The sequence below is a fragment of the Solanum lycopersicum genome, chromosome 8 (genome assembly GCF_036512215.1).
Source record: "Solanum lycopersicum chromosome 8, SLM_r2.1".
Classification (NCBI taxonomy): Eukaryota; Viridiplantae; Streptophyta; class Magnoliopsida; order Solanales; family Solanaceae; genus Solanum; species Solanum lycopersicum.
Genome location: NC_090807.1, coordinates 3,511,224 through 3,653,817, shown reverse-complemented (window position 1 = coordinate 3,653,817; position 142,594 = coordinate 3,511,224). Strand labels below are relative to the sequence as shown.

The following is a 142,594-nucleotide window of genomic DNA, read 5'->3' as shown; positions in this document are numbered from 1 at the left end:
GAAGAGCGAAATTTTGAAGCTTTATTTCTGAAGATATAATACGTAAATGTGTCCTTTTGACTTTGGTTTGCATAAGTAGATACTTAAACTTGTATGGAATTTGATTAATAGATACATTTGTCGTACATGATAATTTGTAATATGTCCTGACTGCTTATTTGATCAATTTTATAGAATATGTTAGTTAAATCTGAGTTAAACGACATATTTATGTATTATTCGTATATTAACTGTAAATAATTTTTAGATGATCGTAAAGGAAATTGTATGCAATTATGGCTTTTTCACAATATAACAAATTTACATTATTATTCACCTCATGAATAATATAATATTACATGAACGAACGATAGATGAGATAAATAGATGTATCTTATGAGGTAAGCCAAAATATCCCATCGATGGAATAAAATTAAAACAACCATTTAATGGCTTAATCAAATCATCATCAATTTGAATTATTCTAACTTGGCTTAATTAAGAGGTCAAATTTACTCCATATAATATGATTTGTGTCAGTCTTGTGGCCCTACAATTGTCAAAATATGATATGACCATGATCAGAAGAGGAATTGCGGAACTTATTTTTCATCGACTCGATTAATTTAATTTATATCAAATTCATAAAATTCTTTGTTTTCATATTTCGTATCTAAAAATACGTAATAGAGATTTCAATAATTCCACCACACACTATAAGGATACTATCATTTTTATGTATGATATATAATGTATGTTAGAATCTTTACAACCTTTTCATGTATTTTTGTAAAAATATTTTGTCTCAAACTTTTCTTATTTTTGAATTCTTCTTTTCTGACATAATATTTAAAATTTCTCAGCAAATAATAAAATGACACGTGGAAAAGTCAATTGCAGCACCCATCCAAATTTTCTGAGCAAAATGATATAACCAGACTGTAAAAACTTATCAATAGCAGCAAATAAATATAAGTAGGTGGCCTCATAAAGTTTGATAAAAATAAATATTCTTCTAGAATTTTATTAACTTCAGTCTTGTTTTTTAAATATATAAAATGTTTTTCTTAATTATGTTTATTTTATATTTTATTTTTGCTATATTCGTTTAATGAACGTGAGTGTTTTTTAATTGACACTTTTGTCTTATAGAGTAATTTTTATTTATGACTACTATGTACTAAATATAATTGAAAACATGATAAAAATGATAATTTTCTTTTATATTACAAGTTATTACAATATTGATGTATACTCTTTTGTCTTTCCTTTTTTTTTAAACGTCTATTTTTATAATAGAACTTCAAATCAGAAGAAATATTAGTATTTTCTTCGTTCATTTTTAGTTGTCATGTTATATTTTTTTTTTCAAAAGTTAATTTTCAAAGTTATTAGATTATATCGATTTGATATTTTAAACTAAAAATTTAAATATCCAAGAACTATACAAAAAAGTTTTATAAAACATTTTGTATATTAATATGATAAAAAATATAATAATAAAAATTATGACAATTAAAAAAGGACGAAGGAAGCGTGAAGTCCTTTTCGAAATGATGCAAGTGGTAAAGAGGTATTTATTAGTAATTCTTTCATTAGATTCAATCTCTTCACTATGATCATTTGCCTCTATGACAAAAGGAATAAATGAATACAACAAACAAAGAAATAATAACGAGGGGTCCCAAGTAAATAATTTGAAATCCACTTATAAGAGGTAAAAAAAATATTTTCTAAAATTAGTCGACATATATAGCATACAAATAAAAAAATTTTATTTGCTATATGTGAAAGTTGCCTTATATAAATTGATCTAATATTTATGTGCAAATTGATCTTATAACAGTGATGATGCAAAATAGTAAAATAGAATTACTTAATATCTACGGAAAATGCATAAGTACCTCTTAGACTATAATCTAAATTTCAGAGATACACTTTAACTAAAGTAAAGTTTTATTACCTTCTAAACTTTTTTATTTATTTATTTTATGCACGTTTTATCTTACGTGACACACTCCGTGATTCCACTCGAAGCGGGTGGAAAATTGTTAGATGTCACGTTAGCCAAAAAAGTGCACAAAATTACCCAAAAAATAAATTCAATAGGGTAATATATAAGACCTTAATTTAGTTAACATGTATTTTTGAGATTTCGATCATAATTTAAAAAAATACGTATGTATTTTCCCTAATATATATGTTTATAAGTATATAACGAAACACATAAGTAAATTAAATAGTCATATAGGAATATCGATCCGATACTCATATCGTTAAGAGATAACATTAGTATGTTATGAAAATATATGAAATGTTAGTAACTTTAGCTCAAGCGTTATATAATTATATATAAATAAATTTGATTGAAATATACTAGGTCTTAATATTTCCAACTAATACTATAAAGTAAAGTAAAGAACAACTTCATAATATTGTCTCTATTTGTCCCATCAGTATTTAATGTTGCATGAAGTGGATCTCGTGGCTTCTAAAAGGGCACGACTTCAATTTACTCCAACCTTTGTGGCGTTTTCTTCATCTTTCGTATAGTTTCCTGGTACGTCGATTCAGAATTTAAATTTAATTTTAAACGTTATTATATAAAACTTATTATTTTGATATATGTGTAAGTTTTAATCTAATTTAGCATTTTCTTCATTTTAAAAAGAATAACTTCGTTTTTTTTTTGTCTGTTTAAAAAAGAATAATCTCTTTCTTTTTTGGTAACATTGTAATTTTGATTTTTCACGTGATATATTTAAGGCCACACGATTAAATTACAGTTTTGTACATTTCACATAATTTTAATTTAGGACCACAAAATTCAAAAATTCTTCTATATTTTCTTAAACTTCGTACCAAATCAAACCAGATCATTATTTTAAAACGAAAAAAATAATATTTAACAAAGTTTTAATAAATTTTAACTTTATAATATCGAAAATACTGAATTTAAATGAACCGACCAACTCAACTACTGGTTATTTATTTTATTTAAGTACCATGCGGAGCAAAGAAGACCACTAATACTCCTTGGATTTAAACTTTTTAAAGAAAGAAAAAACTAAATAAATGCATTGAATGTATATGTTTTTTTAAGTCCTACACTTTTTTGTCTCTAGGTATTTCTTATCTCATTATATATATATATATATATTGAGATGTCGTATTTTATTTTTGTCCAAATAAAAGTATTTTATAATATTATATAGTGAGCAAAAAAGAAATGGGGAGAGCACCATGTTGTGCTAAAGAGGGGCTTCGTAAAGGTCCATGGTCTACAAACGAAGACTTATTACTTACTAATTATATTAAGGAAAATGGTGAAGGCCAATGGAGAAACTTGCCCAATAAAGCTGGTATGCCTTTGCGCTTCGAGTTTTATGTTGATCAGATTCTTCAAAAATATTATCGTATTTATGTTGAAATATACTATTTTTGAAAAACTTTGAGATGTATTTGTTGATATCCTTCTTAAAAGAGTTGGAATAGTATAGTTCATATTTATGTTTTGAGTTTGTTAGTTTCTAGAATTTTGTTGGACTCTTAAATACTCCTATATGGGGATATTATCGACTTTTGGTCAAGCTTAATTCACATTGATAAGAATATTTGTTATATTATTTTTTTTCTTAGCGATTGACGATTTTTGTTTTAATCGAAATAAGGAAAATGACTTCTTTCATTTATTAAACATTCTTCATTTAAACTTCATATTATTTATTGCTATTAACAATTATTAATTATTATTATTAATAATAATACTTATTACTTTAAATTTTAGTTGTAACACTCAAATTTACTAATAGTAATTTTAACTTTTAATATATATATTTTTTTTGAAAAAGTATTTTAGTTTCTACTCATGCCACCTATCTAACACGAAAATTTTAAATTTATGAATTTTAAATTCTAGTAAAAATAGTTTATTAAGCTATAACACAAATATAATATCTATTCAAAGCTACTAAGTTATGTTGTATTATACGTATCTCCTCCCCTACTTGTAATATTTTTATATAATTAATATCGTGTTGAATTTTTTAGGGCTACTTAGATGTGGAAAGAGTTGTAGGCTAAGATGGATGAATTATCTAAGGCCCGGAATAAAGAGAGGAAATTTCAGCCAAGATGAAGAAGATCTTATAATAAGGCTTCATTCACTTTTGGGCAATCGTTGGTCACTCATAGCTGGTCGATTACCTGGTCGAACCGACAATGAAATCAAGAATTACTGGAACACTCATGTCATTAAAAAGCTCAAAATTGCTGGAATTCAGCCCAAACTCCACAAAGTGCACAAAGTTTCCCCAAAAAAAGAGCCCAAGAAAAAGCCCAAAACAGAAAATCCAAGAAAAAAACAAGACAAAAAGAAGAAAAATAATAAGAAAAAAGACCAATCTTTAGACACCCCTCAAGTTGTGTTTGTCCCAAAGCCAATTAGAATTTCTTGTGGACTTTTAAGGAATTCTAGTGTTGAAGATGTTGCATTATTGAGCACTTCATCCTCACCTAAAATGTCGCCGCAAACGAGTCAGGTCCTTAAAAAAGACACTATATCTGAAGGATCTGACATACACCTATCTGCATTTTTGAAAAGTTCGAGCAACATGATTTCGCCCTCAGATAGTTATGAAGAAGGTGATAATAACAGCAAGAAGATTAATGCTATTACCAATGATGATGAGAATGTTGAGGGTAAAATAAAAGAGGTTTCATTTATGCCTTTTGCTTCAAATTTGTTATTTGATGAAGTACTACTAGATGGATTTTGTGATCTTTCAAATGAAAGCATGCTGGAGAAGGTTTATGAAGAATATCTTCAACTTATTTCTGAAAAATGTTACAATCAAGATGCTCCAATGTTGATGTAGTATAGTGATCTAGCTAGTGCAAGTATTTAGTGTTCAAAATATATTACTTCTATTTTTGTATTCATTGTAAAAATATATGACAATGTTTCACTTTATGTGACATTTTCGTGTTTGATCATGAATCAATATTTTGATTATATTTTTTATCTAACTTCTAATTTTATATATATATATATATATGTACATATATATATATATATGATTAAATTTTAATGATTATTTTTAAAAGTTCCCTTGTGATTATTTTGTTTATTGCATCCAAATGAAGTAACCTACAATAATTGAATTTGAGGTTCACTCAAACCAAAAGTGTATCCTTCCTAGTTATAGATTTAGAATTGTACATGAAATAGACTCAACAAAGAGTTAAAAAGGGAAATTCCTTTCTAGAAGAATATTCTTATAATATTAAGAGAAAATGACTATATATATTGACTAGCTAGGTTGGAAGTGGTAAAGCTTAATTGTATAGCATGGGGGTCGTTCATAAATAATACTTTCTTTGTTTCAATTCACGTAACATAATATTTGAATTCAAATAATTTAAAAATATTGATACACTTTTGAAACTTAGGATTTAAACAAATCATTGCATCTATTTGGCTATAAAACTTTTGAAACTTGTGATGTTAAAAAAAAATATGTTAAAAGTTTTCGAAATCAAAAATATTTTAATCTTTATAAATCAAAAAAAAAAGTATGTCGCAAACAGTGTGTGTATATATATATATATATATATATATATATAAAACTAGTTATTTCCCTTTCAAGAATTTTCTGGATTATATATTGGTTTGTGACCATTTAATCTTTATCAATATTTCTTTTTTTGGGCCTGTTTAAAAGGACACCCCGATAATTTAGATTTAGTGTAATTGATGTGATTACACTATCTGTTCTGTTTGATTGGACAAAGTAATTACTTGGTCAGCAGATAATTGGTATAATTGACAAGGGTAATTTCACTTTTCAATTCACATGCAGAAGCTGTGAATTGCTAGTAATTACTTGCTGATTACTTTTTAATTTCTTTTTTTAATTCTATTTTTTTTTTAAAAAAATAAAAATTCACTTCTATTATTTTAAGTTTTATTTTTATTATTCTAAAAATTTCTAGAAATTTATTTTTATTTTATATTATTATATTTCTTTTTCTTGTTCTCAACCTTACTTCATGTGATTCTATGCAATTTTTTCGTATTATCTATGTCTTTATACCATGCTTATTTTCTCATTAGCATAATAAAATTTTTTGAAAAATCATATGTATGTATGTTATGTTGAAATTTGCTATAATAGTATCATGTTAAATTTTTTGTTTTGAATTTATAACTCATGTTATATTTTCAGTTTCATTTGTTTTACTAATATTGAATTTACATTGCAAGTTATTTTTTTAAAATTAGACTTGATATATTATCTTTTTATCGAATATTTAATAATTTATGACATATTATTTATATATTAATCTTTTTTTTTTTATCAAACATGCATTTCATGATGTTCCTAGAAATTTCATACTTTTAGTTTTTATAATAAAATCAATTGAAATATATTAATTTACAAAAATCAATAATTTTTTCATAATATTTGTTAAGAATGCATGTTTATTAAGTAATATATTTTTAGAAAACAATATTTTTCTTAAATATTTAATTCAATATTTATATAAACATTCTTATTTGTATAGTATAAATTTTAAATAATTAATTTTTATTTTTTAAAAATTTAATATAATTTTTTGATTGTAATTATGCATTCAAACACGACATATTTAACTACATTGTGTCATTTAAACAGAACATGTGTAATTACACTTTAACAATCAAATATATCAGTATAATAACTAAATTACATAATTACTAAGATATTAATTACTACCTAGTTATTACACCAACTTCAATTATCAATCACTTTTCAACCAGACCCTTAATAAGTGGTGAATCTCAAGTTGTTGGCCAGCCTTTAATAAGGATAGAAAACAACCTTATTTATTAGTTTTGACACTTTAGGTGTATGCTTTCAAGTTGCTTGGGCCACATTAAAGGCATATACTTTACCAACATGAATTTTTTGAATTATAGTAAAGTGGTAGGATTATTTCACTCTTAATTAAAAATTTTGAATTTGAATTTTACATATAAATTTTTTTTTTAAGATGTCATTGAATACATCCTACAATGAGCGATTCAGATTGAATTGAAATCTAATATGAACTCAAAACATCAAATGAGAAAATAGACTATATAAATAAAATTTGGGAAGTTACCACATAGAGGAGAGAGAGGAATAACCAGAATATAAATAAATGTTTGTTTCTTCTAACTAAATTAATATTCACAATGTAATTATATGGGTTTTGAGAGTTTTGATTATGGGGGAAAATTTGTGAACCTCCTTGTATGCCGAGTGGATTGTTGATGTTATTTCTCTTTATATTTTGTATTCTCATATTTATAGTGAATTGCTCATCTCCTTAGTTAATGTAGGTCGATTGATCGAATCACATCAAATCTTTATGTTTTTTGATATATTTCTCGTTTGTCTTCTTACTTATGGTCTTTCGAGGTTTGCTTTGCTAGCTTCCGCATTAATCTGGTTTTTTCGATCCTAACAATTACATATTTAGACATTTAATTCGATCTTAATTGATAACCAAACATTTTAACTTGTTCTTATGATGTTTCACGAACACCCAATGCTAATATTAACACTAGATATAGAAGTGTCTAGATAAGCATCTTGTAGTTGGAGTTTTCAACATACATAATGAAGACGAGTTGAGATATCTAGACATGGAGTTTTTGGCTAAAAACATCTTTTGCCTATACCAAAAATTTAAACTACATCCTTAAAGTATCATATCTAGCAGAAAACATTTTTTAACTATACCCTAAATTTAAACTACATCAAAGTATCATTTTTAGTAGAATACATCCTTTAAGTATTTATAAATGAACAACTTTCATCCTTTTGTTAGATGTTGTCAGAAAAACTAATGGATCTTACGAAAACATGAATAGTTAACGTGACCATCAACAAAAGTTATTCTGCATAATATCATTACTTGCTACAAGAAAGTTCTTGGAAAATACAAAAAATCTTAGACATTGTTGCTTATGGGAACTAAAAATGATTGGAAGATGTGCGCGTACAAAATTTGTCTTTTTCGTAAAGGAAAGAAGTTGGAGATTAATTATTTTTATTTTTTTCTTAACCAAATAAATCAATAGATTTTTAGGTCAATCTAATATTGAAGTGACCAAAATATTGATTATGCCTCGTATGTGAGTTTCATTCTACATTATTAGAAGCGGAAATCTCCAACAAATATCGCTTCTAGCATATTCAATTGAGAAGAAACATATTTAAACTAACAATATCTTTAATTAAAATTACATGACAAATGAATTAAAAAACGGTCAAATTAAAAGTTTTGCATAATTCTTAACTCAATTACGAAAAGTTCATGATAATATTCTTGATATATCTAAGAAAAATAATTAAGAAGGGACACCTTAATTTTGTGGAATGTATCGGGGGTAGTTTTACGAGATATTCAAGTAGAAGGATGAAAATTGCTGACTTTAAAATACTTGAAGGATGTTTTATGGTAAGAATGATACTTTAAGAATGTAATTTTAAGTTTTGGGTATAGTTAAATGATGTTTTCTATACTTTAATGACGTAATTTAAGTTTGGGATATAATTAAAATATTTTTAGCCAAAAACTCTCTAGACATGCATATTCAAAATTGAAATATTTTACTCCATAGGTGAAACTAAATTTGAGTGTCTTTATTATATTTTTATGCCTTATAATTAAGTGATTGAACCTATAAAAATGACACAAGTCATGCTCTTATATATTGTTTCTATTACTTTGTCTCATGTTTTCTCAATTAAAAACAAACCTTTACAAACTATTTTATTTCCCCTTTAAACTAACTGTTAAATTAGGACGAATAATGCTTATTTGGTAAAAAAAAATATATCTATTTGAATAACATCACATCATACAAAAAGGTTCAGAAAATGGCATAAATTTATATTTAATCCAATCAATTTTTTTTATTTTTTTTGTGGTGGCATAGGATCCACGCACCATAAAATTTGTAAATTAAATGCAAACAGCTATAAGGCAGATGCAGTATCAAATTGTAACCACACTCACATATAAATTTCGAATTCAACTTTATAAGTACATGTTAAAATTCTCATTCATCGTCCCATGTCGATTTTGGGACCATCGCTCAAAGTCATATTCGCAGAGTGTGTAAAATGTACGTCAGTTTATTTCAAAATAATTTTAAATTTGTGACCTGTGAGTTTACATGTCCTCTAGTTTAATAGTACATGGCTGAAGTTTAGTTATTCTTTTTACTTAATTTCTGATGGAAAAATGTCAAAGAACACTGTATATCTAATTTATTTTAGACTTTAATATGATAGATATGTAAAATAGAAAATTAAATATTTGACGTTCAAATAAAAGAGATGATGGAACAATGGAACCTAACATTTAAGATGTACACTTTTGAGTTGCAAGAGAATGAGGTTGCTGTCAACTTGTTGGCCCAAAAATTGGCAACTAATTAAGGTCCATCATCAATTTGCAACCATTCCAAAAAAGAGATGCCAACGAATATCGATTGGCGATGCGCTTCTGGTCTTAATTCGTGTTTTTGAAATTGTTACTATTTTTTTCGTTCATTTTAAATTGTCATGGTTTTTATTTTTATAGTCAAACTATAAGAATTTTGACTAACATTTTAAGATGTATTTTTTCACCATATTGATATGCAGAAAGTTGCAATTTGTAATACTTTTCATATAGTTTTTGAATATATAAATTTTTTGTTTAGAATATCAAATTAATGTAATCTAATTTAGCTTTAAAAAATAGTTAAATTGACTTTTAAAAATCGCAACATGATAAAATAAAAATGAACGGAGGGAGTAAAAAAATAAGAATATTCAAAGAAAATGTTCATTATAATAAAAACTTTTCGTGGTGGAAATTAATTTTTTACTAGCTATCAAATAACTCCTTATTTTCGTGGTTGAATTAATTTTTTTCCTTTAAAAGAATTTAAAATATATAAAGTAAATTTAAAGAAGTTCACATCTTATGCTATTTTTAAATATTTATTTTGAAAATTAAGTTGTTACATTATATATCAACTTGATTTTACGGTAAGAACTCATGAACTTCAACTACTAATATAATTAACAAAAACTAGTGAAATGGTACTTTCACGAATTCAAAATTTCGTTAGCACATCGACCTTCAATGTATGTCAAAAATAACAAAAATATAATGGTTAATTCAGGGGTAGATATGCATGGTTGCAGGAGTTTATCTAAACCCTTTTGATAAAAAATTATATATATATATATATATATATAAATTTTGACTTTTTATATTTATGTATATATATTAATTTTGAACCATCTAAATCAAAGAAAGATAATCCAATGATTCGGGGTAAGTAAACGATGACTGATCACATGGTTAGGCCGCGAATACTATTCCCTGTTTGATTTTTACTGGGTGCACAAGCTGCCTAATTTTCTTAAATTTAATTCTTTGGGGTTTGTACTTTATACTCTAGTTCAAATATATATATTTATAATTTTTGAACCCCTTCGATAAAAAATTTGAATTTGTCATTTGATTAGCATATTGTTATTGCGATTCATAATTAAAATATAAGGCTAAACTAAATAAATTTCACTACTTTATATTCTAATTAATAGGATTTAGATAGTTTGTAAATATTATTTTTTATGTCATATTTTGGCCGCGATATACATGTATCATTAAAAACGAGATACACGTATCCAACGATTTTAAAAGTTGAAATACATGAGCTATTAATTTAATTAAAGAGGGTGTAACTTATTTTTTAAATTAATGACAAATTAACAACTCAAATTTATTTACACGATCCTTGCATATCAACTCTAACAAGTTTTCATAATATAAGGAAATCATAAAATAAAGTAAATTTGTAATCCTAAACTTCGTCTTCTTAATCAGTTCTTGTTTGATAGTAATAGCGAGATACATGTTTCGTTAAAGACAAAATATGTGTATCAAGCAGTCCTAAAAGTCGAGATACATGAATTATTAATTTGAATTAAAGACGAAATATATGTATTCAACAGTTTTAAAGGATTTAAATTGTGAAACTCTGTTAATTAAAGCTTTTCGTAATTTTTCCATTTTGATTGGATCATTCCTAAACTTATATGTATTTACGATTTTATGAATGGTCATCCTTTAAAACAATTGAAAAACGAGAAAGACAAACCATGTAAAACCTATTTTGTAAAAAATTATAATTGAACTTTAGAGCAATATGAACTCTATCTAAATGGGATGTAAGCCAATGTACATTATAATAATTAAAAGAAAAAGTAACTTACCTTTTTATATACTTCTGATTATCGAGATTTAATTTTGAACTAGTTAACATGTTTGTGCTTCGTGCAATTTCAACAATTATTTTAAAAATATTTTTTTATTATAAATTAGCACATACTAAAAGAATAATGCTCAATACTTAGTAAAAACTATAAAATATTTATAATAATTGTTTCAATTTATAAGATATTATTTTTGTATTATTTTGTGAGGTTGAAAATAATATGTTTTATATATTGAAAAAACGTAAATTTCTATTTGTCATGAATCATCAAATGAAACGTAAAAAATTTGTCCTCTTCATATTTTTTAAAGTATGGTTTCTTATTTTTATATAAGGAACTACTGAACATAGACCTTTTTAAATATAAGTCTTTAATATGATTTATTTAGCAAAAAAAACATATTTGTCAGGGACATAATTTTTTATAAAATTCTTTATTTTTAAAAAAATTATGCAAGTTAAAATATGAAAATTAACAAAAAGCATATCAATAATAATACAAAGAAAAGAACGACTACTATTTTAATCAAATAAATATAAATGTAAAAAATCATAATAATAAAATTGAAAAGCAATAAATATTAATATTTCAACAAATAACTCAACACAAAATTATAGTCATTTTTATTTGTTTTAATTATCAAAGAATAATTATACAAATAATAAATAGTGAATATTTTAACTTTTGTGGAGTTACAAAACTCACTAAATGTATAATTATTTATAAAATATCACAATTTAAATAATGATAAAAAAGCAAAGAATGGGAGAAAAAGAATAAGTAGGACTTTTAGTATATAAGAATTTCTGTTATTATTTGTTCTTATATCATATTGAAATTATTTATAATTTTTTTCGTCTTCACACAAATTAAAAAAGTTTATCTTTATTTACTCAATATATTTCACTAAAATAATACTTCAATTCATTTTAGTGTGTATTTTGTATGTTTTGTTGTGATCATTTTATTTAATTACTAAAAAGTTAGAAAATAAAAAAATATTTTATTATTTAATACAAAACTTTAAAAATCTCGAGTTTTAATAAATAATACATACTCCCTCTATTTTAAAATAAGTGAAATTGTTGAGTGTTTTTTCATAGTTCAAAATAAGTGAATTGTTCCAAATTTAAGAGAGATGTTGAAAAACTTTTCCATTTTTGCCCTCATTTACAATGTTAAATAATTATAAAAGAAACGAATTTAATTTTTTTTCTTCATCTTGATAAACTTTTGCTTGACTATTGTAACACAGAAAGAAATTTAAAAAATGTATCTATTATAATCTTCATAAAGCTGAAAAACAAAAAAAAACTATTAACAATATGAAGTTGGAGAAAATAGAAATGGACATGCAACAACATCATAGATGATTATTATTTGTAGATGATAATTAAGTAGAAGGAAGTCGAGAAGACATCTAATTTAATTAGAGAATTCAAATAGATAGAGGTATTTTTTGTAACTTTCATGTGATATAATTATATTTAATGAATATGATTGTATTTATTATTTTTTTAATAAATTGATTAATAAAAAACATGAATGAAAAAACTCAAAAAAGGGAGAAAATAGAAATGAACATGCAACAGCATCATAGATTGTTGTTATTTATAGATGAGAATTAAGTAGAAGGAAGTTGAGAAAACATCTTATTTAATTAGAGAATTCAAATAGATAGAGGTTTTTTTTTGTAACTTTCATGTGATATAATTATATGTAATAAATATGATTGTATTTATTATTTTTTTAATAGATTGATTAATGTAAAACATGAATGAAAAACCCAAAAAAAGGAGAAAAAAATAAATAGTTTTCTAGGTCATTGAGAGGTGCCATATCACCTTATTTATATCTAGTTTTATTATTTATATAAATTTTTTATATATATAAGTAATATACATTTTATATAAATTAAATAAAATAATAAAGATAGAATATTTAAAATATTTTTCTTTCGCAATTGTAATTAGAAGAAGGACAAAAAATTTTAATTTTTTTTATTAATAATTGAATTAGACAGGTATGAATTATGAATAATTACTCTTTGTAAGTTGGCATGTGAAGAGTTTTGTTATAAATATTTCTCCATTAATATAATATTTATTGTAATAAATTATATAATGACTTTTCCAATAAAATAATTAATTTAAACAAAAAAGAAAAGCCAAAAAAATGAGAAAAAGATAAATACATGTGTAGATCATAGAAAAGTGCCACTTCACCTTGTCTATGATTCTCCTTTATATTATATTAAGATAAGATTTGAGACAAGCGAATATGTATTAAGAGAATTTAGGAAAAGACGGAGATGGTGGAGGTGTTTGAAGATTTTGTGTGTGTGGGGGGGGGGGGGAGTGAGAGATACAGACACATATTAAGGTAGGGCATATTTCGGTTCAAATAGAAAAATGCGATTGTACCCATAAATTATACAAACTCACCTTCAAATTGAATAAGCAAGACACTTTAAACGGTAGCTACAATCCAACATGCAAACTGTAGATATCAAGCATAATTAAATTTATTATAATGACTATTTGTAAATATTTTTCTAAAAAAAATTAAAGGTTTGAGGGGAAGGAAGCGACGTAAATAAGAGAAAGTAACTTGAATTGTTGATTTATCATTAATTCAGAAGTTTAAATTTTAAGATTATTATTTAATATCGTATTTAAGATATTTCATATTTGTATATCTATTTAGATATTTTAAAATATATGATATAAATATTAAAAATGATATTATATATATTAGATTTAATATATATGATGGTAAAATATATTTAGTCAAGTAGCTTTTCCTAAAAAACAACTTAAATCTTTGACCAATTGAAAAAATTATTATTATCCAGCACATGTGTTTATTATTGTTAATTATTTTTTTAATAGAATGAAAAGACAGCCAGAATGGTATCTTAAATTATTTAATTCCAATAAAAGTAACCTAACTATATCCTATAATTTCTATAGAATCTCAAATGATACTTCATAATTGTGAGTGTGTCCAAAGTAATCCAAAAATCCAAAGTTGCTTTGGACAAATATCTCATCCATCATCATACACGTCTAATTATTTTACCCCATTCAATATTAAATTATATTAAAATTTGATTGAATTTATATTTATATTAAAATATTTTATATTAATAAAATATTATGTAGAAAACTAATTTAATATTCAAAGGCTTGAAGTTTAAACTTAATAAGGAATAAGAGTGTGAAAAATATTTCAATATTAGTCGAAATAGCTGTTACGATATCAAACTTTATGGAGGACATTTTTACTTCTGAATTATTTAATGGTGTATTTAAAGGTAGATAATGTGCTCACTGGACACATTATTATTTATGATTATGCAATATTTTTTTATGTCCACGTGGACACATATATATCTTTAAAATACACTTTTAAATGGTGCAGGATAAAATATCATTTTCAAAGTTTGATATCGTAACAATAATTTCGATCAAAGTTCAAATATATTTCAGATTATTTTTCCAACTTAAATTCTTTTATTCAAAATAAAAAATTACTAATATTAATATTTCGTCATAAACTTTATTGATAATCTCTAATCGAATCAAATAAATGAATATATGAAAATTCAACTATTGCAATGGCTTGCACTTTCTTCCATTCAAAGTCATATGCTAAAATTTAAAAGTTCGTTTAATGGAGTATAGTTACTGACTTATAAAAAGCTATAAATTTGATTTATTTTTTTATTATATTGAAAATATCTTTTAAATTTATTCAAACACCATAAAATATTTAAAAGCTATTTGAATGTTAGAACACCCAAAATTAGCCTATTCAAGTAGGTTCATATTCTAATGATACTAATCATGGAACGACTACATAATTTAAGACAACATTATGCCTTGCAACAACCTATAATAATACTTTCACCAAACCATGCTCGTCAATAATTTATTTTATTATATTTAATTAAAGATACAATTATTAATTTAAAAAACTTGTAATCATAAGTATTCTTATATAATTTCTCCATTGATAAAATATTAATTAATATCTAATTTACACATGTATTATACTTTGGATCCATTATAATTTACTATCCTCCGTCTTATATCAAAATAACTATCTTAAGCATTATACGTTTATTATCACTTTACTTTTAAATTGCTTGACTAAAATAAGTTAATTTGATGCTAATAGGCATTTTTGGTCATCTTTATAAATAATAGGTAAAAATTCATTCGTACGAAATATATATTTACACGTGATCAGATCTATTTATCTTTGAGTAAATGATAATTAAAAAAATATAATATTAACTAATTTCAGTTAAAAGAGAGAATTATATTTTCGAATATATTTATTGATTTTGATATATATATATATATATATATATATATATATATATGAAAATTTCTCAAATAAAAAATGATACCTTCCAGCTCAGGTTGAGTCCACGTCATCAATATTGGGCCCACTTTACATCGCACAAATCTGAGCTGGCCTAATATTTTTTCAGTATTAAGTCCACTCAAAGTCTCATCTGTTTCATTTTTCTTATTAACAATTGGTTTACGTTAGCTAAATTTCGGTTTCTCTCTAATTAATCTCATTTTAACTTCTTAATTATCCCATTAATTACCTCTTCACTATTCACTAGTCACAAAATCACTGCTTAATATGACAGATTATAGCTAGCGTTTGGCCATAGATTTCCAAATATTCTTGGCAAATATTATTTGAGTGAAAATTTGGATGAAATTTCACCATGTGTTTGGCCATAAAATTTGGAAAATATATTTCACCTTTTTAGAAAAATATGATTTATACACACAAGTTTTAAAAACTATCAAAACTAACTAAAAGTTTGTATTACAAGTCAATTGAATGTTAGTTACAACAATAACAAATAATGTCCATCACACTGAAGCAATGTGGTAATTTGGAGTGAGTGCAACAAAAATTATTCCATACATCGTGAAGTAGATAAAGTACATGACTTTGTTATCTAAAGCCAATTTTTAATAATTTTCATCAACAATCATATCATTATTTAATATTCACTAAATATTTCATCACTATTTTGGTGTTCACGTAAAAAATGATGCAATACAACACAAGCAACTACTAGAAAGGATGTTTTTGTAAAAGATAAAAGATTGGAGTAAAGTTTTAATTTTTAAAATATCCCAAATAATGATATTTGGCCCAAATACTAGAAAAAACTAGTATTTGGAAATTTGGGATAGTTGCCAAAAATATTTGCCAAATAATGACAAATTGTATGGACAAACATTATTTGCCAAATTTTCCCCAAATATTATTTGGAAAATTTATGGCCAAACGGGCCCATAGTCTGCCAAATTAAGATTAATTAATTTAGGAGCGGCTAAACGTAATTGGGGGCTTAAAATGGAGTTTCAATTCGCGGTCTAAAATATAAATATACTTTATTTACGTTTTTATTTAAAAAATTACACTATTAAGATGAAAATTATTACTACTGAATATTATTTTTTTGTTATTAGTTTTGTGTAAGATTTTATCAAACTCAACATTGAAAAATATACAATTATTATATGTATTGTTAATGTAATGATACAAGTAATAAGTTGATAAATATTAAATAAAGATAAGAGTTATAATCATAAAATTTGACTAAAAAAGTTGATGCCTTGATATAACCTCATTTTAATATGCTTAGAGTAGTGCTTGAAACTAAAATTAAAAAAAAAATAAAAAGAAATTTGTAATTCTTTTATAACACTTTTCACTGTTAATTTTTATTTTTAATAAAGTACAAAAATGTTAGAATAGATAAAATAATATATCTTTAAATAAATTATAATTTATATTATAAATAATTAATTTATATATAAAAATTTTAACACATAATTTATTCTTGACAAAAATTTGGGACGGCGAAATTTGAGGGCAAAGGCCTTTATTTTTTAACACATAGAGCCGTTCCTGAATTTATTAACCTCCTAAGTAAAGAGTGTGATTTTTTATTATTTTTTGCATTTTCGAGCTGTTGCAATGCCGGGATTAGTTTCAGTCAAAACTCCGCCGGAAACTCCGGCATTGAGAATATCAGTTTCCGATGAGAACCACGGCCGAAACGCGTCGGGTTCTAGTAGATCAGAACAAGTTAACCCGAAAACGAACTCACCTGCGCCACGACGACCTCCATCACCGTCAACTTCACGGGCGAAGCCATCTCCGGATCGGGGCTCCGGAAAGAAGAAATCTCCGCCGGAGAAGGTTGAAATCGACGAGTCATCTCTTGACAATCCGGATCTAGGGCCGTTCCTGTTAAAGCTAGCGCGTGACACCATTGCCTCCGGTGAAGGTCCGACTAAAGCACTAGACTATGCTTTACGAGCTGCGAAGTCGTTTGAGAGGTGCGCAGTTGTCGGTGAGCCGAGTTTGGATCTAGCTATGAGTCTGCACGTTGTGGCAGCTATATATTGTAGTTTGGGGAGGTTTGATGAAGCTATTCCAGTGCTAGAAACGGCGATTAAGGTGCCGGAAGTTTCAAGAGGCGCAGATCATGCTCTTGCGGCGTTCTCAGGGTATATGCAGCTTGGTGATACGTATTCTATGCTAGGACAATTGGATCGGTCAATTGAGTCTTACAAAGAAGGGTTGAAAACGCAGATGGAAGCTTTGGGAGACACAGATCCAAGAGTCGCAGAGACTTGTAGGTAATGTATCTTATCCCATTGCTCCTGTCATTTGAAGTCTTCGCAAATTTTGGATTTTTAGTTCTTTATGTTATATGTTTATCTGTAGAAGTGGTTTGGGATAAACCTATTGTTTGTTGTATATGTCCAAACATTGTCACTCGTATTTCTGAATAATCGAATTGGATTATGGACAAAAACATTTTACTGCAAAGCAGATGAATTCATTGTAAAACTTTAGATAACAGATGCGTGTGATTGAGGTCAATAAGCCTTTGGTGGTCATTCGATTTCAAGATGGCAATTGGACTTAATTATGACACGACTAAACTGGAATTGTAGGTACTTGGCTGAGGCTCATGTTCAGGCAATGCAGTTTGATGAGGCTGAGAGTTTGTGTAAGAAAACATTGGAAATCCATCGTGTGCACAGTCCTCCAGCTTCTCTTGAAGAGGCAGCTGATCGTCGTTTGATGGCTCTAATATGTGAAGCTAAATGTGATTATGAGTCAGCCCTTGAGCACCTTGTACTTGCCAATATGGCTATGATTGCCAATGGACAGGAAACTGAGGTCGCAGCTATTGATGTTGGAATAGGGAACATCTACTTGTCGTTGTCTCGTTTTGATGAGGCCGTCTTCTCCTATCAGAAGGCACTCACTGTTTTCAAATCATCTAAGGGCGACAACCATCCTTCAGTTGCATCTGTCTATGTAAGGCTGGCTGACCTATATTACAAGACAGGAAAAGTGAGGGAATCCAGATCCTATTGTGAGAATGCCCTCAGAATATACGCAAAACCTGTACCTGGAACAACCCCTGAAGATATTGCCAGTGGATTGATGGAAATTTCAGCAATATATGAGTTATTTAATGAACCCGAGGAGGCCCTGAAACTGCTGCTCAAGGCAATGAAACTATTAGAGGATAAACCGGGACAGCAAAGTACCATTGCTGGCATAGAGGCACGAATGGGTGTTATGTTTTATATGGTCGGGAGATATGAAGAGGCGCGGAATTCCTTTGAAAATGCAGTGATAAAACTTAGAGCCAGTGGTGAAAGGAAATCAGCTTTCTTCGGAGTTGTTTTAAATCAGATGGGATTGTCTTCTGTACAACTGTTTAAAATAGATGAGGCTGCGGAGTTATTCGAAGAAGCTAGAGAAATTCTGGAACAGGAGTGTGGCCATTGCCATCAAGATACCCTTGGTGTGTATAGCAATCTTGCCGCCACTTATGATGCTATAGGAAGGTAATATTAATATTTTACGCATTTTCTTTTACATCTCTTGATGAAACAAAGAACCCGTATAGGCAATGCCAACTTGTTAGACTTAAAGAATTAGTAGCAATATATTACAAGTACCCTACATTTACTTTGTGGTTTATTATACATTATGAACCAAATCCATATGCATCGAGTGCTTAGAGGTTACATTTGCGGTAGGATAGACCAATATGTTGCTGTACTTTGATTCGACTAATGAAAATGACCTCTCTATTACTGGTTTCTATACCTTTCAAAGCATATTTTTTATGTTAAGGTTGTTCTGACATTTTATGTAACATATAGAGTGGATGATGCTATTGAGATTCTGGAGTACGTTCTTAAACTGAGAGAAGAAAAACTCGGAACTGCAAATCCTGATTTCAACGATGAGAAAAAGAGGCTGGCTGAATTATTGAAAGAAGCAGGTAGATCTCGGAACAAAAACCCGAATTCCTTAGAAAATCTTATTGATCCAAACTCTAAAAGGACGACGAAGAAAGAGACTTCATCAAAGAAGTGGTCTGCATTTGGCTTCAGAAGTTGATTCTTTCTAGCAAGAAGTTTTTCTATAACATTGTAAAGGCACGAATGTGTGTTATGTTTTATGTCACTATAAACTGGTGAAGCTTATTGGTTGTTGTCCTTTTGAATTCATGTCATTTATCTTTTTTTTCATTCATTGCTTGATTGTTTATCAGTTTGTAATTTGATGATGTTTCTGTTTCAACAAAACCAATCAATGTTTATGGAAGTAATTACAAAGATCTGATGTTAGAGAAAAATGTCTTGTAGTATAGCTGATATGGGTGTTATGTCATTTGGTGACAACATTACTGCAAGGATTATCATCCAAATGATAAACAGAAGAAAAAAAAAGAAGGGAAATTTATAAATAAATTTAGGAGTAGCAGCAGAGACGCATAGCCTAAAAGATGGAAAGTATAATATCCTTCGTCGAAAATTTATATTGCGAATGCGTTATTGCTTCAATTGCTTTGTTATTATTATATTTTCTTGTTATTAAGGATATACAAAATTGAATCGAAAATCAACAAACTTTAAATGAGTCAAATTGAAAAAAAAAATATCCGACTATACTTTGGTTGGGTTGGGTTAGATTGGTCTTAACTAAAAAATCAATTCGAGACCCAACCAACTCGGCACTATGTACGTAATTTTAAAATTTGTTTATATTATATAAAAATATTTACTTTGATACATTTTCTAAATACAAACTTAGGATTTTAAATCGCCCAATAAAGATTAGGACATATATGTTAATAATTATAAAAAGTTCAAATAAAAATCAAATTCATACTAACGCTGACAAAAAAAATTAGTTCAACACTAAGAATGACAATAATAATGTTGAATATTTGTTCTTTAGTTTTACATTGGTTTACACAAATTAAAATACATAATCTAATTTTAATTTTTAGTCATGTAATTGATACTTATTAGACTTATTTTAGTATGATTTAATATTTTTAAATTATGATCATTTTCGTTATACCTTATTAATTTGTAATATTTCTTTTATGCATTTTCATTATTATTATTTGTTAGAAAAATATTTTTAGTGTCATCACTCATATCATATTTTGTGTTATTTTCTTAATAAACACCTTAGATAATTATATTTTGGCAGGACTAAAAAAATATTTGAAGCACAAGTTAATTATATGTTTGTATGAATACTTATAGAAAAAGTCTGAAGTTGGAAAATTCAAATTTTATTAATTTGATTTGGTTTATAGATTTAAAAATCTGATATAAATTATTTGGTTTGATATTGAAAAACCCAAATCAACCCGTCCATTACACCCTTACTTGCTACCATGCTTCGTCTTCTTTTCTTGCTCTCTACCCAGAAATATAGAGATAAAACTTGTGTATATCCTATTCTTCTTCGATTATACTTATGAAATTACACAACATATTATTATTATTTTAATGAAATTTCTAGCTACGCCAAATATATCATCATGATACTCTCCATACATTGACTTTGCACCGTTCCTTATATGGCTACATTCGCTGGTCACAAACTGTGACCCTAACCCAAAAGCTTCCCCCTCCATTAATACACCTTAAAATGATCTTTAAATGATTTCCTGCAACTCTCTACCTACAAATACTACCTATACCACTAATATTTATCAAGAAACAACAAACTCCTTCTTCAAAGAAAATAAAAAAAAAAAAGAAATAAAAATAGAATAGTTTGGTCATATTGCAAATTCAAATTTAATATATTGAGATAGGTAATTAATTATTAGGTGTATATTATAGATCTAACATTGAATTCTAGGGTATTTGGAGAGGTTAAGGTTAAATTATTGGCTTGAAATTTAACAAGTATGATAATTTGGCATACACATTATATCAAGATTTGAAGCTTGATTAGAAATATGAGTGAGTTTTAGGGTCTATGATAGACATACAATAATTTGAATATCTACAAACTTTCTTACTTACGAATATTGCATAATTGGTAGATCGTGAATGTTCTGAAGCCTTGCGGAAAGGAAAGGAAAAATCTTGAGGATTGTGACGCGTGTTCTACGTTCGAGGTATGTTAAGACTTTTAGACTTGTTGAAGGACGTTTTCCTAATTAAAGATTAAAAGATGAAAATAGACAAGGGGTAAGGAGAAAAGATGGTGGTCTCGTATCAATGGTGTGACAGGCATTGGTACGAGTACCGGTGTTATAAAAAGGAAAAGTACTATTATAGAATGTGGATTGAAATTTGAGAATGCCAAAGCATATGGGCATTAGCTGATATATTATTGACTTGAATTCCTTGTGTGATTGTGTTTTATTTTATTTCACCCGTATAGTTGAGATAATTGAGGTGGTTATGTATTATATTCATATTGATTGATTGAGATGCATCATCATTCCTTCTATTGAAACAATATTGTGCACATGCATAGAGATGAGACTGAGTATAAGTTGGGCACGTGGAGATCGTCCGTGCTGGGGATGGTGAGATGTTAAGATTGTAATTTGGGCACGTGGAGACCGTCCATGCGAAAATCGTTTGATATTATGATAGTGCGTTGAGATCGTCCGCACAGACAAGTGGAGATCGTCCGTGTCGGTATATGGACCTCGCGAGTCCCCCATGGGTCATGAACTCTCGATGTATTTCCGAGGAGTATCATGTATATACGGTTGAGTGAGTACTGGGTATTCTGAGACATATCATTACATGGCATCATATTGCATTGCATTTCATCCCATCATTCATTCTTGATGACTATATGTTTCTTTTGGTGTTTGGAAAATATTAAATGTTAATTTCCTTTATTGATGAAACTTAAATAGTAAGTGTAATATATATATATATATACACACACACACTTGTACAATCTAAGAATTTATTTTCTTATATAACCCCCGTCACTACTTCTTCGTTGTCGGTCAATGAGACATACTGGGTACACGTGGTTTCGTACTCATACTACGCTTGTTGCACTCTTTGTGGTGCAGATTCGATTCCGAGTAGAAGCACATCTCGTGGAGCAATTTGAGTCCGAGCTTGGAGTTGTGGTGAGCTGCTTGGCTGTTCCGTGGCCCACACCTCCCTCTATCTTTTATTTATTCTGTTATTAGTATTCAAACAGGATATCCCTTATGTTAGATTTGTCATTTAGTTTCAGACTTGCATCGAATTTTAGAAGCTCTTGTACTTAAGACACTAATTCTTGGGGTGATATATTTTATCTTCCGCATTTCGTACTTATAAGGAACTCAATGTTGGAGATTCTTGCTAAGCGTTGATTTTTTTACTCGTTTGTTGATTTAGTTGGGTTAGCTTACCTATTGGTTGGGAACATAGGTGCTATCACAACTTGAAAAAAATTGGGTCGTGACAATATAGTCCAACAAGTGGTGGGTTCAAGCCCAAAACTTCATGCAATAATTAGTATGTTATGCCTTGCAACAACCTATAATAATACTTTTACGAGAAAATACATCATTTTCCCATTTGACTAAACATTTTTTGCGAAAAGATGCTCAAACTTTACGTAGGTCTTAATTTTTTCTTAACTAATTTAAACATGGTAAAAATATCAATTTTTCGGTCAATCTCACCTCTAGAAAGAAAGTGCATACACACACCAACTATAACGGTCACGTTTCAGTTTTTTTTATTTAATTTTTTAAAATAAAAAATCATTTCTTCTTCATTGTTCAAGTATGTTGAACGACGGTAACTTTTTTCTCCTTTTTATTGCCGCCAACACCACTGCTACAACATCCATTTAATTTTCTATCCTCCAAATCAAAATTAAAAACTAAAATGGTAGAAGCAATTTTTTTCAACTTTCTCCATGATAAATCCTCTTTTACATACTTTTTCTTTTGATTTTTGCGCAAAATAAGAAAAACCAATGATTCTGCCTCCATTGTAGCCCGTATGTATTAGCTCAGATGGATAGGTTAGCCCATATTAACAACTCTATAAATTTTATTTCTTTTCATTTTTTCATTACATATAAAATTATATTTTATTCTAAATTTCTAATAAAATAAATTGCAATAAATATTATGTATAATACATACTGACAAACATTTCAAATAAAAGTGAAATCATTGATCAATACAATTACATAACAATTAATGCATATAAATACTTGACTTCCAAAACTATTAAGTTGCTCCCATGATGCTCTATTTAATGCATTACAGAGTTTAAAATAAGTAATTTTTTATTCATTTTTTTCTGTATAGCTAAAAATTGTTTAGATTAACAAATTTATCTTGTATCCAATTATTTTGCGTACTAATTTATTTTCTCTATTCCATTTTGAACTATTGCAAAACGTATTTTCATGCTCATTAAAAAGTGTAGTTTAATAATTTATCACTATAACATAAAAGTAGATTGTTTCATGCTCATTAAAAAGTGTAGTTTAATAATTTATCACTATAACATAAAAGTAGATTGTTTGAATTATCATGTTGATTTTGTGTCACAGTGAAAAATAATTATAATTTTAAATTAAGTATTTAAAGTGACATTTTTTAATTAAAAAAATTAGAATACTTTTAATTCGTAATAAAAATAATATACTTATCAATAATATGTTTTTTTAGATGTTATACTACTTAGATAATAATTCCACTATTAAAAGCTTAATTAATAGTCTCATATAATATAAATAATATTAAATAATTTAAAATTACATATTTGAAGTGACAATTTTTTAGAAAAAATAGAAAATTATTAATTTGGATAAAATAGTAACTAGTCAATAATATGTTTTTACATGTTATATTATATTAGACAATTAATTACAAATAATAAGATTTAATTAAAGATACAATAAAAATAATTTAAAATAATTAAAAAGTGAAATAAATAAAGTACAGAGAGCAATACAAAGAGGAGTTAGAAAGTCATTCTCCATTTTATAAATATAGAGAATAGAAAGTAAAATAAAGTCGTTGGGACGGCGTCAGCTCAAAGTCTCAACTGTTTCATTTTTCTTATTAACAGTTGGTTTACGTTAGCTAAATTTCATTTTCTCTCTACTTAATCTCATTTTTAACTTCTTAATTATCCCATTAATCACCTCTTCACTATTTACTAATCACAAAATCATTGCTTAATACAACAGATTATAGTCTGCCAAATTTAGATTAATTAACTTCTTAAGCAAAGAGTGCTTTTCTTTTTTTCTTTTTGCATTATCGAGCTGTTGCAATGCCGGGATTAGTTTCAGTCAAAACTCCGCCGGAAACTCCGGCATTAAGAATATCAATTTCCGATGAGAACCACGGCCGAAACGGGTCGGGCTCTAGTAGATCCGAACAATTTAATCCGAAAACGAACTCACCTGCGCCACGACGACCTCCATCACCGTCAACTTCACGGGCGAAGCCATCTCCGGATCGGGGCTCCGGAAAGAAGAAATCTCCGCCGGAGAAGGTTGAAATCGAGGAGTCATCTCTTGACAATCCGGATCTAGGGCCGTTCCTGTTAAAGCTAGCGCGTGACACCATTGCCTCCGGTGAAGGTCCGACTAAAGCACTAGACTATGCTTTACGAGCTGCGAAGTCGTTTGAGAGGTGCGCAGTTGACGGTGAGCCGAGTTTGGATCTAGCTATGAGTCTGCACGTTGTGGCAGCTATATATTGTAGTTTGGGGAGGTTTGATGAAGCTATTCCAGTGCTAGAAACGGCGATTAAGGTGCCGGAAGTTTCAAGAGGCGCAGATCATGCTCTTGCGGCGTTCTCAGGGTATATGCAGCTTGGTGATACGTATTCTATGCTAGGACAATTGGATCGGTCAATTGAGTCTTACAAAGAAGGATTGAAAACGCAGATGGAAGCTTTGGGAGACACAGATCCAAGAGTCGCAGAGACTTGTAGGTAATGTATCTTATCCCATTGCTCCTGGCATTTGAAGTCTTCGCAAATTTTGCATTTTTAGTTCTTTATGTTATATGTTTATCTGTAGATGTGGTTTGGGCATTTGAAGACGGGATAAACCTTTGTTACTTGTATATTTCCAAATATTGTCACTGGTATTTTTGAAAAATCGAATTGTATTATGGACAAAAACATTCTACTGCAGAGCAGATGAATTCATTGTAAAACTTAGTTAACAGATGCTTGTGATTGAGGTCAATAAGCCTTTGGTAATCATTCGATTCCAAGATGACGGTGTGTTTTCTTGGATTTAATTATTTTGATACGACTGAATTGGAATTGTAGGTACTTGGCTGAGGCTCATGTTCAGGCAATGCAGTTTGATGAGGCTGAGAATTTGTGTAAGAAAACATTGGAAATCCATCGTGCACACAGTCCTCCAGCTTCTCTTGAAGAGGCAGCTGATCGTCGTTTGATGGCTCTAATATGTGAGGCTAAATGTGATTATGAGTCAGCCCTTGAGCACCTTGTACTTGCCAACATGGCTATGATTGCCAATGGACAGGAAACTGAGGTTGCAGCTATTGATGTTGGAATAGGGAACATCTACTTGTCGTTGTCTCGTTTTGATGAGGCCGTCTTCTCCTATCAGAAGGCACTCACTGTTTTCAAATCATCTAAGGGTGACAACCATCCTTCAGTTGCATCTGTCTATGTAAGGCTGGCTGACCTATACTACAAGACAGGAAAACTGAGGGAATCCAGATCCTATTGTGAGAATGCCCTCAGAATATACGCAAAACCTGTACCTGGAACAACCCCTGAAGATATTGCCTGTGGATTGACGGAAATCTCAGCAGTATATGAGTTATTTAATGAACCCGAGGAGGCCCTGAAACTGCTGCTCAAGGCAATGAAACTATTAGAGGATAAACCAGGACAGCAAAGTACCATTGCTGGCATAGAGGCACGAATGGGTGTTATGTTTTATATGGTCGGGAGATATGAAGAGGCGCGCAGTTCCTTAGAAAATGCAGTGATAAAACTTAGAGCCAGTGGTGAGAGGAAATCAGCTTTCTTCGGAGTTGTTTTAAATCAGATGGGATTGTCTTCTGTACAACTGTTTAAAATAGATGAGGCTGCTGAGTTATTCGAAGAAGCTAAAGAAATTCTGGAACAGGAGTGTGGCCATTGCCATCAAGATACCCTTGGTGTGTATAGCAATCTTGCCGCCACTTATGATGCTATAGGAAGGTAATATTAACATTTGAGCATTTCCTTTTACATCTCTAGATGAAACGAAGAAGCAGTATAGGCAATGCCAGCTTGTTAGACTAAGGATTAGTAGCAATATATTACAAGTATCTTACATTTATTTTGTGGTTTATTATATACATTATGAACCAAATCCATATGCATCGAGTGCTTAGAGGTTAACCACATTTGTGGTAGGATAGACCAATATGTTGCTGTACTTCTATTCGACTAATGAAAATGACCTCTCTATCACTGGTTTCTATACCTTTCAAAGCATATTTTTATGTTAAGGTTGTTCTGACATTTTATGTAACATATAGAGTGGATGATGCTATTGAGATTCTGGAGTACGTTCTTAAACTAAGAGAAGAAAAACTCGGAACTGCGAATCCTGATTTCAACGATGAGAAAAAGAGGCTGGCTGAATTATTGAAAGAAGCAGGCAGATCTCGGAACAAAAACCCGAAATCCTTAGAGAATCTTATTGATCCAAACTCTAAAAGGACGACGAAGAAGGAGACTTCATCAAAGAAGTGGTCTGCATTTAGGTTTAGAAGTTGATTCTGCCGCAGCAAAAATATTTCTGTAAACATTGTAAAGGTATTGTATAGGAAGCTAAGCTAATATCATTATAATCTGGTAAAGGTGTTGTCCTTTTGAATTCATGTCATTTATCTTTGTTTTCATTCATTGCTTGATTGTTCATCAGTTCGTAATTTGATGTTATCAATTTTTTCCCTCTAAATTTTACTTTCAGTTTCAACAAAACCAATCAATGTTTATCTATGGAACTAAATTACAAAGATCTGACGTTAGAGAAAAATGTCTTATAGTATAATAGCTGATATGAGTGTTATGTCATTTGCTGACAACATTTCTGTTAGGATTATCATCCAAATGATAAAAAGAAAGAAAAAAAAAAGAAGGGAAAATTTTAATAAATTTAGGAATAGCAGCAGAGCCACATAGCCTAAAAGATGGGACGTTGAATATCATTCTTCGAAAAATTATATTTCGCAGAAAACTATATTGCGAATATATATTGCTTCAATTACTTTATATTTTGGTATTATATTTTTTTCTTGCTAAGGGTGTACAAAATTGAACAAAAAATCAACAAAAACTGCAAAAGAGTAAAAAAAAAATATCCGACTATACTTAGATTAAATTGGGTTGGTCTTAACTAAAAAATCAACCCTCAACCCGAAACCCGACCAACCGGACAATATGTACATAATTTAAATTTTTTATTTTATATTATATAAAAATATTTAGTTTGATATAATTTCTAAATACAAACTTAAAATCTTGAATCGTCCAATAAAGGTTATACATTTATGTTAATAATTTTTAAAAAGCTCAATCAAAATCAAACTCATACTAATGCTAACCAAAAAAATAGTTCAACACTAAGAATGACAATAATAATGTTGAATATTTGTTCTTTAGTTTTACATTGATTTAGACAATTAAAATACATAATCTAATTTTATTTTTTCTTTAATATTTGGTCGTGTTATTAATACTTATTAGACTTATTTTACCATGATTTAGTATTTTAAAATTATGGTCATTTTCATTATAACTTATTAATTTGCAATATTTTTTTTCATGCACTTCCATTATTTTCTTTTGTTGATCAATATTTTAGTGTCATCACTCATATCATATTTTGTGTTATTTTCTTAAGAAACACCTTAGATAGTTGTATTTTGGTAGAACTAAAGAATATTTGAATCACAAATTAATTATATGTTTATATAAACTATTTATCGGAAAAACAAGAAAAAACCCGAGATTGAAAAATTCAAATTTTATTAATTTGATTTGGTTTAAAGATTTAAATATCTAACATAAATTGTTTGGTTTTGATATTGAAAAACCCAAACCAACCCGTCCATTACACCCTTACTTGCTAGTTGCTACCATGCTTCAAATTCTTTTCTTGCTCTCTACCCCAAAAGATAGGGGTAAAACTTGCGTATATCTTATTTTTCTTCAATTCTACTTATGAAATTAGACAGAGTATATTATTATTTTGATGAAATTACTAGCTACGCCAAGCATATCATGATACCCTCCATACTCATGGCTACATATAGTAGTACCATTTCAAAAGTAAGGCTTATTCTTGCTTATGTTCATCCTCATCCATTACAAAACTTAGTTCCTCTCTCATTGCCTCTTCAAACTTTAATTAGCCAACTGCATATAGTCCAACAAATGGTGGGTTCAAGCCCAATACTTCATGCAATATCAGTATGTTATCCACTACAAGGCCATGTTGTTCCCACAATACAACTAGCAATCAAACTTGCACAAAAAGGCTTCACTATAACCTTCATCAATACCGAGTCCACACACTATCTAGGGGTGGGCATAAAAACCGGAAAACTGAAATACCGAATCGAACCGAAATTTTTTAGAATTTCGGTTTCGGTATTTCGGTTTTCGGTTTAATTTTTTGTATTTTCGGTATTTCGGTTCGGTTTTCGGTACATGTTACTTTGAAATTCGGTATTTCGGTTTAAACCGAAATATTATATTATAATTTATAAATTATATTATATTTAATAATTATTAATATTAAATAATCTTTTTTAAAAAAATAAGAAACCTTAAGTTGAAATATCAAAGCCCATTAAGTTGAAAAATCAAACAAAAAATTGAAAAAATTGTTAAGTTTAAAATTTTAAAAAGCCCACTAAACAGGCCCATTAAAAAATCGAAATAAAAAACCGAACCGAATTAATAAAAACCGAATCGAAATATTTCGATTCGGTATTCGGTACGCAATTTACAAAAACCGAAAAACAAAAAAACCGAAAAAAACCCCGAACCGAACCGAAATACCGAATGCCCACCCCTAAGTCACTGTCGGATCACTCAAAAGAATAGTAATATCGACATATTTTAAAGCGTTCAAGGTCAGCAAGACCTAGATATATGTTATATGACGGTGTCTGATGGGCTACCAGTAAATTTTGATAGGTCATTGAACCATGACCAATTCATGGCTTCTTTATTACATGTGTTCTCAGCTCATGTTGAAGAAGCTTTGGTGAAAATTATGGAGTCAAAATTAGATCCTCCAGTGACCTGTTTGATTGCTGATTCATTCTTTGTGTTTCCTGGAAAATTGGCTAAGAAATATGGACTTTTATACATCTCTTTTTGGACGGAACCAGCTTTGGTTTTTACCCTTTATTATCATCTTCATCTCATGAAGTTACATGGCCACTTTGGTTGTATTGGTAAGCCTTACTAAGTTCGTTTTAATCTCTTATTACAATTACAAGATCTTTCAAGGAAAAATGTTCAAAAATGCTCCTTAACTTTGCAATTTATCTTACCTTTATCCTTCATCTATCTTCCGGTCCATCAGAGGCAAAGTCAGGATTAAGAGTTTGGGGTTCTAAATTTCGTTAATAATTGTTAATCAATTTTGTTAGGGATTCACAAATCAATGTACATATATATATTTAATTAATTTTCTAGTACAAATATAGGATCTACGAAAAAGCTATTGAATTCGTTTAAACCCATGAACCCTCACCTAGCTCCGCCTCTGAATCCATGCACGCTCTCACCATTATCTTTAGTCTCAAATATGTCCCCCCTACTATTGGTTTTCCACATCAGAAAAGTTTGATTAGTTTTCTTCTTGATTCTAATTAGATGAGTGACCATCAAAGAAATCTACTCTTGTCTTCGACTTCTCTACCTACAAAATATATAAGAAACCTATCTTTTAGTGCTGATAATTTCATGACTACGATTTATTAATTTTGTACTATATGTTATAACTTTTTATTTTGATGTTTGTTGTTGATTTGAGGTCAGATATGCGTGAAGACCCTATTGACTACATACCAGGAGTCCAATCAATAAAGCCAAAAGGACCTAATGTCATATCTTCAAGAAACAGACACAACCTCAATGTGTCATTAAATTATTTTCAATGCATTTAATGATGTAAGAAATGCTGATTTCATAAAATCTTATGTAACACTATTTTAGAACTCGAACTCGAGACCATATTAACTCTATAAATTGAAAATCCATTCTACGCGATAGGACCTATCTTCCCACCCGAGTTCACCAAGAGAGGTGTGACTACTAGCATGTGGTTCGAGTCCGACTGCACCCACTGGCTCGACTTGCAACAACATGCAACTGTTTCATACGTGTCATTTGGTAGCTATGCCCATATTACCAAAAATGACCTTGTGGAAATAGCTTATGGTTTATCATTAAGTAAAGTTAGTTTTATTTGGGTGCTCCGACCCGACATTGTAAGTTCCGATGACCCGAAGCCGTTACCTAAAGATTTTGAAGGAGAAATTTGTGGCCGTGGTTTAGTCGTATCTTAGTGTTGTCAAAAAACAAGTGTTGACTCACCCAGCAATCGGAGGATTCTTGATTCATTGTGGCTAAACTCGATCCTGGAAGCCATTTGGTGTGAAGTTCCTTTGCTTTGTTTCCCTTTGCTCACTGATCAATTCACTAATCGAAAATTAGTAGTCGATGATTGGAAAATCAGACTTAATTTGTGCGATAAAAATCCAATTACTAAGGTTGAAATTTCGGAGAAAATATATAATTTTATGTATCGAAAATTGACTGATGAGTGTAGAAATGCAATTAAGGAAGTGAAGAAAACGTTAGAGAATGCGTTAAGAGCTGACGGATCGTCAGAGAAAAATTCAGATAATTTCATGGGAAGTGTGTAAATAAAATAAGTTTGAATTTACTGAAATTATTAGATGAATTATTGGTATTCATTCGAGTTTTCAAATATTATTAATCATTTGTGATTGTTGTTTTTTTGCACACTTATTTGAATGTCCATAATGTATTGTAATGTGAATTGTGGTGTATTGCAATGTATTGTTTTAATAAATATCCTGTTTAAATAGATTGTATCATTCTTCATTATTATGTAATGTCAGTCATTTTGAATGATTTTTTAGTCAAAAACATTTTAAAATTATTTCTAACTTAAATTGCATTCTCAAATTATTCTTCTTAACAAAACACATTATTCATGTATTTTAAACTTTAACAACTTTCATCCTTTAGTTAAAAATTGACAAAATTCCTACAAATATATGTGTAATTCATACTACTCTCGTCAAAACTCCCACTTAATTTTAAAAATACTATTCAAATTACACCTTTAAAATAATTATCGTATAAATAAATATGACATTCTTTTTGAAACTAATTTAAAAGAAAATGGTACCACGTAAAACAAAACGGATGGAGTACTCTTTTGGGTTAACTTTTTCCAACCAATAATGAAATTATGTGGGAGGTTAATTATTTGACAAAAATTTTAAGTTAAAGGGTATAAGATTGAGAGTGCTTTCGGCCAAAAACTATAAAAAAAATAGAGTAAGAGATAGAACAAATATAAAAATGTTGTATAAATACTTATGTGATTATTTAAAACAAGGTGTAAAGTACTGTTTGGGTATGATATTATTGTTAAACAAATCATCAGATTAGTATTTCATTAAATAATTGAATTGAAAAAGAATCAATTATCTTTCCAATGAACAAAGAATTTTTAATCATCAGTTTGATGGATTTTATATACCATCGAATTGGTTCATCTTCCCCTGTATTAGTAATTTTAAAGCTTTTATTTCTTCATTCATGGCGGAATCAAACGAAAACGTACCTGCTCAAAAATTGCCGCTCGAAAATCGGGTAGCTATCGTTACCGGATCTTCTCGAGGCATCGGAAAAGCAATTGCACTTCATTTAGCTTCTCTCGGTGCTAAGCTCATCATCAACTATTCCTCCTCAAACTCCACTTCTCTAGCCAACGACGTCGTTTCTCAAATCAATTCTAATAAATCCATGAATGATTCCATCGCTGTCGCCGTTAAAGCTGATATCTCAGATCCGGACGAGGTGAGATCCCTCTTTGACGCAGCTGAATCAGCTTTTCAATCTCCGGTCAACATCTTAGTGAACTCCGCCGCCGTGTGCGACGGAAAGCGTCCAACGATTATGAACACAGATCTCGAGGATTTCGATAGGACTTTTAGCGTGAATACTCGTGGATCCTTTTTATGCTGTAAGGAAGCTGCGAACAGAATGATAAATCGCGGAGGCGGAGGAAGGATTATATGTGTGACGTCATCTGCGACGGCGTCATTTCGGGCTGGGAACGGTGCGTACACGGCATCGAAGGCGGCGGTGGAAGCAATGGTGAAACTACTGGCGAAGGAACTAAAAGGAACAGGAATAACGGCGAATTGCGTGGCGCCGGGACCGATAGCGACGGATATGTTTTTCAATGCAGCAACAGAGGAGAAAGTGAAGAAGGTGATCGATGAATGTCCACACGGAAGACTCGGCCAGTCGGAGGATGTTGCTCCGGTCGTGGGATTTTTGGCCAGCGATGCTTCTGAATGGGTGAATGGACAAATTATTCGTGTCAATGGCGGTTACATCTGATCACTTAGTTGCATGTGAGGTTTGTTGAAAGTGTTCTTTATTTTTTGTAAAGAAGAAAATTTAAATTTTCAGTGCCAAATGACATTTGAACATTGGTTTGTAGTGTATTTTTACTCCTCCACATGTCTATCTATTGTGAAAATGGGTCAAAAAGTATTTATTTATCGTGATTTGAAATAGTTCCATCGGTTAATAAAATTGTTTGCAATTTTTTTTTTGAAAATTTAGAACAGTTTCACGTTATTGAAATTTTAGAAAAAACTTATTTATATCTTCAGTTTCATGTTATTAAAATTTTAGAAAAAATTTATTTATATAATCAGTTAAAAGTTTGGTTCATTTATGTCATTATCATTAAAAAAAAAATTTCATTCATGTTATTATATTTCAACGATGGTTTTGTAAAATCATTTTTGACATGTGGCCAATTATAATTCGACCACGTCATCATTTTTCTTTTTTTTTTTAATATAATTCTGAAAAAAATAATTTTTAATTTTTTTAATAAAATTTTTAAAAGATTAATACAATTTTTTTTAGAATTATATTTTTTTAAAAAAAAATTGATGACGTGGCCGAATATCAAAAATGTTTTTGCAAAACCACCATTAAAAAATAATGACATGAATGAGTCTTTCCTTAACTTTTAATTGACGGTATATTTGAGCATTTTCTGAAAGTTCAATGACATATTTGAGTCTTTTCCCCTCTTATTTTAATATATTTCAAAAATAATTTTTACTTTTCTTTGTTATTTTTAACATATAATAATATATATCTTGTTTTTATTTTACTTTTTACATCTCTAGATAATTTCTCATGATTTATAATTACATTTATTCACATATGGAAGAAGAAATCAGTGGAGAAATTCTCAGCATTTCCATACATTGTTGCATTCCTAAACTGTGGCCTTTGGCTTTTATATGGACTTCCATGGATTCAACAACAAAGAAGCCTTCTTATGATGACCATTAATGGAATTGCACTTGCCATTGAAATGGTGTACTTGATGCTATTTGTGTTGTACTCTAAAAAGGAAAAAAGGATGAAAATTCTCTTCATCATCTTAAGTGAAATTGTGTTCATTGTTTCACTTGCTATTCTTGTTGCAACTCTTGTCCATTGCCACAAAAAGAGATCCACAATTGTTGGTACTAGTTGCATTGTGGCAAATATTTTGATGTATGCTTCTCCTTTGACCATCATGTTAAATATATAATTTCTTTTTTTACGTACTTATGTTTTTTCTAGAATGTTCACTAAATAAAATCAACAAAAATAAACTGACTTTGTATATACTGTGTAATTTTTCAGCGAAGAGCCAGGTTTTCAAATTGGTTCCCTTTGCATCCCTCTTAGCTTCGGCCTTAGCATATGTGTGAAATCTATGTCTGCATCCCTCTTAGCTTCGGCCTTAGCATATGTGTGAAATCTATGTTTGTAGAATATATAGAGAACTTTTGATACTTTTTTCCTATCGTGGAAATTGATGATAAAAACCAAGAGTGTGAAGTCCATGCCCTTCTATTTTTCCTTTTTACGTAATGTTTTTTTCTAGAATGTTCACTAAATGAATTCAATAAAAATAAATTGACTTCGTATAGTGTAATTTTTCAGTGAAGGGTCAAGGTTTCAAATTGGTCCCTTTGCATCCCTATTAGCTCCGGCCTTAGCATATGTGTAAGATTTATATGTCAATAGAATATATAAAGAACTTCTAATACCTTTTACTATTGTCGAAATTGGTGATAAAAACCAAGAGTGTGGAGTACATGTCCTTCTAACTTTCCTTTTTTACATACATAATGATTTTTCTACAATATTCACTAAATGAATTCAACAAAAAATAAATTCACGACTTTGTGTATATATATATATATACCGTGTAATTTTCGAGGGAAGGGTCGGGGTTTCAGATTGGTCCCTTTTGCATCTCTCTTGGCTCCGGCCTTAGCATGTGTGAGATTTATGTCAGTAGAATATATAGAGAACTTTTGATACTTTTTACTATTGTAGAAATTGGTGATAAAAACCCAGAGTGTGGAGTACATACCCTTCTATCTTTCCTTTTTCTCCTTTCTATGCAGCATAAGTTGGACTGCTTATGCCATCATCCGTGTCGAATTCTACCTTCTTGTGAGTATTATTCACTTACTTTATACTGTCAACGTATATAAGTTAAGTCCTACCAGATTGCTCTCAATTTTTCGCTTCTTTATTTCAGACAGCAAATGTGATAGGAGCAATTCTGGGGCTATTACAACTAATGATTTATGTAACCTATTACGAGTATACTTAAGAGACAGATACCAGAAAGACAAGCTCGACATGGTTGAGAAGACGGTCTCTACAGCAGCCCAAAAGACGAGCAACGATACTAGTGTTTAACTTAAAGTTTGGAAGGCCCATATTCTGACGATTTTGAGTCATTAGACCAACGTCGATGAGCCTATTTTCCTTTCGTAGCACCCACCCCCCGCCCCTCTTCAGTATAGGAACAAAGACAAGAAATAGCAACAAATAGAAGCAACAGTCTTCACCTACTCTATAGATCATATCCTTGTTCTTTATTTTGATTTGGACTTTGTGGTGCACATGACAGCTAAAAGTTAAATGAACCTTCGGTTTGACTTAACTCCAAAATAGTTCACGAGCTAGGATTACTCAAGATCATATAAAGAGGAAACAAACTCATCCCACACCCTAATGTAGGGCTCTCGCCCTCGCCCTCCAAGACTGGATATCTGAAGCATGAACAATATGATACCGATGCTCAACATTATGTAAACCAAAAATTGAGATGAGTATGACTCTGATAATATGATAAGAAATGAACCTTGCACGGGGTGAAATCACAAATATATTAAATTCTTCCATACTAACATTTCTTGCCATTCAAGGACAATAATCTGTGCAAACAGAGAGATCGAAAATTACCATAACTATAGACATGTCCAGAATTAAACAGGAAAAAACACTAGATCACTCTGCTTTATCTGTTTTCTTCTTCAAATATCTGCACATACGATGGGGAAACAAACATAAACACAAATGATTGAGTAGCATATATTTGCAAAACATATACTCCTAAAAAATTAGAGTAATCGCTTACCCTTGACTTTTTGCCCAACGCGATAACTGATAAAGTTGCACAGTCTCATTCGAGGCATGAGATACCATTAGTAGATAATTACGCGGCTGTACCATCCATGCAAACCTCATGAACAGTGCAGAATACACACACATTACTGCAGAATACACACACATTACTGCATTATCAGAAGGAAAAGAAGATGGATGCATTAATCGTCCTTAAAGCCAGCACCATCATCTGCTTAAACAGAGAAGTTCTATACCTGAAGTCATGTTGCGTGATATCATTTCTGGAGGTTTCTGTGTGTCTACGAGTCCCTGCAATGTACATAAAGACAACTCATGTACAATGTCAACGAAAAGAAAACGAACATCATGTTATTCTAGATAAGTGTACAGCAATGATGAATCCCCAATTGCCTATAGGACCCCAAAAATGAGTTGTTTTAGGGCCAACAGGACTGTTCAAGAATGCCTTGAAGCTAGCCATACGCGATACAACGTGTGGAGTTGCCTGCAATTTAACAACAATTATTTAGCATAAACACCAGATATTCTGTTACAGAAATCTGTCTAGGCTAACATACCAACAGGCAGAAGCAGCAAAAACAGAACACATATCAATTGAGCGCGAAGATTTGAGAACTTAATGAATCCTAGAGTTGTAACTACAACAACTTTAATATACAACCACAACCAAATCAAGATTTATAAGACGAAAAACAACATTGCAAAAATGTGGATCAAACCAGTTAAAATGACCAATTTCTTATATTCTTTAACACAACCAAATCATCTGAGTCAAATCTTAATCAACAAAATCAAATGTGTCTCAATCACAAGCTAGTATATGGATCTTCACTACCTATATTGTTTCACAACATATAATTTATATGTTCTGTAATAGACTAACAAGAATTGTGATGGAGTAGTAAGTACTCATTCTTCCTTAACGAAGAGGTTTTGGTTCGAGTTTGCCTCGGTATAGAATCACCTTATTGGATTTCCCAAGTTTAGATTCGAATTTAGTCGAGCTTCAATATAAATATCTTTAAAAAAATATTTTTTGTAATAGAACTGATCCTACCTAAACTAATTATTGGGATACGAGATAATTATTTTTATGACCACACAAAACACGGATATAAACACTATTTTATTTTTTAAAAAAATAGGAAGAGACAAAATTTCTCCAACAAAACATTTTTTTTTTCAAAAACTGTACTCGATACGATTCCATTTTTTGAAATTTTACTGGTTATATTATCACAAAAGTTTCATTTCTTCATGACCCATATATCAAAAATCAAAAACATACAAATTCAAGCCATAAAATCGATAATAACTGAGTTAAACAAACATCAATTTTAACAAAAAAAAAAACAGTAAAAATTCCAAAACTTCAAATTAAATAATTTTCTTTGCATCTAAACTTAAATAAAAATTAATCAATACCATACCTTAATCAGAGATCTGAAAAGTGGGTTGCTCCCAAAAAATGGCTTCAATTATCGGTTACTTGTGTATGTATATATAGTATTATAATATGATCTTATTTATGGTAAGCCAATGGTGTACTAGTGTATAGTTGCCAAATTAGAATTGAAATTATTTTTCTATAATTTCTTTTTAAGTTTTTTTTATAAATATTTAATAATTTAATCTTTGGGAGCTTTCTCTTTTAAGTAAGATAAAATAAAAAGTGGACCACTTGGTTACATCCGCCCCTACTCCAGCACAGATTAATAATGAACGAGTTATTAGAAGTTGTTGTGGGAATTGTGTTTTTAATCAAGTGTTTTTTTGTTTCGAAATTGAAAAAGATCACTCTGAGAAGAGTATTGCAAATTAGTCATCTCAACACTTTTGATTATTTATAAAATGATCATTTAATTACCTATTTAAAATTTATGCACTGTGTCATTATTGGATGAATGTATACGAAACACAATGAAAACGAGTTGAAATATTTAGTTAGAAATGGAGATCAATCTCAAAGTTGAGTTAAGATCAATTTTAACAGTATGTTTATGTATTATGTCAAAATACAGTGACGACTATGATGTTGTTGGAAAAATAATTTTGGAATCTCAAAAGAAAGTATTCATACTTGTGTCTAGGTTCATTCTTTATCAATACATTTATTGTGGTTAAATATCTTTTATTGATTAGTCATTGATCATCTTTAATTAGTCATTAAATGACCATTTGAATAGCCATTAATACAATATCTTAAATTCTTCCAACATTATTGGATTCAATTTTTCCAATGACCGTTGAAAAGTTCAGCCATAAATGCTTGTCCAATTCTTGACTAATAATCCCGATTCTAGTTTTATATAAGAAGAGTTTATTGAATTTAAGAAAAAAATTTATACTCGATAAAATATTTTAAAATAATATTTTTTGACTTATCTCAGGCTATAATAATTCCTTATAAATATTTGTGATGAAGCATTTTCCATAAAATTTCCAATAAATATTTGTGTCAACTTACACTTTAACTTACTAATTTCAAGCAATACATGATCAATATATCGTGACAAAAACTAATATGATCAAAATATATTCGTAAATTACGCAGTTAATTAAATTTATATTACTTAATTTGTCATTATAGTTATAATTTGCTATAATTATCATTTGCAACTAACATTAGAGATGTCAATATAATCTAGTCCATCCCATCTGGATTAATTCATACATGCATGCTTTGATATTTTACAAATCAAGTCAGGCTAGTCCATTTTTGACATGGCCAGAAAATGGTCGACCCAACCCACAATTACATGGGTTACACGCTTGCTAGCGGGCCAATACTCTTTTTAAAAAATATATTTTTTTATAGTTATTAAATTAAATTATGAATTATAACTTAGAAAATATTATCATAAATATCAACAAAACAATATTACATAATGTTAATTGTTACTACTTTGTTAATCAAATTCACAAATAAAATTATTTTTATAATATTTATTAAGTTTTTTTTTTCAAGTAAAAGTATAAATATCTAAATAGAAATATTAACCTAATTGTTTTCGGATTTTGTATAATATAATTTAATTTGTCTAATATAATTTGTATAATTGTTTAAAGTTCATATATTTATATTTGTGTCAATTCGTTATTTCAAGTTTTATCTCGTTTGTATAATTTCAGATTTTGTATTACTCAATTAAACAAAAAAAATGCGAATTATACAAAATGTACCTGTGAATTATGCAAATGAGATGCATTTTACAAATTATTGTCCTCCCTCCTCCATTTCCCAATCTCACTCACATCTCTCCTCTCTCTCCCAATCTCGCTATATAGATATACAAATACATATGTACACAAGTTATATATATATATATATATATATATATATAATACATATACAATTCACCTCTCTCCCACTCTCTGCCCCCTCTCACTCGCCTCTCTTGATCTCACTCTTCTCTCTCCTCTCTCTCCCAGTTTCGCTCACCTCTCTTTTCCCTCTCCCAATCTCTCTTGCCATATATACAATTACATATGTATAATATATAATTATCTAACCAATATACATATGCAATGCACCTTTCAACCACTCTTTTCCCCCTCTCTCTCGCCTCTCTCCCAGTCTCGCTCGCCTCTCTCCTCCAAATAACATGTAGATACAAATTGTAATTATCAAACTATAGCTATAGAGAGTAATTAAATATTTTTAAGTGGCTATATGTAAAAGTTTTCCTATACAATTTACCTCTCTCCCACTTGCTTCCCTCTCTCGCTCGCCTCTCTCCTCCTGCTCCCAATCTCGCTTACGACTCTTCTCCCTATAACATGTAGCTACGAATTGTAATTAGCAAACTATAACTATAGAGTGAAATTAAGTATTTTTGAGTGGCTATATATGTGAAAGTTCCCCTTGTTAAATTATGTTTATGAAATATTTTAACTAGTTGACTAGCAAATATGATAATAGGGAGAGTTGTAGTTGATTCTACCGTATTGATATCTTTTCTTTCTTTTTTTTCACGCCTCGGTGTTTATATTCATTTGAGTCCGATTAGTTGAAAGCATGCTCTATAAATTTTTAATGAAGTATCGATAACAAGTTCATATATTTTATAGATGATTATAGCGTTGTTTAATGTGCACGGAATATGTGATGGCTGTTATATTTATAGTTTAATTCATAGCTTAAAATACTTGATCAAAGTTCATTTATATTATCAAATTGTAATAGATGAATTAGTTTAACAAGTTGCCTTTCAGTTTATATATATATTAAATAATATGAATTATTGAGGTGTGATTTAATCAAGTTTAGGTGAAAACTTTAGTCAAATAGGATGAATTTCTCGTCCTCCTTTTCTTCTTATATAAAAGGAAAAAGGCTCAAATATGTCATTGAACTTTCAAAAAAAACTATGTCATTAGTTAAAAGTTTGGCTCATTTATGTCATTACCGTTAAAGAAAAAGGCTCATTCATGCCATTATTTTTTAATGGTAATTTTGCAAAACCATTTTTGACACGTGGCCAATTATGATTCGGCCACATCATCAATTTATTTTTTTAAAAAAAATATATTTTTGAATTAAAATTGAATTAATTTTTTTAATTAAAAAATTGATGACATGGTCAATTATAATTCGACGTCATCAATTTATTCAATAAAAATTAATTCAATTTCTTTTTCAGAATTATATTTTTTTTTTAAGAAAAAAATTGATGACGTGGCCGAATTATAATTGGCCATGTGTCAAAAATGGTTTTGCAAAATTACCATTAAAAAATAATGGCATGAATGAGCCTTTTTCTTTAACGGTAATGACATAAATGAGTCAAACTTTTAACCGATGACATATTTGAGCCTTTTCTGAAAGTTCAATGACATATTTGAGCCTTTTCCCTATATAAAAAAAAGTTGTGTCTTGAGACGTTATTCGAACCAATCATATACTTTATTGAGATAGACAAAACTCCTCCGAGAACCATATATAAGACTTTCATCTCGCACAGCTCAAGCAAAAATACTCGATTTCTATTTAAAGAGATCATGAGATAGCATGTATTCCGTAAATTCATCAGGATATACTACTCAAAAGAGAAGATAAGATGGCACATATTCCATCATAAGCATCAGTACATACTACCCAAAGAGAAGTATCACACAAAAATTAGTCGAGGTGGGTGCAAATTGACAATAAAAAACGGTTATAGAAAAAAGGGAGGAAATATTAAGTAATGAATTTGTTCTGAAGCAAAAGAAACAAGAAAAGACAATATATTACCTCACAGGCTTGATACAATTGGAAATTTGTTACAATTACAAAGAACCTGTCAATCAAAATTTACACATCTCCTAGTTTACAATAATTACTTCACTAGTTTTTATGTATTTACAGCCTAATTCCTTTATCATTTACCTGAACTCTCACAGGAGCTCCCTAGGTTGGACATAATATCATGAATCAACAACCTCACGATACTGCTCCCCGATGATCTTGAGATATCGACACATTCCTGCAAATCAGCATCACAAGAAATAGGAACGAACTCAAGATCATCGTCTAGATACTTGATGTAGAAAGTGCCAAGCTCTAACTTAAGCCTCTTTGCTACTTCTTCCTTCAACTTAACTATACCAGAACTTAAACAAAGCCGAAATCTTATGATGTCTTCCTTGTATGTTGCTTTTATTGTAACGGATGTCACTTCAGGCCAGGCAGAATATTGTTGTATCGTGTCAGGGGGAACATAAACGGGGTCCTTGGCAATTGCATCAGAAAAAGGTGGGTTCGTCAAATTGTAGTCTGGGACACGTTCATCAACCAGAGCGTCTCTAGGTGAACAAAGATTTCTCAGATCATGAGAGCTGCCTGCATCCTCAACTAGCATTCCTCCAAATGGTTCCTGGGTGTGTTTTGGAATAATAGGCTGAGGCATCAGGAATGCGGAAGATAAGTTGATTTCTGCTGTGGTCTGACGAGCTGCTTCCAGAGAGCCTCCCACTTTCATGCACGACTCATGTGCTGGTGAATTAACCAGCTCGTTCTGAGGGGAGAATCCATTTCCAGCGCAAGGGCTTCCTTGGCATGAACCATGGGACGTAGGTGTCCCTGCACTCTCTTCTCTTGAGACACTCCCTGTTCTGGACTTATGCGTGCCTTCTGCATGAAGAAAACCATTCTGCATAGGAGTAAATTCTTCCTTCCTGGCCACCCTGCCTCCTAGCATTTGATTTGAGGGTTCAGCTTCTATGTGACTTTCTGGTGTTCCATGGTGGAAGAACTCATTCTTCTCCTCAGGAAATACTGAAGGTTTAGACGATGGTGAACTTGGTAGATTGGAAACATTTGCACCAGCAGGCCAAGAAATTGAACTAACAGCAGCAGGAAGTGAATTGGGTGCCAGTGAAGTCAGAGTAAATGCACCTTCGGCTCCTTGAACGGATTCAATTACACACTTTAGCTTTGAAAGGGAACGATTGACCTTATTTATCTTGCGAGATGGCCACCTAGAGATCCCATGCTGCCTACATATGCGTTTCATTGTGGTAGGGCAAACTGTTGTTGCATGAACATTGATGAGAATAGCTTTAAAAAAAAGGAAATAAAAGAGAAATACGTTTATATGAGCGATTTGGTCAATAAAAAACATTTCAAACGAGAACATACCCCCAAGACTCTTTGCAGCATCCTTGAGACTTCCAGCAAAATACTGCTGCAAAACCTCTAAGCTAATTGTTTTCTCAGCTTTTCCACGTTTTCTCTCTGATTTCTTTCCAGACGTTTTATTGTCAGAGTTAGATACATTATTAGGGGCTTCACCTGTACCACTTGTGCTCCTTGCACCTTTAGAAACATTGGATCCTACTGCTGACTGCTGCTCTCCCACTGGATCAAGATGCACCCATCCATTTGGTAAACTAGTCAGTTGAGGAGAAGTTTTTGCTGTTGGTACAGATTCAGGCTTTGCGTCAATTTTCTCTTCCATGGAAGCCTGAATAATCTCAACTGAACCCCAGTCATGCTCAAGCTCCTCTCCGGAAGCAATGCTGAGACTCCTGAAGTGCTGCTTCATTGTCAATAAGAGTGAGTTAAGCAAAGCCGGCTGGTCACTGTAATCCCCAGAATTCGGTGGCAGAAAAAATTCCAGAATATAATCATCATTGGCAGTGTGACTGCTCCGTAAGCATATTGCAAAACAACTGGTCAACCCAAACATGCGTGCATAATGTACCAAAGGGTACTCGGTTTTACAAAATTGTGTGATGTCTTCACAATAGCATGATTTTCGTGAAGCGTATGCTCTTCCAGCAACTCCCTGTCCCCTTTGTAAATGATGCTCCGCACAGGCATCACGGAAACCCCACATGTGAGCATCAACCACATAAAATGCAACATCTGTTGTGGACATACAGATCTGTCCCATGCAGCTCCCATCGAAACTACTGCAGCTCTTTCTCAACCCACCACCATCAGCCAGAACACTGCGATGCCTGCATGGAACCCATGTTTGAGCCAGAGGCAGTTTGTATGTTTCACATACAGCAGTTAGTATCTCCAAGATGTCGACCAGTGCATTCTGCCGGCCTTCATTGCAGATCTGGTTCATATACCCCATCACATAGACCTGTTCAGAAAAATGATGAAATAACCACATAACTGAGAAAATTTTACAAAACTGTTCCTCACCTGAGTGTTTGGGTGGTCCAATATATCCGAACTTTTCAAATTTACAGCCTGCAGACAGCAAATTAGATTAACCAAAGAGAGTTCTTCTTGGAAAAAGAGAAGGCAAGAAAAGATGATGAACACATTTGGTTTAGATGAAAGACGTGCTTATCTACTTGAAAATATTTAATACCCTACATAAGTAACCACAATAATTGGATTACTCTTGCAGATAGATGTCATGACATGTGAAGACTGCACATTACATGTACAAATGCACCTCTGTAAGCCAACAGCACCATTGAATAATTCCTATTGAATGCATGATTGAATTGTGAATAAATTTCCAACAAACAAAATCTCAGCCTCTCACGGTATGCAGAAACACAAGATCCAGTATGATCGAAAGATAGGACATCTAACATGAGAGATGTGAATTAAAAAAAATTACAAGGGTTAAAAGAACCAACCTCCAGTGCTTTGCATACTTTATCCACCTCAGCAGCATAGTTGATCTTCTGGGAAGTCATTATGAGCTCCAGCACACCAACACAAGATCGTCCAGATGGTTCAAATACAGGCAGAGCTAAAGTTCCACGGACATTGTAATTCAGAGCATGATCAAGCCGAGGGAACTCTTTACTGGAGTAGTATTGCACATTTGGTGTCCATTCAGGCAACTTAAGGCGGAAGACGCGGCCTGGAAGTCCAAGAACTCCATCAGTCTCTCCATCCGCAGCAAACATATACATCAGAGAAACCGTTCGATACTGATGAAGCCCATTACACTCTGGGTCAAGAACAAAGGGCTGCCCTGAAGTTGTGAGTACAGACCGACCAGCTTCCTTTACAGGTGCCCAGACCTGAGCTAAGACTCGCTCTCCTGAGGTTTCCTTTAAGTATCGGAGCGCTTGTGTCATCCTCTCCTTGATTATACAAGACCCCTCTGGATTATCTCCAGGTAATAGTCCTGAAATTGGTGATGTAAGTCGTCCCTTATCAGTGTTGACAGAGATAGTTTCAGTTGTAGCCTCTAAATCACCAGTGTCTGCTCCAAAATGGAAGGAAAATAGATTACTTTCTCATTGTGTGTTCCCAGCCAATGATGCACATTCAACTCATTTTTCCCATTTTCACAGGGACAAACTAACAATAAGTTCATACATCACAAAGCAAAGCTACTCATGGAGAATCTAATAATAGAAAGATTACAACTAGTTCATTATAAAGTTTAAGATGGAAAAAAGTTCAACTCTTGTATATCCACAACCTAAGCTAGTGGGAAAACAATTACACAAGAGAGAAAGTAGACAACATAGCTTTAATGTTTTACTATGCGAAGCCATCTTTTTCTCTTTTTCTGATAAGTACTATGTGAAGATTCTATATGCTTATAATACTGAATTCATCAAGAAAAAAACAGACTCAGTTCACATTCTATTCTTATCTACAGAGACGAGAAATATCTCTACATATTTTGTTCATCTGTAAGCAAGAGATTTCATACAAGAAGTACTTTTTACATTGTATTAACACTCTGATGTCTAGCATGTTCTTTATCTACTACAAGAGAATAAAATTCTTTTCATACTTATTCACATATTTCTATAGTCTTAAGTAATATAAAAGCATCTATGTTCATAAATTATGAAAGAACAAAACCACATGATCCCTAATCAAAGAAACAAAAATGGAATGAAAATGAAGAAAACAAATCTAACTAATCTCACTGTGTAATTATTGCTCTCCTAGAATCAAATTAAACATGATGTGAATTAAAGGGTGGGAATAAGTAGTGTCTAGAAAATAATATTCTCTAAACTGAATTTCAATATATTCAATTTAGATTGAGCAAATATGGTATCCAATTCTACAATCTTTCTTTTCTGAAAAGAATTAACGAAAGAGAAATGGTGGAGGAGATTACGAGGTGGAGAATCGAACCCAACAACAAGATAACTAACCACTAACCAACCGAGCTACTAAGATTTCCAAGTTCAGGAATCTTTCAGCTTTCCATTGTTTCTGTTTCTGCAAAAAGCTAAAGTTTGCATACTTTTAAAAAGCTTTTGCTAGCACAAGTGTTTGTTTGATACTGTTTGCCCAATAAGAATTTCTAACAAGTACAAGTTTTTATGGAAAAAAAAAAACTGCATCAAAACAAACACTTCATGCAAAATTAGCTAATTTCAGTTTTTGTAAAAAGCCTAAAAGTCACCTAAAAATTTGCAGCAAAAACAAAAAGTCAACTTTCACTCAAAAGTTTATCAAATGATTTCTCCAAAAAAAAAAAAAAGGCTTACATACAAGCTACAAATCTAGGGTGACCGGAGATACGTAGAGCACCGGAAAGTCCATTTCCGGCGGGTTTTTCGTCGTTATCATCGGGAAATGCCCAAAGAGGAGAACAAGGAAGGAACGGAGACGCAGGATTCGACGACACCGCAGCAGCAGCAGCAAAAATCTGATCAAAGGACCATGAAGCGTCAATATCAAAATCGAGATCCATCATCATCGACTCTCTCTCCGTCACCGTCGCCGGAGTCAACTCCTTTGACTTCGGAAGGTGATTTTGAGTCATTCCTCCTCCCGGTTCCGACATTTTTGTTCAATTTTTTCTCCAGATTTTTTGCTTTTTTTCACAGAGATTTTGTATGTGGCGAGTGGAGAAGAAAGGAAAAATATGTTTAATGGCAATTGGCTTAGTCTGATTCTATAAGAAAAATAAAATAAATTTGGAATCTTATTAAGTTGCCACTTGCAAAAAGTATAAGGGATTATTCCATGTATCAAATATCATATCGTATCGTAATCAGATACGAATTCAGAATTTAAAATTTTATTTTGTTCAAAATATATTTAGAAATGTTATTATTTATCATTTTCTTTTATGATAGAAGCAACTTATCAAGATTCATATATTCTTTTTGCTTTTTCACTCTATTTTAGAATTCAATAGTTTCAAATTCAAGACGTTTAAACAAAAATAGATGAATTTCAATACCTTATTAATCATATTGGTTTAAATTTATATATTTTGTGTAGTGTTTCACTTGATATTTTATATCTGTGTAATTTTCTTGTATTACATAATCATTTCTTTTTCTTCATTTTTCTTTTTCATGCACTTGAACCTATCACTTCTAGGGGTGGATTTTCATGATTTTAAACTCAATACTCTGATTAAGAGAAAAGAAATTTCAATTGTGTTATGATCAGTGTGGAATCAGGATTTTCAATAAGGGGTTCAAAATCTAAAAAAATAGACACACGAAATAGCTAGAGGGGGTTCGATATCTACTATAGATAACTAAAAATTATTTAACTATGTAAAAATAACATAATTTTTCGCCGAAAACGAATGAACCCCAAACTTGTAAGGTGGTTTCACCACTAGTTATGACTCATTTTTGTTCAAATTTACATATTAATAACTTAGGAGTTGTTTGATGTGAGGTATTAATCTCAAAAGATAAAATGAAAGATTATTCTATTCCATCATTTATAATTTAATAATAAAATAAATTATTTATATATGTAATAAATAATTTATTTCAAAATAATTAATTTCGAAATAAGTTATTTCGAACCGAACTACCTCTTAATATCCAAAAAGAAAAAAATTGAGGAAATTTAAGCTTTTATTTCTGTTTTTTTAATTTCGTGCAAATTACAGGAAGGTGGACAGATAAAAAAATTGCTTTAGGCGACCCATTAAAGGGAACCAAAAGAATTTTTTAAAGGAAAAAAGTGATTTTCAATAGTGACGTAATCGTGAAAAAAAATCTTTTTTTTTAAATTTTATTTTCTTAATTTTAAAATTAATTTGTAGTTGGTCGAAAAAGACATCCTCAATTATAATAAATCGATGACATATGGAAATATTGTATTATTTTTCTTTCCTTTAATCTCTTTAATATATTTTCTAGCTTTTAACTTTTTAACATTAAACTATTTTCTATAAATGACGATTATGTACCCAATAAGACTCAAACATTATCATAATAATAATAATAATAATAATAATAATAATAAATTCAATATAATATATCCTACTAGTAGTGTTTTGGAATCCGTAATACATATCGTTATCACATAAAAGTAGAGAGATTGTTAATTTTCAATAAGCTCTCAACTTCAAAAAAAAAATTCAAAACAGATTTAGAAAATACGAAATTAATGGGAATGACATGACAACTAAAAGGAAAGCAAAGCAACATATTATTCAAAAGGGAGAAAAAGGTCTCGTATACCCCTCAACTTTGTCATTTAGAGCTGATATACCCCTCGTTATAAAAGTAGCTTATATATGCCCTTACCATTATACAAACGGCTCACATGTATCCCTGCCGTTACAAAATGACTCACATATACCTTCATTTAACGGAAGTTAAAAAAATTAGTTTTAAGTTTATATTTGTTACTTCTAATTTTTTTAAAAAAATTATTTAGGGGTATATATGATTCTTCTATCAAAGTTCAAGGTATATTTTAATTTTTTTCATACATAAATTATTTTTTGACTTCTTTTATTATAATTATTTGAGTTTCTTATTCTTATTTTGTTTTTTTTCTTTCATTCCTTAGTTTAAATAAAAAAAATTTAAACTAATTTTTTGTGTGTATTGTAATTTAATTTCGTATTCGAAGAAAAAATTTGGTCATCTACAATAAGTTTTTCAAGAATATTAGTGAAACATAAATAAATTTGATTATCAAAATAATAATTATAAATTAGTCATTGAAACAAAAAAGAAGTAAAAAAAAATATGTTTGACGAGGATTAAATTTATTCATATGAAATTATATTTTTTAGAAAAAAAGAATAAAAATTTAGATTATAATTATTATCTTTTTCATTTCCATTAGAGGAAAAGGGTATATGTGAGCCATTTGTTTACAAGTAGGGGTATATATGAACCACTTTTATTATGAGGGATATATCAGCTTTAAATGACAAAGTTGAGGGGTATATCAAACCTTTTTTCTTATTCAAAATAAAATGACCCTAACAATAATACACGAAAAGCAACAATCATAATAGAAAATCAAAGACAAAAAAATTATAGAAATAATGTTATTACTACGTTAAGAAAGTGAAAACAGATACTGTCTACAAATTACTATATATCTAGCCTAATAACAGTATAACACTAATAATAATGAATAAATAATATAAGTTTATAAAAAGTTAACAATTTTGTTGTGTGTTTTAAATAATTTAGTTCTTATTGGGAATTGATGATTTAGTTTATTTTCTAATTATCAAATTTATTGGGTTTTCTTTTTTAAAAAAAAAAAAAAGCAAGTAGTGAGAAATCAAAATCACAAAATGGAGTCTGTGTTAGTATCCTTTATTCATATTATATATTAAGGAAAATTATGTACTTTAAAGTCATTATTAAATAATAAAAAGTAAACCTACTTTACTACTCTAAATTGTTTCATTACTGTGGATGGTGATTAGTTTGCTAATCCTTTGTTAATAAATAATAATATAACACTTCAATTAACTCTATTTGATCAATTTTATACAAGTACAACTATAAAGTATTTAAAATTTTAATTGAATTAAACTAAGATCGGTGAATTCTTTACCAGTCATTCATTAAATGGATAATGCACAAGTACCCCCTCAACCTATACCCGAAATATCAGAGATACACTTATACTATACTAAGGTCCTATTACCCCCTGACCTTATTTTATTAATAATTTTCCAACTCTTTTCGATCTACGTGATACTATTTTGTGGGCTCATTGTTGGTTGACTTTTTCTTAAAGATAGTGTCACGTAGGCTGAAAAGAGATAGAAATTACTTATAAAATAAGTTTAGGGGAGTAATAGAACCTTAGTATAGTACAAGTGTGTCTCTGAGATTTCAAACATAGGTTGAGGGGATATTTATGCATTTTCCCTTCATTAAATAATAAATACAAGTATTATAAATTTTCGATTTGATTGTTTCTCATGAATATTAAATCGAGTATGTAAAATGGGTAATTGGAAAGAACTTTAGTATAATACTAGTTCCATTCTAATGGGAAGAGAAAATACAAATTTATTACCATCTTAGTAGTAAGTAGAGAACAAAAATTGATTTAACATATGATTATATATATATAATATATGAATTATGATAGTTAATTAAAATAAATATATAACTAACTCAATCATTGGGAGCAAATATTGAAAATTTCAATTTGGAGTAAACTAGAATTTGATGATGAAAAACTCAACATTATAAGTTGTCCACCCAATAAAACTATTGTTAAAAATATGAATAATAAAAGTTTTGTTTAATTAATTCGAATTTATTCAAAATATTTTATTTTAGCGGATATCATACTTTTAATTAAATAAATAGGACTTCATTTTCAAAGATTAAACCTAGGGTTCAGAATGGTAAGCTTGTGAGGTTAAGAGTGGTTCAAGTTGATCGATTAAAAAAAAATTAGTTACCAGAGATGTTAAGAAAGTATAAAAAATAATTTAAATAAATACTCTTTATTAAGAAATGTAAAATATTTTTGCCCGACGGATAATATGAAATTTTAATCGAAAATATACCTAGAGAACAAATTAAGAATTTATATATATAATTATGTAGAAACTTCACTAAAAAAATATAAATAACAAATTTCGAACCCAACATAACAAATAACTATTTCGATAGAATTCAAAATTAGAATCCACAAAATTCATATTCTAAATCCTTCTTCTTTACTAACTATTCCAATTTAAATTTTAAAACCTCTAAATTGTCTTAATCCATGAAAAAAAAAGTATTTTCTCCACCTCCATTTTGGTCTATGAAAGTTACATATTATTATCATTATTTATATTATTTCTTAATTTATTTCTATATATGTAACTTTCATACACCTAAAAGGACCCACGAGAAATGAAATAATAACGAGCTTTTGCGTCATTTAAATTTTTATTCCAAAATATTTGAAGAAAAAAACACATTTACTCATTTACTTTTAACTTAATAACATTATAATAAAATTTAAATAGAAAACTTAAAGCATTATTCTTGACTGCAAATAAGATTTTGGAATCTTAGTGTCACTAGCTCTATAATTACTGTCCTAATCATATCAAATTATAAATAGTCTATGCATTAATTTTGTAAAAAGAAAAAGATTTATAGAATTATATCACTTATTGCCCTAGGGGATCTAAAATTTATAGTTTAAAAATTGTTATGACGACCTCAAATTAATAGTACAATTATATTTGAATTCATATTCAAATATTTAATAAGTTTATTAATACGTGTGTTATGTAAATTTCTATGATAAATATTAGCAGAAAATTTTCACATATATATACGAAAATTTTAATCTTAAAAAAATAATTTTCTACTTCTATTTCTTTTAAGAAGCAAAAGCTTTTTGCTTCTCTTCTCAATAGTAGAAAAATAACTGATGTGCTTCTATTTAAAAGCAATTTTATAGATTTGTCAAACGTCTAATTTTTTAAAAAAGTAATATTATTTTTTTAAAAAAAAAATATGCTTCTCGACTCCCAACAGCAAAGCGGAAAAAGCTCTTAATCAATTTCAGATAGAATTAACATTATATTTAGAGTTTGATTACCCATAAAATCTGGCACAATTGCTTCCATATTATTATAAAATATGCTCCCTTTTTGTTTGGCATTTAGTTGCTTAGTTCTTTCCAACTAATTAGTCTTTGTCTTAATCATCTATCATTGCCACCATTATCTTCCTAACCATTAGATTAATTATTATGTGTACTTAAAAATGCAAATTATAATATTCTAAATTTCAACTTGTGTACACATTTAATGTTCTTTTATAATTAATAAAATTAACATTTAAAACTAATAAAGCTATTGAATTTGTTTGAATTCATATGTCGATTTCTAACTCCACTCAATACGTATTTACCTCTTAAAATACCCTACATGTTATACATATGCACATGAAGTTTGTGGCTTTTAAATTTGGACATAATATATAAATATATTAATTAACTTGGTTTCAGCTGATATTTATATCCTTCAATTTCTGACATACACAAGTAGACATTTAAATTCGTATAAAATTAAGGGATAATGCCTAAGTACTCCCTCAACTTATGCCCGAAATCTCAGAGACACACTTATACTATACTGAGGTCCTATTACCCCCTAAACTTATTTTATTAATAATTTTTTATCCCTTTTTAGCCTACGTGACACTATCTGGTGGGCCCAACGATGGTTGACTTTTTTTTCAAACTAGTGCCACGTAGGTTAAAAAGGGGTAGAAAATTATTTATAAAATAAGTTCAGGGGGTAATAGGACCTTAGTATAGTATAAATGTGTCTCGGGGATTTCGGGCATAGGTTGAGGGGTACTTGTGCATTTTCCCTAAAATTAAATAAATAGACAAGCACGGCCTACACAACATAATATATGTAGAATGTCATGTAAAAAACAAAATTATCATTTAGGTCGATGTCACATAAGATGAATGCTTCTATTTGTTTAATTTTATAAAAGTTTAAATATCTACTTGACACATAGCGTAAAAGATATAGATGTTAGTTGATATCAATTTAAAATACACATTTACGTATCTTTCCTTTAATTTGTTAGTGAATGAATAAAGAAGCATATTCTTTAGATTTTTTTATTACTTTTTTTTAAAAAATATTATTCGAAAGAAAAGAAAATATAATGCATCCTTAATATCCCAGAAGTTGTGTATTTTAGAAAAATTAATTTACTAAATGTGATGTATGTTGTCCTTTTCTGTTTCTTTTCTCAAAGGAGGTAACGTTTAAAACAAAATAGACCATCAAATATATGTGTCTTTAAATTTAACTCAATAAATTTAGTTGTATTAAATATTTATAGTCGATTCTTTAATAAAAAAATATTGATTTTAGTGATACATTTTATTTATAATAATAAATTATAATATTATATTAAATTTATATTATATATTAAAAGCAAATTACATATGTAATATATATATATTATAATTATTTTTAAAAAATATATTATATTTATCGGTAAGAAATTAATACATTATATTATAAGTATATTAAAATGTCTAATTCATGTATTATCTATCAGTAAAACTTGTATTATATATGAATAATAAATTATTCTTTAATTTGTAATATGTATAAAAGCAATATTAGAAGTGTTCAAATGAGAAAAAATGTCATTACTGTAAATGATAAATATTTGCGTATATTATGTAAGTTTCTATCGATAAATATAAGACATATTTTTCATACACAATTAGTTAGTCATGATTATTTAAGAAGTGATATACATTCTTATTTTAATTTTGGTTAATTAGAATTAAATTTATTGAATTAATAAATCATATCCTCATATTGAACAATATTTTATAATATTTGACTCCAATTTTAATACTAAATTCAAACATGTTTTTGGATGATTTTAGCATAAATATGTACACATATGGCATCAAATTTATATTTTTTTTATGTAAAAAAAAAAAAATTAACTTGGACCACCTTAAAGGAGATTAGGAATATAATATCTTACCAAAAAAGAATAAATGATGGTGTTCAAATTGGCAACCATCAACTTTGAGAAATTAAAGAAAAAAATCTCCAAACTTCCCTATGAAGAAAACAAATTATTATTAATTGAAGTATAAAAAATTGCACAACATTTTTTTTTTTTAAAAAAAAGCACAATACTTGCTAAAATGCACATTTTAAAGAATATTTGATGTATAAATATGGATCATTCTACGTTGGCTTAATACAGATATACAATTACTTGAACTTGAAAATATTGAATTTCATTTAAACATTCAAATTATTATTTATTTCAATTGTTATTCGTACATAGTATGTACAATAAAGTATTTTCTGTTAAGCATTTTCTATTCAATGTTCTTTTAAAACAAAATTTTGTACGTATTCTCAAATGCATATTACATAAATAAAGTATTTACTTTAAATGTATACATATATCTTCTTTAATTTTATATATATATATATATATATATATCTTTTGGCTACGTAAGCTATTGATGAGATCATTGTGTAATCTTCAACTTTAAAAGCAAGATCCATCAATTACATTATGATAAAATATATGTAAAAATTGAGCCAGTTGGTGGTGGATTATGGATAATCTAAGGGGTTTAATTAGTGGTATACCACATCAGTAGAACACTATAAAGAAAAACAATATTTACCCGTTCAAATTTATATGAAACATTTTTTTTTAGGCTGCTTCGAATGTTACTTATCTCTAATTAAAAATAATTTAATTTTAAAAAATTTCTTTAACCTTTAATAAAATAATTTACCGTCAAAATTAGTACCTTATTTAGACCACAAAAATAAAAAGTATATTTTTCTTTTTTTTCTTAAATTTTTTACCTAGTCAAACAGTGCCATATAAATTGAATTGGACGGTATAAATTTGTAATAATCTTTTTAGCAATATATTTCAATAGTCAACCAAATGTGCATATATAATTGGTGATCTTTAGTTTCCACTAAAAAAAAATTGTAGTATAGGTTCATGTGGAATGAGAACTAGCTAGGGTAGATAAATTTTCTCAATCTAGTGAAACATTATAGTATTAAGATATACTAGCATTATCCATATTAATTAATAAAACCATTAATGGAATAGCATTAATAATAGGAGATGTGCAAATATGGAACTATATAATATACTCTTACATGGATAGTTTTTTTATTTTTGAAGGTTATGGAAGTAGCTTTCAAAAAAGCAAAATGGAAAAAATGTCCCCTTTTGATTAGCTAGTTTCCATGAGGGACAAAATTTATCCATCGTTAATTTCTATTATCAAAATTAGACTATGTAATATTGAATTTATTTGGTCAAAACACGTCTTTTATTGATGTAACAAACACTAGATATAGGTAAAATATATATATATATATTTTTTATAAAAAAAATCGCTACCTAGGCAGCGATTTTTATTATTTAAAAAAAAAATATTTTTTTAGAAAATAGATGCCTAGTCAGCGATTTCAATTTTAATTTTTTTTATAGTTTTCATTTTTGTTTTAGAAAATCGCTACAATTTTTTTTTTAAAAAAAATGGAAATCGTTACCTAGGCAACGATTTTTCTAAAAAAAATTCTTTTTAAAAAAGTGAAAATCGTTGTCTAGGTAACGATTTAAATTTTTTTTTAAAAAAAAATCACATTTTGCAAAATTGCTGCGGTAGCAGCGATTTTGCTATTTCTGGTGGAGTAAATCGCTGTTGTTTCAGCGATTTTACCATTTTGGCTGATATAAAATTTTATATACCGTTTCAAAATTTTTGTTAATATTTTATACAATTTAGGTTCCGAACTCATATTACGTATGTCCCACAGAAACAAACAAATTATGTAAAGACACACAGCTAAAAATGTAGAGATGATAGTAATTATTGGCAAACAATTTACTACTCCAAAACAAACAATAAGAGTGTTGAGAAATAATCCATCAAAGTTTTCCCCTTTGTAATAACTCACCAAATCTTTGACAAATGCCATTAAATTGATAATTAATATTGTTACTAATGGCACAAACATAGGTGAAGCAACTCCAAGCTCGATAATTCCTCGATTACACCTTGTAATTTGATCATGATCAACTACTTTGCTTGTTACGTTGAATTTCTGAGTGACTATACTAAAAACGTTTCATTAAGTACTCGATAATTCCAATAGGAAAGGATGATAACCCCCTCATAATCCACATTCTTTGATCACTCCACCACCTTTGTAACGATCCTTATGACATTGATGTAAAATTTAAGCAATAATCTTGCATGTATGCTCCAAGAAATAGAAAAATATGCAACAAAGACATGGACTAGAGATCTTAAGTCAATATTATACAAAATGTGAGCTTATGAAATCAAATTATACACTTATAATAGTTCTAATGAAGATCTGATATCATGATTAGTTTTAAAAAAAAAGTACTAACACTTTTGGTCCCTCAGTTATTGATAAATTCTTAGTTTATTCTTTGTGATATCTGATTAAACATATTTAACCTTCAATTAATTGAAATATACACTTTTGATACCTTTTCCTTCTGTATATTCATGAATTACCACATTTGTTATCTATTTCACCATATATTTACTCTTGCAGTATGTTAAGCATGTATTATTATTCCGGGTTTGATGGTAATATAGTTCTAAAAAGAGTCCAAATGCAACATACTAATGGGACTAAAACACACATTTTAATTGATTAAAAGTTAAATTTATTTAATCAAATATCAAATTTATATAAAAAATGATACCTCCAAATTTTTTTTTAGATAAATCAAGAAATACCTTTGGGAAAATGGGAACTCCACTTAGAAGAGTGAGTTGAGGAAGTAAAGCATAGATAGTTATGGGTATATGGAGTGAATGGGCCAAAATGTATAGTGAATGTAAACATTGGGCCATTATTGGGCCCACATGGCCCATACCAAATGTAAGTGGGCTGTTTTTTTATAAAGCCACTTCAATGAGGCCCACAGCCCATCTCTTCATTTGAATAAGCACATCATTGAGTGATAGAGGTAATGTAGGGGTGTGCATCGTTCGGTTTGGTTCGGTTTTACATATAATCGGTTCGGTTTATCAGTTTTCGGTTTTAAAATATACTAACCCAATAACAAACCAATAAAAAAAAATTTATCGGTTTTTGATGTTATCGGTTCGGTTTCGGTTAACCCAATAAGAAAATGTCGATCAAATAATATATAATAGTACGTATGTTATAATTACATGTTACCAACTTACCGCCAAAACATAATAGAAAACTTTGAATACTGATCAAATTACTAATATTCACAAACTTGCAAAAGCTATCGCCTACAATTACGAACTAGAATTAAAACTAAAATAAAATATTTCGATGAGACAATCTTGAACAGTTGCTTGATCCACCAGATAACCAACAAAGTTCTCACCAATTTCCTAACCAAAAAATCACATAGCCTGAAAAGCTAATATTGAATCTGTTTATGTATCAAATTATGTATATTTAATATTGAGGAAGGGTAAAGTAGTAAATAATTATCGTCTTATTGGGTTATAGGTTTACCCAATAACCCAATAGGATAAACCGAAACCAACCCAATAACCCAAAATTTATTTTTTCTAATCCCATTAAAAACCCAATAACCCAATAACATTTTATTGATTCGGTTTATTGGTCGGTTCGATTTTTGCACACCCCTAGGTACATGCCCTAAAAATGCTGGCCTTTTAGGGTTGCAAAATATTGATTTCCAACCTTCACAATGAAGTTGATAACCAGTGTAAATGTCTTCCACCAATGATCCATATCTAAAGCCCATCTACATATCTTTTGGTTGTTACTATTGTCCACAACAAACTTTTTGTGTTTTTTTTTTCTATGCTAAGAAGTGTAAAGACTTGTTTCGATGTGATCGTGTAATAGTCAAGAGGTCATAAGGTTAGGTCAATAATTGAGCATGTAGAGGATAAGGTATGGATACATTCAGACTCATATTTTTTATTCAGACCACATATACGAGCTAAAAGCTTAAACGGGTATAAATAACTAAGTTTTGAATTTGATAAATCATAAGTTGTAGTAGAATTCTGAACTCGAACCTGTATAGTTCAAATTCTGAACCCGACTTATGATGAAAAAGATAAAGAACTATGACTTGTACAACATACCTTGAAACCCTAATTAGTTTGGTTCTCATAGTTGAAACTTGCCATTTGGTGAGCTTGCTCTAAAATAGTTTGGGCCTTAATGGGCTTGTTCACAACATGATCTTGAACCATTTCTTGTTGCACGAACGATGACGGCCCACCGTAAAAAGCCCGATGTTTTGAAAAAGCACCCGGTGCCCATATAATTTGGGCCACAAAGCCCATCCATGTCCATTGGATTCCCATGGGCCAGAGCTTTAAACTCACTTGCATAGATATCGGCCCAATTAAGCCCATTATTTCCTTATTAATCATCCAATTGGAATGACTATCTTAAAATAAAATTTTAACACTATGTTTGGATTATCGTTATTTATTATATTGTGTTGTATCGTTATAATACCTAAAATGTTTGTTTTGATTGTTACTTAAAACGTATTGTATTATATTGTTAAATTTCGTTGTTACGTAACAATGAAAACCTCTATTTTATGGAACAACCAATTTGGTGTGTTCCCATTGTTACTTAATTTCTTTTTCCAATTATATATTTACATAATATTTCAAAATACTATTTTACCTTTTATCTTAATTATTTAAATCTAGTCAAACCTCCTACCCTAAAATAATTAGGATATTTTAGTAAATTTATAAATTACAAAATAGCACGATACGATCAAATTAACCAAACAATTAAAATGTTATTAAACAACAACAAACAATACAGTCTAGTCAAACATTGTATCTACCATACAATACAATACATTATGAAACAATGGGTAACAATAATCCAAACAAAGTGTACACTTCTCAGTTTATGAGAAAATTTTAGCGCCTCAGAACTTTGCACGTATGCTAAAGGCAAGAACACTACATCAAAAATGAGTTTTAGTCGTAATTAATTAGTAATTGCCGCTAAATATGTATTTTTAGCGGCAATTAACACTCTTTGTATATGTCCCTAAAGGTTTCAGCGACATTGAATCTAAGGACACTTAACTAATGTCGGTAAAGACTTTAACACTCTATATGAATGTGTCTTTTATTGCCGCTAAAAGTTATTTTTGTTGTAGTGAAAGTGTCAAATATTACTAGAAATTAAATAGTGTCTACTGACATTTTCCAGTCATATTCTTGAAAAATAGTCTTTGTTATGAAATTTCAAATTACACAAGTGAAACAGTCTAACTAGAAAAAGACTCTCTCTATTACTTTGAGAAGAGAATCGTTGGTTTGACCGACGAACTACATGAGAAAATAGACCTTCTTTCTTTGAAGCAAGATTTTTGGAAAGTAACAATTCCATTCAGTTCACTTTCGGAAAATTTGCTGGTCGCCGATTAGTTCGTTATGCGCCGCCAGTGGCCTCAACTCAAAGGCGCAGATTGATCTCTCTGATTGAGCCTGCATTCATTTATTTATATTCAACTTGACACGTGGAAAGGGCTTACATGAGTCTATGACATTATCTTAAATTTCATTTTTTGGAATTCGAAACTTTAACACAAATTTTATGGCATGTTTTAAGATAATGGCTTTGAAATGGTGAGGGGAAGTTTTGCTTTTCTGCCTTGAAATATAGACAAGATTTGGCATAAAAATATTTTTAGTGTCTCTGTCTTTGTTGTTTGCCAATAAAACCTGCTTGAACAATTTTTGGGTAAAAAAGAAAGTGAGTTATATTATGAAAGGATTATAATAAGTTATATACAATCATTATTCACTACCAAGTTACATTATAATATACAGTATGTAATATACCTAGGCCTCATAAACAACCTAATAGGATCCGAGTCATCCTTAAAGTTATACGAGTTCAATAAAATTTAATAATTTTGATTCAAATCACCTTATACGTTTACATTAATTATAATCTATCTAGAATTCAGTAAATTAAAAAAAAGTATAATTTATAAATTACAAACCACGAGTTTATCTTTATAGCTTGATAAGTGACTTGTATGAACACTTTTTACTTACCAATCCTTATAAGTTTAATACATTGTACAAATTATGCTAATATATAAAACTTAAAAAATCATTATAAAATAGTGAGTTCATCTAATGAATTATGGATTCAAAAGATTGACTAATTTATGAGTTCTAAGTTCTAAACAATATAATTATTTTTGTTATGCATAAATTATTTATGCATATGTATTAAGTAATTCTTAACTCACATAGTCAAAAATATTAAATTCTACCGAACCCGTTATTTAAACTTTAGCTTCGTTCTTGACAACAATAATAACATTATCATATATGATCTTATAAAATGAGGTCTGAAAAAAATAAAATATCCACGAATTGATCTTATCCCTAACTACCTTATACAAAAATATAAAAATATTTTCAATAAACTATTTTTTTAAAAAAAAAATCACAAACCTGAATAATAGAGGGATGATGATGGGGAGTAAATCCATCAGATGAATATTTGGTATAAGCTTGTTGTTCATCTTCATAGCTAATATACTCTTCATTTACTTTTCCTTTCTCCACAACATTATTTATTCTAGTAATCATGTTTCCATACATCAACTGCATGGATACATACAAAAATAATTATTGCTCATATATATTATTTTGAGTTTAGTAAATATATTTATATTATCATGTATGGCATGTAATGAATAAACCAAACAAACTACTTCTACATATCTTGTGGGTCTAATGCTGGTTGACCTTTTTCTTCAAGCTAGTGCCACGTAGATCGAAAAGGATAAAAATTTACTTCTAAAATAAGTTCAGGAGGATAATAAGACCTTAGTATAGTATAAATGTCTTTGTGATTCCGGGCATAGGTTGAGGGGATATTTGTACATTTTCCTACTTTTTTTATACGAAAGGTGGAATATTACGTGTTCCGATTAGATTACTTTGTTCTAAAAAGAATGATATATGTTTGATTTATATTTTTCTTTTATTATCTTCTCATAAATTTTACTTATTATATTTTAAGATGTTAAGTTTCAAATATTTTACAATGTGATACTACACAAGTATTTTTAAATTATGATCGAAATTTCAGAGAGATTTCTTATCAAACTATGGTTCCATTACCCCAAACTCATTTTTTTTAGTAATTTTGTAAACTTTTTTATTTAAGTGACACACTTCATAACTCTACACAATTGATATGTGTGAGAGATATTTGGATACCTGAAATTATTAAAAAAAAATGAGTTCGAAGAAGGTGCATCTATGAGATAACTGAAACGCAATAAATATAAAATACCTTAATTTTATGAGACTGAGAATTTTTGAAATAATTATCAGAACTGAAATATGCATCTGGACACCTTTCCACTACTCCATTTTCCCTGCAAAATGGTAAACAGTACACACCGAATCTCGCGGCCTCCGCGAGAGCAAACAGAGTAAGCTCCGATCCACGGTCATCTGACACGTATATCGAGAACTTCTCTGTCGAGTAATCATATGCCAACACGAACAGAACCGTGTTGGCTACATTAATCGGCGGCTCCCTATATGGGTCCGCCGTACATATAAAAACATCAAGCTTCTTATATGGTAAGCATTTAAAATATAATTTCTCTTTTATCCTTATTGGTCCCACTTAATTTTTTGATACATTTATGAGGAGAGAGAAAAGTGAATTACTTTTTTGAAGGGAAATTTGATAAATATTTCAAAGTATTCATTATTTCTTAAACTCCGTATCAAATCAAATATTGCCACATAAAATGGAACGGAGAAAGTACTCATAATTATTAAGTACTCCTAGATAGTAGGTAGAGGCTTGGAGATATCATTGATGCTCAATTAAACAATCTTTGTTAAAAAGTTACGTATATTATAATAGCAATAATAATTATGCATTAGTCTGGATAAAATAATTTGGAATTTGCAATACAAACTCTTATCAATTAAATAAGAGAGACGTACTCGAATGGTAAACATTTCTCAATCTCTAATCCTAAGATTAGAAATTCGAGTCACCAAATAAGTAAAAGAATAATAAAATAATTTTTGTGATGCAATAGCCAACGTAATGGCCAAATTTAAATCATGTATGACTTCAAAAGTGGTGCATGTGATGGTCATGCATGAGTTCACATTAATGGATTATTGAGGTGCATTTTAAGGTCCATCGTTCCATGCAGAATTACATAGATCAAATTATCTCAAACGATTTTTTTTTTTATTTTTCTCGATTATTTATATTTTTTTTATGTACTTAATCAATAATCTTATCTAATCTTGTATGTTCGTAAACTTACATTATTTTTTCTTACTCTTATATTTCACCATGGATGACGAAATTTCTTAACAATATGCATACATATTCTTGGGTTATTTAGATTTTGAAGTTTATGTATTATACTACGATCTCAAGTTGTATCAACTATCAAGGTAAACTCATAGGGATGATCAAGATGAAAATATGTCAAATATTCATCCACATTTGATGTTTCATCAAAACAAATAATTTAAAACTGATAATAAATAATATTTTATTTAAGTGAAAATGCATATTAACGAGTATAAAAAAAAATACGTATTTTTGCATTAATTAATTTAGTGTAATTTTGAGTACAATAAACCCTTGTAGTAAATTGGCCCCTTCTCTAGACCTTGCACATAGAAAAAGCTTTAGTACACCGAATTATTTTTTTTTTTTTCGAGTTTAAATTTAAGGTTCTAGAAGCTTTCTAGTCAATGAAGTGAGGTGTAGGGTTCCAAAGATATATGGTGATTCCAAATTCCAATTCATGTATATATAAACTATACAACATAGAATTAGTGAAGTTCAAAGTCAAGGTACTATAATCTATATGTTACATATAATTTACTATAATAACATATCTATACACAACAAATATATTATTGATGGTGTATATGTTGGGTATATTTTGGCCATATATAAATACGCCGAAGTCATGTGTGGCCCCTTATTGATGGTGTACATGGTTAAAACTAAATAAAAGAATATCTAAAATTGAAGTGTAGCTTGATATTATATTTTACATGAAAAAATAATAACAAGCATTATATTATTTTTTGTTTTTTTTTGTTCGTTGTCTCGTACCAGTATTAAAGTTTCTCTAATTAAGAATCGCATCACGTAAAAACTCATTCTTGAAAAGCACTCCTACTTTGAATTTTTTCTAATACTCAAAGCAAAAGCAAAATCTCTGATTAAAAAGATAATATCATCATCCGTTGCACCATATCTACGATCAAACATATGCCTTCATCTCACTTCATTGACTATCTAAGTCAGGATTGTTAATAAGCAATGTTAATTATGAAAAATCATACAAACATATAAAACATTATGACAATTAACGGTATCATTTTTTTCAAAAAAAATAATTATATCCATATTCTCATTCAAATTAATATTAATATACATATATCATAAAACATTCTAACGAAGCAGTGTCAGAAGACACGATACAAAAGAGGATGACATAATCGCAAGAAAGAAACAAGACAACTATAATCCATTGTGTTTACACCAAACCACATGAATATGCAATGGTCAAGTAACAAAATGAGGTGAGAATCCATTTAAATCAAACAAATTTAAGCAATAAACACACATATATAGAATATACGTCTCATATACTTATTGATTTTACATAAAACACTCGGTGTGAGTAAGTTTTTCATGTTGTAACAATGAGTAAGTACAACTATAGAGATACAACAATCAAACTTCCACCAGAATCATAAAGTTACATATACACAAGCTTCTAATACTAATAACTCCACTAAATGATGAAAAAAGATTCAACTATTTGCTTGTTATCAAGCTTATTCAACAAGACGACATAGTCTCATCCTCTACGCGTTATTATTGAAGATTGCAGATACCTGTTGTAAGTCAACAAGGCCGAAACTTTTTAAGAAATGAAGCTCACAATTGGGAAAACGCGATCAAGGACTTTTTAAGATGTATGAGGGATTTTAGTACAAAGGATATAACTTAGAAAGGCAAGTTGCAACCTTTATTCTCTTCCAAATTTTCATGTTGAAGCAGTTGTCTCACTTTCTAAACAAGACGGCGATTTGGTTCCTGCACTGAAACTTTTCATGTCTTGACTAGAACAAATGAAGATCCTCTTCGCGATGTTGCAGAACTCTCTGTGAATAATTGAGCACCATATTATGATATGCAAAGTATGAGAGATCTTACATGTAGCTATAAAATAATTCACGGACCGAGCTAGCTTATGAGTTTACGGGTCTAATGTATTAAGAAATTTACTTGATGTTGTAGGAACCCAGTTATATTTTTATATATTAACTTGAAATTGTTGTAGGAACCCATAAACCTCAAATCCTAGATTCACATATGAACTACATACTTTTAATTGTAAGTTGTAAATGGAGAAAGAATCACTTACGACCAAGGATAATCGCCCATAAGCATCATGTCACCTTCATCATCTGTAAAAACGATCTCCCATTTATTTCGTGCGTGGAGCTCTTCCTGGATATCGAACAACTCTTCGAGTTCTCTTAGGAGCTCATCATATCCATTCAGTTTTGTTAAATCCACAGCACGTCCCACAGCCACCCCTTGCATTTGAACCTTCTCAAGGAATTCATGTAAGTTACAAATTAATTTTTAATTCTATTGATGCTTTGGAGTAGTAACGAACATGGAAAAACACAATTTACTTTCTCGTTTTGGTTTTCATACCTTGGTGCGAGTTCTGGTGGAAGAAACCTGCTTGATGTGAACCTCCTTTGGTGGTGGATTCAGCTGCTCTTGCTTCTGATCTTCAGAATCTCTTGAAAGGCCAGAGTTGTCTTCTGAATCACCAGCAGAAGTCAAGTTTCCAGAGCACCCTTCAGCAGAGCCATCAGAATTGTTGGCTGGTTCTAGAGGCGGATTCTCATTAACAGAACCAAATGAGGGACATTTCAAGTCAATACCAAACAATCTACAGGATGTAATTGTACCACATTTTCTCTCATCATCTAGACTAGGAAGCAGGAGATCGTTCTGCTTTCCGAATTGTGAGGACGCAAAGCTTGGAAAAGCAGGCCGAGGTGAAGCACTTTTACTGGCTTCTGTCTCATCCAAAAGCATATTCAAAGAAGCGTTTACTTTAGAAGCTGACCAAATTCCATCGACACGAGCCTTAAAAGTACTGTTTGTGGCAGTTGAATTTGTTTGTGAAGTATGCAAGGAAAATGGATTATCACTACTTTGTCCTTCAATAACGGGGTTAAATTGCGCTGAGGGAATCCAAGCGGCTAGTGCAGCAGCAGGAACAGGTTCTAGCAGGAAAACAACGGAATAATAATCAAGAAAATGAAAATAGAAAACCAAATAGGAAGACTAAAAAAGTTTAAAAACATGCCATAGATTATGAATATGCTTGTTTCCACCTGAAGATTTGGGTTCGTTATGTGCTCGATGCCTTTTATTCTTCACCCCCATTGGTGGAACGAGAGGAGTAGCGACTGATGCCACAAATGGTTCGATGTCCCAAGGAGAAACTCTGTCAGGTCTTGGAACAGACGCAGGCTCATCCCATTGAACCTGGAAATATGGAAGAAAAATAATGAAATTTTACATCAATCCAAATGTATTGATTCATTCAATGTCGACAACAACCATATTATATCCACCTTCAATGATCGCCATTTTGAATCTTTCCACTGTGAGGAACTATCTTCAACTCCTACTATGGTACCTGTAAATCTGGGAAATTACGAAGGAACAACCAAAGAAAAATATAATTGAGATCAGAAATGCAGCATATTGAGCAACTTTATACGGTAGAGAAACATCTCGTTAATTTGAGCTTCAATAAAGTTGATGTTTTACCACCTTTTCTCAGGAATCTCTTCCCCTTCAAATTTCATCTTGAATCTCATGCCAACTGAATACCGATGCTTAACAGCCTCGAGATATTTGTTTAGACCTATGATAAACTGACTTGTTCTGAAGATTTTCCATACACAATATTGAGAACATAGGCAACATTTAGCATATTCTCACCCAAAAACAAAACTAATTCCAACATTGCTGAAAGGACATAACAAGGGCAGCCTGGTGCGTTAACCTCCCGCAATGCGAGAGGTCCAGGGAAGTGCCGGACCACAAGAGTCTATTGTATGCAACCTTACCCTGCATTTCTGCAAGAGGTTGTTTCTACAACTTGAATTTGTGACCTCTTGGTCACATGGTAACAATTTTACCAGTTGCGCCAAGGTTCCCCTTGACATCTAAAGTTCAATCTTTTAAGAAAAGGGATGCATAAGAGAAACCTCGGTTTGTAATAAACGACAAACATAGTCTGGGTCGTCACAGCATGAGATGCAGTAGCTAACACTCCTAGGTGCATGCTCTGACTTGAAATCACTGATTGTGGCATTGAGCTCGGTTGGCGAGCAAGTCGTCTAATTCCTATTCGGACTTCACCTTTTCCACTCCTAAACACAATATATTTGCAGAACATAATGAATAAATAGTGACAATTGTGACGTATATGATAGATTTAAACCGCAATAGACATATAAGCACCAGATATAAACCTCAAGAATACAAAAGAATCCCCCGTAACTAATCTCTTCGAGGAAACAAAGGTACTCCACCCTGTGGTAAGTAAATGCCTCCTGGGTTGGCCTGCTAGTCAAGAATCAAGAGTGAGCACTTGAGCCATATAACAATTTGATGACGTTTCATCGCTATCATATTTTTGTGGTTGTCAAACCAAATTGGACTACTAGTTGTCAAATAATTACCTCTAAATATATGTTTAAAATGCCACTCGAAGCCATGAAGGTCCTTGGCGACCAATTCCTGTGCTGGAGTCGCTTGGGTCATGTCCTGCATTAAAAATTATAGCATCATAAAATCAACAGGTAATGCATTTCAAAATGGACAGACTATAGAATGTAACAACAAATGAACAAATATATTACCAGGGGAGGCAGGCATTCGTTAGCATGTTTTCTGAGAATGGAAAATCCACCGTGAGTGCTCGTATCAGACGCAGTTAGAACCTTGCAGAAGAAATGAACTTTGGGCCTCGGAGGCTCGGGCAGGGACAGATCAGGACTAGTCGGCTCAACTTGCTAAATTGGATGAAAGCAATTATAGGAAAATTGGCCAACAGAACATAATAGACCAAGTGAACACAACAGAGTTTCATACAAGCAAGAAAGTAGGTTCTTTAAGTTCTTACATCTGCTTCGGGCAACAAAGCAATCTGTGCATAAACCTCATCAGAGTCTTGTTCAGCCTACAACAAATTTTCAATGAGAAAGTCCTCATTATAACTTCTTTTTTCTTCAGAAATGACCTGGAATTAGCTATGAACTTCATCGCTAATCTACGTCGAAATAGCTCGTACCTAACAAAATTATTTGATTGTAGTTCAACTACAAAATTTGTTTGTTGCTAATTCTTCTTTTTTTTTTGGTAGTCTATTTATGCATGAACTTAATACATAGAAACATTACTGTTTAACTAAACTAACCAAGAAAACAGTGAAAGTACAGCTAATTACCAGAAGTTGAATGTGAAGAACGCGACAAAGGATCTTTGGTTGCAGATTGAACAATGGTATGCTCTGATTCAGCTCCTGATTTGTTGATGCCTCCAACTATCCATACCACAAAATCAAACTCATGAAAAACAACAATAACGTATATGGCAAACTTATGCACTACATCCACCTATTGGGGCCCCACTGAATCCAAATTTCGCACCGAATAATCTAGTTAGCACTCCATAACAAAGGAGACTTTATACCAAGTAGAGCTCCATCACGAGACCTTTGGTTAAGTACGAAAGGAATATGTACCACTCCATCACAAACCTTGTTACTTCTGCCTCTGATTCAAAACAAAATTAGTACCTATAATACCCACATTGGGACAACTTAATCCGCATTCACACTTGAAAGCCCAGTAAAGTGCTTACTAACAAACGAGACCTCTTGTTGTTAAGGATGAAATGTGTACTTACCACACCACCATTGTTAGTTCCACCTCTCATTCAAAACCAAAACTGAAACAAATTTATACCTACACTTACCCGCATTGGTACCACTAAATCGGTATTCACGCTGGAAAGTACCTAAAACCACTCCTTAACAAAGGCGATCCCGTATCCAACAGAGGTGAACACGAGACCTCTATTTAAATCCGAAAGAGTACATACCATTCCACCACAACCCTCCTAAATTACGCTACTGATATAAAACCAAACTTCAAACAAAAAGAAGTAAAAAAAATACATACTTGTTCCATATGACCTTGTGGGAAATAGTAAACCCTTTCTTCATTTTTTGGAACATCAACTAATGGACCTGCACACAATCTCCATAACTCTTGGCACAATTCATCTTCACCTGAAACTTTTTCCACAACAAATTCAAAAGTAAATATATTAACAACCAAAAAAAAAACTGAACTTTTTTAAATAAAACCCCCAAAAAAAATTTAAAAAATAAATTAAGAATCAAACCTTCTGCTAAGAAATTGTGTTGCTGATGCTGCTGGTTTGACATAAAAGACCCTTGATTCTCCATTAAATGGAATTCTGAATAAAAAATCTACAATGGCTCAAGAAATAACTTTTTGTAGGCTAAAGTAACTTCATTTCTCTAAATGGGTATCATTTTTTTTGGCAATAGATGTTCTTGAACTATATTTTATATATATTTATGATTAAAAGTTTGTATCTTTGTCACAAATGAAAATTAGAAACAATTTTAGAATTAGGAACTCTAAATCTTGCATTTACACAAGAATAAATTTCTTAATAATAATAAATAGAGTTAAAAAGAAAAAAAAATTGCATATTTGGACACCCTTTAAAGCGGAGGAGTTAAAGCTGAAAACTTTTCTAATTCCACCGGCGGTGACGGAAGCTGCCGGTGATCGGTGATAGTAACCGGCGTTAAAAAAACAGAGCTTTTTCTTGCTGTTTCAGAGAAGTAGACATACAGTGTTTTAATTTAAACATGTGTTTGGTTTAAAGTTATATATAATGCTTCGAAAAAAGTGTGAGGGTAGTTTTGTCAATTTGACATAATATATAAATATTTCTTTTAACTCGTCGTAATTAATAATATTTATATAAGTAGACATATAAATTTTACATAATATAATGCAATTGATTTTATGCAAATTGTTGTATAAGAAGCCACTGAGGATGTTACACATTCAGAGTTTGTATGTAAGTTTAAGTTTTTGTTTATGTACGTCAAAAAATTAGAGGGTTAAAAGAGTTTAGGGTCGGAGCCAGCCTTCTATTGGGGGTTCGACTCCCTTCGACAGAAAATTTTACTATTATACATGGTTAAAATTATATTTTATATACATATAATAGATGTTGAACCTCCTTCGATGAGTTTATGTGTTTAGTTCTTCAGATATTGAATCACCTTATTAAAAATTCTAGCTCTGTTGCTGAAAGAGTTATATATAAGCTTACGTTTATGTGTTATATATCTATTAATTTTGATGAACAAAATAGGGTGAATCCATCGACGTCTACTTAAACTTATAAATAAATTTTATTCAATATTCATATTATAATATATTTCAATTTAAACATTTAAATACATAATAAAATGTTAAACAGCTTCGACTCATATTTTAGAAAAAATTATGCATGCATTTTCAAGTGTCATGACATAAATAACTTACATAATTAAATATAACATATCCTTTTAATTATATGAACCAACATCAATTAAGACACGTTCTAAAGATTTACAACTTGTTAGATGAATGTTCCTACCATTCGTGGTGGTCCAGTAGTTTGAGCTTGATATTTTCATGTCGATAGTCTCAAGTTCGAAGTTCCTTGTCAGCAAAAGTAAGAAGTTTATCTTCTGAATCGAGCTCGTCACTTCAGCCTTTTGTCACTTTTGATATATCATGAAAAAATAATTATTTTTTTCATACTTCACCTTCATCATTAAATACTTATTTTTAAATTACTTTTACAAACCTAATATTAAACATCATTTTATAAAAAAAAAATAATAATAAAATACTTATATTAATAATTATTTTCGTAATGAATGTATAAGTCAAATCGTGATAAATAATACACATATGTTTAAGTGTTCGATAAAAAACATAAACCAGCTTAAGTGAATACTTGTAACTTTTGTAAAGGTATTTTTTTTTTCATTAAGAGAAAATGGATAAAGAATAAAAAGAAACCAATAAAATTACGTTTAAATGCGTTCTTGTCTACTGTTTGCTCCTCTTTTGTTTCATAATAATAAAAATATTATTTTTTATATAATAATACCTAACTTTACAGATTGACACCTGTATTTCAATTTATATTGAGTATATTTATGTAAAGACAATCATGGGCAAATAGGAATATTTACTAGTCAAGTGGATATTTATTTAACCCTCTTAATATTTTGTCTACATAAGCAAATGATGATTATTGGAAGTTAAAGGAAAAAATAATAATTGAGTGGCATACATTATATATCCCTAGGATTAGATTAAAATGGAGAGTCTATCAAAAGTAATATTTTTATTTTACACATAAAAGTAACAAAAATCATGTACGTTAAATATATTATTATTATTAGATTAAATATTAAATATTCTTTATTTTACAAATAATTTGAATCAAAAATAATAGATTCAGTTAAATCTGACTTTGGCATAGGTTTAGCTTGCCACTTATTAACTAGCAATGAATTTTAAAAATTTTAAAGTAGCAGATGATGACACAAGGCATGACGTATAAACCATGGCTTCAATGTTTAATATATTATATTTATTTAGTGGTGTTTCTTTTTGTTGTAAACATTAAACTTTTAGTACAAAAAAATAGAGTTAATTATATTATGTTAACAAATAACAGGACAGTTTCATGCTACTTTATTACTATGCCATATGCATCTTTCTCTTGACCAATATTATTAGTTGGAGTATCTTTTTCTTTAATTTGTTTTAGAGGTTAGATGAGGATCTAGAGTGGGAGTAGGAAGCAAAATTGACTGATTTTCTTGATTATTATTTTTTAGTGTTCAATGAGTAAGTAAATAAAAGAAAATATTATTTTAAAAAATATTTATATATAATCTGACAAAATATTATACGAATTAATAAAGTGCTGAATAAGAAGCGGGAGTGGAATAAGAAGTGGTGAGGAGTGAGAATGAGATGATCAAGAAATGAGAGTTGGGGGACATAGATGAAAAGGAAATTTATAAAATTTTATTTCTTTGAAATTATTTCATATCTCGCATAACTATAACAATAATTGTGTGAAACTTCGTCTTATCTAACAAGTTAATGAGATCCAAAATACAGAATTCGAACATACGAAATTGGATCCACCTATTTGTGAGACAAAAATAAGCCTCACATGATTAGAATCTTATCTATCCTTTCTTATATATATATTTTAACAACGATATTCATTGTTTCAGTATAATGTTGTCACGATCCAAATTCATGACACATACTATTCAATTGGACTCAATATAACAAGCCTTGTGGATTTGTCTTTAGTTCTACGTCATTATAAAATTAATTTAAGCACATATAAAATTAATATTATGTCATGTAAAATCTTTCACTTTTTTTTATATAAAATTTATTTATGATCTGATATATCCCCATCTTTAATAATTTATTAGTTCTTTCCCTTACCTAGCCCTCTATTATGAGCGTCATGATTTTGTGCATACTTCGATTATTTTGTCATATACTTATTAGTAAGGTACCTTTTATTAACCCGAATATCGAATAATAATTTTTGGTCCAGTAACTTTTATATATTAAAAAGATGTTTCTCCTAGAATTTGAATTCTAATTTTTAATTAATTTATCAATTATTAGATCACATCTCGACCCAAAAAAGAAAAACTTCTACATAAGATCTTTACACTTTCCTATTACATTAAGTTAATATAAATAAGCATCCAATTATATCTTTATCATAAATATATAAAGTTAAATTAAAATTTGTAAGAAATAAAATAAAATTGATCTATGGTTTTTGCTCACTTGGACTACATAATTGTAGATCACACCTGACTAATGTTTGGATTATCTTATGGGCTTTAAAATTGGGCTTCCCAAAGTCCACTTTTGCTTCGGCCCATACTACTATTGTGTTTGTAAGGAAATATAAGGAGATAATTGTATAGAAGCTATCGTTTGATTTATTTGTGTTCCATAGCAAATTGTTTTTCAGTCATTCTCTCCCTCATATTCTTACTCGCCACTCTCCCTCTCTCGCTCGCTTCCTGTGCTCGCCTCTCTCGCTTTATACAATAGAATTGTATAAATTGTGTTTCTAATTGTATAAAGTAAGGAAAAATTGTATATACACATGCAAATACATATATTTTCGTCCTATACACTTATAATTATACAATAAAAGTACTCCCCTACCCAATTCTCTTTTGTCTTTCTCTCTTTCTCATTTTATACAATTCAAATTGTATATAGTTTCTCTCTTTCTCATTTTATAAAATTTGATTCAACTGTATATTCCCTGCCCAAGTCTCTTTTGTCTTTCTCTCTTTCTCATTTTATACAATTCAATTCTGTCTTTCTCGCTTTCTCGTTTTATACAATTCAATTCTGTCTTTCTCGTTTTATACAATTCAAATTGTATATAATTTCTCTCTTTTTCATTTTATACAATTCGCTTCAATTGTATATGTATATCAAATTACACATATATAAGTTTATGGAGTGTAATTATGAAAAAATTGATATAATATACAAATATAAATTTTATGTTTGCAATATGTGAAAGTTGTCCAAATATTAACCTTTTAATGTGCAAGAAAAAAAATTTACAAGAGAAAAATCGTATCGATTTGATCCAAACAGATAATATCATGTCATTATTATAAGTATTTGGATTGAATTAGCACAACAAATAATATCTAATAGAATTAACAATTTAGTAATGGCGTGAGATTGAACATAATGTTTTTGCATCATCTAAAACTGATTTATTATCTCTAATTATAGCTTTCAAGATGCATCGTGCATAGATTTACATACACCAATAAAGAAGAAGTGTCCATTAGATCATGATTCATGTAAAATTTAGTTTGAGAAAAAAATTGTGAAATTAGTGAATAAAATTTCATATTAATATTTAAACCAAAAGAAGAAGTTACTTATATAAGGATAAGGATCTGAAAAATATCTTAATTTTGGTCGAATTTGTTATTGCGATACTAAACTTTTATGAAGATCTATTATCTCTTTTAACTATTTAATAGTGTATTTATTACCCGTAAACTATTTAATAATTTATTTTAAAGGTATATATATGTCCACATGGACATTTGCCATTTATAATTTGACAATTTTTTTTATATCCACATGAGCAAATATATATGTTTAAAATAGAATATTAAATAATTTGAAGATAATAGGTCCTCATAAAAATTCAATATCACAATAATAAATTCAACCAAAATTAAAATATTTTTTAGACTCTTATCCCTAATATATAATAAATTGTCAATGATGCAAAATCTTTTTTTCCATAAAAAAATTAAACTAATTTAATTTAAACGGTTAATACCCTATCATGTTAATCGTTTAAAAAGAAAAACTTGGAAGTAAACTTTGGGTTGACTGTATCCACATGAATTAACATGTCTAAGTTCATCCTTTGCAGATAACTAAAATTTACTCGTATCACATATTTACATCAATTTAATATATATTATGTATCTAAATTTATAGTTTATTTTACTTTAATTCAATTAATAAACTATATTTTAATTTATTAAATTACATAATAATAAAAATTAAATTAGTTTTTCTCTTACGGATTATTGAAGCTTAACTTAGCAACTAAGTAAAACAATAAATAAACAAATAAATACATATAAATGGATAAATAAGGAATATGACCTCACCCATTTGCTTTTTTCTTAATTTTGAAGCCCAACCTAATAGAATAAATATGATCTTCTAGATGGATGTTAGAGAATATGTGAATAATATAACATATTTGCTCAATTGTTTGAAAAATAAAATATTCTTTTTGGAAAAAATGGTTATTTTAAAAAGTTGAGTTATTGAAGTGATATATATATAGGATATGTGAATAGTATAACTTATTTGGTCAATTGTTTGAAAAATAAAATATTCTTTTTGGAAAAAATGGTTATTTTAAAAAGTTGAGTTATTGAAGTGTTTGATATATATATATATACACACATACTGGTTTTCAGAAGCATAAAGAGTAGCATTTTCCAAGAAATAAATTTAAAATCTTAATTAAGCATAAATTAATATTATTATATTAATAAAAAAATTATTCAAATTTATTAATTAAAATATAATTGATTATGTTAAATAGTATTTTTAAAATATATTTTACTTTTTTCTTCTAACTAAACATATTCTGAAATCCATCATATTGTGGTTCTCTTCTAATTATCTCTTAATTGTCACCTAACCCTTAATTGACATTAAGTTCAACTCTTACAAAGCTAATTTCAAACACTAAGTTCTTTCGACTAACAATTATTTTCACGCAAACTTACTTAATTTTTATTTTCAACTCAAAAGTCCATAATTATTTTTTGGGAAAATGTATAAGTACCCCTCAATTTATGTCCGAAATCCTAAAGACACACTTATACTATACTAAAGTCCTATTATCCTCCTAAATTTATTTTATGAGTAATTTTTACCCCTTTTCGACCTAACCTAAGTATAACCTCACAAATCTTAGAAGAAATTACAAAAAAATCTCTACACCAATTGTTTGATCACATAGAAATTTCAAAAAATAAAATAAAATAGTTTGATGGTATAATTTAACTACTTATACATACATTAATTATTTTAATAATGACGTTTTGATTTAGTTTTTTCTTTTTCCTCTCTTGAGAATGAGTACATCAAAACTCAACTTTAATGTCTTTTTCTTCTAAACCGTGTTTTTGTGTCACCATTCACTCTTTTGATTAGCTCACCTAAAATCACTACTTCCTTCCTTTTGTTTTCATCAAAATTTCTTCTATTTTTCCTTTTTCAACAAATATACTTTTAGTTGTTTTGTAATATGTTTTTATATTGATAATATTTTTAAAAAGATGAATGCATATGATATTTTAGATAAATTTTGTATTTGAATAAGAGAAAACATAAATAATTTTATAAATTATATCACAAATATACTTATTACGCATGTTTTTAAGTTTGATAATAATATAATTCAAAGGGAAAACATTTGTTAGATATATTGGGCTACATAGGTTTAGAATATGAAAAAAAAATTATTTTGCACTAGACAAGAAAGAGAAAAAGGAAAAAATAAAATCAATTATGATATCACGAGATAAAATGAATTTGAATCTAATTCTGCTGACATACTTTGAATGGGAGCAACGTCGCGGCGACTCAATTAAAAAAAGATAAAAAAAATTTGGTTAGTTGAATTTTTAAAAAGGGTAAAGGGGTTAAAAGTGGTAAGAGGGGGTTAAAGGGAAAAGGGAGTCGCCACCTAATTTTTAGGAAAACTAGGAAACTGATTAACTAATTAACCTAAAAGAAATGCCTACGAAACCAATTTGATTCTAGGTAAGGGGTTCAAGTTATTCCGAAGGGATCCTTCGAAATCCACAACTGTGGTTCCCGACTGAGTTCATTTTTTCAAATTGAGGAGATAACAATAATATACCAATAATATAATATACAATAAACAATGATAATAAAATAAAACAACAACACGAGAAACGCCCTAAGGTTTGCCTAGCATCGATATATACAAAATATTGAATTGTAAAATATAATTCGAACTCCTTTCGAATAACTTTAATGAAACAAGTCTTGGGTACCTATAAACACGCTTAGTAAATGCGTTAGTAATAAATAAAAATGAATAAAATTGAATATATGAAATAATAAAATAAAAATCCATCTTACTAACATGGGAGACCTTAGAAATCGACGGTAATTTCTTCATCGGCCCTTTTAACAATTTAACAAACAAGTTATATGAACTTAAACTAAAAATTTCCGTCTTTTAATATTGGGGAGGCCTCCAAAATTGACGGAGAGTTTTTTCATTGGCCAATTAACAAATATATTTAATATAACCTGAACATCAACAAAACATAACAAACTTATCCCAAGAGAATATGGAAAACAATAACCAAACTAAAACAACATAATTAGAAATGGAAATAACAATGACGTAATATATAAAAATTAAAAATAACATTAAAATAGAATAATAACAAAAACCTAAAAAGTTAAGATAGCAAATAGTTGACTAACAATTTTAAAATAATAATAATAATAAATAAATAAACATCAAACCGTAAAATAATGCTAATATTAAAACTACAATTAATACAAATATTAATTGACTTTTAGAACTACATTAAACTAAAAAAGAAGACGATTCCACCTCCTCAACTCGAAAAATCACAAAAACACTTAAAATTTTTTGAACTATGGGAACCAAGAATTCTCAAAATTTTATGAGTATTTTTTGTTTTCCCTTCCAAATCCTCCCTTAAAAATAGTGAATAAAGTGGGTTTATATAGAAACCCAAAAATCCTCAAAAAGGATGAAATACCGATGTGGGACAGTTGCAAAATTGAAAATTATTTGAGAAAAGATGTGAGAAAAGATGTGAGAAAAGCATATTTTATTTTATTTTTTATTATTATTTATTTTTTATATTTGACTCAAAATGTATTAATTTTAAAACCATCAAACCAAAATTTGGTGTCAACAAATTCACTCTCAATAATTAGCATATATAAATAAGAATTCTTCAAATTTATATAAAAAAATCAATTGTCAATCATTTTCGATACGTCTTCTTAACAAATGGGAGAAGAAAAAGAAGGACTTTATAAAACAAATCATGAGTTAAGTGATGTTCTTATTTTTAAAAGTAAATTTGGCAGCTATTAGATCAAAGTGAACAATACATCAATTTATTTGAAGCTACCGATAATAATTTATGTAAAGGCACATGTTAGTATTTATATGTACACTTATTTAACATGATTAATAATTATTAAAAAGAAGTTATTATTCATTACTTCCTCCATTTCATATTAATTTAATTTTTTAAGTGTTTCACACTCTTTAAGAAAAATAGATTAAATTATAAATTGAATTTACTTTTTTATTTTTATTCTTATTAATTATTGTCAAATTTATAATTAAAAAAACTAAATATTAATTAATCACTAATTTCAATACTAACTAATGAATGATAAAATTGAAAGAAACTCTAAAAAATAGTCTTGAAAATTGAACAAGTAAAATAATTTGAAAAATGAAAAATGCCTCAAAAATTAAGTTAATATGAAATTGAGATATCCCAAAATGACCCGATACACCGCTCAACATCTTTTGATGCATCGCGCCTTGATTTCAAATACATCACATAACATTCCGTACATCGCGTACATTTTGATATATCACGTAAAGTTATGTATCCGAGAATAGGAGAGAGTAGTGATTTTTCAGGTTATTTTAAAGTAAAATAAGTTGTGTATTTAAGTAATTTTTTCTTAAATACAAGTCATATAAACATTGAAAAATGAATAGTGTACATGAGTAAGGGCAAAATAGAGACAAAATTATAAATTGTTCATTGTTTTTATAAACTAGACAAGTATTGTTAAACATTTCAAAATAATACCGTAAATAAATAAAGATGGACAAAAAGAAGTATAGTGTAATTTTCTTTTTTAGTTTCTCACTCGGTGTTTGAAGCCTATATTAAAGCCCTCAATTACTTTCATATCGCACACTATAAAGTTTATTCGGGATAACACTACTAATAAAATTTTCAGATGCACAATATAGAGCCATTTAAGGTATTAACACTCCAATAAATTTTTTTCGATATTAACTCAAACTCGAAATCTCTAATTAAAAAATTAACGACCCCATTACTACGATTTGACCCGACTAAGTTTTTCCACTCCTAATTCCTCTCATTTCTACGAAATTTCTCTCTACCGCGTTTACTCACTCCACCCTTCTTTATAAAACCCAACCACTAGTCTTGAGTTTTTTGTAACAAAAGAATCTCTTCTTTGAGCCTTGTTCATCTGTAAATTTCACTCTTTTAGTCCAAAATTGAATCCTTTGAGACAAATTATCATCTGGGGTTTAGTAAAATAGCCTTATCCATTGTTGTTTGAGTCCAAAATTGAATCTTTACAGAGAAATTATCATCTGGGGTTAAGTAAAATAGCCTTTTCCATTGTTGTTTGAGTCCAAAATTGAATCTTTACAGAGAAATTATCGTCTGGGGTATACTGAAATAGCCTTTTCTGTTGTTGTTTTAGGCCAAGATTCAATCTTTGTAGAAAAAAAAATCATCTAGGGTTTAGCAAAAGAGGAAAAAATGGAGAACAATCAGTCATCTTTCTACCAATTCAGTGATAATCTTCGTTTACAGACAAACAACTTAGTAAATTTGTCTTCAAATGATTCAATTTGGAGTAACAATTATGTATCTAAAAGGCCTGAAGAAAGGAGAAACTTTGATATCAGAGTAGGTGGTATGATTAACTCTGTTACTTCTTTAAATCCATCAAAAAATTTGAATTCAGATTACAATCTTTTTAGTAATGATGGTTGGAAGATTGCTGACATGACGGCGGCGGCAGCGGCAGCTGGTGGTGGCTCAGCCGTGAAAGGTGGTGGTGGGGTTGGTTTAAATGGTGGATTTAATAAAGGGGTTTACACAAACCCTATGAATTTTAGCAATATTATGGTGAACTCAAAAGGGGTTAATAACAACAAGAGAAATGGGAAAAATGGTGTTTTTGAGGATGATTACGGATTTGTGAATAAATTTGGAAAGAAAAATAACAAGATTAATAGAGAGAGTAATAAGGATTTGGGTGCTAATAATAGCAGTAGTGAGAATAAAAAGTTCAAGACTTTGCCAGCATCAGAATCTTTACCAAAAAATGAAACTGTTGGTGGATATATTTTTGTTTGCAACAATGATACTATGCATGAGAATCTCAAAAGGGAGCTCTTTGGTGAGTTTTCTCAATCTTTTGTGTTTTAGTTATCGCATTATTTCGTTGTGCTTTTCGTATTAATTGACCTGTTTCCTCTACTGCCGTAATTACTTTGATATTTGTTGCATTTGAGCCGAGTTTCTTTAAGAAACTGCATCTCTACTCTATGAGGTAAGGGTAAGGTTTGCACATGCTATTGTCTCAGACTTCACTTGTGGGATGTGGGATTACACGGGATATGTTTGTTGTTGTTGTTTTGAGCTTTTACAGTCATATCCCTTTATAACAGTTCTCCTTTTACTATAACAAGCTTTTGCTAGCCAAAAATATTAAGACGAACATGTAGTTATAGAGAGGTTTGACTGTATTTCTAGATTGTTCTTAAATGTTATAATCAGTTGAACTTTGATGTTGTTGGTTAAAGACTTAAAGTAGTGGTATTTGGAAATGGCTCCAATAAGTTATGTTAATTGGATACTTTACTTGATTGAGTAAATGGACCTACATAGAATAGAATGGAATGATTAATTTAACCGATCCCAACTTTGCTTGATCTAGTAAATAGTTTAACTAAGATGAATCTCCGAATACTATAAATGGTGTGTAAATATGGGATTATATAGTCACCGTTAACTAATTTGAGATTAAGGTGTAATTGATCGATTTGTTGTCTTTGCATTAGACCATTCTAGTTATTCTTCAGCTCACACAACAAAAGAATAAGTAAAATCGGCAATTTTTCTGATCTCTGATCATGTTATATTTCAGGCTTGCCACCTCGTTACAGGGATTCAGTTCGCCAAATAACACCCGGTTTGCCTCTTTTCCTCTACAACTACTCAACTCACCAGCTTCACGGAATTTTTGAGGTTTGTATCTCTATTTTACCATGTCGTAAATCTCTCGAATTCGTTGGATTAGAATATATTCCTCTTTTGTTTGATTGGTCACTTAACTCAATAAATGGATTGGTTTTGTAGGCTGCAAGCTTCGGTGGGTCTAACATTGATCCTACAGCTTGGGAGGACAAGAAGAACGCTGGTGAATCGCGCTTTCCTGCTCAGGTAAGACAAGTTAAAGAAAACTGTCAGTTTTTTTTGCCGAATTTACTTCAGATATTTGAATGCCATTGTAAGGATTAAAATATCCCGTCACCTAAGAAAAGGGGCAGCCCTCTCCTGAAGGGCCGCACTTGAGGGGTGTGTGATGTAGACTGCCTACCCTGACGCAAGAATCAGTAGCTTGAACCCATGACTGGATTTTATCGTTGCTCCAAGGCTGCCCCTTCTAATAATAACTCGCCGCATATCATATTTGTTTCATTTACCAGATTACTTATGGACATATATCAAATTTAACTGAAAAATGAATTGAAATCAAACTGAATAAGGTTTCTGTTTGTTCATTGAGACCTATTACATTGGTCACAAAACGAATCGAGACTTATCATATTTATTTCATTTCCGTGTATAGGTGCGCGTCGTGACAAGGAAAATTTGTGAACCACTTGAAGAGGACTCATTCAGGCCAATTCTTCACCATTATGACGGTCCTAAGTTTCGCCTTGAACTAAACATTCCAGAGGTGATTATTATCTTCTTGAAAAGAAAAAAAATCGAACAAGAGATTGTTACTAGGTTGCTTGGACCCTCTAAAAATGTTGCCTCATCCGTGTCATATCCTCCTAACAATGCAACAGTTTCCGGAGGATCTGACATACACCTGACAATATTTTTCGAGACACCGAGCAACAGATGTAACTAGGCTCCATTTATATATTATAATGTGGATATGAGACATTTTGTTTTAACATGAAAATTATATTTTTGGTTTTGCAGGCCCTCTCTCTGCTGGACATATTTGCTGAGAAAAATATACTGAATAGTTTGTTAAATTGAAAAGTCTATTGTACATAGGCAATATATGTGATATATAGACAATATATAGCTCTTTTTAATTTGCAGATTAATAACTATTGTGTAATCCAACAGGTTTTGTTACATGTGGTAAAAGTTATGAGTAGTTAAATTTTGTTTTAAGTTTGTGCTCTGGATGTGTTTCTCTTTTTCTCTTTTTGCTTGAGATTAAATTCAGTTATCATTGTTAGACATAATTGATTAGTCAGAACAAACTCCAAAGTAAAATTAGAACATGCCTAAAGTCCTCTTTTTATTTTATTTTTCCACGGAGCTTATGTTGGAGCTTCGACAAAATTTGGATCGCGATCTATAGGGTTCATTCAGGGGTGATGTTCCACATAAAAGTTTCTCCAGATTGCAAGTTTGAGACTTCTGGTTAAGAATGAAACACTTTCATTATGCATCTTAACCTCGACAAAATTTGGATCGCGCTCTATAGGGTTTATTCGGGGGTGATGTTCATCACAAAATTTTCTCCAGGTCTCAAGTTCGAGACTTCTAATTAAGGGTAAAACACTTCCATTGGTGCATTATAACCTATGTTGATAAATGCCTAAAATTATCTTAATTCAGAACATAACGCGTAATACGTAGATCGAACATTTTCCCATGTTTCTAGAAGGAGTATTCAAAGAAAGTAGTTGGAAAGTAGCTAGCAGAATTGTTGAACTGTTTTTCTTACAAAATTGGAACAAGTTTGTTGATGAGTTATTAGTTGGGCACATCACTTTTGATTTAATCAACTTAATGTTTTTGGTAATATGTAAGCTTATCTTCTGGTGTCATATCATTATATATGAAAAACTCATTTTTCCTAACTTGTATAAAATAGATTTTAATTAAAGACATATATATATATATATATATAGTAACTCTTCATTTATTTAATATTTTTTCTATTTTAACTTGTCAGAATGAGTTTACATTTAAAAATACTTTTTAAAAAAATTGAGAATATTACAATCGAAAAAAAGAATGTTTTATCTCTTTAAATAATAAAACCTTTATATAAGATAAAACGGAGAAAGCATCAAAATTAATTTAAAATACTTTTTTCGATCAAGATTTGAAAAGACTAATTTTCTTCGTCTAGGGTAAAGAAAAAGTTATCTAGTAATGATAAATAAAATGATCGAAGCAACTTATGACATCATCAAAAGGATGTATATCTGTAGATCAATAAATTCTTTTTTGAATAGAACTACTTGAAAATAATACGAAAGAAAGATCGAATGATGAATTTATTGCTAAATGAATACAAATAAGAGCTGATTTTGACATCATCATAGAAGACTTGGTGTTTTCGTTGTGTGTTTCGATTAGTGTTAAAATTTGTATAAAAAGGTGATGGTTGTGAGCTCACCTAATCTAACTTTTAATTAAATTTGTAGAAATTCCAACTTACGACAAATCAATAATATTGACTTTGTCTCAAAAAAACTTTTTTCTTCTTCCTCTCTAGGGTGTAGGTTTAGCTTAATGTCGTAAAGTTCTTGTGTTATTTTTTCTCTTTGTTAATTGTGTCTCTATTTGTACAAGTCAATAGATACGTCTCAATTTCAAATAAGTAAGACTTTAATTTTTCTTCATAAGTGGAAATTCAGAAGATAGAGCAATCTAATATACTATTCTTTGTCATTTTAAAGCGAAGGACATTAATTATATTTTTATCCGTCTATTATTAAAAGTTTGATATATTTAAAAATTTTAAACAATTATTTAAATTGACCCTCATAGTTTAGTATCAAAAAGAAAATTTTATAGTTACACAAATGTTATAGCCATATAACTTAACGACATATCTTAAACATAAATTTCAAAAATCGTTTACTTCTATATTACATGCATCAGTTAATTACATCAAAATCAAATAATTTAATTTTATCGGTGTATAATTTCAAGTCAGGATGCATCATTTTAACCATAGTGACGAATATGTGTATAAAAGACAAATATCTAACATTTATTAATTTAAAATAAAAACCAGATACAAACAAATATTATTTATATAAATAAATGAACATTTCTACCAATAACTAGGGTCCATAGCTCAGTGGTAGAGCATTTGACTGCAGATCAAGAGGTCACCGGTTCGAACCCGGTTGGGCCCTTTTTTGTTTGTTTGTTTTTTTTTTTTTTAATTTTGATCTGTCTTAGTTTGTTAATTCTAAAAATGAAAAAGGGCCTAAAATACCTTTGAAGTATTGAAACTGGTATAAAATTGTCCTTCATCCACTTATTGGCTCCAAAATGCATTTTTCATCCACCTATTGGGTCCAAAATATCCTTGTCATCCACCTTTGGTTTCAAAATTGACCACCTTTTTAATTGTTTTAAAATTAAATTCTTTAAATACTTTTTATGACGTTCAACTTTTGGTTATAATTTAATTTATTAATATAATTTATAAACCAACCCACTACCCACTCATTACTAACTAAACCCCACCAAGTAATAATCCAACTATAATATAAAAATCGTCATAAACACTACTAAAGCACAATGAAATTATATATTCCTGAAAATGACATCCAAAATTATTCGAGTCTAAATCGAAGCCCTAATTAAATTTAGATTGAGTTGCTTATTTAGGAGGACACTTTTAATAGGATTGATTGAATTTAGAAATTTATGATTAAAGGTAAAGAAGTAATACATCTCGAATTAATTCATGATTTTCTTAAAACATAATTTTATAAATATTCATGATTTGTTTTAAAACCTTTAATATATTATTTTGAAAAAATATTACCTATGAAGTAACATCACATAATTGAGACGTAAGAATAATTAAGATGGACATAGTCTGACTTTTAAGTTTATCGATAATTTTTATTTAAACACTTGAATGTATGATAATTTACTTCTATAGATATTTTCGCCTCAAATTTTTAAAAACACTCAATTGGCAATAGCTTTTATGTTGTTGCATTAATAATGTGACGGGTTTATTAATTTGGAGAGGCTTAATTAGTAATGGGTGAGTAGTGGATTATTTTATAAATTATACTAATAAGTTAAATTATAGCAAATAGTTGAGCGCCACGTATTTAAAAAAATATTTAAATAATTTAAACATAAAACCGTTAAATAAGTGGTCAATTTTGAACCAAAAGGTGGATGACAAGGGTATTTTGAACCTAATATGTGGGTGGGAAGGGTATTTTGGAGCCAATAGGTGGATGGAGGGTAATTATACCATTTCCAATACTTTGAAGGTATTTTAGACCCTTTTTCGTTCTAAAAAAGACAACTTATTAAGTTATAGATTGATTATTCATACGTATTAAGTGAATTTTAAATATAAAATATAACTTTTTGGCCAAAAATTAATAAGTTTTATCGGATCTATAAGCCGAATTGTAACTCTACCCCTATTAACGAGTCCTTAATTCCATAATTTCACGTTTTTTCTCAGCTGAAACGGTAAAAATAATTGGAAATTTTTTCAAAAATAACAATATTTTATTTTTTAGTGGGACTTCCTAACAATAGTTTCATTATTTATTAAAAATCTCATTATTTTAGTTTATTAAAGGATTAGTTATGTTTTTATTTTATTTTGATTAATTTGAAAGAATACAAATAATTAATAACAGAGAAACTCATGGAACAAAAAAACTCAAAAAAGGTAAAAAAAGATTTTTAAATACAAATTAGTTACATTTTGAAAAGAACATAAATAGTCATCTTTCTGTCGAGCGTTTTTTTACTTTCTTTTTAAAAACATAAAAAGAAATTAAAATAATTTAGTTTGTCTTCCGAATCATTCATGTGATAACTTTCAAAGCTTCTTAATGTTGGATACGACATATTTAAAAAAAAAATTTAAAATTAACAACTATAAATTTATCGCATCCAGTGAATAATCGAAAAACGATCAGGTATGATTTGTTTATTTATTTGGATGAGATATTCGTTTATATCGAGTACAAGAGTGTTAGTTTTTTTCTGATTGTATCAATGAAATCTTTGTTAGTTTGTTCAGATATTTTGTATCCAAATTATGATGTATAACGAATGAAATTGCTATTTTAGTTTAGTACCTGTTTTTTCTATTTGAATACATACCATAATTTGTATCCCATTAAGTTAATGTCATATGTTGAATACAACAATATATGAATACAAAATTGAGATGAAAATGCAAAGTGAGATTGAATATAAAGTTGTGAATACAAAAGAAATGCTTTCTTTATTTGACATACAAAGTGACTTTGAAAGGTCAAATCAAACAAATACAACAATATATGAATTCAAAAGTGATACTAAATTACAATGTTATAAATACAAAGTGAGATTGAATATAAAGTTGTTAATATAAAAGCAATATTTTTTTCATTTGAAATACAAAGTGACTTTGTAAGGTAAAGTAGGCACATAAAATACAAAAGGTGTAGATTTACAATTAGATTGAACACAAAATAAAAGAGAAATACAAACTTGTTCACATAAAAATTGAGATTGAAATACAGAATGAAAATCCAATAAAATACAAAATTGTTAGCATACAGTTTGGATGAATACAAATTAAGAAGAAAATACAAACATGATTATATACTAGTTGAGATTGAATACACAAATAAACTGTTGAATCAGTCATTGTAGACACACGGATGCTTTCCCTAAATCTAAAATCCTAAAAGCAAATATAGATGTATTAAAAATCAAACAAAATAAACATAGGAATAAATTGTAGATTCTAATAAACCTGAAATATTAAAACGGAAGGAAAAAAAATTAAATTTTTTTATTTAATCGACTAAAAATCTGAGATACATAAATATTAGATGGATATGTAAACAAACTTGCATAAAAATAAAATAAAAATTGAAGAAAAATTTGTAATATGTACAATGCGAAATATAAATCATAAATGATGATATTGAAATCTGTAATATATAGAATCTGAAATATACACCATTATCAATGATTTTAAACAACAAAGTAAAATAAATATAAGTAAATAATGAAATTATCGTGCCAATCGAGAAATCTACTTGAATTAATTAATAGATTTTGTTTAACAGTAGAATTTTGAATTAAAAATATATTTCGATGAACAATTTGTGAGCACTTTGGAGAAAGAAAATTTGCAAACGTGAAAAAAGGGGTAAAAATGTGAAAGGTGGGTTAGAAACGTGAAGATGAAGAAGGAAGGTTAATGGGTATTTGTAACTGATTGGTTGGAATTGGATCCAACATAGGATTGTTTTCATAAAAAAAAGTTATTATTAAATATTAAAATCTGAGTACATATTATTTTCTAAAATATTGTCATTTTGACATTTTAAATAAATATTTTAAGGATTAATTACGAAAATCCTACCTTTTAGTTTACTTATTACCATTATCCTCTATAAGAGTTACAATTTTCAAAATTCCTCGTTTCGCGCATCACATTAATGTATCTCGCGCATCAAATTAATGTAACTCGCATATCACATAAGTGTATCTCGCGCATCAAATTAGTATATCATGTATAATATGTACCTTTTGCATCAAATTAGTGTATCTCACGCATCAAATTAGTGTATTATGTATAAAATGTACATAAGATTTGTATATCATGTAATAAATATAATGTATCTTACTTAAGGGTTAATGTATCTCGCGCATTACAGTAATGTATCATCGCTTATATTATTGTATTCATTTTGAAAATTTTTTGTAATTATAAACTTTTAAGGAATTAATCATAATTTTACCTTTAAAATATGTTATTTCTGTAATTTGCCCTTAAATTATGATTTAATTGCTAATTTTTCCAAAATAATTTCTCAAAGTTAAATTTTTTTTACAAATTGGGCTGGCTAGTGGGCTGTACTAGAAAGTGGCCCAGTTAGAACCTTATTGTTTTCATTCCCATTATTATTTGGGATCTTGACATTTTTAGCGGATCATCAAAAATATTTTGATTTTCATTGTAACAGGTTATAATTGTTATCGATGTATACTCAATATACAATAAGTATGATAGAATTATACCTTCTATTTTTACATTTTTTTTAAATCACATATATTACTTCAAGCAATTATCAATTTTATCTTCCCTTAATGGTGTGGTTTAGTTTAAATATATATGATTAGCCGTTAATGATTTTGTTTTACCTCAAATCAAATAAGAATATTTGAATCAATCCACTTTTTGACTTTGTTCTTCACATGTTGTTGTTTTTATTGGGATATATATGTATACACTCCCCCTAGAACTAATTAAATGCCACGTTAGGACATGTTTGTAATGAATGCTACATTAGAACATATTTAAAAATGTTACTTCCCACACCGTCCTATATAATTTATCATGATTTCTATTTTTAGGGTCAAACTATAAAAACTTTGACTAATATTTTAAGATGAATTTTTTCATCATATTAATATGCAAAAAATTGTAATTTATAGTACTATTCATATAATTTTAGAATATCTAATTTTTTTGTTTAAAATATCGAATTAATGTAATCTAATTTACCTTTGAAAATTAGTCAAACTGACTTTCAATAAGCACAATATGACAAATAATTTCGGACGAAGGGAGTATATTACACTGTGTTAGTGATAGAATCAGAACTCTATACAAGAATATTTTTTTAAAAAATTATTAAAATATTTTTCATAACTTAATGGAAGACTCAAAATTTCTAAATCATGGAATATATGATTGTCCTTATTTTCCAAAGTTACTTCTATTGGATGCTCAATCAATCAATATATATATATATATATATATATATATATATATATATATATATATATATATATATATATATATATATATATGAAAATACGTGTAAAGAATTTTTAGGAAATGTCTTGACATATTTTAATTTTTTTATAGCATGTTAATTTATTGTTATGATATTCTAAATTTAATAATCTTATTTACCGTGAACAATCATTTATAATTATCTTTTAATGAGATGTATTAATAAACTCTTTTTACACTCCTTCTATTCAATATTAAACGTGCATCTTACTAAAAGTATTTATTTCATATTATTTGAGTACCAACTAAATTCAACATATAATTAAATATGAAATTTGAAAATTTAAACAAATTTTATAGATTTATTTTGTCTTTTTCAAGAGATTAGTTAATGTAAATAAAAGGAAAAATAAAAAAGTTAATTAATATATTATTAATTTTTTAATTATTCTGTAAAATAAAAAATATCCATTTAATATGGACAGGAAATATGAGATTCCAAGGCCTAGGATCATATGCATGTACTTCAACCATTATTAATGCATAATTATTCCAACGGTCTAATCAATTAAATTTTGCAATTCAAATTTTCAAAAAATAAAACAACGTGCTGAAATTTCTGCCTCCTCGATATTTATCGATCGATTAATTTAAATTTGTGTTATTCAAAGTTTTCTTATTGGGAAATACTAGATGAGAAATGGTTGTTTTTCATTTATAAGGATCGAAAATTTATACTTTGTGATTTTTTTCTAAAAGGCTATCAATATTATGTTTGGATCATTGTTACTTATTGTATTGTATTGTATCGTTACTATATCTATAATGTTTGTTTTGATTGTTACTTAAAATATATTGTATTGTATTGTTAAATTTCATTGTTACCTAACAATGAGAACCCCTATTTTATATAATAATCGATTTGGTCTGTTTCAAAAATTGTTACTTTATTTCTTTTTTCAAGTATATTCTTACATCATATTTCAAAAAATTATTTTACCCTTTACTTTAATTATTTAAATCTAGTCAAACCACCTATCTTAAAATAATTAAGAATAATTTAGTAAATTTATAAATTACAATACAGTATGATACAATCAAACCAAATAATTAAAATGTCATTAAACTGTTTGTATCTATTATACAATACAGTACAATACAATACAATATATTATGAAATAATGGATAATAATGATCCAAACAAATGTAAGTGTTTTACGTGTAAAATTTAAAGCTAAATAATAATAATCATTTTTTCAATTACAGGAATCAAAATCATTTTTTTTTATGAATTTTACCCAAAAAAGTTACTAGCTATAAAAAATTTCATTTTAATGACTTAGAGGCTTTTTATTAATAAAAAATAAATTTTATTCATCTCATAATATTCATTTCGATTATAAAAAAAAAAAGTAAATATATAAGTACTAATTAATTTTTCTTGAGTACACCTACTCCTCATTCCCTTGTCTCCTTGTCCATCTAAATCCGTGACTCCCTTGAATTTAGCTAAAAGATTCTTCTCACACTAACTATTTGTACTATTTCTTTTGTTTATATTCACATGATATATAGTTCAAATTTTAAAAGTTGAAAGGGATAATTTATGAGTATTTTTTTAATTTTTGTTCGAAATTTTAGAGATACATTTATTTTATATTAAGGTCTTATTATTTTTTTGAACTTATTTTATTAATAATTTTCTACCCTTTTTCGACCTACGTGACACTATTATGTGCGTCCAATACTGATTGACTTTTATTAAAAGCTAGTGTCAAGTAGATCGAAAAAAGGTAGAAAATTACTTTAAAAATAAGTTTGGAGGGGAGAGGGGGGAAGATAATATGATTTTAGTATAATATAAATGTATCTCTGAAATTTCGGATATAGATTGAAAGATACTTATGCATTTTCCCAAAGTTAAATATGAATTTTTTTTTATTGTGATCTACTTATATATTTTTCAATATTTTTAATTATTAATTTTTGTAAAATTTTGATGCAATAATTTAAAGATCGGGTATATGTCTAAATGCAACCTATTCAATATTACCCTTCCATAAAGATATCGTTTTTGATAAAAATATGTTCATACAATTTAAACAAGAATATACAAGCATAGAAAAAATAATAACAAATAGAAGAAAAAATAATAAAATAATAAGATAATTAATCAGACCACAAAAACACAGCTAAAATCCAAATGAACGGTAAAAAAAATTGACTCACAAAAAGAAAATACACATATGTGAACAATAACAACAACAAAATCAGATAAAATTGAGAGCATTACACAACAAACCTAAGAAAAATCAACGATAACAATCAAATAATAATAATTAACCAAAAAACAAAAGACACAAGTGAAATCTTAATTCACGATAAAAAAAAAAAAATTTGACTCTCAAAATTTAAAATTATAACAACAATAACATGTTTCATATAACTTCACAAGTAAAAACCAACCTTGCTTCTACATTAATGACAAAAAAATTATTTTTGATAAATATTCGACTAAAAATTGAAACAATATTTAATATATATATGCACACATTCTCACAAACAAAAGTAATTCTCATTCATTAATTGAACACAATCACACTCCTCAAAAAAAAAAAAATTGATTCTTGAACTTTGTGCATCAATGGGGAACTGCAATTGTTCAATGAAAGCAGTAAGAGATTCAAGAAAATCACCAGATTTTAATTTTGCTCGTGTTATGACAAATTCAGGTGAAATATTGAATCTTAAAGGCCCCAAATTAGTTCGACAAGTTCTAAATGAATTTCCAGGTTACAACATTTTCAGTTCGAATTGTTTGTCTTCTCCATTACATAATCAAGAATTGCTCCTTGATGGGCAATTTTACTATCTTCAACCTGTAATTCAACAAAAAACAGAGCCCATTTTAGTTGAAGAAGAAAAAACAGAGCAAATTCGAGTTTCGTCCAGCTTGACGAAAGGGTCAGCCATGGAAGTTTTGCCTGCTCAACGAGAAGGTTCGTGTACTCGTTCTGTTTTATTTTACGTGACACTCTGTTTTTTTTTTCTTTTAGTTGTTGCTCAGACTTTTTTCAAAAATGTTATGAAATTTATGTTTATTTAGGAGTATTTGACTTTATTACATTTTAAAAAGAGTTCGAGTAATATAGATAATTTAGAGAAAAACCTTATTGTTTTATAACTTTACTATTGTTGTTTAGAATTTTTGAAAATGTTGATTGGTTGTTGTGTTTTACATAATATGTGTTGCTTATTGGATGATTTTTGATATGCATCCAACGATAATTTCAGAAAACCTGAATATTATACTAGATAATTAGAAAATAATTGATTTTGTTGCTCGTACTTTTCAAAAATATTGTGTTTGATGTTAGATCCATCAAAAAGATGTTACTTTTGACGGATCTGGCATGCACTTGTTTGAAGAGTTTGAGGAATGAGGAACATAGATATTTGGAAAATATATAGGATTCAACATGCATTCGATGATATTTTTTTTTCCAGAGAATTCGAACAATATTTAAGACTACAAGTTTTAAATTTTTGTTTTTCTTTTTCTTTCTCGTAATTAAGTCCAATAAAAAATCAATGTATACAATGACTTTATTGAATTTCCTCAAATAATATAAATGTTGTTCAGATTCTTCAAAAATATTATCAAATTTGTATCGATCTTTCGAAAAATAAACTATCTTTAAAGAGTTAAACTCACATTCATGAAAGTTTTCAAAGAGTCTGAATAACATAGCAAATAATATATATATTAGCAATATCTCTTTAAGAAAAGTTATTCTCCCGCTTCAATACCTAATTAATTTTTTTTTTTTGATTTTCTATTTCATATATATATATATATATATATATATATATATATAGGTGTTTGGAGAGTCAAATTAATTATCAATCCTCAACAACTAGAGGAAATCTTTTCAGAGGAAGGGAATACTGAAGCCTTAATTGAACAAATGAGAATAGCTGCAAATACAAGTTCAATTGCAAAGCATACAAGAAGTACCTCTTGTGGAGTAAATTGGAAATCAACTCTTCCTAGTGTATATAAATTGCCCAATGAAAAGCAAAATAAAATACTTGCATTGGATCAATCTTCCACTAGCAGCCCTAGATGATGACTTGGGCTTCACGTGATACGAATTCGAATTAATTAGAAAATAATTTTCAAAGTGTATATCGAAATGATTGAGAAGTGGAGTAGCCAAAAAAATGGACCGTCCTAGTATGTACAAGTATGATGGTTTGGATCCACGTGCCTCGAATTTGAATTAGTCATACAATGAATTTCAAGTATATTTCGAGATGAAGAGAAGTGGAGCAACGAAAAAATGGATCGTCATAAAAGGTAAACTAGATTTGACTACGTATAAGATTACTAAGTATTCTGATCTCACTATAGTCGATTGACACAACAATAGCACGAACGTGATTCTCACCTAAAAGAGTAAACATCTACTATATATAATTTAAAATTTATACATATATAATGATTTTCCAACCTTCTAGAAAGCCCTAGAGAAGTGATCAGCCCTGATCTAATGAGGGAAACATTGTCATCTTAGATATTCTCATTTCTATGTTTATAGGAATTTAAGTGGCATATGTTATGCCTCTTTGTATGAATCATGATGAATATATATTTTGCTATTGGGGAGTGAGTTATATTTAGCTTGATCTCTTATTTCCATATAAATTGTTTAAATCATTTTTTTATTTAATCATCTGATAATTGAAATTTACCTACTATCTATATAAATAGTTCAATTAGCTAGATAGTTATATATTTTAGGGATAATGCTCAAGTACCTCCTCAACCTATACCCGAAATCTCAAAGACACATTTATACTATACTAAGGTCCTATTACCCTCCTGAACTTATTTGATTAATAATTTTTTACCCCTTTTTAGCCTACGTGACACTATCTTGTGGGCCCAACGATGATTGATTTTTTTTTCAAGATAGTGCCACGTAAGCTAAAAAGGGGTAGAAAATTACTTATAAAATAAGTTCAGGAGGGTAATAGGACCTTAGTATAGTATAAGTGTGTCTCTGGGATTTCGGTCATAGGTTGAGGGGGTACTTGTGCATTTTCCCTATATTTTATTTAATCATACAATATTTGAAATTTACTGATAATTTATATAAATAGCTAAATTTAGGTATTTATATATAATATATATATAATATATAAGTATCTCTTAAACTATAACCGAAATTCTAGTGATATATCTTAATTAAACTAAGATTTTACTATCTTAGAACTCATTTTCTTTATAGTTTTATACATCTTTTGACTTACGTGGCACACTTTGCGACTTCACGCAGTTTAGGCGTGTGGGAGATGTTTGGATACCACGTAAATAAAAAAGTTCATAAAGTTACAAAAAAATAGATTCGGGAGAAAGGGGTAATGGTACCTTAGCTGGTTAATTAAAATATATCTCAAAAATTTTGATCATAATCTAGGTAATACTTGTACCTTATCCTAATATACCGTCTTTCCTTCACTATTCAATTTATATTCCTTGATATTTGAGAAAAGACATAAATTTTTCATTGAACTTATACCAAAAAGTCAGTTACACGGTTAAATTATCATAAGAATATATTACACACCTATACTATTCAAAAGTAAACTTATTACCACCCCGAAACGTGTAACACCATTCTCACATTATGTGGTGTATTATACTCGCTGCTACATCAGTGCTATGTGTCAGTGCTATGTCATAAATTATATTTATTTTATTTATTTATTTATTTATGTATTTATTTATGTGTTAGTATGTGTTAAATAATAAAATAAAATAAAAAGAAGAAGAAAATTACAATGTGTTTGTGCTGCTAGTAAAGCTTGATCTTCATGTCATTAAAAAAAAATTAAATCATTAACTGAACTCTTCATAAAATTAAGTTGTTCAATTTGCAATGATGGCTTTATTAGCAAAGTACTAGTAGTAATTCTAATTTTTTTCTTATAATTTTTTCCTAAATTATACATTTAATTACTTTCATATTGTTTAAGTAATATTTAGTGAATTCCCTAATTAAAAGTCTTAATTCCAATGTTTTTTAAAAAAATGGTTAATTAATATTATTTTTGTTACAGGAAGAGTTCCAGCTTGGATTATTCAGAGATAACAGGAAACATTCTTTGTTTTCAGACAACAACATAGTTCATTTTATTAGGGCGGAGAAACGAATTCAAGATTTTTAGTTAGTGAATTTAGAATGAATATAACATGTTTTACTTTTTGTTGTCATTGTATATATATAAAGAATTCGAATGAAAAGTAATAGGTTCAATTGAATATTGAGAATTTGTCTTACATCCGACTGTACGTTGTAACGACACTCATTCTTTCATTTTCTACTTCTTTTCAAGGCCTTTGGTTTAGCGAGAAAATATTATTGTACAATAGAGATGAATTCATAATTTAGAGTTAGTATGTAGTATATTTTTACTTTTTTTTCGTGTATCACTACAACAAAAATGATCATGAACGATATTTAATTCTTAATTGCCGCCAAATATATATTTTTAGTGGCAATTGTCACTCTTTATATATGTCCCTAAAGTTTTTAGCGATATTAGTTCTAATGACACTTAACTAATGCTGGTAAAGATGTTAGCACTCTTTATTAGTGTCAATATTTAATGACGCTAAAAATTATTTTTATCATAATATATTTACTATAGAGTCGGTGGGTTCAGGTTAATGAATGCGATCTTATTATCCCAAACACATTATAAGTTTTTGTCATAAATGTATATATAACTCGAATTTTCGAAAATAATTAATTTAATTAAATTCGTAAAGCTCATGCATTACGTGTAGATGTTCCAACAAGGATGGGCTAATTGATGTTGGGGAGTTTATCCGTACACTAGCAGAAAAAGTTGGTGGTAAGGAAAATATTTTTCGAAAAATGCTGTTTTTTAATATTTAATTATTAAAAAATAATTTTCAGGAAATCGTTTTTACAAAAAGTATTTTTTTTTTTTTTACTTTTGGAGGACGAAAGTTATTTTTTTTTTAACAATACGTTGCTTTTACTAGCACTTTCATATTATTATTGATCTTTAAAATTACTCAAAAGTTTCACCAAACGGCAAAGCCTTAATTTATTTCACTAATAATATAATTTTTCCTTAAATTTAATCTGATTTTAGGCGAAGGAGCTTATATTTGGGCTATTATATGAGTCAGAATTGATACTCACTGATGATATAGTTGAAGTAATTATCAACAAGGTATGGAACAAATTTGTTGCTAATCTTTTTTTTTTTTTTAACTATAAATATTAAATTGTTTAGTTTGATATAAACATCTACTGCGACTAAGTAATTATGTGTACACAAAATATTGTCATTAACATATATTTGTACTCTTAACTAACCCATATTTAGTGCTAATTAAAAAAAAAAATTCGATGAAGACAATTGAAGAGGCAGATTCTAAAGGGGATGTAAAGATAGATATATAAAAGAGTGGAATAATTTTGTAGCTCATAATCCATCTTTGTTGAAAAATATGACATTTCCATATCTCAAGTAATTCTCTAATCTTCCACTAAATATGCTTCACCCTTCATAATAGTAAAATTACAAAAATATATTTATCATCACATTAAAAGTAAGTATATTTCACCCTTCATAACAGTAAAATTATAAAAATATATTTATCATCACACTAAAAGTAATTAAATTTTGCTATTATAATATGCCATTAAACTTTCAGAAAAGGCTCATTTATTTCATCAGTTAAAAGTTTGGCTCATTTATGCCATCACCGTTAAAAAAAAAGACTAGTTTATGTCATCAGTTAAAAGTTTGGCTCATTTATGTCATTACCATTAAAGAAAAGACTCATTCATGCCATTATTTTTTAACAATGGTTTTGCAAAACCATTTTTGACACGTGGCCAATTATAATTCGGTCACGTCATCAATTTTTTTAATTAATTTTTTCATCAGTTTTTATTCAGAATTTTGATTTTTTCTATTAAAAAAATTAATTACGTGACCGATTATAATTGGCCATGTGTCAAAAATGATTTTTCAAAACCATTATTAAAAAATAATGACATGAATAAGACTTTTCGCCTTTTTTCCAGTAACAATTAAGTCATGAAATTATTGCTTTTGTCATGTTAAATTATATAGAACTATGTCTCTAATGCTCAGAGAATACAAATGAAAGAAAAGTCAATTTTTTGGTGCGGGGTGATTGACATGTATAATAGCTATCGTGATACTTTAAATTGTCTTAAAATTTTGCTTATGTAATTGAACTTTTTTTTTTAAACAGAAAAACATGACTGAAAAGTAGCAAGTGAAAGCTACTTCTAATAGCTTTATTAAATTAATAATCATTCTACTAAATTTTGAATTTCATTATTTCACAGGGATAACACAACTACATTTCGGTAAATACACAAAAGAATGATGAGGTTTACAAGGATTTTTGAGTTATAAAAGTGGCAACATAGCAATACTTATCAAATTATTAGGCCTCATACAATAGGAATGTTAAATTAATTAGGCCTCATATAATAGGATATCGAACATCCGATGGAATGACTAAAATGACTCGAATGAAGGTGCAGCGAATCGCGAGGGCTCCATCATATCAAAATTTCAAGTAACATAACTCGCTGCGACTCAAAAATAGTTTCACCTTCTTTCAGCTACAACCTCCGACGTGCCATCAAATAAATAACGTGGGAAGAAATCAAGAAGGAATACAATTTTTTTTCAACATTTTCTTATTTGACCAACTTTAAAACTATCATGCTTAAAAGAACCAAAAATTAGTCCATCTAAACAGACTCCAAAATTAGAAATGCTGTACAAGTTTCTAATATGGAAAGAACAAAGGGAGTCTCATCATTCTTCCAGAAAAGATAACATGCTATCACTTCTTCACAAACCTAAAATATTATGTTGCAACGACGTATGGATGCACAGCTTAAGCACCGGTCTCCTCCTCACTTGCCAAAACGACCCCTAGCCCATGGCGCTACATGCTGACCACCTCCATTTCTCCTTGGCATGTTGTTCTGCTGAGATTGCATTTTCATCCTTTGTTCCTTCATATTTGCAAATAGAGAATCTAATGTCTGAGGCCTCTGCTTTGACACTGGCTTGACTTCCTGCTTTTGTTGCTACAAACAAAACACAAACCTTGTTAAATTTTTCCCAGAACTTACCAAGTTCTATGCTAGCTGTCTACAAGATCAATGACATAACATGCCATGTAGGACGTAAGAACTGATGAATTAGATGGACAAAAAATTGGAACACCTTCAGTAATTCAGCCCTAGCTGAAAAACTCAACACAAAATCAACGCTTCCAATGGGAGGAAATAGGACCTTCATAAGTTATAAAGGAAGAATTCATACAAGTTACTGTTAAACCTTCTCTCACCTTAGCAATAAACCTGCCACCATTTGCAGCACTCTTCTGAACTGGAGGAGCCCCAAACCTGCACAAGTAACAAAAAGAGAATTGAAGAGACTGTAGGGAGAAGTGCTTATCCGCAGATTACTTACTAAAGGGTGAGCAGCACCAAGATGAAGAGGAAATCCCCAGTGAGATCATTATGCACGTAGTTTTTTTACTTCCAACTTACCATCGGTCCTCAAATTAAAACTTCTCAACTGGCCAAACCTTAGAAACAGTAGCAGCATCCCGAACAAAAATCGATAGCTTTCAGCTCACCCCCCACCAGAAGGTAAGTCAAACTAGAACTAACAGAAACACAGATGTGGAAGAAATGTCGTCTTGGGTTTTTGGACAACTTTCATCAGTCAAATATCCAATAATATGCCCAACTTCAGCAGAACGGCTTTCACCACGAAACTAGAACTGCTTCAATAGAGTTGCAGCAAACTTCCCAACATAACATAATTCAACACAAAATGTAAAGCCCTCCACACGTCCCACAAACCCAACTGTTTCTGTTAAAGAGCTTAAGTACAACATGCAATCTCTATCCTCCAAAACACTGCCACAAGGTTACGGCACAAACAAGAGTTGGATACACGCCGACACAAAGAGAAGTATCACCATTTACGTGACCCGCAACAGCAATTTCAAAAATCAATAATACCATAACACCCACAAAATAATACAAAAATGCTTCTGTAAGGTATCGAAGGCAAAACTTAAAATGCACAGCAGCCTCGCGAACTCATAGCTGAAAGAAATCTGATGAATGCCATGTGTCTATGCTCCATGCATTCCCAAACTTCTCATCAACATAAATTTTGATGGTTGGGCAGCGGAAAGAAAATGAGGAAAACTGCTAATTAATATCCCAAAAAGAAATTCAAAGACATTTGTCTCCAAGTCTCCCCGAACTTCTTATCAACAAAACATTTGGCACTTTGAAGAGGAAAGAAAATGAGAAAGAATTGATAATCCAAAAACCCGAGGGAATTCAAGGAAAATTCCTTGAGAAATAGTTGAGTCACTTCGAACAGAATCTTCCATCAGGACATCCTTTCTGTACCCAAAAGAAAATCACTGATAATCAATTTCCATAGAATTGAGTTGCCATGGGACAAAGTTATCCAAGGCATTTGTTCATATGAAGCCACCATTCCAAAACCTCAAACTAACAAGTCATAGTATACACCATGTTCCCTACCAGACAAATCCTTGGAAACTATGCAGTTACCACAACACAGGAAAATCTCATTATAACATATCTTTATGCCAGCTCCCAGATGCACTTTAAATCCACATTAAGAGTTCCACATCTTGTAGTGTCCTGATACCAACTTAAAAAGAGAGAAACTCAAATACAATACATGCACAACAAACTGGTCAACCAACATGTTGTAGAAGGATGTAACTTTTCTGAGGTAAAATAACCATATCATTTGACACTTGAACAAACTTCCAAAGACTGCAACTTCAATATCTCCCCACCGGATTAACAGGGAACAGCATGCTTTTGAAGTATATAAAATGAAGGAGAGACACATGGCAAATTCATCTACAATAAATAGGACCACAATTTACCTGCATCAAATGAGAGTTCAATTGTTACTCCAGATTTGACATGAGCATGTCCAGGGAACTAACAAACAACAAACTTCATCGTATATTAACTTCACAATTCAATACACACCTCTGTTTATTTACATTCACTGCCTGGCTTCGATTGAAAGCCCTATTGCGAATAGGAGCAACTGCTGCCCTTCTGGCAGCCTCAGTTGCCAAAGGAAACTGGTCTCCCTGAAAATTTGATCTTCTTTGAGCAAGAGCCCCCTAAGAAGAGTATCAACAAAACAGTGTCTTAAGTGTTCAACATTCACAAATATGAAAAAGAATCCATCAAAATTTTCATAGGTTGCACCAATTGTGAAGAGTACCTGTCTCATAGATGATCTTGTGTCCATAAACCTTTGTATCTTAGCAGATTTATCCTGAGCCAGGTTATTAGAAAACTTTTGGCTTCTATTCTGCAGAGTAGCAGACAACAGATGTTTAAAAATGTTCCTAGTCAAGTTGACAAAAGCAGAAAATAAACACTAAATGGTCAAGACAATGGTGTTCTTACCGAAACTCTTTGCTTCTTAGTTTTGGTTGTGTTTGTCTTGGACATCTTGATGATATCGTCTGCAACCATCAAGCGATTATCAGCAAAAAAGGAAGCAAACTAAAAGACAAAACATATATAGCTGGCATGCTTACCTAATGTCATGTCCATTTTCTTCTCAGTAAGTGCAATAGTCTCAGTTGTCAGTATTTTAGCTGCCATCTGAGAGGGGAGGAAAATCAGTCAACTGAATATAACATAGAAATATCCAACTAAACTTAAAGGACAGCTGAAGATGCAGGCACAGAAGGAAAAATCAAAGTCGTCAAAAGAAGACGGAAGTATATGACACGTTGAACTGATCAATGAGGAGAAGGATGTGGACAACACTGAACATGTGAAGAAGAAATATCAGCTCAGGGAAAATAAGTTACAAATTACAGAGAACAAAAACCAACAACGAAACAAGAACTGTTTCACTGCCCCTTTCTCGCTGCAGGTGAAGGAAGGAAACAAAATAGTGTAGTTTAACCTGACAATCAGAGAAATAATCATGCAGGAACGCAGTTATATGAGAAGAGTTCTATTGGGATAAATTTACAGCAAACTAAAATTATGTATTAGAGTTAATGGCAACACCGTTGTTCATTTTTCTATGACCTCAAAACTGTTTCTGTAACAGTACTTAATATTTTAAGAACCTTTTTTTATCAACGGTAGAATAATCACGTAACTAGCTTGACAATATTAACCAAAGGGACAACGCAACTGCTCAAATAGACAAGTTAGAGCAACTGCCCAGAAATAAACATGTCCCGCCCATTATCAGAAGTTTCAGTAGTTTTTTACACCTTCTCAAAAACTGTAACACATCTTTGCAGCATTCAGCCTTTTAAGTTTTAATTATCACAACAACAACAAAAGCACAGAAATAATCAGGTGCTCATAAATCAAGCTCTCATTGATATCTAGAAACTAGTTGCCAACACTTCACTCCACCTGACATCTTTTAAGGAACCAAAGATGAAACTAAATCCACGATCGAGTACCCCTACCAGTTTCTCCAAATTCCATCTAGAATCTAGACATTCCCATCTAATAAGCTAGCACAACAAGAAAGCATCGATACACATTCTTAGAAACAGTAAGTACATCATAGCTTCTTCTAGGAAATAAATCAGCTCATAATACAAACTAAAAAATAAAGAACACGTTCCAGGTCTCAGCAGCAGCCACACCTTAAGCTAGTGAGAACAACCACACCTTAAGCTAGTGAGCCATTAGTTAGACAAAGTCGTACAGATATTCTGCTCTATCTGCTCAGATCTCTTCACAATCAGCTTACTAACTGTTCAGTTAAAACAGTGTAGGTCCTCCTTATCTCATAGTGACATAACAACTATTAAAACTAGGGACTTACTGTAATCCATCTAAAACAAACTTCTCACGTCTACCTAACAGAAGGTTGTAAAACGAAATCATCAAAAAAAGTATATGTCATAGTGAAGCAAACCTGAAAGGTGAAACTAAGTCGCTGAAAACCACAAAATCCAAAAATTTAACAAATAACTAAAGTAAAGTTTCACTCTAAGGAAGCCTTTTGAGCTAACCAACATGAAAATTGCAGAAACAAAAAGAGCTGAGAACGAGCAAACTGTCTCAAAAATTGCAGAAACACTAGTTCTCCTTACTTAATAATTATGACTAACACAACTCTTAACAATTTGGTATCGTCAACTGTAACTTCTGAATTTTCATAAAATTCCTCAAATCCACATAACACAAGGATGTAAACTGAAAGCACCAAATAAATTAGGTCTCTGATAACCACAATGTCAAAAGAAATTGAACTAACCAGAGCAAATCCTTCACTCACAGACTTATTTTGAGCATAACATCATGAACATACAAAAAAAAAAGGATAAAAACAGCTCGTGAGGAGCATCACAAACTATCTCAAAAATCGCAAAAACACTACAGATTCTCATTATCTAATAATTGTGACATACAAAACATTAACAACTAAGCCTTACTTTCAACTATTTGGTATCGTCAACAGCAACTTCAGGAATTTTCCTAAAATTCATCGAATCCAAAAAAAAAGGATATATAATGAAATCACCAACAGATTAGTTTCTAATGACCACAAAATCAAAAGAAATTGAACTAATTGAAGCAAAATTCACACTCATACGACACTTTTTGCGCATAACAACACGAATATAACAATAAAAAAAAGGATAAAAAAGAGCTCGTGAGAAACACAATCTGCCTCAAAAATATGCAAAAATTGCAGAAAATAATGGTAACAAAAGTAAACCTGTTTATGTTTGTGAAATCGAATAGAAGATGATGAAGCTGATGTTGAATGCTAGGGTTTCGATTTTTTGAGAAGAAGAAGACGGCGAATTTAGTGTGATGAAAAATTATGGTGAAACAATTACGGAAATTATCTATTCGGGAATTTATATATGTAGAGGCGGTGCACCCTTTGATTATTGGATCGAGCAAGAGCAAATCACGTGCTCCTTTTATGACTCGTTTGGAGAGTAATTTCCCTAGTCACGTATGTTTAACAAATTATCGAAGAATATCACTTATATTCGTTTTAGAACTATAATATCATTTATTTTAATCTATTTTTTTGTAACTAGTAATGGACTTTTTTACTATTTATTAAAAATAAGTTTTTTAATTTTTTAATGATAATTATTATTTTTTAATATAAATTTTTTGATTAATTTTTTTAAATAATAATTATAGTTTTTTTATGGTGCACTTTTTCTTCTCCTAATAGATATTTCTACATTCCATTTTGTTGGAGCATTCCCTAAAATCACTAAAAATGTGATAAACATAAATAGACATTATAGTTTTTTTATAAAATAATTCAATTTTCAGTTTTCAGTTTTTAACCAAAATAAATTGAAATTTAAAGCATTTAAAGATCTTTCATTTTTTTTCCTGTAATAGCCATTACTATTTTTACAAAAAAAAAAAAGAGTTCAATTTCATTTTTTCCTTTAAAATGAAAATTAGAGGCATTTAAAAATCATCCATTTTTTTCCGTTACAGTTTTTTTAACTAAAAAAGTTTTATTTTCTTTTTGAAATAGCTATATTAAAATTTCTGTTTTTTTAATTGTATTTTTAGAGCATATTTAAAATACTTTTTGAAAAATTAAAATTTTTGAATATTTGTGATGCTGACATGTGACACTTTTTATTTTTTCTATTATACATAGATAGATTTTTTTTAAAAAAAAATTTAGATAAACCCACATATTATACCCAGTAAAAAAATTACATTAAAAGCTGTAATATGAGCTCCTCCGGTTCTTCAAGAAAATATGTGGGTTTCTCCGGTTCTTTAAAGAATTAGAAAAATATTAATAATAAGTTAAAAATGTGACATGGCACCCTAGTAGGAGAAAAATAATGTATTTTTTGTGTCAAGTATATTTTGAAGAAAATAAGCAAAATTGGGTGATATTGTAGTCCTAAAACAAACATAAGTGATATTCCTAAATAATTTTCTAAACATGAGTGACTATCTAGGGAAATTACTCCTTGTTTGGATGGTTGTTGTTACTCATTAGACTCGTTCGCTATTACTTATCATTACGATTCTACAGGCTTCTTAAGAGATAATAACTAATATCAGTGTTTTCTAACACTCATAATAATAATTGATTTGTAGTTTTAGATATTGTAAAATAAGTAGCTAATATTGAGGATAAAAATATAAAAGATGTTATTTTTTATGATATGTTAAAAGTGATAATTAAATTTTAAAAAACCAAGTTTTGGAGTACTTGACAAGTTAAACCGAACACAAAGAGTATTGTATTGTTATTTTAAAAAATTAATCATCCAAAACACACCTAAACCATTATGTTTTTCATAAATTTTAAGGAATCAATTATTCTTTTTACATATCTAAATTATAGGATCATTCGGTAGAAAGTACAAAAATAATGCAAATTATAGTGTATTTAGTAATGTTTGTATTAGTTATATTGAGATTTTTCTCAAGTATCGTTTGGTTTGGTCTGGTGTACGAAAGTATCGTGCATTGCATAATTTCTTTTTAAAATATATTTGTTGTGGAAAAATTTTCGAGGGACAATTAATCATGTTAATGCATGCATTGGAACTCACTGCATTACTAATGCTTATAAATCTATCGTATTAGTAATACAATTTTCAATACACAATAGATTGTATTACTAATACAAACATTAGTTATACATAGGTTGAAAAATATATCAAATAAGATACTACGAACTAGTAATACAAAAAGTTAATTTATAAATTATTTTCTCCAATACACTCTATCCCTCCGTAAAAAAACTCTTTGATTTTAAAAAAAGTGTTTTAATACATCTAAATTATTACTTTATCTATTATCTTAATTTTATTCAGTATATTTTATAATATGGTAAGTTACTTCAAATTACAAATATATGAGCGCATGTAAAAGCGAAAATTGTTCAATTTATTGAAACATGTTTATTTATCAATATAATGTATTGCGAGACAATAAAATAGTCACATCAAAGGCAAAGAAGAGACCACCAATTTCATCCCCTAAATTTTTCCTGAACAAGTAGTAAAATATAACCTCTTTTTGGCTGTAATTTTTGAGTTACAATTTCAATAGAGAAGGCCAATGTCTTGGGTATAATTTTTACAAGGTATTATTTAATTTTTTTTTTCTTTTCTGGATTTTATTGTTTCTCATGCTAATATAATAGTGGTGGTAGTTACTTATAGTTATATTTAATTTACTTATATTTACTACATCTGTAGTTTTTCTTTTATTTACTCCATAACTCTTAATTTCAAGAGAAGTAAAAATTAATTTTATTTTTCGTTTAATTAATTTACAAGTCAACATCATCCAACATGCTTATATCAATTCAACATCCTTATATAAAAAAATTTACAATACCAATTAGCATACTTTAGTCGTGAAGTGTGTGAAAGTATATGCTAACAATAAGCAAGATTAACATAAAATATTAAACTATTTTACGAATGAAATACACAATAACAAAGTAAATATTGGGCTCGTGCGCACACGGGCAAAATTATCTAGTAGTTTAAGAGAAGTGTGAAACTATCACCTATCAGGCTTGATGAGCGGTTTGCAACACTGCATCCTTTTTTGCATGATCTGTGCACGTTACTTTCTTCAGAAGGTTGACCGCTTGTAGGTTTCGAGGGTCATCCATTACGAAAAGACCTTCTTCTGAGTGGATATGTGGAAGTACGCTATGATGATCCTCTAAATCTTTCCATTTCTAAGAAGTCCTCAAGTTCAATCTAATTTAGTTTAATTGTGTTTTAGTTGGGAATAACTTGTCTTTCTTTTGTTTATATGTATACTTGTCTTTTTGCAAGTGTTTGAAATTTGATTTTCATTGGGGTTTAGCCTCGTATACTATACATTCATAGAAAACCTATCATCCTGCATGACAAAAATTGAAATTGTGTCATCTATATTTTTGTCTGGATTAGAAATGTCACTGAACAAACTTGATTGACAAACACAGTTTATGTATTACTAATATAGCGTTTGTCGATTATTTGACAAACTCATCATACCACACCACAAAATTGAAAAGAACGCATTGAGTGGAAGCTCGGGCATTGAGAAGGAAGGGCACTTTCATAGGGGAAAGATCAGTGAGATTGACATTGTTTATGATCCATGAATCTCATATTACAAAATTGTATTCATTTTATGTGGCTAGTTTGTGTTATCTGGACTTTTCAAATTTAACGAACTAAAATATCTTAGTAGCTAATGAAGGAAAATTAATCGAGATACGTTAATAACAGTGAACAAGAGGGGATTAGGGGTTTGAAGAAAACAGACACGTACGCCTTGCTTAATGTTGCTATCTATATATTTAAACCTTCTTCCATTGGCAATTGATAATAATCTTAAATATAATAGTATTGCATTAGAAAGCTAATATGCATTGCTTAACCATGGTCTTAAACATAAATATCTTGCATTCATTCGATGGTTGTTGGCTTTTAAAAGGTGTAAATGGAAAATGAAGAGTTGCGACTTTTATTAAGAGTTGTGATTTTTATGAAGAGTTACGATTTTTATGAAAAATTGTGACTTTTATGAAAGGTTGTGAATGATTGTGAGTTTTCTAAAGGTTTGTGACCTTTTCGGTATGGCACAATATGAACATTTTCACACTATTCTTTGTTTTCTATAAATTGAGAGATTTCCTCTCATTGTAAAAGAACGAATTATGTAGACTTCTTCTACTATTACTAGTATTTTACTGTCATTAAGTGGTTCGCTGACATCGTGATTTTAGGCAGCGATACACTGGTGAATAAGATCGTTCTATCCCGAGAGAATATATTTCATTAACCTCGGATACTTGAGGGAATTAATTTCCTTAAAGTGACACTGTACACTCAGTGGGCTCAATTTTCTTCTTTAAGAAAAAATATTTTGTATTATTGTTTCTAATTTGTTTCTAAGTCTATTTTCACTACTAGTTTCAATTTTCCAGTTGTGAAAATGCTATTCAAACTTTGTTGTTCATACCAAATTCTTGAAAGTTTTGTTTAAGTATCTCAGGGATACAATTGAACAAACAATGGTTTGATGTGACATAGAATACAAACAAGTTTTCCAAACAATCTTCCCAGCTTTTACTAAGATTTTCGGCTGGAAAGAGAGTCATTGTCAATACTTTGAACGAGGAGGAAGAACATCTTCTCTCTTCGACTATTCAAATATCCGAGACTGCTAGTCAATTTGGTGACACTGGTTCAGCAACAGTTCAGTACATTTGATTATTTGAACCATATAAATAACAGTTTGCTAAAGGTTACATTGCTACTCTAAGGGAAATGGTCATCAGATTTATTTATTCAGATAATCAATACTTTCTGAGTATTCATTCGGAGTTAATCACAGTTCAAATTAAGAAAAACGATTTTTGTTCAGTTCACACCGTATATCCACTTCTCCGCGTTGCTTGTGTATCTAACCAACTCTTCTGGTTTGAACCATAGTTTGATCTCGTCCTTGGCTGTCTCGGGTCCATCACTCCCATGGATAATGTTCCTGGAAAGCAACTCATCTTTTTCAGATTCAAACGTCTTAATCTTAAACGGAGCCTAACTATAGCATTAACAGAAGAAGTTTTGTTACCTTCCGACTACAACAGCTAAGTCACCTCTAATTGTTCCGGGTTCTGACTTTTGTGGATCTGTTGCTCCGATAAGCTTCCTTCCATATTTAATCACTCCTTCGCCTTCCCATACCTAGAATTCAATTATGAAGTATTTAAAGTGAAACTCTTTAGCAAACAAGTAAAGTTAGACTTAGCTAAATTCAATCTAACCATTGCTACGACAGGGCCAGAGCTAAGGAAACCACATAGACCATTAAAAAATGGTCTCTCTTTAAGGTCATGATAATGCTTTTGAGCAAAATCCTTAGATGGAACCACAATTTTGATCGCGACTAGCTTGAAACCCTTGCGCTCAAAACGTGAGAGGATTTCTGAAATCTGCAATTTGGAATGAAGCTTTCTTAGTCAATTCGACGGAGAACTCTACATCTGCATATCACGGATGCAAGAGGAACAAAGATAGTTCATGGAATTCACATACCAAGCCTCTTTGCACTCCGTCTGGCTTGATAGCAATGAAGGTGCGCTCCATCTTGTAGGAAAATGTGCCGTGTCAGTTGTAAATAAAGAATGCAAATACAGTCGGACCTCTTTATAACAATCATTTTCTATAATAACATTTCACTATAACAACCTAGTTTTCTTTGGAACCAACTATCATATTATGTTATATTATATATTTTCTATAACATCTCTATGTAGCAGCCAAAAAAAGGCGTCGTTATAAAGAGGTTTGACTGTAACGATTAATGCAAGATATAACACATGGATTCATAGGAAGAGCGAGAATAAGGTACCTCAGCAGCATGCGCTTCTTGCTCCTGGAGCATGTAAGCTATATGATAAAGACGGAGAAATAAAACGAAATTAGACTAGAGGTTCCTATTTCTTTTGTTAGTCATTGCATATAGAAAATTCAAATTTTCACCAAAGAGGCGCATTCGCAAAGGACAAAAAAGTTTAGCAGCAAAAATTCAACAGAGCTATAAGATACCAACCTGCTGCAGGAAGGGCAAGGATTCCTGAGATCCAACCTGTAGACGAATTCCGGGACTTAGTCCTACCATATGTAGCTAAAGAAGGCACAACTCCTCTCAAAGAAACTGTGGCTGCTGCAGCCGCTGCTCGTCCCCCTGCAAATAAGGAAAGCCAGACATATTGTGTCTAATGAGCAAAGCCAGGTCAGTTGTACTAGTTAAAAACAGAAATAGAGGCTGATCGAGTATATACAGACATTGAATCGGTTCGGTTTATGATTAGTGTAGTAATTTTTTCAACGAATTACACTACCCTGGCTCTACCCTCACTAGATCTCACACACACGTATATATATATATATATATATATATATAAACCAAGCTCGAAGATACACGAAAATTGAAATCAGTCTGTGAACAGACACATATATATATAGGTTAATAAATTTTTTCTAGAAATATATATCATGATCGAAAAGCTCAGTGCTTCCCCCAAGGCAGATCAAACACAACCACACTGAGTTCAAAGATGCACAAGCACTGAAATCAGTCTGAGACCACACACACATAGATAGATCAAGCACATCAATGGTGCTAAAGGCAGTTATATATAATAGAAAATAAACATCTAAGGTTTCAAAATCAACGCACAATTACACAAACCGAGCTCGATAATGCACGAGAATTTTGAAATCAGTCTGCACACAAACACATCAAAAATAAACCAAGCTGGAAATGCACATAGATTGAAAATCAGTCTATGCACCACACACACATAAATTGATTATATATAAATATATACATGAAAGATTAGACGAGGAAGCGAAGAAGGAAGAAACATTTGAGATTTAAGGAGGAATGGAACGAAAATTTTACCGGAAAAAGCACGAGAACTTGAAGTGAACAGAGACTTGGTAGCTCGTGAAGCAGATCTACAAATCTGAGAATTCATCTTTCAAACAAACAAAAATTCTGATTCGATATGTAAACAGATGAAGAAAAGTAAAAAGATGAAAGGAACGAATATGTTGATCAGTTGAGTGGAGCTTTTAAATTTGTTACAAGTATGGAACACGTGAGTGCACGCGCTGAGTGGGAGCGTGGTGGAAGAGACAGTTTGGGCTTTGGCTGGGTCAAAATCTGGGCCCGAAGTTCTTGGGCTGAACTAATGAATCTGATTCGTTGCTTGTGAAATTCGTATTATGTTTTTTTTTACTACATATTTTTAATTACTTTTAAAAAAAATTTAATTCAATTTATTGATCTTTATAATGATGAATATTCAAATTTTAATATTTAGTACACATTATGTCGAAATATTAGCTTTAATTAAAATTCAATTTATTGATCTTTATAATGATGAATATTCAAATTTTAATACTTAGTACACATTATGTCGAAATAGTAGTTTTAGTCGAAAGCGTAACAAATATGTTATATCGTGAAAAATTACATACAAACAAGTATCGAAATATTTATTAGATGTCTTAAGTTCGAGTTCGAAAAGAAATTAAAAATAAAATAAAATTAGATTATCAAGTAATCATTCTTATTCTTTGATTGTTCCTAAGTTAATTCTTTGGTTCTTTACATCATTATTATACCTTTACCTCTTTGATTTCTATTCTCGTTCTTTTGTTACATTGCACTTGTATTAAAATTTTATCGGTTTGTCAGTTTTAGAACGATTATCTTAAAAATATTACTTTCTGTGTCCCATTTTATATGACACGTTTTGATTTTCAATATTCAATTAAATCTATCTTTAATCGTAAATTTTTCATAGATCATTTAAACATTTTGAATTATCAATTATTGTGACTTATAGTACTTTTTACGTAGTTTATAAATATATAAATTTCATTTCCAAAAAATTGAAAATTCCATGTGCAAATTGTGAATGAATTTCTACAGATTCTCTGAGTGGATGATAGAAAATCTGATCATGCAATGTCTATAATAACTACCACTACTATGCTACAATCCCAGCAAAGTCGGAGTCGTCTATAAGTTCTCTCTATATTTGGACAACACAGTGCATAAAGCATCCCACGTTAGCAGGGTGTGGGGGAGGGTCGCACCCAGTGTGATGTACACAGCCTACACGAAGTTCTAGATATTTGACAGGACTAAAAGTTAGCATACAGTACTGTCTGCAAATAACAAATTTCTTTAGCCAGATGGTATGAGAAATCTGATCATGCAATGTCTGCAAATGGTTACATTCTGTACCAAAGAACAAAGCCTATCAATGTACACGACAGTTTACCAATCCAGGTGTGGATAACCATTCCGTGCATAACGAATTATTAACAATCATGTCACTGGTTTAAAGAAGTACAACAGCTAAAACATAAACACGAAAATGTAGTCAAACCAGTCACTTAACATGAGCGTGAAGTTGTGAGCTGTGTCTTCTCGCTGAAGGTAATTCGCTTTGAAGTTAGATGCAGCCACCCAACTGCCAAAAGGAAAAAACAATTAGACAGATGAAAGAATTGAAAGCATAACAAAAGAGGCAAATGCTACAATTCATTAGAATGTCATTTTGTTTTCCAGTCCATGTTCGAAAGGTTATTTTGATTCTCAGTTCATGTTTGGGATTTTTACACACGATTCTTCAAACACCTCTGGCTAGAAATTACTCAAACATGGTGCATTATCTGTCATATAACTAGGCTGGGATTCATTGCCTAAGCCTACATCTTATGTTCAGCATGTGCCGTGAGAGAGAGACACGTTTGACGGACAGCAAGTACACATCCTTTCCATGTTCTTCCAGTTACATATTTGCTTCCCTAGTAACAATCTCACTCAAAGAAGCCAATTAAATAGCACTCAAGGGCGTGGGCCGCGTGGTATAGTGGTTGATGAAGTGGGTCGACAATCATGAGGTCTCTTATTCAAATCTCAGCGAGGCAAAAAAACACTAGGTGATTTCTTCCAATTTGTCCATACCCCTTGGTGGACACAGACTTACCTGAGCAGAAATAAAATTCACAAGACAGGTAACTGCGAGAAAAATGTTACTACTACTGGTATGAACGGGGAAACAGGTACAGTGCACCAAGCCTATCCTGTCGGATAGCGAGACAACATTCAACTACCTACCAACCTTCTACCCTAATCTGAGCGACCTCCATAACGTCCTATTTAAGGTTGTCCTCGATAAGCTGAAGATGCACCATATCTTGTCTAATCACCTCTCCTTAATACTTCTTTGGCCTAACTCGAACCCGGGCATCACGGTGACCAAGGAAAAAAAAACTAAATAGGCAAAGGCCTCTAGCTAATACAAATTGCCTGTATGAGAATGTCAATAAGTTCAAGATTGTGTACCAGAATGGATTCAATTTCCTCCTGAGTAACTGGTGTTCTTTTTGGTTGATCAGAAGCCTTCCCTGCGACAGACATGCTAGGTGGGGACCTTGAGAAAAATGTTCGAGGAGTTTCTTCAGCTGATGGAGTTTTCTGATGTTGGGAATTCTGCGATGTGGTACCTGCAGGATAAAAGAATCTTCATGTGTTGTTTGAAAAAAAAAAGGAAAAGAAAGAAAGGTATACAAGTGTTTTTTTGGATGAAGATACATTCAGTTAAAAGCTAAACGCGTTAGTAAACAATAATCAATAAAACCCATTCTCCCTCTTAAACAAACCAAATTCACACTGTTTACTAGATCTCAAAAAGAACCAAAAAAAAAACAAGATAGTGATAAGCAAGCATGACAAGCATAGGACTGAGGCAGCACGAAAAAGAATATATGAAGTCCTAAACCCAGGATTGAAAAGATAAATTTAACAGAAAGAGGAATGATGTGATATGATTTAACACTATCACAATGGGTTATAGCAGTCAGTTGCACCAGTAAGCTCTTGGACCGACAGATATAAGGTGTTGATTTAACATATGGTCACTCAAATAATAGTTATTATTTCAGAAAACTCGTCCTTTTTCTTGATTGCAATCTTTTTCAACAGAAAAAGTGACTTTCTGGTATAATAATTATTAATTGAGTGACCATATGAGAAATTCGACTCTAGATATAAGTGGGGTGCACTTGGAATCTTGCTACAACGTATGAATTCACCATAGAACAATTTGGAATATGGCAGCTATAAGCAATTTGTGCTTTTTCCTGTTAATCCCCGCAATCTGTGAATTCACCATAGAACGTGAAATTGTTTATACAGTCTACAACTCCTTAGACTTACCACAAATTGGTGAATGATGCTACCTAAGATGTGGGACGAATAAAGCACAAAATGGACCTGCAGTCAATTAAGACCAACACAATGGTGATATAGGACAATAGATAGGGCAGGTTTGAAGGAGGATATTTTGAGAGTTGAGAGATAGTGTAAGTTATCACCCCTACAAGTTTCTCCCATGTAGTAATAGCCATTAATCTCCATCAGCATTCAAGGGCCATATTTAAGCTATTGATAAGGGAAACTACAAGTAAATATATGAAGCCAGAATACTACTTAAAAACAAGGACTAGATTGATGAGACTTACCATAATAATGGCATCAACAACATACCTATGGTAGTCTAACAAAGTGTGGTCTAGGGACGGTAGAGTGTACGAAGACCTTACTCTTACCTCAAAGGTAGAGAGGTTGTTTCAGATAGACCCTCGGCTCAAGAAAAAAACAGTCCAAAGCAGTCTAGAAAAGGAAGTAATCGAGGTACAAGAAACAACAAATAGTAACAAACTACAACACAATAACGATAGTCAAAGTACAAAAAGCAACAAATAGTAAAAAAAAAGACGAAGGATACAAACTAGAAGAGTAATACTGCGACTAATAATATGATGGTCAGCAAGCCAATGCACTCCTACCTACTACTCATCTACCCTAATTTGTGTTCATTTCCTCGGTAAGCTAAAACTTTGACATGTTTTGTCTAATCACCTCTCCCAAATATTTCTTCGCTCTACCTCTACTTCTCCTGAAACCATCCATAGCCAATATAATGAATTTATAATTTTTTCCAACATGAAAGCCTATTACTTGCCACAACCTATGAGTACTTGAAGTGTAACTTTATACAGCTTTCAAGAAAAACTCTTTTTTGGGGGTGTTTTTTATGCAGGATCTTCCAAAACCAAATACCGATCAGCCTTTAACTTGCAGATATAATGTGCTAATGTCCAATAACAAGATTTTCAAGGAGAGGACAAAATCGAAATGAGGGTATTCAAGACTGTTTAGGGGCTGGACAATATGTAATGAAGTGCAGAAACAGTGAGGAACGAGTAGAGAATCTAAAGAGCTATGAAAAGAAAAAAGAAGGAGAAAGGAGAAGAAGCAAGGAAGAGATCATGTATATTTCCAAAATATTTTTCATTCAAGTCTCCCCCAACATAGAGGGACATCAAATTCTACAAGCAAAACTTGCATAGAATACAACATCGACAGTAAATCTCTTGACAGTTTGAATGGTGAAACTCCAGTGAACTGCCTAATTAGAAGATCTGAGATTATAAACTAATGTGTTAACTGTTTGATAGCTTTTGGACTACCTTGAAGACCAACATCAAGTAGATGAATAGATATTGCTTGTCCAAGTCTCAAAGGATGCAGTACATTGGAAAAATCAAAAAGCCATCAAACTCATGCACAAACTAAATAACAAGAAAATCTTTTTTTTTTTAGAATGACAAGAAAAAGAAACATAATTGCCTATTCATATCTTAAAGAACATCTTAAAGGAAGAAACTTCCTCCCACATATTGAAATAAAGGGAATTTTCATATCAAGATGAAACAAAGAGAAAATAAAGATGACTCTCGACGTAATTGGGTATTCTAGTAACATGGCATAATTTCACAAACAAATAAACTTGCAGAGGAGTTGCTCCTAGTGAATACCGTAGGATCCCCAACTAGTACTTTCTCAACCAACTGCAACACATGTTTAGACACACTTTACAAACACTTTCAAAACTAGTTCATTCACCAAACAATCAAATCTAATAAATACTTATTACTCGAAGCAAAATTAAGGATCCTGAACCACCATCCCACCCCCACCCCATCTTTCTTACCGGCAACTCTTTCATGTAATATTACGTGACTGAAACAAAACACAACTATAAGTAAATAAAAAGCAACCAATCAATCAACTTCGCTTCAAACTAATTATCATTGACTACATTTACCATTCTAGTCTAAAACTGAAACATGGGAATTTTTCGAAAGAAAAGAATGAAGCAGGAAATAAAGATGATCCATTTTTGTTAAACTACTTGTAAATAAGTTTTTATTTCTAGTTTCTTTAACAGAAAGAACAAAATTTTAGCATTTTTGACTCTTCAAATATAATCTAGTATAACGAGGTATAAATTCCCAAAGGAATAAACTTGGTGAGGAATTGTTCCTAGCTAAATGTCCTAAATCCACAAATGAAACTTTCTAAACCAACCACAAACTCAAAACTAGAAACTTCTATGAACCATTTCAGAAGATCAAATTACTCATCACTCGAAGGAAAAATACTTAATCCTTAACCCCCAACCCCCAAAATCTCTTCTTTACAAGCTATCTTTTACAGTTTTATCATTTGATTGAAACTGAACATAAGTCATAACTACAACTAACCAAAAAAGGTATCAATCAATCAACTTTTCTTCATTTACAAACTAATTGGGGTCAACTAAACGAATCTTCTCTACCATTTAACTCTAAAACATAAGACAAAACCAAATTAGAAGAAAAAAAAATCAACCAAATCAAGAATTTCACCAACATATTGATAAATTCAGATAAAAATTACAGAACCCATACCAGAATGCTTTGAATGCCTCTGTGGAAACTTGATTCGTGGAATTCTCTTCATTGCCTGCGCTCCACCCATTGCTTTCTTCTTCGATTGTAAGAGGAAAAAAAAATCGAGAATTTCTAAAGCCGGAAAAGTATTAGGAATTCTTCAAATATGGCCCATTGCCGCAAAGTTATTAAGAAAATAAGGAAATATTTTATTTTTTAACTATCCACCAAACTTTGTTTTCTGTCTCGATACACTGGTACGAGCTATAAAACAAAGTAAGGTTGTATATTATATCATAATGTATCGTATTATAGTATAATATATTATTTTGATCGAACTTATAAATAGATTTATAAAGTTATTGAATTTTTTTTCACAAGTATTTCAATTATGTTATTTTCGTATTAAATTATTGAACCATCTATAATTTGTTCTTTTCATATATGTTGACTGATTTTGATAGACTTTTCTATTGTAAATATCTTCAATTGTGTTCGTATTGTAATGATTTTGATTAAAGGAACGAAGACAAACTATGTGTTATTCTCATTTGTTTTCTAATGGGTTCAAATGACTTTAAGTAAAAAACACAATTATTCTCGAATATTTTTATTATCAATTGAACTAATGAGTTCTGGAATAACGTATTTATCCTCTCTATTAATACCCTCACAAAATCTAGTTACACATCAACCAGCGGTGTTTAAAAGAAATAATTATGAGTGGTTTAATAATTCAATAGGAAAATAAGATAATTGAAATACCTGAGGGAAAAAATCGACAAATTTAGCAATCTTTTTATGTATTTGACCTATTATTTTCTATTGTTATATAATAATACAAGTTAACTTTAAATAATTAATCTAAAAAAAAGGAATACGGAACAGAGCTAATATAAAAAAATAAAATATAATATAGGGGAAATAGGGGTTTTAGTCCATGTATTATTTGCATATGCTAGTTTTAGTCTCTATGTTATTTGACTATGCATATTTAACCTTCAATTATTTAAAGGATGAGATTTTGATATTTGATGTTAACGAAACTTAACTATTAATTAAAATGATTATTCAAAGATATATAAATTAAAACAAAATAAAGAGTTGGTCATTGTAAATGATTGAATGATTATTTTAAATAAATAAATTTTGATTCAATTTGTTTATTTGCTCTATTTTTTATTCATTAGCAACTCATTCTTCCTTTCTTTTTCATGATGGTTACTAGTCAAGGCAAAACAAAAAAAAAACAATTAAATTTGAAAAGGTTTAATGGATGGACAGGCGTCTTAAGATTATTAATGATATTCTAACAATAATTTTGATCTTTAAAAAAATATAATATTTAATTTTTCAAGCATTTATCATTGACAGTAGATAAATGAAACTCTTTATCGTTATCTAATAATAAATTTAAACGATACGATATAATAAAATTTAAATATCTATCAAATAAATTGAATTAACAATACAATAAATCATCACGAATAACAATCATTCAAACAAGATTTAATAAAATTAGAACACTTACCAACATAAAACTCAAAAAACTACATAACAAATTACTAAATAATGGGAAACTCAATATATAGAGTATTACAGTTGAAAAAAAAAATTAAACAAATAAGGAATCTCATCATCTATCGAGAAATCGTAAAGCAATAATAAAATTATCTCCTATGATTTATAAGTCATAAATTTAAGTCGTGAAATAACTTATAATGTGTATATTGGATTGTAGATCGTCGTTTAAATCACATCTCTTGAGATACGATCATTATTAATACGACGAGATACTTTGTGTATCGAATTTTTATTTTTTCAAAAAAATGAATCTCATGATCTATCCATCATCTCTTGAATTTCTGGGCTCTCTATAATACTTTCTAAAGATGGTTTCCACTTAGAATCACTTGTATTATTTTCTTTTCTTCTTCTTTCCATTTCAATTTCTCCCAATAATTCCTCTAAATTTTTCCCTTCATTATGTTTCAATTGAACCAATAAACTTTCCAATTCTTCTTTACTCAAAACCATCTTCATTCTCATAATATTATTTTTCTCCACCACATTTTCTTTAGCTTTGACAATTTCACCCTCCATTTTTTGTTCATGAACAATTTCATCCTCTAATTCTTCTTCTCTTTGTAATAAACATGTTTCCATGCAATTCCCCATTATTACTATTTCTTTTTTTTTCCCTTCTTATGAGATGAGAAAGTTGAAGATTTTGTAAAGCAAAAAAAAAAAAAAAAACCCAATAATTTAGTGAGAGAAAGAAGAGAGAGAGAGAGTTGTGAAGTGTGTAGTATAGTATGCATGTGTTATGGTTGATTAGACTTTTTATAGAGAAATAATAAAGCACATATAGAATAAAATAATATTCTATCGTATGTAATTTTGAGAATGAAATCGTCTTTGATAAAAAAAAGAATTTTATTTATAAAATAAATTTGAGATGATTGAAAAATCTAAAGTTATATATATTAATATTTAATAAATAAATATGAAACTTGAACTAACTTTTTTTTAAAAAAATTTTGGTGTATACATAACTTCTATGTTACCTGTATAAAACTTTTCGATATAAATTTTATTAGCTAGAATTCAAATTAAATATTGAACGCTAAATAAAAATTTTAGTTACATTGAGGATACACTTCATGTTATTGATAATGGTAAATTAATTACGTATATGATTTATATTATTTTTTAAAATATATTTATATAAAATGCGTTTTTTTTAAAAAAAAATTCGCGAATAAATAATACGTGTCTTTATTTTTTTTGGTGTATACATATAATATTGAACTCGTTATTGCCAACTGCCACGCGTCCTTCCAGGCCATGCTAAAGAGCATAGTACGTACCGTGTTGCACTACCTCCATATATTTTTATTAAATTTGATAATATAATATGTGTAATATATATATTTATATATATTTTAATTTAATTTACGTGATATTATTCAATTTAATTCAATAAGAGAAAAAGTAAATTAGAGAGGATATTGTTTTTGAAGACGAAATATATTGATTTTTATGTCCAAGAAACATGAAATTTGATGATTTTGAAACTTCTTTAGCAATGGTGAAGTGTTTAACCAAATTTAAATATCTAAAATTAGATTATTTTTTTTTTAAAAAAAAAGTGCAAATATGTGTTGATAGTTAATAACATAAAATATTTAAAAGCATTAGGTGATAAATAGCTTATATTTTTATGTGTCGAAAAATGTCGGTACTAAGTTTCATGGAAAGAGACTACTAACATATATTGCTAGTCCAACATGTCACATTTTTGTCTCACTAAAGTATTAAATATTTTATAATATATAGTTAAATAATTTGTTGAATATTCTTTTCCAATAGCTAGCTACAATTGCATGACTAGAAAGAAAATTTATTTTTTTCCCACTTGGTACTTTTATCATATACATTTGGAAAATATTCTTTCCCCATTAGCTAGCTAGAAATTGCACTACTACCGCCATCCGAATTTTGCTTATAAATATTATTATTATTATTATATTATTAGTATCATTAATAATAGCGTGTGTAAAAATAAAGATATTGAGATAAACGTATATATATATATATGTATATGGTCATATAGAGATAGAAGAGAAGTCAAAATTGAAAGATGAAGAGTATCACACCACTTTAAACATGGATATGTTTGTTATTACAAAGTCCAATTGGGATATATGTTTAATCGATCCTGATTCTATAATTCAAGTATTTTTATTTTTGATATATATATATATATATATCACAAAAAGAAGAAATGATTATAACCACACTTGATCAAAGAAAAAATAACTCAATAATGATATAACAATTTATATTTTACAGATATATCACGCTCTATTTATAAACTGAGCTCTATTTACAAACTGAATATGAAGAGTTAAAAATAATTTCACATAGTTTCAATTTATAGTATGATTCACTAGAGATGAGTGCCTTTCATTAATGACACTAAGCATGTTCTTTGTAGTTACGAATGACAAGTGAAAATTTAATACATAATGACTACATATATAAATTAATTCAATTGTTCATATGTATAATATGTGTTAACAATGAAATTCGAACATTGGTACAATAACACTAAAAGAGTTTTAAGTAGTCATCGTAGAACTATTGAGTCAACTATATGATTTATTCATTGAGTGCTCTATGTTAATTTTATACGAATATCTATTGATTTCTACATATATATATATATATATATATATATATATTTTGTAACGAAGTTAATGGGTGCTCGAGCACCCAGCGAACACCATGTGGGTCCGCCCCTGGTTGTATATATATGTAGATCCGTCCTTTTACAACTATGAAGAGATATAGTATTACAATGCGAACGATCTCCATAATAAGTAAGGTAATACGATTTTTGCTTTTTAAGAAAAATATCATATTATTGAAAATATATTTGAAGAGGAGGTAAACACTAATCTATCCATCCAACATAAATATTACTGTAAAGCTAATTTGACCTCGAATAATAACTTCAATTTCATTTCAGTTCTTATCGTTTGTTATATAAACATTAAAAAAAAGTAATTTTCTCTTTAATAAGCATATTCTAGTATTTGATATGACTCTTCTGGTACGTATGATTTTTAATTTTTTTTTGTATCGTTGATATCAAACTAACAAATGAAGTTTTGTCAAGGACTAAATTTATTAACTTTTATTAAATTTTAAAGGACCAAAATTGTTTAGTCAATACTTAAAAGAACTATTTTCAGGCTACCTCAAACTTAAGGGACCATTTTTGTCATTTTCTCTTTTTAAATTAATTCATAGCAATAAACCTTAAACCCCATGCCTAAACCTTCTTCCCCTGTTTCAGTTGCTTGTTGGATCCAACTCCAACTATAACATTTAACTGTAAGTTCTCAATCTTTAGTACTCTTCTTCTATTGTATTATTAAATTTGTATCCATGGCCAATTTCAATCAGTGGAATCACAAGTTGATTTTTTTTTTTTAATTTTCCCCCAAATGGGGATCTTGAATTTTGAGTTTAAACTGAATCTGAATTGTATTACTTTGGTGTTCTTCAGTTATTTTGTATTTTTTGTGCCTCATAATTGCTGAATGATTGTAAAGGTTTAGTCTTTCTTGAGTGGAGGGTCTATTAAAAATAACCTCTTTTTACCTTTTAGAGGTAGGGGTTAGGCTGTGTACACCCTGGGATTATAATGGGTATGTTGTTGTAGTAGTAGTCTTTGGTGTTCAAATTACTATTTTGAGTATATAGTGTAATTTTGGTATGTTTCATTTTTTTTCCTGTGTGTCGGTTATAAAGGTTGTTTAGTCTTTGTAGAGCTGAAGGTATATCAGAAACATCCCCTTTACCTTCGTAAGGTAGGGGTAAGATGTTACTCGATTGCAGGAATTCTCAATGAAATCGAGGATTGAATTACTGTTTCAAAAGTAACCTCGAGAAGATAGTCGAAGAAGAAGAATTAAGAGAGAAGAAAGTCGACGATTGAATTACTGTTTCATATATGATTGTACAATGAGTTGATTACAAGTTATATAGTAATTGGATGACTGAAATGTACAGCTATTGATTCACTAATCTAACAGAAATTAGTTATAATTGCCTAACTGGTTTCACTGCAGCTGACTAACAGAGTTAACTACTTTCCGGAATGCTAAATCTATCTCTAACTCCTTAATTGTATATCATAAAACTGTGTACACGCTACACTACCTTTCCGGACTCCACTTGTGGGATTATAATGGGTATGTTGTTGTCGTAGGTAGTCTTTGGTGTTTGAATTAATAGTTGAGTATCACTGGATTCAAATAGTGTTGTTTTGGTATTCTTTAATCATTTTGTATTTTTCTGTGCCTCATGATTGTATAAAGGTTTAGTCTTTCTTGAGCCAATAGTCTATCGGAAACAACCATTTTACCTTCATAAAGTAGGGGTAAGGTCTATGTAGCAGTGGGATTATACTCGGGGGCGGGTCAAGGTGTTCATTTGCAGTGTTTTCTTTACTGTTTGTACATGGTTGAAGTGATTTTTTATGTATATCTAGTAGATATTGAAACCCCTTTGACTTTTTGTATGTTTACTTCTTCATATTTTAAATGCCTCTTGTGAAAGTCTGTCTCTACCACTGATTGTACTGGGTATGCTGTTGTTGTTGTAGTCTTTGGTGTTTGAATTACTAATTTTTCAGCTAAAAAAGTTCATATTTTGAAGGAAGCAAATCAAATGGCTTATCGGCGAAGCTTAACAACAAGAGCTAAGTTTCTTTATCAGCAAAAAGGAGCTACTCCAGCAATTTCTTACACCCATGATGATGATCGTAAAACCCACGACTTACCCAGTTGTGAAAATCCAAGAGTTTCCAGTTTTTTTCAACCCCGTTATGCCAGAAGTGAAATTAACAGTTTTAATGGCTCTAAAAACCTATTTCAAAATCGGAGATTTTTCCCTTCACGCCTCATGATTCCGATGAATTCGGGGTCTATGTTTACCAGGAGTATGTCTAGTAGTGTTGGTGGAGGAGCAGAGAAGATAGAGTACATCAGTGAAGTTGCTGAGCTGGCTGATAAGGCTGTTGAAGCAGTAGCTTCTCAAGTTCCAGCAGTGAATGAGGTGGCAAATGCTGCTGCGGACTCGTATTTGCCGGTGAAGGCATTGCAGTATTTGATCGATTATGTTCATATTTTTACTGGGTTTGATTGGTACGTTTTGCACGATATTGCTTCTTTCAATTGATGTAATACTGTAGAGGAAAGATAGTGGTATAGTTATTCCAGGTTCAATAAATTCGAGGGATAGTTTGAGGTGTATTTGGTACGAAAGAAAACGTTTTCTTACTTATTTTCTGGTATTTGGTAAGTAAGTACAAAATATTGTCCCAAAAATATTTATATAAAATTTAGGCTAATGCTATAAAGGTGAGGGTAGGGTGTAGAAGTGTAAGGTGGGGGCTCTCGGGGGTTGGAGTGGGATAGGGTGTGTTGGAGGATGGGGGGAAGAATGAGATGCCACTCATGGAATTTGTTTTTCCTGCTTTAACCATGAAGTCATTTTTCTCATTTTAAAGTAACTTGTTTAGACAAGGTGTTCTTTTAAAATTTTGATACTAATTATGGTACCTACTAATCATGGAAAATATTTTCTCCATATCGAACACACCCTTGATCCATAGACAACTCATTCCCATTTTTTTTGGATTAATGAGGGAAAGGAAGCATGTTCCTGAAGTCTTTCCCGTCGCAAAGAAAAAGGTTTATGAATCTAATTACTTACGTTGAAGCTCTCTCTTTTCTTGTTGTAACTTTAGGGTGCTTTTAATTTTGGTTTATGAGAGTTTTTCTTAGAATTTCAACGGATGGAAGAAATATTTCATCTGAAATGCCTTAGGAAACCTTAACATACACAGTTTGTTGTTTTAATATAACATTGACAAGTTGAAATCAACTTGTGCTATATGTAATGACTGACCACTTTGTTTTGGAAATTTGAATTTTCTCTAGGTGGGCATCAATTATCGCTACAACTATTGTTATTCGATGTATAACTCTACCATTGATGATTAATCAGCTCAAGGCTACTACAAAATTTGCGGTAAGTTTCTCTGTAATGCATCTTAATCTTTGTCTTGCTTAAGCACTCCTGTCAATTCTTTCCAAACCTTCAAGGATTGCAAGGCATTTCAGAAGCTCGAGGAGCCTTTCCAAGTTTATTTTTCACGTGTCTCTTTGTTTATTTATTAACTTGTCAAGGCAGTTTCTGGTAACCATTTTAATGCACTGGTGACCGTCGAATAGGATCTTAAGGCCCATTTAGGACACTGGTTTATCTTAAAGTTTCAGGAAAGAAAGTAGAAAGTGAAGTCAGAAATTTAAGTTGAGTGGTGGGCCGGTGGCAAAGGTATTGTCTTAGAAAAAGAGGAAGCTCAGCAAATGAAGTAGGTGATGGATAAATGCTCTTTTTGAATTAATACCAGGATCAGGGGAAAGGCTTTTTGCTCACCTCATATACCTTAAAATTGTTCGCAACAAAAGATGCGTCCAATTGATTTCCAACTTTCTTGATTGGGCATAAGAACATTTGCAAACCCTAATATGAGGGCTTCCATTTTTGCCCTGTTGTAGATTCTTTTTTAGTTGTTCTTGATCTTTTGTGTTCCTAAATATAATTGTGAAGCAGCTGTATTGAGACTATTGCTTATAAGTAGGATAGGAGTCCTAGCTACGAGCCTATGAACTTTGAGTGAGATACATGATAGTATCCCTGCATTTAAAATACTGTCATAAGTTGTAACCTATCAAAAAACAAAGTGAAGACAGCATAGTGCCTTGTAGATACTAGATACTAGATAGTTGATGAAATAAAACCCATTTTTAATTTGCTGTAACAGAATTCTTTGCAGTCCTCAATCAAACTTCAAGTGTCTTCGTATTTTAGTGTTAGCTGTTCATTAGTAGGAACTGCTAACTGCAAGTACAAACATATGACATGTGCTTTCCAGTTGTAAGTTGCATAAAACAAGCATTATTACCTTCATGGTCATATAAAAAATTTTATTATAGCATTTATTGGAGGGATATGAATGGTACTTGAGGCATTTCACAAGTTATTTGGTTAACTGGTTTTATTCGGCATACACTTGTTTTGCATAATGAAAAGTATCTTTGCAAAGTCTGAGGAGTAAGGTGTTATGCTTCTCTGTAATCTGAAACAGACAGTGATGATTGGGTTCCCTTATCTTAGCTCAGTAGATACTCAAAAGTTCGACTATTTTAAGTTGGTCATCAACTTATCACAATCCTTCTCTTTATTTGATGTGAGACCTGCTATCTGAAATTCACTTGTGAACTTCGATTCACTTTGTTAAAATATTGAATTAACCAACTATTTGTTCATCTGAATCAAATCTTCCTTTAAAGAACTATAGTTATTTCCATTAATATATCATGGTCTATTATCTTCTCGAATTTCAATTTTCTTGGCTATTCATTTTCACTTTTTTCGGCTGGAATTCACTGTCCATCCATTTATTTTACTAACAAGCATGTTTTCTGCAGATTCTGAAGCCAAAACTGGATGAAATTAACGAAGAGATGCAAAGTAGGGTAGGTTTTAATATGATTCTTTTCTTTGGTTCATTTTGGTAGACCCTCTCGTTATTATCATCTCTTATTTACTAACTACAAATAGATGTATATTTTTCTGAATTAGCCAATATATCAACGCGTCCATACTGATTTGGTTTTCTACCTCTCATGACATTTTCCTTCTAATTAGCTAGCATGCCAGAATTGCCTTATTGAACTTTTTACATTGTTACAAGGGTATGGCTCCAGCAGCTGTGGCTGAAGGTCAACAAAGAATGCAGGCAGCTATGAAGGAGTAAGCAACTTTTTAGTTAATGATGCCGCGACTATTGTATGACTTGTTTAAGTTGCATCTGGTGTAGCTGATAAAACATTACTAGCTTCTCATATGAAGGCATACCCACAAATCCTCTTTTTTTCTTTTCTACCGTAAAGACTATGCAAATTTACTTTTGTGGTTAACTTTTTAATTACCGAGTACATTTTTCCTCTTCTTCTAACATTTGTTTTGCATTCAACTACAGTTGAACTTCTAAATGGGTGTCCTGATACATGTAGATTCGACATGCAAATAGTTTGAGTAGATCATCTTAATTACTTCTCTTAAAGGATCATAAATTGCAATTTGCACCAACAGGACTCTAAAGAGGGGCTGACAAAAATGAATAAAAGTTCAATTGAGACTGGTATTCAGGTCATTAATCAACACTTCTAAAGATATAAATGGGCTTTTTGGGTATCCATTCCATTTTTTAATCATGTAGGGACTTCCTAATTCTTAGAAGTTTAATGCTGATGATCCTTCAGACATTTACCCTACTTGTGGAGTTGGCCTTTCCTGGTTTCTATTGCCTCCTTAGATGTTCTATTGGGTGCTTGTTTGTATAAAACCCAAACACTTGATTTTTATATTGGAAATAAGTACTCCCCCTGTCCCAATTTTTGGGACACTCTTTTCTTTTTACTCAGTCCCCCAAAAAATGACACCTTTCTATATTTAGTAATAATTTAATTTTTAACTCTCAATTTTACCCTTAATGAGATGATTTATAGCTACCCAAATATATATGGCTTATTTTAGACCACAAATTTCAAAAACCTTCCTTTCTTTCTTGAACCTTGTGCCAGTCAAACACTTTCACATAAATTGGTGACCGAGGGAGTAATAACATAAAATTTTGGGTTAAAGCACCCAATCTCAAGAAGTACACAACTCTACATTAAAGACAGTTGAGCAACCGTGACTTGAAAATTCTGGGTTTGCCACTGGCTTTTTCTAGCACCTGCCATGATTTTATAAATGATGATAATACTACTTGTATAGAAGTGATGGTTTAAGTTGATTATTTCATATGATTATTGACTTATGAAATCTATGACATTCTTTCAGACATGGAGTTACACCCTTCACTCCCTTAAAAGGAATTTTAATACAAGGGCCAGTCTTTGTCAGTTTCTTTATGGCTGTAAGATTATCCCCTTTCTGCTGTCTATTTCCCTCCCAACCATTATCATCACTGACTTCATTTATCACCTTAAAATGCAGATTTCAAACATGGTAGAAAAAGTCCCTTCTTTCAAGCAGGGGGGAGTATTATGGTTTACTGATTTAACTGTTACAGATAGTATGTACATCTTCCCAGTTTTGACGGCATTGACTTTCTGGATAACGGTGGAGGTGAGTTGTCCCTTTTTTTTTTCAGTGCATTACTTTATGGTGCCTTCATTGACTATACCTTTTCCTGTTCTCTAATGGAGCATTATTCTGGATGATTGCAGAAGTTTGGTGATGCTGTTTACAGTTTAGGATGTATAGAGAACTTCCTCTTTTTATTTTTATTTCTTACGAGAGAGTAGAGATTTGGTTAATAATTCAAACCGGGGAATACCGGCTAGGCCGCTAGGGTAAATTTTCCTAAAGAGATTAATTGAAACGATTGTAAATTTAGAGACTAATTCTATGCAATTTGAGCTTTGACCTCAAGCTCTTAGCAATCTTAGATTACTTATGTTATTGCATCATATTGATCTTAGTTTCTCTTGTTAAATCATGCTACTTGGCTGGACATTGCTTGTTAGTCTTGAATGCAATCATGCATCAACATGGAGATAATATTTTAAGCTCATGTGTGATGTAATGATTAGATGCTTCCTGGTGTTTTGGCACTGGTTTCCTTTTTATTCTAGGTCCACAATGCCTGCTTTCTATCACCTTTAAATCTGACTCTGGTGTAATGTCTCGATTATATTGCTTGCTTGCATGTCTCCCTCAAATTCCGCATTTGATTTATTTTTTGGGATTAAAGTGCATAAAGATTTGTTATTTTGTTTATATTGATATCAAGCTCAGTTCTTTACTAGTCGTTAACAAATCTTACTGCCTTTATCGAGATATCTTCATAAAATGTAATTTCTGGCCATTTTTGTTAACCGGATTTTATTCTTTCTCAGTGCAATGCTCAAGAAGGACTGGAAGGAAATCCTTCAGCTAAAACCATAAAAAATGTCTCACGGGCCTTTGCTGCACTAACTATCCCATTTACTGCTGGTTTTCCCAAGGTGAATAATCCAAACCAACTCATGTATAATGATTTTATCATGTATCAATCCTATTTCCCTACGTTTTGAGTAATCTGAGGTAGAACTTTACATCAGAAGTACATAGATATGCTTTCAATTCATATTCCCCGTGTCCAACCATTACTTTTTTCTTTATTTTTTTCCTGGTGTCCTGATTGAGAACATGCATTATCTTTTGTTTTTGATTGTTGAGTATATCCCTGAACATTTCTTCTATAACTACCCAGCATAAGAAAAGAGTGGCAGCATACATTTAGTGATGAAAATTTTAATAGAGCCTTGTGGACGATCTCTCATCAGCTGTTTGCCTTTTAGATTAATTAAATGTGATATATGAATTGGGTGGCGATGCAATTCCTTTACTGAAGATTAATGGACCGTTTGATGAAGGAAATCTAGATGAATAAAATAGCTTTCTTCCCTTTATTCTTTTTTTCCTCGGTGGTCTGCGATTCTTTTCTGAGCCTTACCAATATGCATTTGGTTCTTTTTACCACATTATTAGTCAAGTTACAAACATGGGTGCCCAATAATTATTAGTCACATTACAGACATGAAAACTAATTATTGAACACCTAGACAATTCGCCTTTCTCAATCCATGCCTATTTAGTCGCAGCACTCATGTTTGTAGTTGGTTTATGTATCGTGTCACAAATTGTGATCCCAACTCTTATTCCTTTTATCCTGTTGCTGACGTATTTTTATCCATTTCATACATGCCACCCGGCCAAGGGTGTTACTTTCTCTTAGTCTCATCCATGATCTATTTTATCATCGCAATTTTGTCTTCGTGACCTAGTGAAATTTATCCTTAGGAAATTGCTTGCATGTGCTCAGGTATGCTTTATAATAAAATACGGTTTTAGTCTTATGAGCATGCAAGATGCAACTGGATTGTCAACAACATTAAAGCACCTCTTGCTCATAAGTTCAAGCATAGATGTTATTCTGATGTGCTGTTGCATTTTCGTGAATGACATTGTCGATTTGATTAGCCAAATGCAGATGTTGCTATTAGAGCCTCAATGGACTTCACTTGAGGTTGTCAATAGGCACGGTTTCATCAAGAAATCATCATTTTATCCTTGGAGTTGTTATCTTAAGAAAAAGCCTGTCTAAGATTTGGTATTTCTTTCAGATAGGTAGTCCCCTAAGAAAAACTTTAAAACCATATGTTTGTTAATTTTTATTTTATTTTGTTCTCGTCCATTTAGATGTATTTATTGAGTTCATGTAGGTCTCGTCCCTTGTATGAGCTTTCATGTGCGTGCTAGCTCTTTTCACTTCTCTTTAGAATGTGTTTTTTTGGGTGCGTGCGAGCTGTCATGTTTGTTTGATAATTCTTTATGTGCCACATTATCCTTGTAAATGTTATGTGCTTCGTGTTTGGAATTGATTTTAGTTCTTTCTTGGTTTATTCTTTCATTTGTCATATCGATATGTTGATGAATCAAGACCATTAACGTTAAGGATGCACTTGTTTCATTGCAGGCAGTATTCTGCTATTGGATGACCTCAAATCTATTTTCACTCTCATATGGATTATGTTAGTATATTTTGGTTTATTTCCTGCATAGGCATTCGTCTCCCGGTAAACATGTTTCACTTATAATCTTGTGCCTTCTTGTTTGTCAGTGGTTAAAAGACCCGCGGTTAAGAAGTTTCTTGGCGTTCCTATAATACCTGTCACTCCTAAATCTGAACAAAAGCCAGCACTCCCATTTTTCGAAACTCTCAAGAAATATGCTGCAGCACATAAACAAATAGCAGAACAACAGCACATGCAATCATCGTCTGCTGTGGCATCAGAACCTACAAGTCAAGGTTTATCATCGTCATCATCATCATCGTCATCACACTCTGTTCTTGGTCAAAGGATCGCAACCTTGGAGAAACAGGTAAAAAGAAGAAAGAACAACAAGAAGAGGCGATGAACACGCATTATTGAAAGTGAAAAATTGGTCAAGCAGATCGCTAGTTATTGGTTATTGATGGCGCGTATACGCAATTAAAAGTTATATTAGTCAAGATAATTGTTGCAGAAGCTCATTTTCTCCACAAAATTCATGATTCTTGAGAATTGTAGAGATTCATATAGATACACCATCAGAAACATAGTATTCTTTTTTTGTTTTGTTTCAGTTTTCATATGAATATAGGCATTCTACAAATGTTGTTTACTCACAAAAAATTTGTAATGATGACAAGAATATGTACTACAGCACAAGATGCATAGTTGCTGTAATAAACAACTCCATTTTTTAGTTTTTTTCCTTTTGCAGAGTTAGGATTTTCACTGTCTTGAAGATCGTTAGAATTTCGTATTGGAACTCGAAGAGAAAGGAGAACAATGTTATAATTTCCAAGTTCTCGATGTGTAAGTAAGTTGTATTTTGAATGTAAGGTTTCTTTATGAGCATGGTATTTGGATCAGCTTGTGCGTGGTACGTGTTATTCATGCTAATACATATACTGAATAACTCTATCTACTAATACTTGAAGGTACGTGTTATTCATGCTAATACATATACTGAATAACTCTATCTACTAATACTTGAAACTGACGAAAAATCATTGCTTTGGATGGAATTCAAATTGAACTTGGGACCTTACGGCTTTCGATTTACTTAATTGATCATTAAGTCACAATTTAACAGTACTCTTGATCGCTTTTAAATACGTAATTTATTAAACTAAATGTCCTTATATATGACTCAATTTCGAATATACCTGCTACAATTTAAAATAATGTACATACTTTTAAATTACAAATTTTTTTCGTTTACACCTCCTACAGGAATAGATTGAAAATAATTATTTATGTTTTCTTAGTGATATTACCTAATAGATGGTGTAAATGTAGAACTTTCATGATATAAAATATGTAAACATTTAATTTTAAAAATACATAAAGTGAAACTGAAATTGAATCAAATATAGAGTTAATAATATTAAATATCTATGTAATATATTGTTATTAACTCTATATTTGATTATCTTTAACATACTTAATTTATTACGAGTATAATGTAAAATATCTTTATATATAAAAGTATTAGCAATTTGATTCTAATGTTCAAAGTTATAGTCGTAACTAATCATATTATATGATATGAGTACATGCCTTAAATATAAGAGCTTGGTACGAGATCACATATTCGAACTATAAAAACAACTTCATGTAAAAATGTAAAAAATAAGATTGCATATAATAAATAATTTTAATATGAGAAATTTCATAAAACAAATAAACATGATGTATATAAAAGGTCACATGTTCGAAGCATAAATTAATAACCTTTATGTAAGAATAGAAAATAAGACTACGTACAAAATTTGATTATTCAAATTCCTAACGTAAAAATATATAAAAAGATAAAAATATATATAATAAACCTTGATATAGTATAATTTGTTAAAAAATTACATATAACGGGAGAGTTAGTGCATCGAATTCGACTTTTTATATAATGGTTTGGTACGTCAAAATAGTTTGCACTGCATGGAGGAATATTCTTATATTTTCTATATAATAATATACAGAGTTATATATTGCGCATAGAACACTGAAAATTTCTCCGTAAGACTCGTAATTCTGTTCTCAAAATTCATCAAAATTATGTATTAAGATTTAATCTGTTCATCTAAATTGCACTAATTAATCACTCGATTTGGCGAAATTAAACGTGAAAAGCTACAAAATATTGGTGATTTGTACGAAAATTGCACCTTTTTTTTCCCACTCGATTCGGTGAAAATCGAACGTGAAAATGTATTTATATTGACGATTTGTGCGATTTTTGAAATACAGAGGAATCGGAGATGGCGGAGAAATTCATCATCGAAGTGGAGCCGGCGAAGCCAGCGAAAGATGGAAAGCCGTCAGTCGGACCGGTTTATCGGAGTAAATTCGCGAAAGACGGTTTTCCACCGCCGATTGAAGGCTTAAACAGCTGTTGGGATATTTTCCGGTAAGATTTTTAGAAGGTGAAAATCAGATTATTTAATCGAGGAAATACATTTTTGGAAAAGAATTATTTTTGAGTTACCGCAATTTCTTTTGACTAAATTGCATGTGGATTTATTTCTTTTCGAAATAACTGTAGTGTTCGGGTCGGCTAACTTTTGGTGGATTTCAATTTGACTGATCTGATTTTAATATTTGCCTTTGTATTTATTGGATGAGTTAGCAAAGAGAAAAAGTGTAGTCTTTTAGCTTTTATATATATGTAATGAGTATTGCAAAATCTTCACTTTTACTAATTTTTGTAAGATAAGGTTTTCCCTTTGTCTCATATGGAGCCTAAGCTGTTGTTTTGACTCCTATATATGTATCTTTATAATAGTGGAGTGAAATATTACAGTAATAGTTAAAAAGCTAATATGATAAGAAAAATTTAACACAATGGTGTGGAACATTTCAGACATCTTAACATCAAAGAGTGTCTTATATATTGAGACAAAAGGGAATACTATGTCTGAACTTTTTGTTTTAGTTTTACAATAAAGGTGTAGTCTTTTTGTATTTTTGATGAGTAATGTGTAGTTCCCAGGTTGATTTTGACATTTTCTTTTTCCTTATTGCAAAATCTTTAGACCTCCTTTATTCAAGTAAAAGCTGCTATCTCCGCCCTTTGGCTGTTAATTATGTTCGCAAAAAACTTGCTTTCCAACACTAAATGGCAAATGTGGAGGGAAGTTGCAGTTGACACATCAAATACATCATACTGCCTTAAACATTACTCTATAAGACATACGTGTTGGATACTTTTTAACCAGAATTATCACTGAGTTCATGTTACCAGAAAACATGTATCAATGAAGTCATTGTCATTCTATCTATGCAACTTTACATGCACACAATGACTACTCTGTTAATCTCAGATATTATTTGCCAGTTTCCAAGAAAACCCTTAACAAAACTCTGCTTATGATACTTTTAATTGTGTGGTTTCCAGAGAGGCTGCTCAGAGTTATGGAACGCCTTCTACTCTTTCTTCAGTGAAATTGAGCTTTATTTATATAATACTCTTTTATTCAGAATAAAAGCTCATCCAAAATCTTGTCATTGTACTGAACTTGCATTAGCCTTGGCATGATGTAGCGTCGTTGTTAATGTTACTTTTAGTTGATGATGATGCTTACAAAAATTTACTTTCTAATATTAGAACTTAAAGATGTTTTCTTGTCCATGTCATAGTTTGTCAGTGGAGAAATATCCAAACAACCGAATGCTTGGCCACCGTAAGATTGTGGATGGGAAGGTATATTTTACTCAAGTCTTATGCATTAATTTCAACTTCGAGAAGGATTCTGTTTTCTGATTCAACTGCTGATTTTTGCATTTGTTTCTCTTATCTTCAGCCTGGGAAGTATGTGTGGAAGACTTACAAAGAAGTGTATGACATTGTCATAAAAGTAGGGAACTCCATCCGAAATTGTGGTGTAGAAAAAGTAAGTACTCATCTCTATATGGTATTATGCTGATAATTTGGCTGACAAGTGAACAATGCTAATGATAAAGTTTAATCATTGAATACCGTAGCAGTGTAGCTAGTGGAATTTAGCTTTTTGTTTATTGCCTAGTTCTAATAGGACTAGGAGCCAATTAAAAATCAATGTGCCCCTTACTCGAAGGTCTACTAATGCTCTCAAGAAATGGTAGGCATCTTCTAATGCACTTTTTCAGCACTTTGGTACATAAGTTTAGTTCCATGTTTAAATGTGGATTATCATCCTCCTTGGCTGTTCATTTTTCCCATCATTGAGGTATGTTTTTCTTATCCTTTTTGTAATTCATGTGTCTATTTGTCCTTCGTTTATTTTTTTAGTTTTACATGTTGATATATCCCCCTTGAGTATTCATTTCAATTAGTGGCTTACCTCCTGTTTATTTGATATCTTATGTTAGGGAGGGAAATGTGGTATTTTCGGTGCCAATTGTGCTGAGTGGATTATCAGCATGGAGGTATTGCTCGTTTCTGTTGCTTAATTTGTGTATGTCTGGAGTGTTTCATGTTATTTGTTATGTTTTTTTTTTGTTAATTGTCTGGTCTCCATTGAGATCAAGTATCTATGACAAGGAAATTCTATTAGTGTGATTTTTCTTGTCACATATATTGGCACAGCTCGAGTTGCCCGATGACATGGATATATTTACTCATAGCATGATAATGTTTGGATTGGATGTCTACTTATCAGTTTCTCTTTCTAGCTATCTTTACAATTTTTGAAGATGCTAGTGATAAATTTTTGAAAGCTGAATGTCACATCCATTTTCCTCTCTTTCCTTAATACTAAGCTCATTTGAATGATCACTTGTCTTAACTTTTTTATAAGTTATTCAACCAGAGATCTTAATTGACATGAATAAACACCAGTTTTAAGCATTACTAAATACTTGGATAAGAACAAAGGTTTGGGACTCATTAACGGTTTCCACTTTTCCTCCCTTCAGATTTTTTACGAGTTGTGTACCTACTTCAACTTGTGGATTATTTCATGCTTCCTTTTGGTAATACTTTTTTATTAATCAATCTGGATTCTGGATCCCTCAATTTGTTAATTTCTATCACACATCTTTTAAACTATGTCAGTCCTCTTTGTTTCCATGCTTTCCCTTCATGCTCTAAAAATATCAGTATTCTGCCATAACAAGGATGACTTTTTGTTCTATGAAACAAAGAAACAGATCTCTGGACTACACCAGTACATCTATATTATTAAATTGCTTGAAATTTCTGCCACAATAGGGATGTCAGTTGATTTCTTTAAATAAAGTATGATATATTTGTACAAGTCCAATTCAATTTAAACTACCCGAGAAGGAAAAATAAACCCTCTCTCACTGCTCTTATTTCCAAGTTCACTTTCAGTTTATCTGGGTTTCATATATTTGTGATCCTATCTTCGCTTCTCACTCTCTATTTGTTTCTGTTTATAATATCTATTGTTTGCTTGTACAGATGTTAGAAATAAGACATCGTCTGCAATTCTTATTGTCTCTGATAGCAACTTATTAATGCAGGCATGCAATGCTCATGGACTTTACTGTGTCCCTCTGTACGACACCTTGGGTACGCATTTTCCTTTGTGCGAATAGTGGTTCCAGGCTCTCCTTGTGATAGAATTTGTTATCCTAGTGGTACTCTTAAAAATAATAGAAATGTCCTAGGCTCATTGTAATGTGATGCATGATGGTGGAGTTTGACTATCAAGAGGCTATCTCATTTACCAGTCATATGCCTTTTTATATTCAGTTTCTTTCTTAGAAGAAGGATTCTCATGCCAATGAAATAACTAATATTCAATAACTATCTTTATATGTCTTCAGGTGCTGGTGCAGTGGAATTTATCATTTCCCATGCAGAAGTTGCAATTGCTTTTGTTGAGGAGAAAAAAGTTCCCGAGGTATGCATTTCAGGAGTTAACTTTTAATAGACATATTAGATAAACTTCTCAAACATCATGTTCGGGATTCATTAAGCATGTTGATCTCCATTCTAGTTATACATGACTTTCTACTCAGGTCTCATTGATATATCAAGTGTATCATGTGTTTGAACTTCTATTCTGTTCTAAAAATGTGTAAATGTTTTAGACTTGGACATTATATTTTTAGAACTTTTGATTAGTATAAATTTTAGAAAAATATGTTCCAATAAATTGGATAATTGACAAGAGAAATTTCAAAAACAACTTTCCAAGAGATTGTTCGTTAAGAAGTTTACTAGTGTTAAATTTGGAGCTATGTTCTTGAACATTCAGGGGTGTGATTTTTACTAGAATTGTCTTTTATGCCTTTTCAGCTTTTGAAAACATTTCCAAATGCTGCAAAGTACTTGAAGAGTAAGTCGACTTTTTTTTTTTTCCGGAAGTATGAAATTCCTCATGTTAATGGCAATTGTTTCCTGTTCTTTGTCAACAGCGGTTGTGAGTTTTGGGGAAGTGACTCCTCAACAAAAGGAGGAGATCGAAAAGTTTGGAGTGTCTCTTTATTCCTGGGATGAGTTTCTGCAAGTAGTAAGAGTTCTCTTTTCAACTTTTATCTTTCTGTTCAGATTTCTCTAATGGCTGTTTAAGGGTTACCAGTAGTGTGTAGTAATCTGCATGTGACTTCTAACTCGGGGCAAAAAGGGGAAATCAAGATCTTTGGATCCTGAGGAAAAGGAAAAGGAAGCTAGTGCAAATAGATTTACATGTTGACTTGCGACTGATTCCAATTTACACGATTTTGTTTAGTATTTCATCATTTCAGTTTTGGTATGTTTTCCTTCTCCCAGAATTGACCTCCAAATTCTTCTCCACATTTATTCTTGATGTTTCTATTATTAGATGTGGGGCTACTTATGTAATTGATAATTATTCTTGGTCTGTTGTTTCCAATAGTTTGGTGAAATTGTAGTAAGTTTAACACTTTTATTAAATGACCTGCTAAGAAGAACCTATATAGACTAGCTGGCAGTAAAATTGAACTTTTCCTTCCCCTGACTTTCATAGTAATGTTATCAGTATTCATGCATGATGGTTTTCCTAATCTCGGTCTTTCTGAATATCAACATATCAAATCCTTCTGCTCTGTTTTGAAGATGTGCAGTTTCGGCAATCGCCTTGACAGCAAGGTAAATGTGTTAAATCAAAAACTAGTCTAGATTTTCTTTCAATAGGTTAGTTGATCACTTCAGGAAGGTTCTGCTTGAGATGAAGTCAAAGGATGTTGCTTGGTTGGGAGACTCAAACATTAGTTTAGGACCTCTTATGGTTCATTCAGATTGCCTTGGTATAACACTTGCTCTGGATGATCTCTTATTCTATGTTCAATTTGTTTTTCTGCGTTCCTTCCAACTGGTGAATTATGCTTCTATTAATCGGATAAGACTAGGGACTTATGAAAAGCTAGTTAGATATCAGGTTCTAGCTTCACAATTTTCATGCTTCTGAAGAACCCTTCAGGGTGGCCCAACGGTTTGAGCTTGGGACTTCCATGTTGGAGGTCTTGAGTTCGAACCCCTTGCCAGCGAAAGCAAAGGGTTTGCCTTCTGGGTCGAGCTCATCGCACCGGCTTGCCTGGTGCGGGTTACCTCTCCTATGTGGTTTACGAGTTATTGCAAGGAGCGGGTTTTATACCCTGTGCGCACCCAAAGGGTAGGTGGCTGCGGGTTCCCCTTCTCATCATTATCTTTTCAAGTTTCTGCAGAAATTTCACCAAGAAGTTTGGGTGATTTTTGTTTGTGCATGCTTGTTAGTCATCCAGTTGACTCATCAATTTCATTTACTATCAAAATATTCATGTTTGGCTGTGCACTGGATCATAGAAAAATATGTGAAGAAATAGTCCCCTATGAGTTGGAGGATAGGAAATTAATTACTCCTTCTGTTTCAATTTGTTTTTCTTCATTCGACGCAGTACAAAGTCTAGAAAATAAAGAAGATTTTTGAATCTTGTGGTCTTAATGCAATGTACCAAAATGTCTTTTGAATGTTGTGGCCTTAAATATGTCGGGTTAGATATTGGGGGTAAAGAGTAATTAAATATAGAAACTGGGATTCTTTTTGAAACAGACTAAAAAGGAAAAAGGAAAAGCAAGACAAATAAACTGAAATAGAGAGATAAACTGAAATAGAGAGAGTATGTTATTACTAAGGCACAGGTTCTGGGTTGAAGTCTAGTTCCACACTTCCTAGTACTGCCATATGGTTGGCCTATATAGAGAATTTGTTCAATAAATGAGTAGGGGGCTTAGACACAAACTATGGACAAAGAAATGATTGTTTTTCTTAAAACTTTTTAGGCAACAAGAAGTTCATTCACTGGGAATATAATGATTGATGCACCACTCCCCTACATTTTTTTTGGACATCACATACTTATATAACCTTGATTATTCTTTAAGCTAACATCACACTTCTCAATATGTGCAGGGAAGCAAAAATCAGTATGATCTTCCACTGAAGGAGAAGACTGATATCTGTACAATAATGTATACCAGTGGAACAACCGGAGAACCCAAGGGTGTGATGATCTCAAATAATAGCATTGTTACTCTTATAGCTGGAGTGAAGCGGTTTCTTGAGAGTGTAAATGAGGCGGTGAGATATATCTTCTTTTTTAATTGCATGTGTTTTGGTAAAGCATACTGAGAGTTTTACTTTTGCTTAAAAAAATGTCTTTAAGTTTTATCTAACCTTTGTATTGCAGCTGACAATGAGTGATGTATATCTCTCATATCTCCCCTTGGCACATATCTTTGATCGGGCGATTGAAGAATGTTTCATTAGACATGGCGCCTCAATAGGATTTTGGCGAGGGGTAAGATTTCCAAATCTTTCATGAAATGTTGTAAGAGCTTATCTTATGCATTTCTTATCATGTTTGCAGGATGTCAAATTACTAACTGAAGACCTTGGAGAGCTGAAACCAACTGTCTTCTGTGCGGTACCTCGGGTATTAGACAGAATATATTCAGGTAATATCTTACCCTCCCGTACAATTGATTCATATAAAGTTTCAAACTTTTCCATCCAATCACTAATGTTGACCTCTTTTTCTAATGAAAATCTGTGTTCTACTGGAGTACCCATGTACTATAGATGTGACTTACGCAGGAAGTGTGTAGACATTAAATTAATAATAGAAGAGTTTTTTTCTCTATATAACAATCATGTCTGAGCCACATTTTGCGCACCTCGACTATGTCAGTGGATACATGCAACCTCCGTCAACAGAAGTATTTAGACAGATGCGAAAAGATCACCTAATGCCTTTCTCCTCTACTAGGATTTAAACTTTGGTTCAAGGGCTTGCGCCAACTTTATTGACCAATAAGCCATATCCTTAGATGTTCTTTCTACAACTTAACAGATCTCCACACATTAGCACAAGACATAAACTTAAGCTATGTTGTAGATTATGCTTATGGAAATGAAGGATGTCATGAAAAATATGAATCTTAGTAACACTTGTGCTCCAGATAGTAACTCTTGTAGAGGTTTGGAATTATCTTGCAGAAGTTGGTGTATTATGGCTTACAAAGTAATACAAACTATTCACTGTCACATTAAGGAGCTGAAAGATGCCACGAGTGGAGAAATAGTACCTAGATTCCGACGGATAAGAAGGAACCATCACAAGTATGGAAACAGTGGTAGCAGATACTAAGGAGTTTTCCATGGGCGTGGTTTATTAGCTATTTTCTTTAAGCTGGCACTTGTTTATTCCAATTATGGATGAGCTAACCCACATTATAAATGCTTAAGTCTCATGGCGTGTGCTATTTACAGACAATATCGAATAATTAATGAAACTACGGTGTCTACCAAAAGCTTGAATTATTGAGACACTATTTCAGGGTTTTAGTACAAGTAGAAGTAACACTGTAACACATAAATATGAAGTGCATTTTTCTTTAGTAATTTTACACCTATGGAAACATGTACTTTCTATAAATTATTTTGCCTGGTACAAGCCAATTCACTCCATTCTTGTTCCCTCAGATCTGAATATAAATCAGAACAAACCGATGTCCTAAGCTTGAGTCACTGCCACACCACCATAATTTCAATGTGCTAGACTTGAGAAAAAGAATCAGATCCCCACTCAATGAAGTGTATGTAGTTATATAATAAGCACATAACAATCTTATTTTATCTAACTGTTTAAACTTTTAGATAAGGTTATTCACGCAATAATAAGGATACAATCATCTTCTGTTAGAGACAATAAGATGTGGGATTTACTGTTGTTCTCTGTGGAATTTGCTTCTTTCTCTCAGTATGCTTTTGACTTTGTGCACCTTGAGTCTTAAAATTCTTGGTCATTTGACTAATTGCCACAAGCATTCTCAGGTTTGCAACAGAAAATTTCTTCAGGGGGTCGGCTAAGAAGCACGTTGTTCAATATTGCATATGCTCGGTAAGTTCTGTTCCATATTTCTCAAAGATATGACAATTTTTTTGGTCAATGCAAACATCAGTATTTTGAACTCGGTGTTTGAGCTTTGAAGTGCTTCAGTTGTCTTAATGATGATCTGTTGCCAGGGAAGGCACTGTATCTATGGTTGGAAAAAGATGCATCTGATGGTGGTCCCTTTTGATTTTTGGAAATACTATTTTACTTGTCTGGCATAATATATGTGTTTCACATTGTTAAATTTATACCTGTACTCTTATACAATTCTAGCACTTTCTGTGCTACTTCTAAATGTAGAGATTAGTTCTGTGAGTCAATACAAGCTTTTTCATTTTTGAATTGGTTTTCCATAGAAGTGCAATTGGTTGCATTCTGTATATTTGAGAAGAAATTCGGTCCCAGTTTTTGGTTTAATATGAATACTGGAACTCATTTGAGGCATTTTCTTTTGGAGCCTTTACCTTACCTACATTTTTAATTCCGCAGAAAACTTCAATATTTGAAGGATGGGTGTAAATATCACGAAGCATCTCCAATATCTGACAAAGTTGTTTTTAGTAAGGTGGTGTCGATACTCTTGCAGCAGCTAATACATCTTCTAAATTTGCTTCCTGTCGTACCACTAAATATGAAACTTTGGTTGCTTTTTGCTGATTTCTTAGGTAAGAGATGGTCTAGGAGGAAAAGTACGTCTTATATTATCTGGAGCAGCACCCCTCTCTTCTCATGTAGAAGCTTTTCTGCGAGTTGTAGCATGTGCTCATGTTCTTCAGGGATATGGTATTTTATTCAAATCCTCACATCAATTCCATCTATGGTGTTAAACTTATTGTCTTACTCCATCCCAAAAAAGATCAACAAGCTATTTGCTTTTTTATTTTTTGTAAAAGGATGTGATTATTCTCATGGTTTATAATCTAGTCATAAGTGACACCAGTAGTTGTTCTGTCCAAGTGTTTACTATAGCTGAAGTAACCTTTTAAACTATCCAGCAGAAAAGCTTTTATTGTAGTTTTACAGAAAGAGATCTAGCATGGTAATTTAAGCTTTCTGCTTGAATTGTTCTGAGATTTGGCATTTCTGTAGCTTCTATTCTATGAGGAGTAATTTATTGACATTTGGCAAGTACTGGGACTTGGCAGAAGTTATGAGTTCATTCTCAGTTTTGACCATGTTGCAATGACTCTTCACTTTTGATGCCGCACCTGTGTAGGATTCTCCAAAACAACACTACTTATAGAGAATTTAATATGCACCCATTGACAATTATGAAGAGTCCGAGCAACATAACTGACCAGAGACTTCTCTAAGCCTACATTTATTACCATAGATGGTATTAATAAATGAATTTGGCATCATCTCTCCGTAGACCCAACATGTTATGTTCAATTGAAAATTAAAATAAGTGATGTTAGTTTCCCTAGGATATAAAACTTAAACTTTCCTCTCAAATTTCCTCTGCACTCATCTGTTAGCATAATGTTAACTTAGCTGAAATTTGATGCATACTTTTGTCAGTATTGAGAAATTGTTGGCTTTTATGTTTTGCACGAATAACGTGTGTTGGACATTGGGTGGTCTTGGGTTCATTCCATGTGGGCTGACTAGACCCAGTTTTGAAAGATATAAGATAAAATTTAACTCCCTCTGTAAAGTCGAGGAAATAATTTAAATGGTGTTTATAACCATTCGATGTGACAAACAATTTTAAGTAAATTACTTAAGGTATATGGTTGGATAGACTTTTTGAAAAGTTCTAAGTCAATATTTGGCAGTTTTCTTTTTTATTTTTTGTGAGAAAAGGGTAACTTTATATTTGATAGTTTTCTTTGTAGTATGTGCAGTTTGAATCTCAAAACTTTCTGAAGCAATAATGAAGTGTTATTGGTTGCCAAGTAGATTTATGGTCCTGGTTAGAGAAGTCATTTGTTGCTAAGATTTGGACATAAGAACATAACTCATCTTGCAAACCGTTTTTGAACATAATAAGCAACTTTGGATTAAATTATTGTGATACGTATACATTTAGCTGTCATTTTATGTCTATACTGTAATTTTATTTTAGATTTTTAAAATATGGATGAGAAATTCTTTGGTTGCTTTATATTGCCTAAGTAATTGGATTGCTGTTCCTGATTATTTGCTAGTGCGTGTTCTTGCCAAAGCTGACGGTTCAGCATTTTACTTTTAGGTCTTACTGAAACATGTGCTGGTACATTTGTATCACTACCTAACCAGTTTGATATGCTTGGTACGGTTGGTCCTCCGGTGCCCAATGTGGATGTGTGCTTGGTGTCCGTTCCTGAAATGGAATATGATGCTCTTTCAAGCACACCACGTGGAGAAATATGTGTGAGGGGAGACACTCTGTTTTCTGGTTATTACAAGCGTGAGGATCTGACAAAAGAAGTCTTGATTGATGGATGGTTCCATACAGGTTTTTCTGGAAAAAGAAATTGCTTGAACTGATAACTGTCCCACTTGTTAAAATTTTTTATTGAACTTGTCTCCAAAAATCTTGTCAGGGGATATTGGTGAGTGGCAACCAAATGGTAGCTTGAAGATAATTGATCGCATGAAGAATATTTTCAAGCTATCACAAGGAGAATATGTTGCAGTCGAAAATTTGGAGAATGTATTTGGCAATAATCCTGTTATTGAATCGGTAAGCAATCCCAATTAGGTGCATTGGCCTCTTAACTATAGTAACTTGGTGACTTCATGAGTGCAATTTACTTTCTGAACAAATAAGGTAGAAATTTTCCATCTGCTGTGTTCACTGCCTATGATCTATCTGTGTGAACACTATGCTTTTAAAACAAAGAAGCATTATTCATTTCAAAATCTCATTCTTTAATGTTTAATTAATTTTGTAATAATGAGATGGAATGCATATGTAATTTTGGGCCAACCTTCACTCTGTTCATGGTTAGCCGTGCTCACTATAAATGTTTGATAGAATGTTTTTGGGCATAATACAACGGATATTTTATAAAGAATAGAGCATATCGGTAAACCTGTTTATTATTTGAATGTTCTATAGAGATAGAAGCCTTCATCTTCTCTAGTTAGTCGAATTTGTTGAGCCTCTTCAGCTCATGCTGCATCTCATCTTGGTTGACAAACTTTTGAAGGGTCGATTGGCTCTGAACAGCGCTAGCTGCATTATTGGTTCTCTAGGATTAGATAATATGGTCTAGTAGTAACACAGTTATATCCACTTTACACTCTAATTCTCAGTTTTTTCTTCTTGATTGGCTTCAGGTATGGGTATATGGGAGCAGCTTTGAGTCTTTCCTTGTTGCTGTTGTTAATCCAAGTAAACAACAGGTTGAAAAATGGGCCAAACAGAATAGCCTCTCAGGGGATTTTAATTCCCTCTGTGAAAATTCAAAGGTGAAAGAGCACATATTAGGGGAGCTCACAAAAGTTGGAAAAGAAAAGAAGGTTAGTTTCTCTTCGGCCTCCGTGACTGTTTTTCATAATTTTATGTTTTGCTAACATGACTTATTTTCTTTGCAGCTGAAGGGATTTGAGTTCATAAAAGCTCTACACCTTGATCCAGTTCCATTTGACATGGAACGTGACCTCCTGACTCCAACATTTAAGAAGAAAAGACCACAATTGCTTAAATACTACAAGGTAAATTCTCTTTGATCAAGATAGGTCCTTTATCAAGACAACTCCAACTTGTTGGGGACTAAAGCTTAGTTTTTGGTGTTCTTGGTCCACATCCAATCCATTTTCTCTTTTGTCTTCCTCTTATTTAACTACTATTATATTGTCTATTACGGGGAAAGCAGTATGTTGCATGCTTCTTCGCCTAGCTAACAATATTATTTTAATGGATACAAGAGGAGTAGACATATGACCAATGATCTTGTGTTCTTTAGTCTGTTGTTGACATCTACTGTTAAAATGTACCTCAGTGGTTGAGAGAACAGGTGATTTTCTCGGTTTTGGGCATTCCTCACCATGTGAACTAACTTTTGAAGTTGAGTTAGACCCTAGGTCCTCGTCTTCTCGTGGACTACTCAAAGACTAGTTCATGTTTATGAGCATAAATATTGGTTATTTAGTTCATAGCATGATCAATAATCCACAATGCCCAAGATTGTTCTTAATTTTCTTGGTTATATTTAGAAGGAATTTGTCTAGAAAGACTTAACCTAGCGAGGATCCATATAGACGATCATAACCTGTTTAGTCCTGAGGCATAAATGTGATTATGTTATTGGTATATCATTCTGTGTGCACTCAGTTTATGAAATTCACATTACGAAAATACATTTCATAAGCTGTTTTTGTGTACATGTTCTTTTCTGATTTGATTCAACTTTGTGCAGGACGTGATTGACACCATGTACAAGGATGCTAAATGAACTTGCAATGCTTAAAAATAGCACCTTTTTTTTTCTAACTAAACTTCCTCTTTTTATGTTTTTTTGTTTTAGTGTTGTACATAGCACACTCAAACAAATATAAGATTGTTTTATTCAAAACTGGATCAGACCCTGTAATACATGGGAATGCTATTTCTGAACACATTGCATTATGTAACTAGATTATGTTATTGCACAAACCAATTCAAGAATCCTATCTTGGTTCTCAACAATAATGAGTTTGTATTAGTTTTTGAATAATTGAGTATATAACTACATATATATGAGGTAAATTCCTTTACTACATCAACCATCAGGTAAAATTGATCACATTTCAACTTCAATAAATAAGAAGTTAGCTTGAAGTTTCAATTCCACAAACCCCAACATATTTGATATGAAGTTTCACTTGTGGAAGTAAAAATTTCATGATTGTAACTATTCTTTGAAAACAAGTGTCACGGACATAGAGTCTTACTAACGTTCCGTGCAGTACTTGACAATTTACTCACTATTATTTCAAGGTATTGTAAGCAAGGACTTTTGTATTGCAACTGAATAACACCTCTATTTATACTACTATCTAGGGGTTAACACGCAATTTAAAATTACTTTACAAGTTTCTAAAGTACTTGCACTTTGATTCGTATCTAGAATTCTCATACACGTTCTAGGACTTTCTAACGGCATCTAGAGTTCTCTATAAACCTCTCCACAACTCTAAACTCTTCCCCCTTATCTGGATGCAAAATTTAAT

At 30.5% G+C, this 142,594-nt stretch overlaps 14 protein-coding genes, 1 long non-coding RNA gene, 1 other non-coding gene and 3 pseudogenes across 31 annotated transcripts; 11 read left to right on the top strand and 8 right to left on the bottom strand.

Annotated features, from left to right (window-relative positions):
• Positions 1 to 3,151: 3,151 nt before the first annotated feature.
• On the top strand, positions 3,152 to 4,956 carry LOC101264349 (MYB-like transcription factor 4). The gene is made up of 2 exons (XM_004244680.5): positions 3,152 to 3,341; positions 4,030 to 4,956. Exons 1-2 carry the CDS (start codon positions 3,209 to 3,211, stop codon positions 4,854 to 4,856), a joined length of 960 nt encoding a protein of 319 aa, XP_004244728.1. The 5' UTR covers positions 3,152 to 3,208; the 3' UTR covers positions 4,857 to 4,956.
• Positions 4,957 to 17,312: 12,356 nt separating this feature from the next.
• Positions 17,313 to 19,772, top strand: Klc-I2I (kinesin light chain I2I isoform). The gene is made up of 3 exons (NM_001279278.1): positions 17,313 to 17,980; positions 18,302 to 19,210; positions 19,532 to 19,772. The coding sequence occupies exons 1-3, from the start codon at positions 17,313 to 17,315 to the stop codon at positions 19,770 to 19,772; spliced, it is 1,818 nt and encodes a 605-aa protein (NP_001266207.1).
• Positions 19,773 to 23,712: 3,940 nt separating this feature from the next.
• On the top strand, positions 23,713 to 27,616 carry LOC101264038 (protein KINESIN LIGHT CHAIN-RELATED 1-like). Its single transcript, XM_019215351.2, has 3 exons — positions 23,713 to 25,614; positions 25,960 to 26,868; positions 27,192 to 27,616. Exons 1-3 carry the CDS (start codon positions 24,947 to 24,949, stop codon positions 27,430 to 27,432), a joined length of 1,818 nt encoding a protein of 605 aa, XP_019070896.2. The 5' UTR covers positions 23,713 to 24,946; the 3' UTR covers positions 27,433 to 27,616.
• A 1,137-nt stretch (positions 27,617 to 28,753) lies between these two features.
• On the top strand, positions 28,754 to 31,604 carry LOC101263735 (UDP-glycosyltransferase 86A2-like; annotated as a pseudogene).
• A 746-nt stretch (positions 31,605 to 32,350) lies between these two features.
• LOC109118694 (NADPH-dependent aldehyde reductase-like protein, chloroplastic) lies at positions 32,351 to 34,576 on the top strand. 2 transcript variants are annotated; one of them, XM_069287725.1, is made up of 2 exons: positions 32,351 to 33,361; positions 34,199 to 34,576. In XM_069287725.1, exon 1 carries the CDS (start codon positions 32,533 to 32,535, stop codon positions 33,340 to 33,342), a length of 810 nt encoding a protein of 269 aa, XP_069143826.1. In that variant the 5' UTR covers positions 32,351 to 32,532; the 3' UTR covers positions 33,343 to 33,361; positions 34,199 to 34,576. The 2 variants fall into 2 exon arrangements, with proteins under 2 accessions (XP_069143826.1, XP_019070984.1); XM_019215439.3 differs by having other exon boundaries at positions 34,196 to 34,576.
• A 1,606-nt stretch (positions 34,577 to 36,182) lies between these two features.
• On the bottom strand, positions 36,183 to 38,155 carry LOC101261937 (mitochondrial pyruvate carrier 1). 3 transcript variants are annotated; one of them, XM_004244593.5, is made up of 5 exons: positions 37,899 to 38,155; positions 36,836 to 36,952; positions 36,702 to 36,756; positions 36,458 to 36,593; positions 36,183 to 36,361 (listed from the first exon to the last, which is right to left on the bottom strand). In XM_004244593.5, the coding sequence occupies exons 2-5, from the start codon at positions 36,926 to 36,928 to the stop codon at positions 36,328 to 36,330; spliced, it is 318 nt and encodes a 105-aa protein (XP_004244641.1). In that variant the 5' UTR covers positions 36,929 to 36,952; positions 37,899 to 38,155; the 3' UTR covers positions 36,183 to 36,327. The 3 variants fall into 3 exon arrangements, with proteins under 3 accessions (XP_004244641.1, XP_069143827.1, XP_004244642.1); XM_069287726.1 differs by having other exon boundaries at positions 36,458 to 36,614; positions 37,899 to 38,038; XM_004244594.5 differs by lacking the exon at positions 36,183 to 36,361 and having other exon boundaries at positions 36,454 to 36,593; positions 37,899 to 38,038.
• A 3,526-nt stretch (positions 38,156 to 41,681) lies between these two features.
• On the bottom strand, positions 41,682 to 47,091 carry LOC101261639 (protein NLP7-like). Of its 2 annotated transcripts, none has more exons than XM_004244592.5 (5): positions 46,397 to 47,091; positions 44,560 to 45,137; positions 44,111 to 44,158; positions 43,091 to 44,048; positions 41,682 to 42,979 (listed from the first exon to the last, which is right to left on the bottom strand). In XM_004244592.5, exons 1-5 carry the CDS (start codon positions 46,689 to 46,691, stop codon positions 41,832 to 41,834), a joined length of 3,027 nt encoding a protein of 1,008 aa, XP_004244640.1. In that variant the 5' UTR covers positions 46,692 to 47,091; the 3' UTR covers positions 41,682 to 41,831. The 2 variants fall into 2 exon arrangements, with proteins under 2 accessions (XP_004244640.1, XP_010324647.1); XM_010326345.4 differs by having other exon boundaries at positions 46,393 to 46,849.
• An 8,185-nt stretch (positions 47,092 to 55,276) lies between these two features.
• On the bottom strand, positions 55,277 to 57,986 carry LOC138337078 (cellulose synthase-like protein G3; annotated as a pseudogene).
• Positions 57,987 to 59,068: 1,082 nt separating this feature from the next.
• Positions 59,069 to 62,032, bottom strand: LOC101263438 (cellulose synthase-like protein G1). Its single transcript, XM_069287954.1, has 5 exons — positions 62,017 to 62,032; positions 60,996 to 61,336; positions 60,146 to 60,298; positions 59,264 to 59,398; positions 59,069 to 59,161 (listed from the first exon to the last, which is right to left on the bottom strand). Exons 1-5 carry the CDS (start codon positions 62,030 to 62,032, stop codon positions 59,069 to 59,071), a joined length of 738 nt encoding a protein of 245 aa, XP_069144055.1.
• A 1,277-nt stretch (positions 62,033 to 63,309) lies between these two features.
• ARF12 (auxin response factor 12) lies at positions 63,310 to 68,714 on the bottom strand. 6 transcript variants are annotated; one of them, XM_010326154.4, is made up of 15 exons: positions 68,566 to 68,714; positions 68,220 to 68,294; positions 67,994 to 68,109; positions 67,258 to 67,353; positions 66,934 to 66,990; positions 66,671 to 66,823; positions 66,491 to 66,575; positions 66,281 to 66,371; positions 66,014 to 66,178; positions 65,574 to 65,687; positions 65,372 to 65,444; positions 65,129 to 65,282; positions 64,434 to 65,017; positions 64,135 to 64,322; positions 63,310 to 63,871 (listed from the first exon to the last, which is right to left on the bottom strand). In XM_010326154.4, the coding sequence occupies exons 2-15, from the start codon at positions 68,281 to 68,283 to the stop codon at positions 63,754 to 63,756; spliced, it is 2,058 nt and encodes a 685-aa protein (XP_010324456.1). In that variant the 5' UTR covers positions 68,284 to 68,294; positions 68,566 to 68,714; the 3' UTR covers positions 63,310 to 63,753.
• An 8,789-nt stretch (positions 68,715 to 77,503) lies between these two features.
• LOC101261140 (B2 protein) lies at positions 77,504 to 80,778 on the top strand. The gene is made up of 5 exons (XM_004244591.5): positions 77,504 to 78,757; positions 79,508 to 79,608; positions 79,720 to 79,803; positions 80,213 to 80,323; positions 80,578 to 80,778. Exons 1-5 carry the CDS (start codon positions 78,112 to 78,114, stop codon positions 80,635 to 80,637), a joined length of 1,002 nt encoding a protein of 333 aa, XP_004244639.1. The 5' UTR covers positions 77,504 to 78,111; the 3' UTR covers positions 80,638 to 80,778.
• A 1,919-nt stretch (positions 80,779 to 82,697) lies between these two features.
• On the top strand, positions 82,698 to 82,769 carry TRNAC-GCA (transfer RNA cysteine (anticodon GCA)). The gene has a single exon. It is a non-coding gene; the product is annotated as a tRNA-Cys (tRNA).
• A 7,166-nt stretch (positions 82,770 to 89,935) lies between these two features.
• LOC101260843 (uncharacterized) lies at positions 89,936 to 92,044 on the top strand. The gene is made up of 2 exons (XR_011210991.1): positions 89,936 to 90,366; positions 91,247 to 92,044. It is a non-coding gene; the product is annotated as an uncharacterized lncRNA (long non-coding RNA).
• A 1,213-nt stretch (positions 92,045 to 93,257) lies between these two features.
• On the top strand, positions 93,258 to 95,856 carry LOC109120860 (calcineurin B-like protein 4; annotated as a pseudogene).
• On the bottom strand, positions 95,832 to 101,452 carry LOC101260556 (uncharacterized). 2 transcript variants are annotated; one of them, XM_019215274.3, is made up of 8 exons: positions 101,258 to 101,381; positions 100,971 to 101,013; positions 99,093 to 99,159; positions 98,959 to 99,017; positions 98,771 to 98,860; positions 98,527 to 98,666; positions 96,816 to 96,873; positions 95,832 to 96,552 (listed from the first exon to the last, which is right to left on the bottom strand). In XM_019215274.3, exons 3-8 carry the CDS (start codon positions 99,157 to 99,159, stop codon positions 96,376 to 96,378), a joined length of 591 nt encoding a protein of 196 aa, XP_019070819.1. In that variant the 5' UTR covers positions 100,971 to 101,013; positions 101,258 to 101,381; the 3' UTR covers positions 95,832 to 96,375. The 2 variants fall into 2 exon arrangements, with proteins under 2 accessions (XP_019070819.1, XP_004244636.1); XM_004244588.5 differs by lacking the exon at positions 100,971 to 101,013 and having other exon boundaries at positions 101,258 to 101,452.
• A 4,293-nt stretch (positions 101,453 to 105,745) lies between these two features.
• On the bottom strand, positions 105,746 to 108,127 carry LOC101260252 (nucleoside diphosphate kinase 3). Its single transcript, XM_004244587.5, has 7 exons — positions 107,968 to 108,127; positions 107,113 to 107,247; positions 106,912 to 106,949; positions 106,596 to 106,646; positions 106,325 to 106,492; positions 106,132 to 106,244; positions 105,746 to 106,044 (listed from the first exon to the last, which is right to left on the bottom strand). The coding sequence occupies exons 1-7, from the start codon at positions 108,041 to 108,043 to the stop codon at positions 105,921 to 105,923; spliced, it is 705 nt and encodes a 234-aa protein (XP_004244635.1). The 5' UTR covers positions 108,044 to 108,127; the 3' UTR covers positions 105,746 to 105,920.
• Positions 108,128 to 109,241: 1,114 nt separating this feature from the next.
• Positions 109,242 to 114,055, bottom strand: LOC101259769 (uncharacterized). Its single transcript, NM_001322505.1, has 3 exons — positions 113,883 to 114,055; positions 110,431 to 110,591; positions 109,242 to 109,552 (listed from the first exon to the last, which is right to left on the bottom strand). The coding sequence occupies exons 1-3, from the start codon at positions 113,950 to 113,952 to the stop codon at positions 109,535 to 109,537; spliced, it is 249 nt and encodes an 82-aa protein (NP_001309434.1). The 5' UTR covers positions 113,953 to 114,055; the 3' UTR covers positions 109,242 to 109,534.
• A 4,591-nt stretch (positions 114,056 to 118,646) lies between these two features.
• Positions 118,647 to 127,980, top strand: LOC101259463 (mitochondrial inner membrane protein OXA1-like). 3 transcript variants are annotated; one of them, XM_004244585.5, is made up of 10 exons: positions 118,647 to 118,766; positions 120,096 to 120,583; positions 121,382 to 121,472; positions 122,936 to 122,983; positions 123,202 to 123,260; positions 124,356 to 124,431; positions 124,512 to 124,643; positions 125,417 to 125,524; positions 127,039 to 127,093; positions 127,183 to 127,980. In XM_004244585.5, the coding sequence occupies exons 2-10, from the start codon at positions 120,108 to 120,110 to the stop codon at positions 127,479 to 127,481; spliced, it is 1,344 nt and encodes a 447-aa protein (XP_004244633.1). In that variant the 5' UTR covers positions 118,647 to 118,766; positions 120,096 to 120,107; the 3' UTR covers positions 127,482 to 127,980. The 3 variants fall into 3 exon arrangements, with proteins under 3 accessions (XP_004244633.1, XP_010324644.1, XP_069143865.1); XM_010326342.4 differs by having other exon boundaries at positions 118,669 to 118,766; positions 120,100 to 120,583; XM_069287764.1 differs by having other exon boundaries at positions 118,725 to 118,766; positions 120,082 to 120,583.
• Positions 127,981 to 129,029: 1,049 nt separating this feature from the next.
• LOC101259176 (long chain acyl-CoA synthetase 4-like) lies at positions 129,030 to 142,054 on the top strand. Of its 4 annotated transcripts, none has more exons than XM_010326338.4 (20): positions 129,030 to 129,127; positions 129,359 to 129,518; positions 130,748 to 130,811; positions 130,912 to 131,001; positions 131,459 to 131,515; positions 132,575 to 132,623; positions 132,881 to 132,957; positions 133,356 to 133,395; positions 133,475 to 133,569; positions 135,469 to 135,636; positions 135,746 to 135,856; positions 135,926 to 136,013; positions 137,392 to 137,458; positions 137,942 to 138,017; positions 138,118 to 138,235; positions 139,647 to 139,892; positions 139,981 to 140,120; positions 140,720 to 140,902; positions 140,978 to 141,097; positions 141,802 to 142,054. In XM_010326338.4, the coding sequence occupies exons 2-20, from the start codon at positions 129,370 to 129,372 to the stop codon at positions 141,835 to 141,837; spliced, it is 1,974 nt and encodes a 657-aa protein (XP_010324640.1). In that variant the 5' UTR covers positions 129,030 to 129,127; positions 129,359 to 129,369; the 3' UTR covers positions 141,838 to 142,054. The 4 variants fall into 4 exon arrangements, with proteins under 4 accessions (XP_010324640.1, XP_010324641.1, XP_004244632.1 ...); XM_010326339.3 differs by having other exon boundaries at positions 129,113 to 129,254; XM_004244584.5 differs by having other exon boundaries at positions 129,121 to 129,261.
• The last annotated feature ends 540 nt before the right edge of the window (positions 142,055 to 142,594 follow it).

What these genes read in the sequence shown, in the direction of transcription:
- LOC101264349 (XM_004244680.5), top strand. Translation starts at nt 3,209, where the DNA reads ATGGGGAGAGCACCATGTTGTGCTAAAGAGGGGCTTCGTAAAGGTCCA. An exon ending in AAACTTGCCCAATAAAGCTG is followed by an intron (nt 3,342 to 4,029) that starts GTATGCCTTTGC and finishes TGAATTTTTTAG; the next exon opens with GGCTACTTAGATGTGGAAAG.
- Klc-I2I (NM_001279278.1), top strand. Translation starts at nt 17,313, where the DNA reads ATGCCGGGATTAGTTTCAGTCAAAACTCCGCCGGAAACTCCGGCATTG. An exon ending in AGAGTCGCAGAGACTTGTAG is followed by an intron (nt 17,981 to 18,301) that starts GTAATGTATCTT and finishes CTGGAATTGTAG; the next exon opens with GTACTTGGCTGAGGCTCATG. An exon ending in ACTTATGATGCTATAGGAAG is followed by an intron (nt 19,211 to 19,531) that starts GTAATATTAATA and finishes TGTAACATATAG; the next exon opens with AGTGGATGATGCTATTGAGA.
- LOC101264038 (XM_019215351.2), top strand. Translation starts at nt 24,947, where the DNA reads ATGCCGGGATTAGTTTCAGTCAAAACTCCGCCGGAAACTCCGGCATTA. An exon ending in AGAGTCGCAGAGACTTGTAG is followed by an intron (nt 25,615 to 25,959) that starts GTAATGTATCTT and finishes TTGGAATTGTAG; the next exon opens with GTACTTGGCTGAGGCTCATG. An exon ending in ACTTATGATGCTATAGGAAG is followed by an intron (nt 26,869 to 27,191) that starts GTAATATTAACA and finishes TGTAACATATAG; the next exon opens with AGTGGATGATGCTATTGAGA.
- LOC109118694 (XM_069287725.1), top strand. Translation starts at nt 32,533, where the DNA reads ATGGCGGAATCAAACGAAAACGTACCTGCTCAAAAATTGCCGCTCGAA.
- LOC101261937 (XM_069287726.1), bottom strand. Translation starts at nt 36,928, where the DNA reads ATGGCTAGCTTCAAGGCATTCTTGAACAGTCCTGTTGGCCCTAAAACA. An exon ending in ATTGGGGATTCATCATTGCT is followed by an intron (nt 36,757 to 36,835) that starts GTACACTTATCT and finishes TGTACATTGCAG; the next exon opens with GGACTCGTAGACACACAGAA. An exon ending in ATCACGCAACATGACTTCAG is followed by an intron (nt 36,615 to 36,701) that starts GTATAGAACTTC and finishes CTGATAATGCAG; the next exon opens with TAATGTGTGTGTATTCTGCA.
- LOC101261639 (XM_004244592.5), bottom strand. Translation starts at nt 46,691, where the DNA reads ATGTCGGAACCGGGAGGAGGAATGACTCAAAATCACCTTCCGAAGTCA. An exon ending in TGGACCACCCAAACACTCAG is followed by an intron (nt 44,049 to 44,110) that starts GTGAGGAACAGT and finishes TTTTCTGAACAG; the next exon opens with GTCTATGTGATGGGGTATAT. An exon ending in TGCTGCAAAGAGTCTTGGGG is followed by an intron (nt 42,980 to 43,090) that starts GTATGTTCTCGT and finishes ATGCAACAACAG; the next exon opens with TTTGCCCTACCACAATGAAA.
- LOC101263438 (XM_069287954.1), bottom strand. An exon ending in ATCATCCCTCTATTATTCAG is followed by an intron (nt 59,399 to 60,145) that starts GTTTGTGATTTT and finishes TTGTTCAAGCAG; the next exon opens with GTTTTATTGGCAAACAACAA. An exon ending in TAAAACATGCCATAAAATTT is followed by an intron (nt 59,162 to 59,263) that starts GTGTTAAAGTTT and finishes AAATGAATGCAG; the next exon opens with GCTCAATCAGAGAGATCAAT.
- ARF12 (XM_010326154.4), bottom strand. Translation starts at nt 68,283, where the DNA reads ATGGAGAATCAAGGGTCTTTTATGTCAAACCAGCAGCATCAGCAACAC. An exon ending in CCACCAGAACTCGCACCAAG is followed by an intron (nt 64,323 to 64,433) that starts GTATGAAAACCA and finishes TTCCTTGAGAAG; the next exon opens with GTTCAAATGCAAGGGGTGGC. An exon ending in ATGGGCGATTATCCTTGGTC is followed by an intron (nt 63,872 to 64,134) that starts GTAAGTGATTCT and finishes AATTATTCACAG; the next exon opens with AGAGTTCTGCAACATCGCGA.
- LOC101261140 (XM_004244591.5), top strand. Translation starts at nt 78,112, where the DNA reads ATGGAGAACAATCAGTCATCTTTCTACCAATTCAGTGATAATCTTCGT. An exon ending in AATCGCGCTTTCCTGCTCAG is followed by an intron (nt 79,804 to 80,212) that starts GTAAGACAAGTT and finishes TTCCGTGTATAG; the next exon opens with GTGCGCGTCGTGACAAGGAA. An exon ending in TTGAACTAAACATTCCAGAG is followed by an intron (nt 80,324 to 80,577) that starts GTGATTATTATC and finishes TTGGTTTTGCAG; the next exon opens with GCCCTCTCTCTGCTGGACAT.
- LOC101260556 (XM_004244588.5), bottom strand. Translation starts at nt 99,159, where the DNA reads ATGGCAGCTAAAATACTGACAACTGAGACTATTGCACTTACTGAGAAG. An exon ending in CTAAGAAGCAAAGAGTTTCG is followed by an intron (nt 98,861 to 98,958) that starts GTAAGAACACCA and finishes GCTACTCTGCAG; the next exon opens with AATAGAAGCCAAAAGTTTTC. An exon ending in GTGAATGTAAATAAACAGAG is followed by an intron (nt 96,874 to 98,526) that starts GTGTGTATTGAA and finishes TTACTTGTGCAG; the next exon opens with GTTTGGGGCTCCTCCAGTTC.
- LOC101260252 (XM_004244587.5), bottom strand. Translation starts at nt 108,043, where the DNA reads ATGAATTCTCAGATTTGTAGATCTGCTTCACGAGCTACCAAGTCTCTG. An exon ending in CCTTGCCCTTCCTGCAGCAG is followed by an intron (nt 106,950 to 107,112) that starts GTTGGTATCTTA and finishes TTTATCATATAG; the next exon opens with CTTACATGCTCCAGGAGCAA. An exon ending in AAGAAGCGCATGCTGCTGAG is followed by an intron (nt 106,647 to 106,911) that starts GTACCTTATTCT and finishes TTTTCCTACAAG; the next exon opens with ATGGAGCGCACCTTCATTGC.
- LOC101259769 (NM_001322505.1), bottom strand. Translation starts at nt 113,952, where the DNA reads ATGGGTGGAGCGCAGGCAATGAAGAGAATTCCACGAATCAAGTTTCCA. An exon ending in GAGGCATTCAAAGCATTCTG is followed by an intron (nt 110,592 to 113,882) that starts GTATGGGTTCTG and finishes TTTATCCTGCAG; the next exon opens with GTACCACATCGCAGAATTCC.
- LOC101259463 (XM_004244585.5), top strand. Translation starts at nt 120,108, where the DNA reads ATGGCTTATCGGCGAAGCTTAACAACAAGAGCTAAGTTTCTTTATCAG. An exon ending in ATTTTTACTGGGTTTGATTG is followed by an intron (nt 120,584 to 121,381) that starts GTACGTTTTGCA and finishes AATTTTCTCTAG; the next exon opens with GTGGGCATCAATTATCGCTA. An exon ending in AGGCTACTACAAAATTTGCG is followed by an intron (nt 121,473 to 122,935) that starts GTAAGTTTCTCT and finishes TGTTTTCTGCAG; the next exon opens with ATTCTGAAGCCAAAACTGGA.
- LOC101259176 (XM_010326338.4), top strand. Translation starts at nt 129,370, where the DNA reads ATGGCGGAGAAATTCATCATCGAAGTGGAGCCGGCGAAGCCAGCGAAA. An exon ending in CAATAGGATTTTGGCGAGGG is followed by an intron (nt 135,857 to 135,925) that starts GTAAGATTTCCA and finishes TCATGTTTGCAG; the next exon opens with GATGTCAAATTACTAACTGA. An exon ending in TCATGTTCTTCAGGGATATG is followed by an intron (nt 138,236 to 139,646) that starts GTATTTTATTCA and finishes TTTTACTTTTAG; the next exon opens with GTCTTACTGAAACATGTGCT.